The following is a 144,179-nucleotide window of genomic DNA, read 5'->3' on the forward strand; positions in this document are numbered from 1 at the left end:
CCCCCTCCTGTGAAGATTTACCCCCCCCCCCCCCCCCCAAATTATACCTCACCTAACTCCACAACCCCCCTCAGGAATGTCCTCCCCATCCCCCCACAAAGCATCCCCCCCTTCACAACAAAACAACAAATGTCACCGAGCCCTTCCCACCAGCCTCACCTAGCCGGGACCCGTCTCCTCTCCGACACAAAGTCCCCGGGAGGGGCGGCGCTAATCACCCCCAGCCGCTCCACCTCAGACCAGCCTCTCTCTCTCTCTCCCTCTCTTCACCGAATGTCTACAACGGGAAGTGCTTCTCTCTCAGCCTGACGTCACTTCCGCCGATCCTGTGCGGAGGGGAGGGGGGACGAGAGAGAGAGAAAGGCGTGACGACACGGGGTGGGCGGGGGGAGCTGCGCGATGACAGCCCCCCCGGAAAATGGTGGGCGAGGCTGGAGGAGAGGCGGGATCTGCGCGGTGACAGCTTGAGATGGGCGGCAGGAGGAGCTTCTGTTTGCAGGGCTGGTCACGTGCTTTGTTTGTTGTCAGCGGGGTCAGGCTTGGATCGTTTTGATGGCTGCTCACTGTTTTATTGTAACGTTGTTTATAAAGTTTATTAAAACGTTATTTATAAAGTTCACTTATAAAAGGAATTATGAAGTTATTTATGAAGTTTATTAAAACGTTATATATTAAGAGTAATTGCAAAATGTATTATAATGTTATTCATGGAGTTTATTAAAAAGTTATTTATAAAGTTTAATTATCAAATTTATTATAAAGTTATTTATGAAATGTATTAAAAAGTTATTTATAAAGTTTAATTATAAAATTAATTTTAAAGTTATTTATGAAGTTTATTAAAAAGTTATTTATAAAGTTTTCTTATGAAATGTATTATTAAGTTATTTATAAAGTTTTTAAAAAAATTATTTATAAAGTTTACTTATAAAATGTATTATATTGTTTATTAGAAAGTTATTTATAAAGTTCACTTATAAAATGTATTATAAAGTTATTTATGAAGTTTATTAAAAAGTAATTTATAAAGTTACTTATAAAATTTATTATAAAGTTATTTATGACGTTTATTAAAAAGTTATTTATAAAGTTTTCTTATGAAATGTATTATAAAGTTATTTATGAAGTTTATTAAAAAGTAATTTACAAAGTTTCATTATAAAATGTATTATTAAGTTTATTTTTTGAAAAAGTTATTTATAAAGTTTACTTATAAAATGTATTATCAAGTTATTTATAGTTTATGAAAAAGTTATTAATAAAGGTTCCTGGTCCTGGGACCGGCAATCTCCAGATCATAGGGGAGACCATACAGAGGCCCCTACTGGCTGATGCATTTCGAGGGAATGCCTTCTTCTTGATGTAAGGAGGGACTCCACTGGTGACACCTGATGTAAGAGGGACTCTATTGCCTGGGGACACCTGATGTAAGAGGGACTCCACTGTCTGGGGACACCTGATGTAAGGAGGGACTCCACTGGGGACACTGATGTAAAGAGGGACTCCACTGGGGACACTGATGTAAGGAGGGACTCCATTGGGGATACCTGATGTAAGAGGGACTCCACTGTCTGGGGACACCTGATGTAAGAGGGACTCCACTACCTGGGAACACCTGATGTAAGGAGGGACTCCACTGGGGATACCTAATGTAAGAGGGGCTCCACTGCCTTAGGACACCTGATGTAAGAGGGGCTCCACTGCCTGGGGACACCTGATGTACAAGGGACTCCACTACCTGCGGACACCTGATGTAAGGAGGGACTCCACTGGGGACACTGATGTAAGGAGGGACTCCACTGCCTGGGAACATCTAATGTAAGAGGGACTCCGCTGCCTTGAGACACCTCTCTCCCAATTTCTCCCTCCATCCCTCGTTCATCTCAGACTCAAACCACACCCCCTTTGAGCCGCACCCTCTTTAAGCCATGCCCGATATTATATTTAAGCCACGCCCATCTTTTGCCATGGCACATGAAGCTTCCCACGCCGCATTTTCCTTTCCCTGTTAAACCACGCCTAAAAACAAATATCCCGCCCCTAATCATAATTATAGAGCACATGCGTTTCAGTGCGGCATGAAAAAGGGTCAGGGACTTCTGTTCTGCGCTTCCCGCACACAGTGCAGCCCAATAAAATGAATGGGCTACCATACATGCAAGGCGCAAATGCACGTGCCTGCTCTATTACCCACCCAAGCTTAAAGTGGGGTGCCCCGTAAAAAAAAAATTTTAAAAGTCAGCAGCTACAAATACTGCAGCTGCTGACTTTTAATAATCGGACACTTACCTGTCCCAGGGTCCAGCGATGCGGGGGAACGAAGCCCCCCCTCGCTCCCCGCTTCGCTCGCGGCTCCGGCATTCTTACTGTGGGCACCCGGCTGTGGCTTCACAGCCAGGCACCCACTGCGCATGCGCAAGCGGCGCCGCGATACGCCACACAGTCATCTGGGACACGTGACAGGTCCCACATGACTGTGCGGTGCTGAGGCAAAGGAGGGAAGTGATGTCACCACCTGGGCAATGAAAGAGGCAGACTTCGATGGACCCCCTAGCAACAGGCATTTAGAGGTGAGTATAAAAATATTTTTTTCCAATTTTTTTTTTATTTTTTTTTAATGAATTTTTAGCATTTTTATTTTTTGGTGGCAACGCCTCTTTAAAGCTGGTCAGCGCTGGATGGCGGCCTTGGCTATGACAGGTCACAGCCATCATGACTGGTTTCCTTTTAATTCCAAAAGCAGCCCAGTACAAAGCAAGGGCCAACGGCTTGATGAAGTTCCCTGGGGACAGAAACGTTGGCCTGTACTGGATGAACTCACTTGAACTGATTCCCAGAATAGAATATTGTAAACACACTCACCGATTATGCTCGGATCTCAGGAGACAAGACCACACTACGATTTTCAGCCGTCACACCCCCCCCGTGATAGGAAAACAAAATATGTTTCAAAGCAAGCCAGTAATATTGGTACAAAGATATCTTTATTGAATACAAACACTCATTCACACCCTTCAGTCCCAGGAACCTGGCACATTCTTTGGTGTTATACCAGCCTACACAACACTGGCATCAAAAACAAACAATCGTATTAATGGGGTAATATATTAACATATACCACAATGCGCTCACCCTTTCTATTTTTCATGTTTACCATGAAGCGTAAAAGTGAAAAAAATCCCAATTTTTTGGGTTATCGCCAAAATAGGAATCTTCCGGGGGCGCGGGGAAGGGGATGGGGGCATTAGTCTAGTTCTGGTAACAACCAGGGATTTTCTCACTTTGGAGGAATTTCCCACTTCCTGTTTTGGCTGTGGGACAGGAAGTGAAGGGAGATCTACCCAATGGGACACAGGGCAAAAAAAAATTACAGGGGTTCTAGTCCTTTACTCCATGAAAAAAATTACCTTTCATAAACACACATTATGTCCTTTTTTCTTCCTTTTCATTATTATAAGAATTTCCTTATCATTTTCATGCAATGTATTGCAAGTGTTTTTAAAGCAATAATAAAGGAGAAAAAAAAGATCAAATTATAGCTAAGGAATTAAAACATGGATGTGTGATATCTATGTAAAAAAGAAAAGTTAAGCTTACCCAATAAAAGAAAAACATTTACATCCACATAAAATAAAGGCAGTCAGAAATACATATATACAGAGGTTAAAGGCTCAGTCCATTCAAAAGTGATATTCCAGTGGTGCATGCTGGAGTGTTAAACTAACTAACAACAACACATTTCTCAAGGATTCTATTGGTGAGATCTTTGCAACAGAGGTCCTGGGTCTGCACATCTGCTGTGGCTATTATGACAGTTTCTCACCATTGCCATGGTGGGTTTCTGGGTCTGCACATCTGCTATGCCCATTATGAGAGGCTCCCATCATCCTTGCAATAAGTCTCCAGGTCTGCACATCAGCTGTGCCCATTATGATATGTTCCTACCAGCCTGTGCTGAGTTCCTTGGTCTGCACTCCTGCTGTGCTCATTATGAGAGGTTCTCACCCTTCCTTGAATGAGTTTCCAGGTCTGCACACCTGTTGTGCCCATTACGATGGGTTCTCAACTTCCCACCATCCATGTGGTGGGTTTCTGGGTCTGCATATCTTGCTGTGCCCATTATTATGGGTTCCCACTATCCCTCTGCTGGGTTCCTGGGTCTGTGCATCTGCTGTGCCCATTATGAGAGGCTCCCATCATCCTTGCAATAAGTTCCCAGTTCTGCACATTAGCTGTGTCCATTATGATACATTCCCACCAGCCAGTGCTGGGTTCCCTGGGCTGCACTCCTGCTGTGCTCATTATGAGAGGTTCCCCACCACCCCTTGGATGAGTTTCCAGGTCTGCACACCTGTTGTGCTCATTATGACGGGTTCCCAACTTCCCACCATTCATGTGGTGGGTTTCTGGGTCTGCATATCTCTTGTGCCCATTATTAGGGGTTCCCACCATCACTTTGCTGGGTTCCTGGGTCTGCACATCTGCATGTGCCCATGTTGAGAGGCTCCCACCATCCTTGCCCAGGTCTCCACTTAAGCTGTGTCCATTCTGATATATCCCCACCATCCCGTGTAAGGTTCCTTGGTCTTCGCTTCTGCTGTGCTCATTATGAAAGTTTCCCACTATCCCTTGGATGTGTTTCCATGTCTGTACACCTCCTGTGCCCATTGTGAAGGGTCCCCACCACCCCTTTTGCTGAATCTTTATGTCTGTACACCTCTTGAGCCCATCATGATAGGATCTCACCATTTTTGCACTGAGTTCCCAGGTCAGCTGTGCCCGTTATGAGGGGTTCTCACCATCCCTGCATTGGGTTATCGGGTCTGCATACCTGCTGTTCTCATTATGAGGGGCTCTTACCATCATTGCTGCATTTGTAGTTATTTCATATAATAGAGGATCAAAAAAATGGTTGACAACACCCCAAAGGGAATTTTTGTTCAAAATGGGAGGAGAATGTAGCAATCACGGTTAGAACACACAAAGGTGGGCAGGAACACCTAAAACTTTCAGGTGAACAGGAACAGAGTTGGGAAGAATGGCGAGGCCGAGGAGATCTCATTGTTGGAGTATCCAACACATACAAGAATCTAAGGGCTGACTCAGGCAGCCAGGCCTCCACTTATTACAAAAATATCACTTTTAGGTGGACTGACCCTTTAATTATAAAAAAAAAAGATATCTCGGCCTTTAATAAGGCAGCAAGCACTGTGCTAAGCTCAGGAACCCCTATCCACCAACAGGCAAGCATCTTTCAGATTGGCTGCTTGGGGTTGTCGTACATCATAGCACCGCCTTATTTAGCAAGCCCTCCTGATGGAGCTGGTCAGTCCTCGTCATCTTGGCTTGTCTCCTGGTTTACAATCAACCTGTCTTTGAATGCCAATTCAGCGCCGGTCATTCTTTGGAAGATGTCCTTAATGTCGTCACAGGTGGTCTCGAAGTGCGTGGTTGCGTCATAGGACCGGGAGATAAAAATCTACGAAAAGACAAACCATCAGTGTCAATCTGAAGAATAGATGGAGATGTATGAGCAAAGCAGGTCTCATTTTTGAAAACGTCTTTAAGAAGAACTATATATATTTGCAATGTTTAAGAAAGAAAAGTTTTATGAAGATTTCCTGAATGACTAATATTCTAGGTACTAATCAGTTTCTAATAATTGGTAAGAAAAGATATTGGTGTAGCGATATTCTGACTTTCAGCTGACTGATAGTTTCATGTCCTCGAAAAACACTCTAAGCCCTTGTACACACGGTCGGACATTCCGACGGAAAATGTCCGATCGGACCGTGTTGTCGGATAATCCGACTGTGTGTGGACTCCATCAGACTGTTTCCGTCTGAATATCCGACGAACAAAGTTTTAGAGCTGGGCTATAAAACTTTCCAACAACATGATCCGATCGGACTTTGTCTGATTGTGTGTAGAGAATTCCGATCGGACAAAGTGCCACACATGCTCAGATCAAATTCCTAGACCAAAGCTATTGGCTACTAGCCTGAACGTAGTCCCGTCGTAACGAAATAACGTCATCACGTTACGTACGATCGGATTTTCCAACAACTTTGTCCAACCGTGTGTATGCAACACAAGTTTCGGACAAAATCCGTCGGACAAAATCCAATGGATTTTGTTGTCGGAATGTCCGACCATGTGTACAAGGGCTTACATGGCAAAAGGATACCAGTTGTGATAATCGCCATCTTGCTACACCCGCACTCCTCTACAGTAAGGATACACTGAGAAGGGGGCAAGTGGACATCTTGTTACACCCACTGGAGTTTTGTATTTTACACTTATTTTTAACAGTACAGTGAGTTTATATAGTGAAATACAGCAATTAGAACTCCGTCTGAATGTTTAGATTTAATTTTAAAAGCAGCGATCTTCTGTCAGATTAGCAAACCAGTGAGATCAGAAGGCTTGCCGTTGCTTTTAACCACTTACCGACCGCTGCACGCCAACATACGTCTGCACAATGGCAACGGTGGGCAAATGGGCGTACCTGTTTGTCCCCTTTAATTGGCGGAGCTAGCAGGCACGTGTGCCCGCCATGCACAGCGTGACTATGTCTGTGGGACCCGTGGACTCGATGTCCACCGGTGTCCTGGCGATTGCCTCACGGAGCCAGAGAACGGGGAGATGCAATAAACAAGGCATTTCCCCGTTCTGCCTAGTGATCACTGCTCCCTGTGTGCTTATTGAAATTCAGCAGCTACAGCGTTTGTAGCTGCTGACTTTTCATTTTTTTTATTTTTTATTTTTCAGCTGGACCTCCGCTGTAAATACTCTTTCACATAAACCAGCTTTAAGTGTACTGTATGTCTACTAGCCCTTTAAGTGAAAGCAGCGAGGACTAAACACCATAAAACATCTATACACGAGTACAAGTTGTCTCTTGGTGGCTGACAGTACGCCAAGGCAGTTTGTTAATCTGCGTGCCAGCACCTCTCAGCAAAGCATGCATGCCTAATAGCCCAGTTAGAAGGAGACACACCATCACCTCCCCCTGCCCTGGCAAGGCCTGGCGCCATGACATGTGCATGACATTGCTAGTGAGAGCTTAGCACACGGTCTAATCTTCATCCGGCCTTCGGAGTAGCCACCCCGAGTGTATCGGTCAGTGCTGCTGTCAGAGTGAACTGAACAGATGTCAGGCCGACAGTAACAGAGTGATGGGGGAGACTTACTTGAACTGGTGCAGCTGTGCATGGTAACCAATCTGTGTTCTGACTTCAGATTGTTCGGTGGCAGCGGTTCGGGAGCGCTCCCAAAACGCCCTGCCAATTGAAATGAAAGGCCAGCTTCCGAAGCGCCTGAAAAGTGCTTCGGGAGCGCTGCATTGCGGCCGCTTTGAACCCCTTCTTTTGGGGTTAAAAGCTCCCCACTAGTGGCCGAAAAGCGCTACTTAACCACGTCAGTCCTGGAAGAATTTACCCCCTTCCTGACCAGAGCACTTTTCGACACTGCGTCGCTTTAACTGACAATTGCGCGGTGGTGCGACATGGCTCCTAAAGAAAAATTACGTCCTTTTTTTCCCATAAATAGGGCTTTCTTTTGGTGACATTTGATCATCTCTGCGGTTTTTACTTTTTAAACAAAAAACATAATTTTTTTAATAAAAAAACACTTTTTTACTTTTTGCTATAATAAATATCCCCAAAAAATATAAAAAAAAAATAATTTTTCCTCAGTTTAGGCCGATACGTATTCTTCTACATATTTTTGGCAAAAAAACGCAATAAGCATTCATTGATTGGTCTGCGCAAAAGTTATAGCGCAAAAGATGCTGCTGCCGCGCCCCCCCCCCGTTGGCTATTGCATGAAATGACGTACAGGTACGTTGTTTGGCGCAATAGAGCTGATCTGCCTCAGTATATGTACTGCGGCCGCTCGGCAAGTGGTTAAGCCTCGACACACAGGAGCTCGTAAGCGTCCATGTACGTGTGGCCTTACCGTACTCTTCACAAGATGCTTTGCCTCAGTATACATACTCAGTGCTGGGATAAATGAACTACTGCTCACGCGCATGGGAATTACGTCACCCCAGCCCAGCCAATCAAGATGATCAAAGACCCAAAAGCTGGAGGAAGATGTAGGCGCCAGCGAGGAACCTCGCAGATCTTGCACCACTGGAGAGGAGGCGAGTTTTGGATGGTTGATGACAAGCATATAGGATATCATTTGTAAATAATGAACAAAAGTCCGTGAATAGGTCAGTGTAGATGAAAATACATTCTCACAGGGCTCTCACCTGGTTCTTTGTTCCGTCATGCTTTGGGACATACTGGTTATTAATGGAGACAAACCTGAATGAAAAAAAAAAAAAGAAAAACACATACATTTTTCTGCATATCTAATAGGTTATGCAAACTCAGAGAATAAGCTGTTTCATCGCCATCCCACTACAAGGCAAAGCAATGCCTTTTCTCCTATGTGGCATTGCAATGGGGTGCAGGCAGCGTGTGCTAGTGCCAGGGTAAGATCATCTAGAGCCCAGGGCGTATATGCCAAACTGCACGCCCCCCCCCCCCAGTTGTGTCAGCATGCTTAACCCCTAAGCATACCTTTCCCCTCCTCCCAGGACAAGTCTGCCCCCTGCTGAAATCCCCCCCATCACCCCTCCCAGCGCTTAAACTATCTGTCTCTCTCTCTCTCTCTCTCTCTCTCGCTTCAAATTACTCCCAGCACAACCCCCCCCCCCCCCCAAAAAAAAAAAAAAAATCACTCCTAGCACAATTCCTCTACCCCTCATAATTCCCCTCCAAGTACACTCCCACTCCTCCCACTCCAAACGCTCCCTCTCAGTACAAATCCCCCTCAATCCCCCCTCCCACATTTCCCCTCCTAGCACTAATACGCCCGGATCATCCCTACTAGCACAAATCCCCCCCCCCCAAAAATGTAAAAATCCTCTCCTAGCACCGATTCCCTACCTCTCAAATTTCCCCTCCAAGTACACATCCTCTCCTTCCACTACAAATCCCCCCCCCCCTTCCCCAGCACAAATTCGCCCTACTTCCACAAATCCCCCCTTCCACATTCCCCCTCCTAGCACAAATAAGCCCTGATCATCTCTACTAGCACAAAATCCCCCCTCCCCCAAAAAAATAATAATGTCCCCTCCTAGCACCAATCTCCTACCCTTCAAATTTCCCCACCAAGTACACATCCTCTCCTCCCACTCCAAATCCCCCCCCAGCACAAAGCCCCCCTCCCACATTACTCCTCCTAGCACAGATACACCCTGATCATCCCTACTAGCACAAATCCCACCCCTGCACTTTCTCCAGTTCCCCAATATCCTTTTTGAGAACCGGTGTCCAATGACACCATTGATTGGGCACAATTCCTCCCAATGACACCAGTGATGGGGCACAATTTCTCCCAATGACACCAATAATGGGGCACAATTACTCCCAATGACACCAACAATTACTCCCAATGACACCAATGATGGGACACAATTACTCCCAATGACACCAACAATTACTCCCAATGACACCAATGATGGGACACAATTCCTCCCAATGACACCATTGATGTGGCACAATTCCTCCCAATAACACTAACAATGGGGCCCAATTACAGCAATGACGGGGCACAATTCCTCCCAATTATAACAACAATGATGCCCAATGACACCAATGATGGGGCATAGTTTCTCCCAATGACACCAAAAACAGGGACCAGTGACACCAATGTTGGGGTATAACTCATCCCAATGACACCAACAATGGGGCCCAATGACACCATGGATGGGGCACGATTCATCCCACTGACACCAATGATGGGGAGTTGTTTACTCCCACTGATGCTGGGGCATTTTGTACTCCCGATGGACAGAGTCCTGCGCCCCTAAAGTCTGAAGGACAGTAAACACGCCCTTTGTTTGGAAAGTTTGGAGATCCCTGACCTAGACTATGGAGCTGTGTGTTTCTACTGATGCACACAATGTAGGGAAACACAACTCTAATCCCTGCATGCAAAGATAGCTTCATAGGATGCTAAAAGGGAAAGCAGCCACCCTGAAAGAGGAAACCTGGGGCAGCAGCCATGCAGACCAATTTAATGCAGTGTGCGGCGTATGGTCTGAGCACTGACAGGCTGAACCCCCACCCCTTCAACCTCTGCAGCAATGCTGGCAGCACTCATATGTCTATTTCCCAAAGACAACCTCTGGATATGACGCTGAGCACGTGCATTCAACTTCTTTGGTTCTTTGGGTGAGACCTGTTCTGAGTGGAACCTGTCCTGTTAAACCGCTGTATGGTCTTGGTCACCGTGCTGCAGGTCAGTTTTAGGGTCTTGGCAATCTTCTTATAGCCTAGGCCAGTGTTCATCAACCCTGTCCTCGGGACCCACTAACAGGCCAGGTTTGCAAGATAACTGAAATACATCACAGGTGATATCATTTGCTGCTCAATGATTGTAGTTTTTTAGTCTGCATCTCCCCAAGGTAATACATAAAACCTGGCCTGTTAGTGGGCCCTGAGGACAGGGTGGATGACCACTAGCCTAGGCCATCTTTATGTAGAGCAACAATTCTTTTTTTAAGATCCTCAGGGAGGATTCCATGTTGAACTTCCAGTGACCAGTATGACAGAGTGAGAGCGATAACACCAAATTTAACACACCTGCTCCCCATTCACACCTGAGACCTTGTAACACTAACGAGTCACATGACACAAGGGAGGGAAAATGGCTAATTGGGCCCAATTTGAACATTTTCACTTAGGGGTGTACTCACTTTTGTTGCCAGCGGTTTAGACATTAATGGCTGTGTGTTGAGTTATTTTGAGAGGACAGAAAATTTTCACTGTTATACAAGCTGTACACTCACTACTTTACATTGTAGCAAAGTGTCATTTCTTCAGTGTTGTCAAATGAAAAGATAGAATAAAATATTTACAAAAATGTGAGGGGTGTACTCACTTTTGTGAGATACTGTATGTATATATATATATATATATATATATATATATATATATACACACACACACATACATACATACATATAGATATATATATATATATATATATATATATATATATATATATATATATATATACTGTACATATAGATATATACATATATCTCTATATATATTGTGGTAGTGTGGTACCCCACCAGTGTATGGACCCAGTATTTTCAACCAGGCGGGTTGAGGGGCTCCAGGGAGCTTGCAACATTGGGAGGAAACTGCCTTTCAGTTTCCTCATTATTTACTAAATTCTGTTTTGGGATCTGGAGCCCGGGGATTTCGTAGTGATCTGGGTGGGATGAAATCCCCAGTCCTGGGTCCAGATTTTGGGATTCACCAGCACGCTGACTGGTCAGGTGTGTGTTGGTCTATTTCTAGACACCCGACCATGGTTCTGGGCTCCATCCTCCCGAGGAGTCCAGGCAAGCAAGGGAGAAGCATGCATGTCTGCATGGTGTAGTCAGAGGGCCCAAAGCTGTGGGATGAGCAGTGAGGAAGAGTAAAAGAGGTACAGTCCGTGATCTCTGTTATATGGCCAAGAGGGCCAAAGGGTAAAGCCTAAATGGCAGTACTGCTGACCATAGAGCCAGGTGGCTTGGTATTTTTCATTTACGACTGCTGTGAAATTGAAACCCCTGCGTGGGAGTTATTGATGGACATTTTCTTTTCTTTTTAATAAAAGTGGGTCAAAAAGCCCTGAAATTGAGTTTCTGGTGTGGATTGGTCTCGCTAGCGGGTGCTACACTTGAGTTAAACAACCCCCAATATTACTATATATACAGTATGATATAGAATAGTGCTATATATTTTGTAGACTTTAAATCTGTTTCAAGAGATAGGACACACCAGTGGTTTTTGTTTCTTCCATGTGTACAATGAGCCCGATTTAGCATTAGACACAGTAGGCACCTGCCTAAAGGCGGCAGAGACCATGAGGCAGCTTTCCCCTATATATTTATTTGGCACATATTGCATCACTAGTAGGAATAGTCTTCTCATATAAAGTTATTTATACCGTCCCAATATTCTAAGCCAGGTTGGAGCCAGTAAGACCAGCTATGTGTAATACAGGTGGACCCTAGCAGAGGGGTGTTATTTAGTTCTCCAAACATCTATGGTCTACAGGCTCCAGTAACAAAATGTTGGCCTTGAATGAGCCCCCATTGCCCAATTGGTTCAGCTTACTTCTGATCGACGGGTTCCAGGAGTTCTAGTGCCGGCTGGATCTCACTCTCCGGATTCTCAGTTTCCACCGTCGTGCTAATTATAGCGACATACTTCCCGTCTGATGCCACGCAGTGCGAACAAGAAACCATGCACACGTAGATGTCTGAGCGGGGAGAAATATACGACAGATTGCAGTTATAATCACCCCTGCTATAAATAATACATGGGAGCACTCCAGAGAGGATGAGCTGCTAGCGGATCTGTTGTGCCCGGAGTTTCGGAAGACAGGCCTGTAGATTAATTAATATAACAAATCATATTTATAGTCATCCCTTGAGAATGTATATCCAATGAGGAGGGTGTAGGGATAAAGCTTTCTAATTTTAAATCAATGCTTCTTAGGTAATGTATTGCAGTATATTTCAGGGACAGGGAAAGAAGCCTCTTTTTTCATGGAATTCTGTATGATGGATGAAAAACATTATATCCAATGTAGGAACCTCTCTTATTATTGGCAAAAATTGGATATTTTAAAAATAGGTGGCAAATGAGTTATTTAAATAATAATTTTTTTATATTTTAACAGGTAGAAATCTAATATTCTTAATAGGGCTCTGCCATATATTTACTGGTGTCCCCCAACGGGTAAAATTCCCCTCACTTCCTGTCAAGATGATGGGTGTCTCCCGAAACACTGATAACCCCACCCACTGTTGATGTCCATCAGGCATGCCCACTTTTTGTGGGGGAACCAATTTCACGTGTTGGTCCTGCCCCAAACCCCGCCTCTAAATTTGGAGGGACCACCCATCACATCCACTTCGCAGGCTTGGTTCTGCCTAGACCTTGCTCCTATATACACTATATTACCAAAAGTATTGGGACACCTGCTATTACACACACACACACACATGAACTTTAATACCATTCTGGTCTTAGTGTGGCACACCAGTGCAGAAAGCAAGGTCCATAAAGACACGGATAAGTGAGTTTTGGGTGGAGGAACACTCCTAAACCTTGTGGACGGCCTTCCCAGAAGAGTTGAAGCTGTTATAGCCAAAGAGTGGGCCAACTTAATATTGAACCCTGCAGACTAATGCCCTGTACACATGATCGGACTTTCAGACGGAAAACGTGCGATAGGACTGTGTTGTCGGAAATTCTGGTCATGTGTGGGCTCCATCGGACTTTTCCGAAACACAAAATTTGAAATCTTGTTCTAAAATTTTCCGACAACAAAATCTGATCGTTTAAATTCCGATCAATTCCGACGCACAAAGTGCCATGCATGCTCAGAATAAATGACGAGACCAAAGCTACTGGCCTCTTTATAGTCCCGTCGTACGTGTTCTACGTCTAATTTTCCGCTAATTTTTTGCGACCGTGTGTATGCAAGACAAGTTTGGGCCAAAATCCACCAGAAAAAATCCGACGGATTTTGTTGTCGGAATGTCCGATCGTGTGTACAGGGCAAAAGACTGGGGTGCCATTAAGGTTCATGTGGATGTAAAGGCAGGTGTCCCAATACGTTTGACAATACAGTGGATGTAGGGACCTCCCATGACCCCAGCAATTATTGCCTATCTTGGATGACTGCTCATGTGCAGTAGCTCAAATAAGGTTGATGCTGTCAGGTCAGATCGTGGCCCAGGATACAGCATCAATAGGACACAGGGCCAAAATGCAGAACGGTCCTCTGTGCTCCGTAGCTCCACCTGCTGTCCACTATGTCACTACTGGAAGCCTTGGATGCCATTGGCAGCCATAGCTTTTCAACAGAGCAAAGATTGGAGTCACTGCCTGCCCAAACTAACTTTCTTTAACCAACTAACCTAATTTACAGGGTGCTTGTGGCACATAATAACGTAGCTGTGCATTGTCTCTAACCTGATTTCCTGTTGACCTGCATCTGGGGGATGATGATTTGGCAGGATGTGCACTCATTGGTGTTCCTGATTGGATGCCTGAGGATGCAGATGACTCTGATCACCTGACCGACCTTCTTCACTTGATCGGGAACATAACTGGGGTCACAGATGAGTTGCTTACAGTGAGCGATCTGTAAGGGAAGAAAGAACATTGACATCTTCCAGCAGAAGTGATAATAAGAAGACCACGGGGCCCTGGTGACAAATATTACTGGAATTCCTTTCCCAGTTCCTACTCAAGCCTTATAGACCTACTATAAGTTCAAAGTGTACCTTCTTGTGCAAAAGTAGAACCAAAAGCCAGATAAAGCGGAACTTTACCCATGACAGTTTGATAACAATTAATGTTCTTTAAATTGGTTGTAAACCCTTTACAACCACTTTAAACTACAGGCAAGCCTATAATTAGGCTTGCCTGTAGCTGCACTGGATATCTCCTAAACCTGCACTGTTTGGGAGATATCCCTGTATTTGCATGTGCCAACGTCATGCGGCACATGCGCAGTACGTGCCGTTGCTTCCGTTGTACTGTGCCGTTCGTGGCGGCTCCTGTGCGCATACGCGGGAGTGACGTCATTGCAGAAGCAAGTCCCGGGCGACATGTCGGTGGCCTGAGGAGGAGATGAGGGTGGCTGCGGGGGATTCGTTCTCGGGTAAGTAATTCATAATGAGCTAGTATGCTATGCATACTAGTTCATTATGCCTTTATCTTGCAGGCAGGGGCGTAACTATAGGGGGTGCAGCAGTCGCGACCGCAACTGGGCCCTGTGCTGCAGGGGGCCCATGCAGCCCCCTCTACATATGGCCAGCAGCAGCATAGGCAGCTAGGGGTACCAGTGCACCATGCACACGGGTGGCTTGAGGTGGTGGGTGACTAGCAGAGCTCCATGCTCGACTATCGCACTGGCTGCTCTTTAGTTGTGCATTTTCCGCATGACCTATGTCCTCGGCCGGCTCCTCAGAGTACCCCTCTCCTGCTCCATGCATTGCCGCTCAGTCCGATGTCTGTTCTCCCTAGCCAGAGTCACGCCCCCACCCACCCCCGAGTCCGGCCCACACTGCACTGCATACTTCTCCCGGGTAAACAAACTTTAAGCACGCAGATGCAATGCAGCCCTATGAGAGCTCCCCGGAGGACACTGCAGGCTTGTCTGCCAGCCCCCCTCCTCCCCGTCATACACAGATGATGAAAGGTCTTTCTGGGAGATATGCTGATCACCCGTCCAGCACACTGGATGGAGCCCAGGCCAACATTGATGAGTGCGCGGCCTGCAGCTTGGTCATGGTGAGTGAGAGGACCCCATCCCCCACACACAATTACATACCCCCTCCATCTCCCCCTGGGGACAAGGGCCCCTTCTCACGTGGGGACAGGGACCCCCATCTCCCCTGGGGACAGGGACCCCTTCTCACCTGGGGGCAGTAACTTCATCTGCCCTGGAGAAAAGGACCTCATCTCTTCTGGGGACGAGCACCCCATCCTGCCTAGGGACAGTCCCCCAATGGGGCACCTAAAAATAAAAAAAATTATAAAAAAAACTACTGATGCCAGTGGTGGAACTACAGGGCTCACAAAGGTCATACCTGTGACCACGCCCTGGAGTTCCACCGCCAGACTCGGAGGGAAGGGCCCTGGCTGGGGTTCAGGGGGGCCCTTCATGGTTTCTTGCATCGGGGCCCTGAAGGTTTCTAGTTACGCCACTGCTTGCATGGTATGTTTTTAGTTTAGTTTTTTTTGCAGGAGGGCTCTCCTGACAGGGGACGTCTGCACTGACTGTTTATCAGCGCAGCCCCCCCTCGGATGCCCACACTAGACCACCAGAAGAGCCGCCAGGACCACCAGGGAAGGGGGCAACATGTGGATGGCCAGGTATGTTCCCCATGGCCATCCACATGTGCAAATGATGCCCAATCTGTGCCAATCAGTGCCCACAAATGGGCACTGACTGGCACCATTATATAACTTGATGCCCAACAATGCCACACATCAGTGTCATCAGTGCCACCAATCAGTGTCATCAGTGTCCATCAGTGCCACCTATCAGTGTCCATCTGTGCCCATCAGTGCCCATCTGTGCCACCTATCAGTGCCACCCATAAGTACCCATCAGTGCCACCCATAAGTACCCATCGGGGCCATCTATGAGTGCCTATCAGCGCCGCCTATGAGTGCCCATCAGTGCCACCTATGAGTGCCCATCAGTACCGCATACCAGTGCCACCAATCTGCCCATCAGTGCTGCCTATCAGTGCCCATCATCAGTGCCTGTCAGTGACACCTCATCGGTGTCCATCAGTGCCACCTTATCAGTGCCCGTCAGTGCAGCCATATCAGTGCCCGTCATTAAAGAAGAAAACTTACTTATTTACAAAAAAAATTAACAGAAACAACGAAAATTTAGTTTTTTTTCAAAATTTTCGGTCTTTTTTTATTTGTTGCACAAAAAATAAAAACCACAGAGGTTATCAAATACCACCAAAATAAAGCTCTATTTGTGGGAACAAAATGATAAAAAAATTGTTTGGGTACAGTGTTGTATGACCACGCAATTGTCAATCAAATTGCGACAGCGCTGAAAGCTGAAAATTGGCCTGGGCAGGAAGGTGTCTAAGTGCCCAGTATTGGAGTGGTTAAACAGTATAAGCAAGTATTTTTAACATTTTACATAGCAATAACTGCAAAATGGGCCAGCCTGAAGTCATCTATTGGGACTTAATGTTCAGCTTTAAAAAGGAAGAGCATTTGGGCCTTGTGACCTTATGGGCCCATGTAGGGACACAGTTGGCAACCTAACCAGATGGTCAAAGACAGGGGTCAAGTCCTGGGGTAAAAAGTGTGGGAACTCCCACCCAACATCAGCTAGCTGTGATTGACAGGTAGATCGAAGCGGAAGCTGTCATGGGGCCCCCTACTGGCAATGCCTGAATGGTCAGGTGTGCGGCACTTACTATTGTGAGCTGTGTCGGCAGCTGCTGGTGTAGCTCCTGCCACACAGCTCGTATACTTCAAAGTCTTGCAGGACACGGCTGATAACGGGAACTGAGTTCCTGTTGTGGAAAAAGTACAGGAATTCCGTTCCCATGCGTTCCCGCAGGACTTGAGCCCTGGTCAAAGAGCAGGTTTGCTTTACCTATTCTTACCGTAAAGAATCCTTTCCTAAACTGATGGACAAATATGATTTTTACACTTGCCAGAAAATCTTTTCCTTGGAGTAAATTTACAAACGTAGAATTGTAGACTATTTTATAACAGCTATTCTCAACTAGGGTTCCATGGAACCTTTGGGGGTTCCTCCAGAGGTTGCTAGGGGTTCCTTGAGCTGTGGCTCCTTGACCTCCCATGTGATGCTGCCTGCATAGTTCTGGGTCCAAAACCTCTTGGTAGAGCCAGTGTCACAACACCAATGACCTTATTAATTGTTTGTAAGCATGTTTTTTTGACAACTGTAAGACGGGCATTCTTCCTACTAACCACCAATGTAAAGGGCATCCTTCCCACTGACCCCAGATGAAATAATTTAGGCAGGGGTTCCTTAAGACCTGAAAAATATTTTAGCGTTCTCTGGGGTAAAAAGCTTGATAAAGGCTCGTCTACCACAAGTGGTTATACTGCCACTTCCTGTAGGTGGCAGTATAACCACATGTCACAATCCTGTGTCCGTCAATGGAGGATAAAGACATTTTTTTCTTCTATATACAACTTATAACTAATATATTCAAAAGGAAATCCTCCATGGCAGGGTACAATTTCTCTTTTGATAAGATAACTTTATTCCAGCCCCAGAAGGCGAGCAGAAAACACAAAGGGATATTAAAATCATACAACCATATTGGCACTTTCTTACCTCTCCTTCGGACCTCACACCAACTACTTTCCCCTTTTCCATTAAAATCTCATCTACGGGCTTGTTGAGCATACAAGTTCCTCCATATAAAGCGCTCAACCTAAGAAAGATAAATGTGAAATTTAATGATTTGTATAGGCATGGTATATATATATATATATATATATATATATATATATATATATATATATATATATATATATATATATATATATACAGTAGGTATAGACCTACATTTCCTCCAAAACCCCTTCTGCTCCTCTAGAGCAGTGCTTCTCAACCTTTTTATCAGTCAAGGGACTCTTTAAAAATTATGGAAAATCTCAATGCACCCTTTTCCGCCAGCAAAAGATTGAGAGCAAGTTCTCTATTTTTCCGACGGAAAAAAGTTCCAATCGGAAAGTCCGATCGTCTGTAGCAATTCTGACGCGCAAAATTCCTACGCATGCTCAGAAACAATTCTAAGCATGCTCAGAAGCATTGAACTTCATTTTCTCGGTTCGTCATAGTGTTGTACGTCACCGCGTTCTTGACAGTCAAAAGTGAGAACTTTTTTGTAACTGTGTGTATGCAAGCCAAGCTTGAGTGGAATTCCGTTGGAAAAACCATCCAAGATTTTTCCGAGAGAAAATCTGATTGTGTGTATGCGGCATTAAATAGTTTTGCATGATGCAGAGAACTTCCACACAAGTAGGACACCCAATGTTGAAGGTGATTTATAAATCTATCCCCTATTTTGCAGATGCTATACCAATCAATATATGCTTAATTGCAATTTCTTTTTTACCAAAAATATGTAGAAGAATACATATTGGCCTAAACTGATGAAGACATTTTATTTTTTATCTTTTTTTGGGGATATTTATTATAGCAAAAAGTTAAAAATATTGTTTTTTTTTTTTTAAATTGTGTCTTTTTTTGTGTGTAATGCAAAAAATAAAAACTGCAGAGGTGATCAAATACCACCAAAAGCAAGCTCTATTTGTGGGGAAAAAAGAACATTAATTTCGTTTGGGTACAACGTCGCACGACTGCGCAATTTTCAGTTAAAGCGGTAGTAAACCCGCAATTTTATTTTTATTTTTTTAAACCTGCAAAGCAAAAGGCATAATGAGCTAGTATGCACCACTAGCTCATTATGAAATACTTACCTTAGAACGAGGCCCCGACATCTGGCCCGATCCACGCCGAGGGAGCTGACATGCTCCCTCTGCGTTTCTTCCGGGTATCGCGGCTCCGGCGCTGTGAGTGGCATGCGCGCGGGAGATTCAGCGGCGCATACCGAGGGGATATTTTTTTTACCTACAGGTAAGCCTTATTATAGGCTTTCCTGTAGGTAAAAGTTAAAAAATTGAGTATACAACCACTTTAAAGCGACGCAGTGCCATATTGCAAAAAATGGCCTGGTCATTAAGGGGGCAAATCCTTCCGGTCATTAAGTGGTTAAATAACCCCCACCCTCCTTTAAAATTTCACCTAGGCAGATTAATGTGTTAACATGAGAGTTCATGCTTTAGCTGAATTTTGTGCCAAATGAATTCTTTCAAAATCACTCATTCCTATTCCATATGTCTATAATCAACTTAAATCACATTTTCCTTATATCCATTGTTTTTTTATTTATTTTGCTAACTTATCAAAAACTTCGGATTTGGAATAAATGTTCCTACCTGGCAAATCCTTGTGGCAGCTCCCCGAGACCATAGAGAGGATACAGATAAGGGCTTTTACTGTATTTAATTAGGGACTCATAGTATAGCCTAATTCGGTTTATAGTTTCCAGACATGGCTGATCCAAGTAGCTGCAGAAAAAGAAAAAAAATGTAAGGCTAAAATACCTTTTTTATTAATGGTTAAAATTAGGTAGCTATGTAGATCAGGAAGGGTTCTCTGTGAGACTAAATTATATTGCTTCGCTATACAGTCAAAAGTTTGGTGACAATACTGCCGGCCGGCATATACGAACGAAGCCTATCCTCCTCAGACAAACAGCATGGTGACGTCACTATGTACCCTCCCAGATGCGTTTCGTCACTAATCGGACGTTTTGAATGGGGAAAGTATCGAAAACATCTGATTAGTGACAAAACGCGTCTTGGAGGGTACGCAGTGACGTCACCATGCTTTTTGTCTGAGGAGGACAGGCTCCGTTCGTATATGCCGGCCAGCAGTATTGTTTACATGCAGCTTTACGTTTTACGAAATTGTAAGTGTAACTTTTAATAAATCTATTTGATATTTTCTAATATACTACACTATGGTAGCCATTCTTTTCTCTTTGAGCAATATGTGAAAATATACGGATTTCCGAACGGACCTAGTGTATATTGTTTCCTGGTGTGGACATCTGCAAACATAAAGGCCCTAGGCTGGGTTTAGCCAACAGCCTTTAATACTTGCCATCTGGTAAGCATAACTTACATTTACGGTGATCGGGCACTGTTTGGAGTTTATGCATGCACACTGTGGTTTCAGGAATTAGCGATTTCAATAATCCTTCTTTTTCCTGCGATTATTTGAACAATGTCGCCTTTTTGGGACTTGGAATGAAATTATGGACTTTAGTGTAATATTTGGATAAGCGCAGCTTGTTTTTTATTTTATTGTATTTTGGTGTTGTCGCACTATATGCTGCCGCTGTTCTTTGCATGTCTTTTTATTTTGTCACTTTAGCGCTGTTGCAACCCCATTTTTGTTCTCTAAAAAGTTTGGGGACACCTGACCATCACATCTATATGAACTGGTTGAACATCCCATTACCATGGCCATTACCATTGAGTTGGCCCCTCTTTCCATCTATAGCAACCTCTGCTCTTCTGGGAAGGCTTTCAATTCGATTTTGGAAGGTATCTGATAGGATATTTGTGCCCATTCTGCCAAACGAACATTTGTGAGGTTACGTAGTGATGTTGGACAAGAAGACCTGACTCACAACCAGTGTTCTGAACTCAACCCAAAGGTGTTCAGTAGAGTTGAGGTCAGGGCTCTGTGCAGAACGCTCACGTTCCTCCACAGCAAACTCATCAAACCATGTCTTTATGGAGCTGGGTTTGTACACAGAGGAATAGTCATGCTGAAACAGAAAAGGACCTTCACCAAATTGGTACCACAAAATTGGAAGAGCACAGTTGACTAAAATGTATTTGTATTCAGTAGCATTACCAGTTCACTTCAATGTAAACACCTGAACTCAATCATTGGGAGGGATGTCCGCATACGTTTGGCCATATAGTGGTTTGATGATCAGGTGTAGTATTTAAAGAAAGCTTTAAATATATATGTAGCAAGGGCCCCGACATCTAGAGGCCTAATGGTGACCTCCAGAGTGTCAAGGCTGGGCTCAGTCCTTCCTTCTGTAAACTGGCCACTCAGCTGTTGGCTAATTGCCAGCTCCTATATCTCCACAGTGACTCACCTGTTGATGATATACCTTTTATCAGTCCTGCCTATTTAAGCCATCCAGCCCAGATGATCTCTGCCTTTGCCTTGGTCAACATCACAGAGACTATCTCCTGTATTCCTGTTAAAGACTTGCTTGGCTGACATTCCTTCTGGCTCCAGATCCTGCTTGCTACGCTGATTCCTGGCTTCCTGACTTTCTGGCTTGTCTATCTGTTCCGGTTACTGAACTTTGGCTATGTTTTAACTACGTTTGTTCTATTTACTTTTATTATTAAACAAGTGTGATTTAACTGTACTTCTGTCTCGGTCTGATTCACGGTTTCTGACACAGGGTCAGGGAGAGCCAACATCCTTCTTTGTAGAGTAGGTTATTAGGCATGGTGGGGTGTGATGCAAGAAGAAATGATGGGCGCCAGTCACTTTTTGAATGCGAACAAGAGATTTATTGTCTCTTAACTTTCTCAGAGCTAAAGATTAATGGACAGGAGACAGAGGCTCCTGTTCATTCATAAACTGAGCACAGTTTACTCTGCTCATTTATCATAGGACACAGGAGCGATCTCGCTTACTGTTTCCAATGCCTTTGACAGTCGCCCCCCTCGCGTGCAACCGGCCAGAGAGGAGAGGAGGGGAGCCTGTTTGATCCTGTCTTCTCTTATCCTCTCCTTCTTTTACTGTTCCCTATCTATCTGCTGATAGAACAGAGCCTGGGGGACAAGCTGCACATGTGCAAGATGCTTAGTTTGATGTGTATTGTTAGAGAGTTTTTTAGGAGTGTGCATGTGGTTGGCACAGGGGCAATCAGCACTGTCCTGACATTGGGTTAGGGGCCCTGCAGCCTCATAGGACAGTCAAAGGAGAGTGAAAACTCCTCCTGCAAGCTTTAACCAGACACTGTAAGCCCTTGTACACACGGTCGGAGATTCAGACGGAATGTGTCCTATCGGACCGTTTTGTCGGATATTCCTACTGTGTGTGGTCTGCATCGGACTGTTTCCGTCGGAATATCCGACAGGCCAAGTTTTCCAACTTGCCGGTAAAATTTTCTGACAAAATGCTCCTATCGGACATACTCCGATCATGTGTAGCCTGCTCCGATGGACAAAGTGCCACGCATTCTCAGATCAAATTCCTAGACCAAAGCTATTGGCTACTAGCCTGAACGTAGTCCTGTCGTAATGAAATAACGTCATCACGTTATGTACAATCAGATTTTCCGACAATTTAGTCCGACCGTGTGTATGCAACATCACTTCCGGACCTCTTCCGGAATTAATCCGTCAGAATCTCCGACCGTGTGTACAAGGGCTTAGAGGTCACAAGACTACTATACACTGCTGATGAAAAAAGATTTAATTTACTTTAAGTATATGAGAAAAGACCAAAAAAAAATAAGAAAAGAAAGAATACTGAAAAATAAAATAACAAATAACAACACAAAAGAAAAACACATGAAGGTAATAAACACATACAAGCAGTATCAAAGAAAAAAGATAATGGTAGATTGACACATGAATATATGAAAACACAAGAAAACGCATATCAAATGAACACATAGCAAAAGAAAAAAAAATATATATATATGTAAATTAAAAAGGTTGAAAAGGTTAACCATAATAGATAACACAATGGTCATCTTTTTATATGGCTTATAGCAGTGGTCATCAACCCTGTCCTCAGGGCCCACTAAAGCTGGCCATACACCTATAGATTATTTGCAGATTTTCTATGGTTAGATGTAAAAAGTGGGAGATTCCTCCATCCACACAGTTTAGCGAATATGGAGAAATCTGTTGCACTTTTTCCATCTAACCATAGAAAATTTGCAGATAATCTATAGGTGTGTGCAGGGCTGGACTGGGACAGAAATTTGGCCCTGGACTTCATCCAGACCGGCCCACTTACATTTTGAGTGTCCCATCACCATCCCCCTTACATCAGAGTGTCCCATTACCAGCCCCCTTACATCAGAGTGTCCCATCAGCAGCCTCCTTACATCAGAGTGTCCCATTACCAGCCCCCTTACATCAGAGTGTCCCATCATCAGCCCCCTTACATCAGAGTGTCCCATCACCAGCCCCCTTACATCAGAGTGTCCCATCATCAGCCCCCTTACATCAGAGTGTCCCATCAGCACCCCCTTACATCAGAGTGTCCCATCAGCACCCCCTTACATCAGAGTGTCCCATCAGCACCCCCTTTGCATCAGAGTGTCCCATCAGCACCCCCTTTGCATCAGAGTGTCCCATCACCAGCCCCCTTACATCAGAGTGTCCCATGAGCACCCCCTTACATCAGAGTGTCCCATTAGCACCCCATTTGCATCAGAGTGTCCCATCACCAGCCCCCTTACATCAGAGTGTCCCATCAGCACCCCCTTACATCAGAGTGTCCCATTACCAGCCCCCTTACATCAGAGTGTCCCATTACCAGCCCCCTTACATCAGAGTGTCCCATCAGCACCCCCTTACATCAGAGTGTCCCCTCACCAGCCCCCTTACATCAGAGTGTCCCATTACCAGCCCTCTTACATCAGAGTGTCCCATCACCAGCCCCCTTACATCAGAGTGTCCCATCACCAGCCCCCTTACATCAGAGTGGCCCACTGAGCCATCGGCCCACCGGGAAACTCCCGGTAGTCCCAATGGCCAGTACATGCCTGGGTGTGTGGCCAGCTTTACAGGCCAGGTTTGCAAGATAACTGAAATACATCACAGGTGATATAATTTGCTGCTCAGTGATTGCAGTATTCTAGTCTGCATCTCATAACATAAAAACTGGCCTGTTAGTGGGCCCTGAGGACAGGGTTGATGACCACTGGCTTATAGGAGGAAAAGAGCTCAATGAGGACTTCAGCAGTATGATAAGGATACTATTATACAGTCTAATCAGCAGGAAGGTGACACAGGAAGTTATAGTAGTGGATAGTGGTTTTGGTTATAATTGTGGCAGGGGTGTGTGAATCATGTGGATCACAACACTGGCTTTACAAAATCCTGAAAAAAAGGTTTGCAAGCTATGAAGTTTTCATATATGACTGTAAAGTGTGTGTCTAGCTGTTTTCCTGGATTTGAAATCCTGTTGGTGAAATTGAAAACAGCTTTTCACTCATTCTTTTATGTCACCCTCGTTAAAATGAAATGTACTTACTCTTCATTCGTATACAAGGCCAGAGCGTGTCCGGTGAATGATATAACGTCTGGGCCAAGGTCGAATTTCCGGTACACTTCTCGCATAGTCATCCTCCTGGGATCAATATCTTGGTGAGTCTTGACGTCGTGTTCGTTGAAGTTGATCACAAAGAGTAAGAACTTGCGGAAACGTCTTTTTTCAAACATGCCCAATAAGTCTAGACACGACAAAGCGATGGAGGTCAATAACAATTTGAAAAAAAAAAAAAACTATCAGGGTTGCTAAAATTTGTTAAATGTACCTAATGAAGGAAGGTTTCTTTTCTGGAATTTTAACATGTTACCACAGCAGCCATTTTTTGGTAAACCAGTATGAGTTAAAGTGGAGTGCCTGACAAGTATCAGAAATACAAAATGGCCAATGTTGGGGAAAAAAATGAAAACAGAAATAGCGTCAGACTTGTCCGGAGATGCCCACTCACCCGAGACCAGCGCCTCTTCCTCTGTGCAGGGCACCTTGTGGATGCGTCCAGATTTGTACACAAAACTTCCATCAACCACTTTGAAATCAATATATTGGGTCACTTCGGTGTATAAAAGTATCTTCACCAGCTGTCCTAACAGGAGCAGAAGAAGGACCAGACACATAACGCTAAAGCAATCAATAATTATCCACCAATATCTGATTAAACCACACCCTATGGTATGTGCCTTTGCCCCTAAAAGCAATTATCAGCCTTCAGGTAACTTCTGACCTTCACATTCTCTTAGCAATAGTGCACATATTTTTGTCCTGACAGGTTCCTTCTAATGCAGTCATTCTCAACTAGGGTTCTTCCAGTGCTTACTGGAAGACCCCTTCAGTGTTTGCTGGAAGAACCCTGATAGTTGTTTGCTAGATGTTCCTTGAGCTGTGACTGATTGCCCTCCCATTTGATGGTTCCTTCATAGTTCTGGGGCCAAGATCATATGGCAGAGCCAGTGGCATGACACAATGAGCTTTTGAGCTGTGAGATGACCACCACCTTAAGGGGGCATTTTATCTATTGACCACTACCACAGTAAGGTGCATTTTTCCACTGACCCCTGGTGATTTGGCTTTAACAGAGGTTCCCGGAGACCTGAAAATGATTTCCTCTAGGGGTAAAATGGTTGAGAAAGGCTATTCTAATGTGATCATTGACCTCAGAAGTCCCGAAGGTCAGACAACGGAGTTTTTCTCAATTTTGCATCATATTTGCTTACCATTGGCCATTAGAAACTTGGGGACCAGATCTACATTCCACTCTCTTCCTCTGCCCATTGGCTCCGGAGGACCAATCACATTGAATCTTCGATAAAGCTGTGGAGGAGAGAAGATTATATCAATGATTTCTATCATCTCATTTAGTCATAAAGAGAGATAGAGAGATAGATAGATAGAGAGATAGAGAGATAGAGAGATAGATAGATAGATAGATAGATAGATAGATAGATAGATAGATAGACAGACAGACAGACAGACAGACAGACAGACAGACAGACAGACAGACAGACAGACAGACAGATAGATAGATATGTAGCAAGGCTCCAGGTCTCCTTCAGTCTAATGAGAACCTCCAGGGCCAGAGATAGCTGACATCCTTCTGAATATGGTGGGTTGTGAGGCATAGTCGGTGCAAGGTAGTTGAAGTTATTGGGCACCAGACACTTCTTGAATGCAAAAGAGATTTTGTTTCTCTTAACAGAACTTTTCGGAGAGAGGGCTAGGGCCAGGACATCCTTAGATAGTTGCAAGATTCATTGGCAGACTCAGAGACTTCAACAGGAGGGCAACCATGAAGGGAAAGCAATCCAGCAAGACACCACATCTACATGTGTAGGAATGCTGTCTCCTATGGTAACAGTCTTTAACAGTTGCTAACACAAAGCGTAACAGTTCTTTCTCTTCCACTACAATTACTTCTTAAAGTTCTTCAACCCACTGAGCTCCCAGTCTCCCACTAGACTAGATGATTCACTGACACTGAATCCCTTGAGCTCCTCCAATCTTCACAGTGGTATCTTCCTCAAGCGTCACCCCTGCTTCTCTGCTGGGTCCCTAGCTTGGCACTCTAGATACCTCTCAAGCTTCACCCAAGCTGGCCTGCTCGGTCACTGGCTTGACACACAAGGGTGCTCTGCAAGTGTCACCTCCACTGGGTGGGTTCCTGGCTTGATACCCACTGAAGTTTCCCGATTCTTCATCATCCCCGGTTGGTGAGAATACTGCTCCGGTACTTGCTTCAGTTACTCACTACGGTCCCCGGTAATAAGGTGGTTGGACCCTTAATGGCGACAGCTTCCCCTCTACCTCCGATCATGACAGATTCTCCGGCCTGCAGAACCGTCACTTCTGGTTAGATTGCAAGCCGCAGTCCCAACCCTGCGCTACTCTCTTGCTTCTGGATAGGCCCTCAAACAGGCTAGCAGCCAGATGTGCCCAGGATAGGCCCAATCTACGGCCTAGCAGCCTGGACAGTACAGACAGCTGTCTAGGTGGCACAGAACACAGATCACCTGATTCCACCTGAATATATATATAGGCCCTCCCAGCAGGCCAAGGGATCCAAGAAAACCCCCACCCCTTGGCTGAGACGCCCCACATACCCATAATTTAACCTTGCATACCCTTCTCGTATCTAGCATTGCCAGGTACCAGGCCACCTAGCATTAGAAGAGAAAAGTGCAACAAGGTCAGACTTAGGGGGAAAACAGTTGATCTCTAATTAAATTTTAGGGAGCAACCCTGCCTAAACTCCAAGGTGTTACAAATAGATAGATAGATAGATAGATAGATAGATAGATAGATAGATAGATAGATAGATAGATAGATAGATAGATAGATAGTGTGACAGGAAGCCAGGTAAATCTAATGCCCTGTACACATGGTCGGACATTCCGACCACAAAATCCATCTGATTTTTTCCAACTGATTTTTTCAGAAACTTGTGTGCATACAGACGGTCGCACAAAGTTGTCGGAAAATCTGATCGTTCTGAACGAGGTGACTTAGATAGCGTACGTCGGGACTATAAACGACCCAGTAGCCAATAGCTTCCGTCTCTTAGTTTATTCTGAGCATGCAAGGCACTTTGTCCGTCGGAATTGTCTACACACGATCGGAATTTATGTGATCGGATTTTGTTGCCGGAAAATTTTAGATCCCGCTCTCAAACTTTGTGCATCGGAAAATCCGACAGAAAAAGTCTGATAGAGTCCACACACGATTGGATTTTAAACATAATCCGATGAGACTTTTTTCATCGGAATTTCCGACCGTGTGTACAGGGCATAAGGGTTGTGCCCTGGATGGGAGGTATATTTGCCCCAGGTCCATGCAGTATACAAACTATTTCCTTTTTTGTGCTGTTTAGTGAGCCTGTTCAGCTCACTAAGGAGTTAAAGAGGAAGTAAACCCTGATGAGTTTACTTCCTCTTTGATTCCCTGCAAAGGCAAAGCATAATGGACTACTATGCATCGCATACTACCCCATTATGTGTTACTTACCTGACACAGGAGCCAGCAAAGTCACAGCTGTCCCCTGTAGTCCGGAGCCTCCATCTTCTTGGTGGGTCTCGCTGCTCCGCCGCTGTCATTCGACGAAGCCGGCGATGACGTCACTCCCGCGCATGCACAGGGGAGCCGCCACTCGCGCTCCCGTGAGACGCGCTCCCGGGAGACAAGCCCGGGGTAAGTGTTGAGGCCGGATGACTGACCGACCAGGAGGGAAGTGCAGGTGACTTCGCTTGGGTTGGGGGGGGGCTGGTTCCAGTTCTCTTGGTGCTGCTGCCCTTAGTAGATAGCTAGTTAAAGCGGGAGTCCGCCGGGACTCCGCGTTTTTCTTTTTTTTTAAAAGCCAGCAGCTACAAATACTGCAGCTGCTGACTTTTAAAATAGTGACACTTACCTGTCCACCGCGCCCGCGATGTCGGCACCCGAAGCCGATCTCTAGATCGTCTCTCGGGTGCTGCCGCCGCCATCTTGGGTATGGGAATCAGGAAATGGAGCCTTTCGGCTTCATTTCCCGGTTCCCTACTGCGCATGCGCGAGTCGCGCTGCACAATAAGGACGGTCCCCGCTGCCTCTGGGATCTGTGTGTTTCCCAGCAGGCAGCGGGGCACTTGCGGAAAGGGGCGGGCACTTGCGGAAAGGGGCGTAATCTACGCCCCTTTCCGCAGAGAGCTATCCCGAAAGTGGGTGCAGATACCTGTACTGTACAGGTATCTGCACCCCCCTCCCCCCTGAAAGGTGCCAATTGTGGCGCCGGAGGGGGGGAGGGTTCCGATGAGCGGAAGGTCCACTTTAGGGTGGACCTCCGCTTTAAGTAAGAAATTGAAGCCTGGGCCTTAGCAGGTGCTGGGCTGAGGGCCTGGAGCAGATTGCTAATGGAGGGCACTGTCCTGAAGTCCTAGTCTGGAGAAGGATCTTTTAACTCCCTCAAAGAGGATTTATCTGTGGATGCTGGGTGGCAGACAGCTCCTGGGACATTGTAAGATTTGATTTTGGACTGTAGTGTGTGTGCCTGCTCCTGTAAGGATTTTCTACTAAGAAGCTATTCCTCCCATTGATTGCTATTATCATTTTGGAGTATCGTGTGACCCTAAACATTTCTCCTATTCAAGTTCTTCAGCAATAAATAGTAAAAAGACATCCCCTAGAGAGCGTGTGTAAGACGGCGACCTCTGCACTAGCAAAGGAAGTTCTGGGCATAGTCTCAGCGGCCCTTCTGGGGGTGAGCAAGATGGATAGAGTAAAAGACTGATTGATAGAGAGAATGATAGATAGAAAGACAGATATGGATAATGATCATCATAGAGAACCTACCTCTTCTATGGGCGTGATTGATGCAGTTTCTCCCCCATAATAGTTGTTCCGATCTATGTGCAAAACTCTTTTGCCATTCACAGACATAATCCCAGACAGCACACATTCCTAATAAAAGAAATACAGTTACTAACTGAACCTTAGCTAGATTATTAAATACACCTACCTGCCTGCTCACTTACTTCGCCAACATGGCTCCCATGTGCTGGGTTGACTGACTTCCACCCATGTGTAGGAGTTATGCGCTAGACAATGGAGATGCCCAAAGACTGGGGCCGGGTACAAGTGCCAGTGCCAGAGAGGCCTGGAGTTGGGCTTTAAATTCCTTATCACATTAATATATCCTTGGATGCAATTTTTAAAATAAGCAGTGTGAGGACCTGAATTTGACTTGGCAGAGAGGCCTTGTACAGTATACCTCTGCATTGTGTAAAAAGGCTGTTTGATCCTGTATGCACAGATCCTCCTCTTCTTTCACTGACTCTAGAACTGACACCCAAGCCGAGTCACAGATCCCTGTGTCCATTCAGAGACGGAGCCCACCTGGCCCCGCCCCCTCCCTCTCCTAATTTGCTAGCTAACTTTTATTGACAGCAGTGGCAGCCAATGGCGCCGCTGCTGTGTTTTAGCCAATCAGAGAGGGAGACACTCGAATGGCTGAGACGCTCATGGACATCACTGGACAGAGAGGAACCTCAGGTAAGTAATAGGGGTGACTGAGGGGGAGCTGAACATCGAAGGCTTTTTATCTTAATGCATAGAATGCATTAAGATAAAAACCCTTCTGCCTTCAAAACCACTTTAACAACTGATGACTCATTCAGCTGTCAGTGGGGTTTTCCTGTTGACAGCTGAAGTGTTGGAAGATCCACAATTGGATCTGTCAATTAAAAAACAAACAAGCAGCTGGGCAATGTTTTATCAACAACATTGCTTAACGATGAAACATTAAGATAAGAAGAAACATTGTTTCTTTTTGTATCTTCCTGTTTCTTCAGCTACAGATCAAAGAAATGAACTTCGATCTGCAGATGAAGTCAGTTTAAAGCAACCTGTTCCAATTCCTGAAACATATTAGTTGGCAAACCCTTCTACCCCTGCATTCCTGGTGAGGAGCCTATTTTGAGCAAGTGCTTGGAGATGCAGAAAAGTACCAACTGACAAAGTATCTGCCCCCTTGCTAGCTGTGTTTTCGGACAGCCATGGAGGAAGGAGGGGTGCCCTGTCCAACAACACAACTAGGCATAGGCAGAACCTAGGAAGATGCCCCCTGGGGGACAGAACACGTTAATAAAAAGTAAAGTGACACATCTTCTTTAAAACAATGCAGCATCATGCGGGAACCCTGCCAAAGAAACAGTAGCCAAAAAAAAAGTTACTGAAATCTGCTCAATATCAACCTAGCAGGTCATTCTAGCAAATACGTGTAAATGTGCATGAATAAGGTCAGTTCAAGTCTCTGATGAATGAGAGGAATCAAGGGAGATTTGTAAGTGATGCAGGGCGGCGTGGTTCAACAGGGGTAAAAACGGTATGACTCCCTGGAAGTGATGTGGCTGTTAACCTCTTGCTCACCAGCGACATATTCGTACATCACTAGACTTCTAGAGGTTATACCCGGTCGATGCCTGTAGGCTGGTACGGTTTTTTAGAGGTCTCTCGTAAAAACGGCCCTCTTGTAAAAACAATCCTAGCGGCTAACTAGCTGCTGGATTGCTTTTACACACAGGGGGAGAGCACGACCCCCCCCACCCTCGTTACCTTCCGTAGCTTAATTGGGCTGTCCCGTCCCACTGGGACACCCGATCCGCTGGTAGATCATAAAGGAAAACAAAGGCCACAACGGCTCTGATCGCCTCATAAAGGAACCAGAAGTGATGAGCTTACATCACTTCTGGTTTCCCCCCAAAGTAAGTGGCGCCATTTTTAAAAATGAAAAGCATTTGATTACACCGATCTTGGTGTTTTGAATGCTTTTAAGGGCAGAGAAAGGATTTGGGGTCTTATAGACCCCAGATCTCTGCATAAAGAGTACCTGTCACTGCCTATTGCTGTCACAAGGGATGTTTACATTCCTTCTGACAGCACTAAAAGTGATCATACAAAAAATTTAAAGTGACAGTGTAAAAAATAAAATAAAATAATTTTAAACGTGCCCCCTCTGTGCTCGTGCGCAAAGGCGAACACACGATGATCGTCCCACACATGTGAGGTATCACCCCCAACGTCAGATCATGGGCAGTAATTCTAGCACTAGACCATCTCTGTAAATCTAAAGTGGTAACCTATAAAGGCTTTTAAAGAGGAAGTAAACCTTGATGGGTTTACTTCCCCTTTCATTCCCTGCAAAGGTAAAGCAAAATGGACTACTATGCATCACATACTACCCCATTATGTGTCACTTACCTGACACAGTAACCAGCGATGTCACCGCTGTCCCCTGTAGTTCCGAGCGTCCATCTTCTTGGTGGGTCTCGCTGCTCCGGAGGCTGTGATTCGCCGGAGCAGCAATGACGTCACTCCCGCGCAAGCGCTCGGGAGCCGACACTCACGGCATATCGCCGCGATCTGCAGCTTACCCAGTGCGTCTGCGCGCCGCTGTCTACGGCGCATGCACCATAGACAGCGGTGGCTGTCTTCAGGTAAATATATCCTAAACCGTATAGGTTTAGGAGATATTTCTTGGACCTACAGGTAAGCCTTAATCTAGGCTTACCTGTAGGTCAAAGTGGTTTGTAAGGGTTTACAACCACTTTAAAGCTGCACCTATGGATAGTAAAATGTGTGTAGTTTGTCACTGTTGCACAGGCTTGCACAATTTTAAAGCATTTGGTACCGATTTACTTGTAATATCATCTTTTCTAATTTACCCTAAAAATGTTGCATTAATAATTTGCATTAAAATTAAAAAAAAGTGTACTTTTTTTCCATAAAATTGTATTTGAAAAAACACTGCACAAATTCCATGTGACATAAAAAATTGCAACACCCGCCAATTTTTTTCTCTCGGGCCTATGCCAGTGATAGCGAACCTTGGCACCCCAGATGTTTTAGAACTACATTTCCCATGATGCTCAACGACACTGCAGAGTGCATGAGCATCATGGGAAATGTAGTTCCAAAACATCTGGGGTGGCAAGGTTTGCCATCATTGGCCTATACTTCCAAAAATATATAATGTATGGGGGGTTCTAAGAAAATTTCTAGCAAAAAAAATACTGATTATGGCATACGTAAACAAAAAGTGCCACAAAAAGCCTGTGTCAGGGGACATGCTCCATCATAGCTGCTGGTTTTGGCTGTGGCTTTCTCCTTGTCTGTCTGTCCACCTGCAAGGTGATTGATGTGGTCAGTCTCTAGGTGGAGACCAAACCTGATTTAAGCCAGCCAAGCCTGTAGTCTCATGTTTGTAACATTGCGTTTGTATGATGTGCCAAGCTCCCTGTTTGTCTGCCATGTTTGGATTAATATTGTTGCAATAGATATGAAGATAGCCCTCTTCAGATATGGCACCAATGCCCCCTGATGCCCCCATGTTGTAAACGCCACCGCTGCCTCCTCGCATGCCTTGTTTCGCTTGGAATGTGAATTTCCCTGAGCTTGGTTCCGGTAATGGGCACTGAACTTGCTCAGTTTTACTAAATGACAAACTCAGCTAAAACGGTAATAAATAACATTGCTTTGGGGCTTTCGGCTGTCGTGAATAGTGCCCGAGCCTCCTAAAATGGTTTCGTCCTTTGTGCAGTGCTGACAGATGCCCTCTGAATATTCAGTAGAATGACCCAGGGCCAGGAGCTGTCAACATCTATTTCTCATTTAGGCAGATTCTTGGCAGCGGTATTATATGGTAATATGTCCTCGCAAAGAAAATTATTCAGAACTATTTTTGAAAAGGTTGAATTGTGTCTGTGTATTCAAATCTTAGCCTATATACAGTATATACTGTAGATATATATATATATACACACACACACACACAGGAAAACCTCCCATGTATTTGTACATTGTATTTATTGTCTTAAGGCTAAACCCCCCATGCATACACTCTGATAAGGACACCTGATGTAAGGGGACACTCTCATGGGGACACCTGATGTAAAGGGCATTCTGATGGGGACACCTGATGTAAGGGGCATTCTGATGAGGACAACTGGTGTAAGGGGGCAGTCTGATGAGGACACCTGATGTAAGGGGGATTCTCATGGGGACACCTGATGTAAGGGGCATTCTGATGAGGACACCTGGTGTAAGGGGCATTCTGATGAGGACACCTGGTGTAAGGGGGTACACAGATGGAGACACCTGGTGTAAGGGGCATTCTGATGGGACACCTGGTGTAAGGGGGGCACACAGATGGAGACACCTGGTGTAAGGGGCATTCTGATGAGGGCACCTGATATAAGGAGGCACTGTGATGCCCAAAGCGGATGTAAATGGGCACACTGATGGGGACACCTGATGTAAAGTGGCACTGTGATAGGGACACCTGATGTAAGGGGCATTCTGATGAGGACACCTGGTGTAAGGGGGCACTCTGATGAGGACACCTGATGTAAGGGGCATTCTGATGAGGACACATGGTGTAAGGGGGCACTCTGATGAGGACACCTGATATAAGGAGGCACTGTGATGGCCAAAGCTGATGTAAGGGGGCACACTGATGGGGACACCTGATGTAAAGTGGCACTGTGATAGGGACACCTGATATAAGGGGGCACTCTGATGAGGACACCTGGCGTAAGGGGGCACTCTGATGAGGACACCTGATGTAAGGGGGCACTCTGATGAGGACACCTGATGTAAGGGGGCACACAGATGGAGACACCTGGTGTAAGGGGCATTCTGATGTGGATACCTGATATAAGGAGGCACTGTGATGGCTAAAGCTGATGTAAGGGGGCACACTGATGGGGACACCTGATGTAAAGTGGCACTGTGATAGGGATACCTGATATAAGGGGGCACTCTGATGGGGACCCTGATGTGAAGGGGGACTCTGATGAGTGCTCATGATATAAAAAACAGGGACTCCTGATATAAGGGGGTGCAGATTCTGTTTAATCATCCTAATCTAATGACAGCCTAATACATACTAGCGTTTCACAGGTCATGACATGGTGTGACAGACTGTCAGTGACTCTCCCACAGTGTTAATATTGTGCCCCCTGACTTTTTTGTTACTGTACCCCCAGATCAGATAGGTTAGATCCAGCCCTGCCCCAAAGACATATTGGTAGGTTAATTGGCTCCTGTCTAAATTGGGTATGTGAGATAGGAACCTTAGGTTGTTAGCTCCTTGAGTACAGGGGCTGATATGAATGTACAATAAATAAAGAGCTGTGCATATTGATGGTGCTATATAAATACCTGTAACATATAAATACTGGTAAATACCTTTTCCACTAACACACATACCTATGAGAAACACTCTCTTCAAATGCAAAACACAACATTTGACGCTTGTCAATGCAAGCCTGCAGCTAGCAAGAGGCTGGGACAGCAGATAACGCTGCAGGAAAAAAAAAATGTATAAAAAGGTAATATAACTGTAAGAAGCCGCCAAGGTCGGGCCCCTGTCCTCCTGTCCTCTGTGTACCCCCCGAGGTTACTCCACGGTTTGTGTTGCTTTTGTTGTTGTTATCAAGGAAATAAGGCTAATCCCTGTTTCATGCACACTAGATTGATATATAAGCCACCGGCTGGTGACGGTGTCCCAAATCCTCCTAAGAGCTTACATTTCACAGCTTCTCTCCTCTGCCTGTGATGTCAGCCGACAGGCCCGACACCGACAGTGTAACAACAAAAGTCCTGTGTGCCGCATTCTGTAGCATAGCTACAATCTTTGACTATCTCCTGTAGCATGTCTTCAGTTTTTAACTCTCACCTATAGGCCAGTAGCATGCCTGTAGCATGTTCCAATATCTATCCATCTCCTGTAGCATGCGTATGGTCTCTGACCATCTCTTGTTGCACGTTTGCAGCTTTTAACTATCTCCTCTAGCATGCAAGTAGCCTCTGACCATCTCCTGTAGTGGGTACTCAGTCACTAATCATCTGGTATAGCATGTCCCTGGTCTATGACCATCTCATGTAGCATGTCCATGGTCTCTGATCTTTTCTTGCTGCATGTCTTCAGTTTTAACTATCTTCTGTAGCATGCCAGTGTTTTTTGTTCATCTCCTATTTCATGTCCTCGGTCGCTGGCCGCCTTCTTTAGCATGTCCCCAGTCTCTGATCATCTCCTTTAGCATGTCTGCTCTCTCTGACCATCTCCTGTAGGATGCCAGTGGTCTCTGACCATCTCCTGTAGGATGCCAGTGGTCTCTGACCATCTCCTGTAGGATGCCAGTGGTCTCTGACCATCTCCTGTAGGAAGCCAGTGGTCTCTGACCATCTCCTGTAGGATATCCTCATTTTTGGATTATCTCCTGTAGCATGCCCGTGGCCTCTGATCATCTCCTGTAGGATGCAACTAGTCTCTGACCAGTTGCTGAAGGATGCCAGTGGTCTCTGACCATCTCCTGTAGCATGTCCTCAGTCTCTGATCATCTCCTGTAGCATGTCCTCAGTCTCTGATCATCTCCTGTAGCATGTCTTCAGTCTCTGATCATCTCCTGTAGCATGTCCTCAGTCTCTGACCATCTGTTACAGCATATCCCTAGTCTCTGACCATCTCCTGTGGGATGCCACTAATCGCTGACCATCCCTTGTAGGATGCCAGTGTTATTACGATAATCTCTTGTAGCATGTCCTCAGTTTCCAACCATCTCTTGTAGCAAGCATGTCATTAGCCTCTGACCATCTCCTGTAGCATGTCCTCAGTTTCCGACCATCTCTTGTAGCAAGCAAGTCATCATCCTCTGACCATCTCCTGTAGCATGCCTGTGGCCCCTGACCATCTCCTGTGGGATGCCACTGGTCTCTGACCATTTACTTTAGGTTACCAGTGGCCTCTGACCATCTCCTATAGGATTCCATTGGTTGCTGACCATCTCCTGTAGCATGTCCTCAGTCTCTGGGCTTAGTCTCTAAATATCTCCTGTAGCATTGCCATGGCCTCTGACCATCTCCTGTAGGATCCCACTGGTCTCTGACCATCTCCTGTAGCATGTCCTCATTTTCGATCGTCTCCTGTAGCATGTCCTCAGTTTTTCGACCATCTCTTGTATCAAGCATGTCATTAGTCTCCTGCCATCTCTTGTAGAAAGCGTGTCATCAGTCTCTGACAATCCCCTGTTGCATGTCTCTTATTTCTGTAGCATTACATACCGTATACTGAATATGATGTGCAGCCCTTTGGGCCTTGCAGGGGCCACACTTGAGGCAACTTTTATCAAGTAAGTTGACTACTTTAACGTAACACTTTCCTTACAAATGTTTTTTTAAATACTATCAGACATACACTGCCAAAAATTCACAACTTTCAACCAAAAGTCATCCGTTATTTCTAATGGGATTCATTTAGAAAATGTGTGAATCCTAGGTGAAAGTTATGTAAAAATAAATATTTTTTAAATAGTGTACACGGCAGATTAAAAATTCAAACACTAAATTAGAAGCTTTTAAAATTGAAGAAGAAACGAATGTCAGAAATAAAACATAAATGCCACAAAAAAGAACAAAAGCAAGACAAAAAATGCTAGCTCTAAATAATCTGCTTACCTACATATTACACCAAGAAAAAAAAGCCTAAAAACAAAAGCATGCTTGCCAAAACAAACTATCGAATCTCCTGAATCTCCTGATACCTGAAATACTGTTGGTCAGTGATGCTGCCAATCACTTCAGGGTACCAATAGGAAGCCTTGGGTAGGGACAGTGGGCGGGGAATAGCATAAGTTTTACTGCAAAAAATCAAGATCTACAAATAACTTCAGCTGCTGCTTATCCAGAAATTTACACTGAAGCTACATCTGAGCTAAGTATGTGACAGTTTTGCTTCAAATCTGACCTCTAGCTTTCCCTTCAGTCTTGCACAGTTGTACAGTTGTACCTGCTCCTTTCTAGTAATGAAACAGTTTATTCTGATTTCACTGCACACTGTGAGCCTCTCACAATGTGCATTAGAAGCTGCAGCGAGTCAGATAGAGCATTCCTCATTTCCTGGCTGGATGACGTCCAGCATCATCTAGCCCTTTCCTCATCCCCAGCCTAACTGTCCCTGGCCTGCCCTTTTTTTTCTTTGATTTTCAGGTCTTTCGATCATGGAGGCTCTGCACCCCATGCGGGCATTACCTAAGGATGTCGGCATGCAAATACAACCTGCCTAGGAACACCCACTCCTCCAGACTGACACCCTCCCATAACTCCTCTCCCCAAGATCCAGGCCACAGCTTGCATCTGGGCTGAGAGCTCTTGAGAGGAATACTGAAGCCGGGGTACTGTGATGTTTTCAGGAAGGATATGTAGAGCACCCTACTGGCTCCTCCCACCAGCCATGGTCTGCATAGGCAAGCACAGAGACCCAATGATGGCATCACTGGGTGCAAAGGAAGGCAAATTAAAAGCATATTAAAGCTCAGCTGTAATCCATACAGCTTGTTCACCCGGCCTACCAATTGTACGTTAAAGTGGGAGTCCGCCGGGACTCCGCGTTTTTTTTTTTTTTTAAAAGCCAGCAGCTACAAATACTGCAGCTGCTGACTTTTAAAATAGTGACACTTACCCACCCAGCGCGCCCGCGATGTCGGCACCCGAAGCCGATCTCTAGATCGTCTGTAAGGTGCTGCCGCCGCCATCTTGGGTATGGGAATCAGGAAATGGAGCCTTTCGGCTTCATTTCCCGGTTCCCTACTGCGCATGCGCGATTCGCGCTACGCAATAAGGATGGTCCCGCTGCCTCTGGGATCTGTGTGTTTCCCAGCAGGCAGCAGGGCACTTGCGGAAAGGGGCGGGCACTTGCGGAAAGGGGCGTAATCTACGCCCCTTTCCGCAGAGAGCTATCCCGGAAGTGGGTGCAGAATACCTGTACTGTACAGGTATCTGCACCCCCCTCCCCCATGAAAGGTGCCAATTGTGGCGCCGGAGGGGGGGAGGGTTCCGATGAGCGGAGGTCCACTTTAGGGTGGACCTCCGCTTTAAAGGAGTAAGAGTACACAGATTCATGTTTATTTTGTTAAAAAATACAATTTATTAAATTTAAGTCATACACCAGGAAATATTTATAAATATTGAGGCATAGAAAAATGGAGAAAACAATTTAATTTACTAAACACTGAAAAGCAAAATGAATTCTGCAAAACTTTTCTGTTTTTATATAAAGGGCCAGTACGGTTAAATTTGACATTTTGTTTTTTACGTTATTATTATTATTATTATATAGGATTTATATAGCTCCAACAGTTTGCACAGCGCTTTACAATATTAAAGTAGACACTATAACTCCAATATAGTTGAACACAGAAGGAATAGGTGGGCCCTGCTCATGGAGCTTACAATCTAAAGGGAGGTGTGGTATAGATGCCAGTGCCAGCAGGTGATTAAACCCAGCAGACTCCAATGGTACCGGTGGACTGGCCCCGTAAATTAAGTAAGGAAAAGATTTCTATTAATAAAATGAATACATTTTATGTTATTTTTTCAAAGGATATTTAATATTATTCAAATTTATTGAAATCTATTTTTATGTTTTTAAAAATCGTTGTTATTTTTATTATTAGTTACAATTGAACATTCTCTTCTGTTTTCATTACTTTGATTATATTTGTATATGAAATTATAAAATATGTATTGCACTAATATAAAAATGTATATGTTAACAAATATTTTTATATGTTTTGTAGTCCTGAAGAAAGGGGGAGTGGGGGATGCGTTGGATGTTCTATATCAGTGATGGTGAACCTTGGCACCCCAGATGTTTTTGAACTACATTTCCCATGATGCTCATGCACTCTGCAGTGTAGTTGAGCATCATGGGAAATGTAGTTCCAAAACATCTGGGGTGCCAAGGTTCGCCATCACTGTTCTATATTATCGTATTATTTTATTACGAACTAATACCAATATTAAAGCGGTATTAAATCCAAAACCGAAAATGCCATTTATTGCAGCTTACCAATCTTTAGGTGGCTGCATTTGTTTTCTTTGACTTTTATTCCCCCCTCTGTTTTCACCTGGTAATCTGGCCAGTAACACACCTCCTGTACCAGGGTCGCTGATAAGGCAGTGCAACCGGCCCTGTTGTTCTGGGCCCAGGCCCCATCAGCTAAACAGGAGGGCCCAGGGCAGCTTTAGTGTTCATTTCTGCCAAAATGAATACATTTATTTTACTAGACCACACCCCCACTCCTACTTGCTTACCAGGGCTTAATTTATATTTCCCTGGGCCCCATTAAGTCAACAAAGAGACCAAGGGGGTGCGAGCAGAGGGGGGACTTTTTTTCAATTTTGGGGCATAAGTGGATGAAGTTACGTTCCACTGCATCCCGGGGGGGGGGGGGCAGTGGGTGGTGTGTAGGCAGGGTTAGGGGGGTAGTGGGTGGTGTGTAGGCAGCATTGGGGGGGGCAGTGGGTGGTGTGTAGGCAGGTTTGGGGGGGGGCAGTGGGTGGTGTGTAGGTAGGGTTGGGGGGGGCGTCAGGAAGGCTTTCCCATGATTTCTAGACACAACTCTGGAGGAACGATCACAGGAAGCACAGCAGACAGCACCGTCACCACCAGTCTTTGGGGGGGGGGAAGGGGGTAGATTTAAATGTATTAGCTGATTTCAATACATTAACACATTGAAGCCATACTCCAGCTCACAGTAAACTGTTCAGTTACTGTAAACTGTTTTTTCCTTTTGGGATAAAGATTTTGCATGAATTAATAAAATCTGAGTATTTATACTATAGTATAATATACTTTATTAGTGAGAAATTAACATCCTGCACTCTCACGCCTCAGTTCAGCCCTAATTCCTGCACTTTCACACCTCAGATCACTGTCTCCCCTGCTTTTCTGTCCCACCACTGTAACCCCCTGCTCATCTGTCCCACCACTGTAACCCCCTGCTCATCTGTCCCACCACTGTAACCCCCTGCTTTTCTGTGCCACCACTGTAACCCCCTGCTCATCTGTCCCACCACTATCCCCCCTGCTCATCTTCTCCGCCACTGTACCCCCCTGCTCTTCTGTCCCACCACTGTAACCCCCCCTGCTCATTTGCCCCATCAATGTACCCGTTTTCTCATCCGTCCCATCACTATACCTCCCTGCACATCTGCTCCACTGCCGTATCCCCATGTTCTTCTGTCTCACTAATGAATCACCTTCTCATCTGTCCTAACACTGAGCCCATCTGCTCATCTGCCCCACCACTGTGACCTGCTTTCCCATCTGCCCCACCAATGTACCTCCTGCACATCTGTCTCACCTCTGTACACCCCCCAGCTCTTCTGCCCCACCTCTGTTCGAATGCACCTCCTTTCACATCTGTCCCGCTGCTCTACCCCCTGCTTTTCTGCCCCAACACTGAACCCCCCTGCTCTTCTGTCCCACCGCTGTACCCTCCTGCTCATCTGCTCCACCGATGTAACCTCTTCTCATCTATGATACGTGTGATAGGCAGAGTGTTGAAAGGAAGCAGAGATGAGACACATCTACCTGTCCTGGCACACTCATCATGCTGATCCACCTCTCGCATCCAGCCCACATACTTGTATGGGATGTATGTGATGTATGTGACCTATGGGACGTATGTGATGTATGGGACGTATGTGATGTATGGGATGTATGTGACCTATGGGACGTATGTGATGTATGGGATGTATGTGATGTATGGGACGTATGTGATGTATGTGATGTATGGGATGTATGTGATGTATGGGATGTATGTGACGTATGTGATGTATGTGATGTATCGGATGTATGTGACGTTTTGGACATATGTAATGTATGGGATGTATGTGATGTATGTGACGTATGGGATGTATGGGATGTATGTGACGTATGTGATGTATGGGATGTATGTGACGTATGTGATGTATGTGATGTATGAGATGTATGTGACGTTTTGGACATATGTAATGTATGGGACGTATGTGACATATGTGATGTATGTGATGTATGGGATGTATGTGACGTAAGTGATGTATGGGATGTATGTGACGTATGTGATGTATCGGATGTATGTGACGTTTTGGACATATGTAATGTATGGGATGTATGTAATGTATGTGATGTATGTGATGTATGGGATGTATGTGACGTATGTGATGTATGTGACGTATGTGATGTATGGGATGTATGAGATGTATGTGATGTATGGGATGTCACATACAAGCATCTCGAATGGATGCGCAATAATGAGCTCAGGTCAGGGGCATTTTTCTGAAAGCAGTGGGCCTGTGTGCAGGATCATAAGTTGGGCCCCCACAGCTGACATAAAGTGCGGCGCTCTGCGTCACAGCAAAAGTTGGGTGTGATTTTCATTGCGCTGAATACTGGCTGTGGCTTAAAGGGACACAGAGTGCCAGGGTTCAGTAGTAAGGGACACAAAGGTTCAGGAATAATTTCAACAAAGTTCCCAGAAGCTTAACAGTAATTCCACAAACTGTGTAATTCCACAAACCAGTGCTCGGGGTTGCCTATCCCAGAGCTAAAGCTTTAGAAAAACAACAGACTTGTTGGCTGGTTCACCAGATGAAAATAGAAGAAAGAAAGCCTAAAAAAAAGAAAACGAATGCAGCCATTACATCTAATGTTTTTTTTTTCCCGTCAGAATAAACTCTGACGGTTTTTCCGACGGAGTTCTGCTGAAACAGACTTGCCTACACACGATCACACCAAAGTCCGATCGTTTAGAATGCAGTGACGTACAACATGTACTATGGGATTAGAAAAGGAAGTTCAATAGCCAGTGGCCAATAGCTGCCCTTGCTTCAGTTTTGGTCCGTCGGAACAGCATACAGACGAACGGTTTTCCTGATAAAAATTGATTTAGTCGCAAAGATTTAAAACATTCTATTTCTAGGTCCGGCAGAATTTTCGAAAAAAAAGAAAGTCCGCTGAAGCCGACACATGATCGGGATATCCGATGAAAGGATTCCGTCTGACTTTTTCTGCCTGGAAAGTCCAACCGTGTGTACACGGCATAAGATTCGGCAAGCTGCAATATAATGTTTGCTTTTGGGTTTAATACCACTTTAAAGGTTTTTGGACTAGTAGACATTTTGCGCTGTCACTGGACTTTGTACATGTGGAGCTTCAAAACTGGGCCCTCTGTTTAAAGGGAACACCGTTTTTTTATTGAGAGCAGCCTTACCAGAGCCACTGTGCCCTATCCAAATCTGATTGATCTATTGATAATCTGAATCCAGTCCCTGTATCTATTTGTTCCCATAATGAATTCAAGCAGAAAGCAAGAGTGATGTACAAAATTAAACCAATCAGATTTCCAAAAACTTGCAGATCAGCTCTGATTGATTTCTGATTGGTTACTGTGGGTTATCGCACTGACTTGACGAGGAGGGGATAATAGATATAATGGGAATAGAAAAAGCGTCAATGTAATTTTCCTACCTTGAGCCCCGTCCCCAACACAATGACATCATACTCTTCCTCCATGCCAGAATGGTATCTGGTAGTCATGTCCGTGGCTCCGTATGTTTTTTCTCCACTCTATAACACCGCACGAGACGAGCTGCTGTCCTAATCTGATCTGCCAGGCACTAGTAAGCCTGTCACTCGCCCCAGTAACCCAAAGCTGGGCCACAAGCTCGTAATCCATGTGCGCAAGGTAGCAACGCGCCTGCACCCAGAGCTGCCCAACCAGAGACCATACAATATCCAATATCTATGGGTGTTTATTATATAGTAATAGGGAAAATGAAAATATATTGTACCGACTGTTTATTTAGAATTGATAGTAACCCAGCCACATCATATCACACTTTGTCATTTCAGAATATTCCACATCCCGGGGCTTTTGCATGATGCAGTTTCTTGGTTTTAAAAATGGCGGTGCAGCAGTGTTGCCAACCTAACAGATTGAAATTTACTGACACGACACCCACAATTTAGGGCGCACTTCTGCCTAGGATGCCTGGCCACTGGTGTTCCTACTCTCTTCTCTCTGCAGCTAGCAACTAAGTCTCAGCATCAGCAGGCAGCCGCCGCTCTGTTCGCACATAGTGTGAGAGGCGCAGCTATGGCGGAGGACTGTGTCTGTGTTCCGACTCCCGAATGAATGGAAGCAAGCAAACTTTCATTGATGGGCACTGGTGAGGCTGCATTGATGAGCGCTGGTAGGCTGCATTGATGTGCGCTGACGAGGCTGCATTTGATGGGCGCCGGTGAGGCTGCATTTAATGGGCGCATCATTAAAAAGGTGGGGTGTACATAGGCAGGGTAAAGGGGGTGGAGCCGGGGGGGCGGCAAAATTAGGTTTCGCCTAGCGTGTCAAAAATCCTTGCACAAGTCCTGGTCTTAGTAATAGAGAGGGTGTGTTACTAGTCAGTTCTCCAGGTGAAAACAGAGCCGGAAAAAGCCAAAGTAAATAACACTGATGCAGCCACCAAATTTAATGATTGTTAAGCTGCAATATATTACATTTTTGGTTTTGGATTTGAAGTGGTTTTAAAGGCTCAAGGTTTTTTACCTTAATGCATGAAGGTAAAAAACCTTCCCTACGCAGCAGGCCCCCTAATACTTATCAGAGCCCCATTGTGATCTAACCTAGAGATTCTCCCTCCTCGTTGGCTGAGACAGCAGTGAGAGCCATTAAGTAGGGAGGGGGCAGGGCCAAGCCGCGGCTCTGTTTGTGAATTGACGCGCAGAGCAGCGGCTCAAGAGCGAGCCTGCTTGGGGGCATTCAGCAGGAGGAAGGGGCCAGGAGCATGGGTACATTTACATTTACATTCGCCCACTCCTTCAAATCATCAGATGCTCAGATCTCTGCTTCCACTCTTACGCTGACGACACGCAACTTTATTTCCGGATCAATGGAAAAAAAGATCACCAACAACAACTTGAAAACTGCCTCAAATCAATAGAGGACTGGATGACCACCAACTCCCTCCAGCTGAACGAATCAAAGACAGAGCTTCTTATCTTACACCCAAATCATAAGCCCGCAACCAAAACCTCCTGGTCTCCACGAATCGTCTTTGGGCAGACTATCTCCCCAAAGACCAAAGCGAAGAGTCTCGGGGTTATTTTAGACGCACAAATGTCAATGGATGCGCAAATAGGATCTGTAGTCAGTCGATCTCACCATCTGCTGCGCATGCTTCGCAGACTCATCCCTTTTATCCCAAAGAATGACAAAGCAGTGGTAGTTGGAACAATCATTAATTCACGACTGGACTACGCAAACTCGCTTTACATAGGATTACCACAATATCAACTTGCGCGATTACAACTGATCCAAAACACGGCGGCAAGGCTGATAACAGGAAAAAAACCCTGGGAATCCATTTCTCCTTCACTGAGGAGCTTACATTGGCTAACCGTAAAAAATCGGATCACGTTCAAGACCCTTTGCCTCACCCACAAATGCGTGCATAGAGAAGCTCCGCAATACCTAATGGAGAAAATAAATCATTACACACCAAACCGCAGTCTTCGATCAGCCAACAAAAACCTCCTCCTTGTGCCCAAAGCCCGGTATAAATCCAAGGGTGATCGGAGATTCGCTGTCCAAGGGCCTCGGCTATGGAATGCTCTACCAATCAACATCCGTCTGGAAGAAAATCACCTGGCTTTTAGGAAAAAAACTCAAGACCTTCCTCTTTTAGCAGACGATCAAAGCTCGCCACAGCGCCTAGAGGCGATTCAGTTCGCATTGTGCGCTATACAAGTATTTCATTCATTCATTCATTCATGGGTAGTGGAACCGAGAAGAGAAGGATTGGAGCTGCTATTTGCAAATCCATTTGCACAGAGCAGGCAAGTATGGCATGTTTGTTATTATTGTTTTTAATTTTTTTATTGCTTTTAATATCACGTTTTAATATCACCTTTAATAGATAGTTGCCCAAAACCCATTAAAAGCAACGGGTTGAAAAATATTGTTAACAAATTTAACCAACCAACAATGGCTCCACCTAGTGACTAAATATGGTACCTGGATATAAAAAAAAAAAGTTGCATTTTTTTTTTAAAGTAGAATAATATCGGGAATTTCAAAAAGCAGATTATCTCTGTGAGAAACCTCAGAAGGATGCTGCCGTTGTCCGACTCTATGAATGTTTACATGTTCACTTCAATGACATTACTGACCCGGATCTAGGATGCAGGACAAGAGACATTAAATGGCAGCTTCAATCTGAAATTTCAAACAGGTAATTTCCTTCTGGACAAATTTCTATTAGGAAGTTGAAGATGAAGACTGACACAAGAGCAAATTGTGTCTTGTGCTTCACTGAAGTTGGCACCCAACTGCCCTCTGTGCCCTAGCCTGTCCTAGCATTGTTTGTCAATGAAGAGCTGGGTTAACAGAGATGAGGCTGATTGTGATACCTTATCATTTTTCATGTTCCTTGTAACCACCTGTCACCTATCTGGCTAGAGGCCAATATAACTAGAGGACATTCCTTATACCTCTAGCCAAGATATAAACTGGAAATCAACAGGAACATGTCATGGCCAGGAACCAGCCGAGGTCAAGCTGGGAATCCACAGGAACAAATTACTAAGGGTCAAGCTGGGAATCAGTGAGAACAAGCCATGGTCAGGAACTTGCTGAGGTCAAGCCAGGAATTAGCAAGAACAAGCCATGGTCAGGAACCTGCTGAGATCAAGCTGGGAATCAGCAAGCACAAGCCATGTTCAGGAAATTGAAAGGGTCAAGCCCGGAATCAGCATGAAAAATCCATGGTAAGAAACTTGCTGAGGTCAAAACAAGAATCAGCAAGATCAAGCCATGGTCAGGAACTTGCCGAGATCAACAAGCCATGGTCAGGAACTAGCCAAGGTCCAGCCAAGAATTAGCAGGAAAAAGCCATAGTCAGGAACTAGCTGAGGTCAAGCCAAGAATCAGCAGGAACTAGCCAAGGTCAATAGCATGAAGACAGAAACTTGCTAATGGTCAAGCTGGGAATCAGCGAGAACAAGCCACGGTCAGGAACTTGCTGAGGTCATGCCAGGAAATAGCAAGAACAAACCATGGTCAGGAACCTGCCGAGATCAAGCTGGGAATGAGCAAGCACAAGCCATGTTCAGGAAATTGCAAAGGTCAAGCCAGGAATCAGCATGAAAAATCCATGGTAAGAAACTATTCAGAGTTTGAGGTCTTCAGGGTACCTAAGGTTATGACAATAAGTGTGTGCAGCAACTGGAAGCACCTGCTTCACAATCCTATAGGCAGCATGGGAAGGAAGGAAGGAAGGAGAAAAGGAAGGAAGGGAGTGGGGAAACACGAAAGGGGCTGGAAGGGAAGGAAGATGGGGGGAAGGAAGGAAGAAAGGTAGGTGGGAATGGGGGGGGGGAGAGAAAAGAAGGAGAGAATGAAAGGAAGAGACAGGAAATCTGGGGTACAGGAAAGAAGGAAGAGAAGAAAGGGAAGGAAGGAAGGGAAGTCAGGAGAGAAGGGAGAAAGGAAAGGAACTAAGAAAGGGATGGTGGAAAAAAAAGAAGGAAAGAAATGAAGGAAATATACAAGAAGGGGGGGCAGAAATGGTGAGAGAGGGAAGGAAATAAAGGAAAGAGAGAGAAGGAAAGAAGAGGGTAGGTGGAAAAGAAGGGGAAACTCAAAGGAAGGAAGGAAATAAATGGAGGAAGACAGAAATTGGGGGCAGGGAGGAAGAGGAGACAGAAGGGAAGTAAGAAAGGACAGAAGGAGGGAAAGATGGGGGGTGAAAAAAGGGAAAGGAATAAAGAGAACATACAGGAAGGGGGGGGGGCAGGAAGGAAGGGGAGATAGGAGGAAGGAAGAAAAGATGGAAGGAATGAAAAAATAAAAGAATGGGAGACAAGTGGGAAGAAAGAACGAAGAGATAGGTGGAAGGAAAGGGGAGCACAGGAAGGAAGGGCGAAGGAAGAAGGAAGGAAGAAAGAAAGGGCTGGAAGGAAGGGATAAAAGAAGGTAAGAAAGGAGGAAGACAGGAAGAAAAGAAAAGATGGTGAGACAAGATGGAAAGAAAAAAGGAAAGAGGGAGGAATGAAGGTAGACGGGGCCAGCTGGAGGAATTCACGTAGGTCAGAGAGGTGTTTTAGGCCTTTCCAAGCTCGGTAAAGCTGGGTGCATATGGAATGGGTATTGCACTGCTCAGCACAATGCACACTGTCAGCACCGGTGGTTGGGGGGTGTTTGGCCATCCATAGGAAGAGCTCAGCTCAAGGAATGGAATCTTGAGGAACTAGTAAACAGCAGCTGTGATAACGCACATTGAAGTTCTGTTTGTTTCTGACAAAAGTATCCAAGCAACCGTGAGATTCTGCCACCAACTTCTGCTCCTAATTACTATGGAAACCCTTGAATTCACTTCTAGAACGTCAGAGTCCTCCCCAGCACTGAGGGGTAATGTGAGGTGAAGGAAAACACTAATAGACCCATAATAAGGCAGAGAGATGAGCACTAACCTGTAACCACAATCCTCATCTCATAGGGGCCCCATTACAATCATGTGGTTTGCTGTAGATTAATGGACGCTCACGGTAGGGAAGCTACACCACACTTAAAGCTGAACTCCAGGATGAGCAAACATTGTCTAAATCCATTTATCATGTGTTTGCTTCTTAAATCTTGGTATATTTTGTGTATTTCTTCCAGATTTGTTCAGTAATCCAGTGTGATACTTCCTGTAAATAAAGACTGCTCCCTGCTGCTCCATCTCCTTGAGCAGGGCAACTGGTCTTGTCTCCGCCCCCCTCCTGTAGTTATCTGCAGGCAGCCTGTAGTAGGTGGAGCCTGCTGGGCCCCTCCCACAGCTCTACTCTTTGCACAGGCTATGGTACAGCACCCTGATGATGTCACTGCTACTTTTACAAGGTAACATTTGGGCTTTCAAAGGCATTTGGTTCACTTGAAGTGTATGGGCCAGTGGTGGCCGGTGCTTCATATTTTGGGGGGGGGGGGGGGCAAACAAACCACCCGGCCTGGGCGGTCAGATAGTTGGAGTGGAGGAAGAAGGGGGGGAGGTGCGTGCTGTTTGGGGGTAGCTGACAGAGGGGAGGGGGTAGCTGACGGGGGGGGGGGCTGACAGAGAGGATGGAGGTGGCCGACAGAGAGGAGGAGGGCTGACAGAGAGGAGGGGGCTAACAGAGAGAAGGGGAGGCTGACAGAGAGGAGGGGGGCCGACAGGGAGTTGGGGGGCCGACAGGGGAGGTGGGCCGACAGAGAGGAGGGGGGGCTGACAGGGAGTTGGGGGACCGACAGGGGAGGGGGGCCGACAGAGAGGAGGGGGGTTGACAGAGAGGAGGGGGGCCGTCAGGGAGGAGGGGGGCAGACAGAGAGGAGGGGGGCAGACAGAGAGGAGAGGGACTGACAGTGAGTGATGGGAGCTGACAGATGAGGGAGGCTGACAGATGAGGAGCCTATGCCGCTGTCCAGTTTTCAAGAGGAGAGAAACAGCTGTCAAAACCCAAACTATGCGGGTCATTCCCGTAAAGATGGCAACCTCCGCATCCTGCATCGGATTTCTGTTTCGCGCATGCACATTACAGCCCTGGGAAATCCACCCTCCACTGAGCATGCATCGGGTTTCTGTTTCGCACATGCGCGTTACAGCCCTGGGAAATCCACCCTCCATTGAGCATGCGTCGGATTTCTGTTTTGCGCATGCACAGTACAGTCTAGGGAAATCTTTGTGTATTTCTTCCAGATTTGTTCAGTAATCCAGTGTGATACTTCCTGTAAATAAAGACTGCTCCCTGCTGCTCCATCTCCTTGAGCAGGGCAACTGGTCTTGTCTCCGCCCCCCTCCTGTAGTTATCTGCAGGCAGCCTGTAGTAGGTGGAGCCTGCTGGGCCCCTCCCACAGCTCTACTCTTTGCACAGGCTATGGTACAGCACCCTGATGATGTCACTGCTACTTTTACAAGGTAACATTTGGGCTTTCAAAGGCATTTGGTTCACTTGAAGTGTATGGGCCAGTGGTGGCCGGTGCTTCATATTTTGGGGGGGGGGGGGGCAAACAAACCACCCGGCCTGGGCGGTCAGATAGTTGGAGTGGAGGAAGAAGGGGGGGAGGTGCGTGCTGTTTGGGGGTAGCTGACAGAGGGGAGGGGGTAGCTGACGGGGGGGGGGGCTGACAGAGAGGAGGGAGGTGGCCGACAGAGAGGAGGAGGGCTGACAGAGAGGAGGGGGCTAACAGAGAGAAGGGGAGGCTGACAGAGAGGAGGGGGGCCGACAGGGAGTTGGGGGGCCGACAGGGGAGGTGGGCCGACAGAGAGGAGGGGGGGCTGACAGGGAGTTGGGGGGCCGACAGAGGGGAGGGGGGCCGACAGAGAGGAGGGGGGTTGACAGAGAGGAGGGGGGCCGACAGGGAGGAGGGGGGCCGACAGAGAGGAGGGGGGCCGACAGGGAGGAGGGGGGCAGACAGAGAGGAGAGGGACTGACAGTGAGTGATGGGAGCTGACAGATGAGGGAGGCTGACAGATGAGGAGCCTATGCCGCTGTCCGGTTTTCAATAGGAGAGAAACAGCTGTCAAAACCCAAACTATGCGGGTCATTCCCGTAAAGATGGCAACCTCCGCATCCTGCGTCGGATTTCTGTTTCGCGCATGCACATTACAGCCCTGGGAAATCCACCCTCCACTGAGCATGCATCGGGTTTCTGTTTCGCACATGCGCGTTACAGCCCTGGGAAATCCACCCTCCACTGAGCATGTGTCGGATTTCTGTTTTGCGCATGCACAGTACAGTCTAGGGAAATCTGCACTCCACTGCGCATGCTTCAGATTTCTGTTTCGCGCATGCACAGTACGGTCTGAGGAAATCCGCTCTCAACTGCGCATGCGCCGGATTTCCGTTTCGCGCATGTGCAGTACGGCCCTGGGAAATCTGCCCTCCACTGCGCATGTGTCAAATTTCGGTTTCGCGCATGCGCAGTACGGTCCGACGAAATCTGCACTCCGCTGCGCATGCGTCGGATTTCTGTTTCGTGCATGCACAGTACGGTCCTGGGAAATCCACCCTCCTCTGCGCCGGATTTCAATTTCGCACATGCGCAGTACAGCCCTGGGAAATCCACCCTCCACTGCGCATGCTATGTCATAGCTGAGTCTTGTAGTGGCCCAGTGCTACATCAGGTGGTACTGTGGTGTAGTGGTTAGCACTCTCACCTAGCAGTATAGAAGGGTCACTGGTTTAAATCCCAACCACAGCACTAACTGCCTGGAGTTTACAAAAAATATGGTATTTTTTTTTTCTTACATTGGGGTTGATTTGCTAAAACTGGAGAGTGCAAAATCTGGTGCAGCTGTGCATAGAAACCAATCAGCTTCCAAGCTTTTTTTTCTCAAAACTTAATTGAACAAGCTCAAGTTAGAAGCTGATTGGACACCATGCACAGCTTCACCAGATTTTGCACTCTCCAGTTTAAGTAAATCAACCCCAATGATTTGGCTTGTTTCCCAAATCAGAGAATCCTTTTAGACCCTCATCATATTAGCTATACTATATAGCCAGCCAATCCGCTTCATGGCAAACCCTACTGGACATAAGATAAGAACACATTTCAAAAACAACCACCTAATTGTACAAAAAAGTGCACTTAAGGTTGTGTCTCTTGTTCACCCTCCGAAGGAGTAGGACCTCCCCTCAAGCAAGGCTCCTGACAGGAACAAGGCTCAAACATGGTCCAAAAGGCCTGGCGGACCCCTCTCCTCATGTTACTATGTGAGGGGCTCTCTCAAAGAGAGGCCTCACCAGTTCAGGGGCCACCCATCCCTCACCTAGACTTCAAAGTAGGCCCAAGGGCCCATACCCTTCATCTAAGTGGAAGAAACATAGACAAAAGTGTAATGTCATGTACACACGATCAGAATTTCGGCCAGCAAAATACAGATGAGAGCGTTTCATCAGAAAATGCGACCGTGTGCGCGCTCCATCGGAATTTAGCTGGCCAAATTCCTGCCAGCAAAAAATTTGAGAGCATGTTCTCAATTTTTCCTTTGATTTTTCCAAACATGTGTATTCAATTCCGACTCAAAAAGAAACTCACGCATGCTCAAATCCAACTAGGAGATGGAAGCTATTGGCTACTGGGTATTGAACTTCCTTTTTCTAGTCCCGTTGTATGTGTTGTACGTCATTGCTTTCTTGATGGTCAGATTTTGGTGTAACTGTGTGTAGGCAAGACAGCTTGAGCGGAATTCCATCGGGAAAACCATCAGACCATTTTCTGACCATATTTTGGATCGTGTGTACGCGGCATTAGAATCATTAACCACTACTCTCTGAATTTAGTCTTTTAGCCAGTTTTCTATCCATTTACAAATGGATTTATTTTCAAGCCTGTAGACTTTACCTTACACCAGGGTTTCTCAACCATGGTTCCGTCAGAAGTTGCTAGAGGTACTTTGAGCAATGGTCATTTTCTGCCTCTCAGATAAGTTCCCACTGACACTTTTTAGCTATCTGTAGGGGGGAAATTTTTCCCAATGACCACAAGTGTAAGGAGCATTCTTCCCACTGACCATCACACTAATGTATCATGAGTTATAGATTTCTAATTTTTAGCAGGGGTTCCCCGAGACCGGAGAACTATTTCAAGGGTTCCTCAGTGTTGAAAAGGTTGAGAAAGGCTGCCTTACACATTAGCTGTGTGTGGGGAATGGTGTCAACCGCTTTTGCAAAATCCAAGCATACCACGTCCACAGCCACCCCTCTGTCCAAGGTTTTACTTACCTCCTCATAAAAAGAACACCGATTTATTTGACAACTTCTGTCTTTTATGAATCAATGCTGTCTGTTGCTTTAAATATTTTTTTCCAGAAAGAACTTATCTATGAGCTCTTTTATTTTACTTCTCAGCGAACTTGCTGGCGAGTGTTCTCATAGTCTGTTGATCTTCTTGCTCTCAGGTAAGTGCCTGTCCCTATTGGAGGTACAGGCAGATGGCTATCCTGAGTGTCTGGAGGAGCCTAATATTGAGATGCTTATCCAAGCCACGTCTTTCGTTCTAATTAGTGCCAGGAAGATGCCCCAACATTTCTATCCACACAGGCAGGGCCGGACTGGAGAATAAAAACCAGCCCTGGAAATAATTTCATACCAGCCCCATAGCATTATTATACCAGCCCAACAGCATGTCATTTTTTTCTTGTTCATAAAAGGGAAAACCATGCATTTTAAAGCACATTTGAAGAGCGTATTATATATAGATAAGACAGATATGAAAGCACATAGGGAGGGTTATATAAAAGCAAATTTCAGTTAAAAGTAGTAAAAGTGGAGCAATCATCAAGGGGGGCAACTGGGAATGTGGGGGGGGGGGGACTCTGGTGACCACCTTTCACAGAAAGAATGCACTAAGGTAAGGGAGGGTGGGGTACTGATATGAGGGGGAACCTATATATCAGTGCCCCCTTACATTATTGTATTCGCTCCCCCCTTACATCAGTGACTCCCCTCAGATTAGCCTGGTGGTGCTGTCACTGACCTCCTCCCAGGTGCACCATGCAGGACTCAGTCAATCGGCTCCAGCTTGGTGGCTCTGGTTTTCCTATAGTCTCCTCTCCACAGTTCACACACGACTGACTTCTCCCATGACCCCAATCCTGACAGTGCTCCCATTCTTGACTCCTCCCTAGACTCCTTCAGAGACTGCAGACATGATATAAGACAAGAGATGGTCAGAGGTTGCGGGCATGATGCAAAAATGGTTAGAGGCTATGGGCATAGTACAGGAGATGGTCAGAGGCTGAGGATATGAGACTAAAAATGGTAAGAGACTGCAGACATGATACAAGAGATCATTGCAGCCTCACCAGTGCCCATCAAATGTGGCCTCACTGTGCTCATCCATACAGCCTCACTGTGCCCATCCATGCAGCCTCACTGTACCCATCATTGCAGCCTCACCGTGCCCATCATTGCAGCCTCACCATGTCCCTCATTGCAGCCTCACCATGTCCATCATTGCAGCCTCACCATGTCCACCATTACAGCCTCACCCTGCCCATCATTGCAGCCTTACTGTGCCCATCACTGCTGCCTTACCGTGCCCATCACTGCCGCCTCACCGTGTCCATCATTGCCGCCTCACTGTGCCCATTATTGCCACCTCACTATGCCCATCATTGCAGCCTCACTGTGTCCATCATTGCCGCCTCACCATGCCCAGAATTGCTGCCTCACCATGCCCAGCATTGCTGCCTCACGTGTCCATCACTGCCACCTTACCGTGCCCATCATTGCCACCTCACCGTGCCCATCACTGCCGCCTCACCATGTCCATTATTGCCGCCTCACCGTGCCCAGCATTCTCGCCTCACCACACCCAGCACTACTGCCTCACCGTGCCCAGCATTGCAGCTATACTGTGCCCATCACTACCACCTTACCATACCCATCACTGCCACCTTACCATGCCCATCACTGCCACCTCACCGTGTCCATCATTGCCACCTCACTGTGTCCATCATTGCCACCTCACCGTGCCCATCATTGCCGCCTCACCGTGCCCAGCACTGTTGCCTCATCATGCCCAGCATTGCAGCTATACTGTGCCCATCACTACCGACTTACCGCGCCCATCACTGCCACCTCACCGTATCCATCATTGCTGCCTCACCGTGCCCATCATTGCCACCTCACCATGCCCATAATTTCACCTATACTGTGCCCATCACTGCCACCTTACCGTGCCAAACATTGCCGCCTCACCAGTCAGTGCTTGTGCCAGTGGATTACACACAGCGCGCATCTTCAGCTGTGTCACGGAGCTCAGTCAGAAATGTTCGCTGGTCTAGGACAGTGATGGTGAACCTTGGCACCCCAGATGTTTTGGAACTACATTTCCCATGATGCTCAACTACACTGCAGAGTGCATGAGCTTCATGAGAAATGTAGTTCCAAAACATCTGGGGTGCCAAGGTTCGCCATCACTGGTCTAGGAGGAGAGCTGTTACAAAGGTCCCGCCCTCCTCCTAGACCAGCTTGTGTGATAGACAGAACACTGCGTCTATCACACAAGCTGGTCTAGGAGGAGGGCGGGACTTTTGTAACAGTGCGCCCGAACATTTCACACACTGAGCTCCGTGACACAGCGTGACTCTGCTTTGCTGCAGCCACAGTGTAGCTCAAAGCAGCCCCAGGGCAGACAGCCTATAGGAAAATGTCCGGGTATCCCGGTAGGCCAGTCCGGCCCTGCACACAGGAAGCACCAATACATAAATCCAATCACCATGGAATGTGTAAAGGTAGATAGTGATTGTCCAAAAATTGTATGGGAAGGTGTGAAAGTGGTGAAGACACCTTGTTCTAGTTACATCACCCCATCCTTGGTGTCAGGAAGTCTGCTTAGGTCACCTGAACAGAATGTAATATTCTAAGAATAACAGTAACATTTGATATACAGTAAAACCTTGGTTTAAGAGCGTTTTGCAAGACAAGCAAAAATGTAAAAAAAAAATTTGACTTGATATACAAGCGATATCTTGATATACAAGTGCCGTCAAGTCACAGCTGGGTATAAAAGAGAAGAGAGTCGCCTCTAAGTGTAATATGGTTAGATTTAACCACTTGCCGAAAAGCCGCTGCAGTTGTACTGCGGCAGAATGACATGGCTGGGCAAAACAACGTTATGTAACGTCGCTCCGCCCTGTGGCCACAAGGGATGCACGCTCACCACCCGCTCGCCCCTCAAGCAAGTGTGAGTGCCCGGTGGTGACGATCACCGCTGGGCTCCCATGATCGCTGCTGAGACACGGAGAGCCAGGATCTGTGTGTGTAAACACACAGTTTCCAGTTCTCTGTGGGGAGAAAATACAGATCATCTGTTCATACAAAATTTGAACAGTGATCTGTCATCTCCCCTAGACATTCCCTTCCCCTTTCAGTTAGAATCACCTCCCAGGGAACACAGTTAACCCCTTGATCACCCCCTAGTGTTAACCCCTTCACTGCCAGTGACATTTTTACAGTAATCAATGCATTTTTATAGCACTGATCGCTGTATTAATGCCAATGGTCCCAAAAAATGTGTCAAAATTGTCCGATGTGTCCGACTTAATGTCGCAGTCCCGATAAAAATCGCAGATCACCGCCATTACTAGTAAAAAAAAATAATAATTCATAGTAAAAATGCCATAAATCTATCCCTTATTTTGTAGACTAATGCCACGTACACACGAGCGGATTGTATGGTGTACTTAGTCCGTCATACAATCCGACGGACAGTCCGTCGTACTTTCCACTGAACGGACTTGACCACACACGGATACACAAACAGTCTGTCGAAAGCTTGCGCGATGACGTGTACAGCACGTACGACGGGACTAGAAATAGGAAGTCCAAGACACAGCAAAGCACCCTTCCGCCGTGTAAATCCTTTCTGGGCATGTGCCATTCTTAGTCCGTTTTTGGAAAAAACCGAAATACTTAGTACTCCGGACTGCACGCTGAAAAAGTCCGCTGAAGCCCACACACGAGCGGATTGTCCGCTGAAATGTGTTTTGACGGACTAAGTACACCATACAATCCGCCCGTGTGTACGCGGCATAACTTTTGCATAAACCAATCAATATAGGCTTATTGTGATTTGTTTTACCAAATATATGTAGAAGAATACATATTGGCCTAAACTAAGGAAAAAAATAATTTTTATACATTTTTGAGGATATTTATTATAGCAAAAAGTAAAAAATATTGAGTTTTTTTCAAAATTGTTGCTATTTTTTTGTTTATAGCACAAAAAATAAAAAACGCAGAGGTGATCAAAAGAAAGCTCTGTTAGGCCGTGTCGGCCAAGACCTGTTTCCATTTTCTGTATTTTCTAAATGTTTATTGTATATCTTATCTATTAAAACCAATAAAAATTATTGGAAAAGAAAAGAAACCTCTATTTGTGGGAAAGAGGGACGCCGATTTTGTTTCTGTGCAACGTCGCACAATTATCAGTTAAAGCAACGCAGTGCCGAATCGCAAAAAGTGCTCTGGTCAGGAAGGGGGTAAAATCTTCCGAGCTGAAGCAGTTAATGAAGGTACAACATTTAGCAACTCACATGGTTGATGATTAAAACCAGTACATCTAAGTATGCAGGCATCCGGGGTAAAGCTGTCCACGTAGACCATCCCCCACACCGCCATCGACGTCATCCCTTCCATGCTGTGCTCCATGAGCGCTTGAAGCCTCGCTTTCAGACCGCTCTACTGCAGGGTAGTCTTCCCAGTCACGATTGCAGACTGACAGCGGTGAGAGCCGGCGCTGCGGAGGACGGTCTATGTGGACAGCTTTACCCCGGATGCCTGCATACTTAGCCCCTGTACACACGGTCGGAGATTTCAACAACCAAATCCGTTGGATTTTGTCCGTCGGATTTTGTCCGTCGGATCTTGTCCGAAACTGTTGCATACACACGGTCGGACTAAGTTGTCGAAAAATCCGATCATTCAGAACGTGATGACGTAATTTCGTTACGATGGGACTACATTCAGGCTAGTAGCCAATATCTATGATGTAGGAATTTGATCTAAGCATGCGTGGCACTTGGTCCGATCAAAATTCTCTACACATGATCGGAGTATGTCCGATTGAACCAGTTGGTCGGGAATTATTTCCAACATGTTGGAAAATTGGGTCCGACGGATATTCCGAAGGAATCAGTCCGATGCATACCACACACAGTCGGATTATCCGACAACATGGTCCGATAGGACACATTCCGACGGATTCTCCGACCGTGTGTACAAGGGCTTAGAGGTGCCTGTTTTAATCATCGACCACGTGAGTTGCTAAATGTTATACCTTCATTAAATGTAAACATATTGCTACACTTAGAAGCGCCCCTCTTCTCTTTTATACTCTGGAGCTCCTGATGGATTTTGCTTCCAATCCCCTTCTGGAGGCTTCCATTTGTAAATGGAATTTTTATGGTTACAAAACCTGATCACATTGCTATAATCTTTTTATATGCACTGTAAACTGAAGGACATATGAATAAACGGTTGTGGAACGAATCATCTGAGTTTCCATTATCTCTTATGGGGAAATTCACTTTGATATTCGGGTGCTTTGGCTTACAAGCATGTTTCCGGAACGAATTATGCTCGCAATCCAAGGTTTTACTGTATATGTGATAGAGTCTTGCTACCCAAATAACAAAATGAATTATGTATGTACTAGAAACACAGCGGGGGTTATTTATGAAAGGCAAATCCAATTTGCATTGCAAGTGCATTTGGAAGTGCAGTTGCTCTAAATCTAAGGGGTAGATCTGAAATGAGGGGAAGCTCTGCTGATTTTATCATCCAATCAAGTGCAAGCTAAAATGCTGTTTTTTTATTTTCCTTGCATCCTCTACCTCGGATCTACAGCAAGTTTACTTCCAAGTGCACTTGCAGTGCAAAGTGGATTTTCCTTTAGTAAATAACCCCCGGTGTGTGTGTGAAAGGTATTCAAAAGACCAGCTGCTAGCACTGATCACATCCCCATATGCATAAAAATCAATATATAATGCCGCGTACACACGATCGGAATTCTCGTCGGAAAAAGCCCTGATGGTTTTCCCGACGGAATTCCGACGGAATTCGGCTCAAGCTGTCTTGCCTACACACGGTCACATCAAATACCAATAATTTATAACGCTTTGACGTACAACACATACGACGTGACTAGAAAAAGGAAGTTCAATAGCCAGTAGCCAATAGCTTCCGTCTCGTAGTTGAATCTGAGCATGCGTGATTTTTGGCGTGTCGGAATTGCATACACACGATCGGAATTACCGATAGAAAGTTTTTCCGACTGGAAAATTGAGAACATGCTATCAATTTTTGGCTGGTGGAAATTTCGGACAGCTAAATTCCGATGGAGCATACACACGGTCACATTTTCCGATGAAAAGCTCTCATCTGTCTTTTTCTGTCCGGAATTCAGATCGTGTGTGGGCGGCATAAGCCCTTGTACACACGGTCGGAGATTCCGACAACCAAATCCGTCGGATTTTGTCCGTCGGATCTTGTCCGAAACTGTTGCATACACACGGTCGGACAAAGTTATCGAAAAATCTGATCTTTCAGAACGCGATGACGTAATTTCATTACGATGGGACTACGTTCAGGCTAGTAGCCAATAGCTTTGATGTAGGAATTTGATCTCAGCATGCGTGGCACTTTGTCCGATTGGAATTCTCTACACATGATCGGAGTATGTCCTATCGGACCAGTTTGTCGGAAAATATTTCCAGCAAGTTGGAAAATTTGGTCCGACGGATATTCCGACGGAAACAGTCCGATGCATACCACACACAGTCGGATTATCCGACAACACGGTCCGATAGGACACATTCCGACGGATTCTCCGACCGTGTGTACAAGGGCTAAGAGTGCAGCGCTGAATCGCGAAATATAAACGAATATCAAAAATCATTGAATCAAAAAACACATAAAGTGCATAATTAAATGTCCATTCAATAATGTGCAGAAAAGTCCATATTAAAAAAAAGTGAAAATTCCACAAATGTGAAATATGTGAGCCACCGGCGCAATAAATATATTTGTGTATAATTAAATTGATACGTGCCCAAAATCTATCTCCTGTACAAAAAATGAATTGCTGTGTTTGCTGCAGTCAAAAATTGTGTTCCACCCTTGGGTGGACCACAAAGAAACAAAAAAAGTGGGACTTATTGACTGAATTCCACAAATGGATGTTGATTGATGAACAAATAAAAATATTGAAATCCTATGTAAAACCTCTAGACCACCAACGAATCACCTCACTTGTGACCCCCCCCCCCCCCCATGGGTATAGGCTCACCTCTGGGAGTGCGACCCCCCAAACTAAGCAGGGTCAGACAATGCCTGTGAGCCCCCCCAGGACTCAGTGAGATATCCAACACAGATATGGCTCCTAAACTTCTCCCAAGATCTCCTCCTCAGTATGTCAGCAGTGGAGTAATTGCATAGAAAAAGACTCCAATAGTGCTTGAGTTGTTTAAAACACTTTAACATGCGTTTATTAAAATGTACAGGGTACTCACAATAAATATGTGGGTGCTTCTAGCGCACCACACTAAAACGGACATGAATTTAAAATGCAACATTGAGCCGCACATCCAAAATCTCGATCAGCTCCTCAAATCGCTATAGAGCCCGAGTGCCTTCACCGTCCTAGCCCCTCCCCTAACAGTAACATTTGAGTTCCGTTTTCTAATTTATTCCCAACTACAGTTTATATTGATGTGCTTTAAGGAGTCACTTCATTCCGTTACACTTATAAAGAGCTGTCGGATAATGCCCGCCTTTCTCCCTCTCTGTAGAATGTGTCTCGACTAGCGGCGTAATCCCGGACGTTCGGGAGGCCGGGCAAAATGCAGCAGTCCAGGGCGCTGCGATGGATGTTCATGTTGTGGACGCCGTACCACTCATCGGTCTTCCTGTCATAGTACTCTGCTTCAAAGGTTGTTTCGAAACCGTTGAATCCTCCAATCACATAAAGGAGATCCTCCAGTACTTCAATCCCGAAGTTGCTGCGTGGGCTGAACATGGAGGCGATCTCGGTCCAGATGTTGTTGGCTGGGTTATAGGCCTCGGCACTGCGCAGTCTGCCGCCTGCATTAGATCCTCCGACCTGTGAGAGACAACACGTGTTACCGTGTTTTACTTCATGTGGCAAACAGGTTTCACAAGGATGATGGGTATGGTCTTAAAGGTCACCTTAACATGAAGGACTATGTCTGAATATAGCATGTAACCCTTGCAGTGTGGAAGGGCCCACTGTATTTTTTTTTTTTATTGTTCTTAGAGTTGGGCTTTAAGAGTATACTCTTCTAGATTCTAGCATTTACTTTTTGTTGGCCTTATTGACTTTTCTTGACTTCATAACTAAACTCCACCAACTGCCATGCCCATATCCAATGAAAATACTATTACTGACTGCTAAGGCTGCCTCACTGAACAATGGAATGGACAATATCCAAGGCTTAGCCACAACGTCATGGCTAAGCCTTGGAGAGTGTCCATTCCATTTCCCAGTGACATAGGCTCCGTGGTCAGTAAGGGCATTCTCAATGGATTTGGGCATGGGAATTGTTGGAACTTAGCTATGGAGTCAAGGAAAAGCAGGTCACAGGCAAATAAGAGTAAAAGCAAGTATCTAGAAGAGTCTGCTCCTAAAGGCCAACTCCGGGTAAAACAAAAATGCAGTGCCCCTCCCCCCCCCCCCCACACACAAATAATCTGATTTCTAGCATGCAATTATTGCCAGCGAATATAGCTGCAAGCAATAATAATTGGGGTTGATTTACTAAAACTGGAGGGTGTAAAATCTGGTGCAGCTGTGAATAGAAACCAATCAGCTTCCAGTTTATTTTTTTTTGTCAAAGCTTAATTGAGCAAACTGAAGATACAAGCTGATTGGCTAACATGCAGAGCTCCACCAGATTTTGTACTTTGCAGTTTTAGTAAATCCACTCGATTGTGTTCTCCCAACAGGGACGGCTCCCCGCCGGGAGAAAACAACAGCTCCGCAAGGACACATTCGAGTGATTTTGAGTGATTTTAGCATAATCTATGGCCATCCTAAGTCTAGTGGTGAGACATATTATTCCTTGCTCCAGCAAGCTACCTTGGTCTGTTATAGCCACCTAGGTAGGCTATTTCCAGCTGTGGTCAGACTCCTGCCCATGGGCGTCCGCAGATTTTTTTCAGGGGGGGGCATCATTTTGGGGTCACCCATGCAACGCCCCTTTTCGACAAGGTCATTATCACATTATCATGGTCAGAGACAGCAGACGTAGTACATTCCATAGGATAAGTAATGGATAATGGCCAACAAGCCCTTTTACCAGACCCAGCGAAACTACAGCAGTGATCCCTCCGGCTGGACGATCGCTCACTCTGGGTTCCCTGGGGGAGACTCTAGTCAGTAGTGTAGCATGTCTGTACCCTGGTAGTGGCTCAGTCTTTCTCTCTCTGGTGGTGCTGGGCAGCGTGGCTCTCTCTGTGGTGGTGCTGGGCAGAGTGGCTCTCTCTCTGGTGGCGCTGGGCAGAGTGGCTCTCTCTCTGGTGGCGCTGGGCAGTGTGGCTCTCTCTCTGGCTTCCGCCCAGCACACTTCTCATTCTTTGTCCTGTAGCACTCTCTCCCTACTCTTTTTTCCAGGCTGCAGTCTGTCAATATCTCTCTTGATCGAGCTGTAGCCTCCTCCCTGTGGAAAATGGGGGCGCCAATCTTTGGGACTACATGTCCCACGATGATCCCCTCTCCCAGTCTCCTTTGATTGGCCCTCAGTTATGGCGAATAGGGAAGGAACAGAGCGGGAAGGAACCTGGGCGGGGAACCTGGTGAGAGCCGCCCTCTCTTTTCCCTGACAGGAGAAAGTGGGGAGAGTGGGAGAAGCCTCTGATAGCCCACAGCTTGCCTTTCTCCCGTCACAGCACTGCAAGTTCCCTGCTGTACTGAGCAGGGAAAAGAGCCCAAAGTCAGACTACACTGATGGGGGGCTTGACAGCACCTTGATGGTGTCACCCCACTGGCAGGTGGCACCAGGGTGCATGCTGCCCGCACCCTGATAGCGAAGCAACTGTACTGAATTTAAGATCCGATCCCTGATTCCAGGGGAGGGGCACTTGACCCCCCTTGCCCCTACCTGCAGACGCCCATGCTCCTGCCTCCACAATGTACAATGCAGGGTTATTAGCCCTGCATTGTATGTGATGATGCACAAATCTCAAGCTTCAGGGACAAAATAGCAGTGGTGGAGTGAAGAGTCGGGTAGGTAATGCAGCCCCTTGCTCTATCCCTTAGGCTGAACAAGTAATTTTTTTTTCTTTTTTGAGTCAGAGTTGGGCTTTAAACGATACGTGAACTACAAGTACTGTCAGGCTTTGTGGGTGATGTCTTGTAGTTCTGAATGGACTGTGAGGTCGCTGATGAGTGGCCTCATAGTCCATTCACAAGCCCTGAAAAGCTGCAGGAAAAGCTTGTCTGCAGGAGTCTGCCATTGCACCCCCGATCCACTGATGACAGGTCCAATGCTTTCCAGGCTCCTCAGTCAAAAAATAATAAATGCACATTTCTCTCCTGCAAAAATATGCGTATTTATTATTTTTTTTACCAAAAGGTGAACTTATCCTTTAAAATTAATTTCAAGTCAAAGCCTTTTTTCCTAGTTTTGGATGGAGTGGGGAAGGATTAGTACTCCTATCAGATATCCTCTAATTTCCAGTTCTTCTGACATCGGTTTCACCAGACATATGCTGCAAACTATGTTTCTCATTCAATCTCATTTGGGTAGAAAGTAATTATTGCACATACTGCATAGACCAGATCTCCATAGGCGATGACACCGACACCACTGCGTCGGCTCCGCATCGGGGCGATCATGCTCCATTGGTCTGTATCTGGGTTGTAGACTTCTGCTGTAAAGTGGAATTCTTCTCCACTGAATCCGCCACATATATAGATCTGTAAAAACATAATAAGAATGATATTAAACTCTTTGTTTTTGATAGACATGGCATTGGGGGAAACGCACAGGCGTGAATAGGCCATAACAATACAGTAACACACCAGAAGCCTGATATAGCTGAATGACAGCTGAAAAACCCCAGTGTGTTACCTCCATTGCTGCTTACTTAAAGTGATTGTAAAGGCAGAAGGTTTTTTTACAAGGTAGAAAACATTCTGCATGCAGCTCCCCCCCACACAGCCCCCTTTAAATACATACCTGAGCCTGATCTCGATCCAGCAATGTGCATGAGAGCTGAGGCTCTCTCCTTCCTCATTGGCTCAGCTACAGCAGCGGGAGCTGCCCCCTCTGCTGTCAATCTCAGCCAGTGACGAAGGAGCGAGAGGCGGGGCCGAGCCCGCCTCTGTGGGGCCATAGGCTTGGGAGTAAGCACGCATGAGTGCCCCCATAGCAAGGCGGCTTGCTATGGGGGCACTCGACGGGGGTGGGGGGAGGAGTCAGAAGTGCCAGTGGTGGGATCGTACAAAGCAGGTAAGTATAACAGGTTTTTTTTTTTTTTTTAACTGTACCTTTGCAATCACCTTAAAGGAAACCTGGACAATACCAATTATTCTGCTTATACTGGTAATTTTCTTGTCTGTTTGGTGTATAATAATTCTATAAATAAAGGAATTACAAAAAAAAAAAGAAAGAAAAGAAACCCATCCTTTCTTCACTGCTTAGTAGGTCCCTGACCTGGAAGAAGGAATGACCTCTGACCCCCATGTCATTGCTGAGTCTTGTAGTGGCCCAGTGGTCAGGGGATGGAAACACTTCAAGCTACAGCGGACAAAGGAATCCGACGCTCACAGAAGTGTTGAATGCTGAAGAAAGCGATGGAGGCTGCAGCTCTAGAATCTAGGTGTGTGTAAGACCATTTGGTTTTTAAGTGGGTGTCTATATCTTACCTTGCTATTGAGGGTGGTGGCTTTTGCATCGCTTCTTATTTCATTCATTGGAGCTATAAGATTCCATTGATTGGTTTCTGGGTCATAACATTCTGCAGATTTCAGGCGAATGTGGCCATCAAACCCGCCCATGGCGTAGAGCCGGTTTTGCAGGACTGCCGTGCTGACATAGCAGCGCTTATCATTCATTGGAGCCACTTGCTGCCAGATCTTCCTGACTGGGTCAAACCGTCTTACGCTATTGAAAAAATCCATGCCGTTAAACCCTCCAACCACGTACATAAAACCATTTAGGTATGCCGTTCCATGGTAGGCCCTGGGGCTTTCCATATCATGGGTGATGTCAACCCAGCGATCAACTCTGCAGTCGTAGGCCTCCATGGCGTTGGTAGGGTCACTGGAGCTCCAGCCGCCAATGGCGAGTAGAATTGCACTTGGCAGGCGTGGCCTTGTCAATGGGTTCATGAAATCTGACCAGGAGGATCCATTTGCGTTTAAGTTATACTTTGTTTTCAGTACACCGATGACAATATTCACACATTCTTTGTTGTGCTGTATGTGGATGTTAGTCATCACCTTGTTAATCAAATACCTGGTGCGCATCAAAGCCATTCGAACCTGAAGAAGAAGAGAAAAAGGTGTCTTCATGTTGTAGAGGTCAACAAAACTCAATAGCCAATCATTGAGGTACAAAAGTCCAATACAATTTTGACACCACATAAGCTGTGAAATATACAGTTTCCTTATTCAAAGAATACTGGTAAGGAAGTAGGGTTTTACTCAGTGGTGTTTATATTAAATTAATTCCATTTATAATTTCGCAGTACCAGAGGAGTGCTTCATTGGAGGGGTGGTGGTAAGATTCAATGATACTGGGTTCTACTAGGCCTCTAAGGTACATAATGGTCAGAGGTAGTCTGTCCAGGACCGGTGCAAAGAAGGCACCCTGAAAAGGAAACCTACGTGTCCTTGTTCTTCCGGAACCTCTCCATACATCTGCACCTGTGCTTTTCCTAAGCAGTGGAGCTCTCTTCCTACCTTACTGCCTCAGTGTGGGTGGGGTCAATGGTTGTCCCTTTAAACTAATAGGGACCTTTGTCAAGATGGCCACCCTAATCTTCAGTATCTAATAAGATCACCATCCTCCCTAGTAAGATGGCATAGGAGACATTTCCTCCCCATTGGACTCCAGCCAACTTGAAGATCTATACAGGTTGAAGGATGTACTGCAGCTTGCCCCTGCCTACATACTGGTTGGAGTTGGCAGAAATCCAGGAAATGTTGGCTATGGTCAGGGAGCCTATAGAGCAGTGATTCTCAACCAGGGTTTCCTTGGAATCCTAGGGTTCCTCCAGAGGTTGTAGGGGTTCCTTCAGCATTGGGCAATTTCTGCCTCTCAGATAAGTTCCCACCGACACCATTGATCTTTTTAGCTATCTGTAAGGAGGTAATTCTTCCCAATAACCACAAGTGTAAGGACCGTTCTTCCCACTGACCATCACACTATTGTATGATGAGTTGTAGATTTCTAATTTTTAGCAGGGGTTCCCCCGAGACTGAAGAACTATTTCAAGGGTTCCTCTTTATTGAAAAGGTTGAGAAAGGCTGCTATAGAGAAACAAAAATGATCTAACCATCTAACCAGAGAGGCAGAACGAATTGCCATGCCATTGTAAACAAAGTAGAGTTCTGACAGTAGAGATCAGTGAGATTGTCTGTTCCTAGTGATCAGGAATAGTGATCTCTCTGTACTCCCAGTCAGTCTCCTCCCCCCACAGTTAGGAACACCTCCCTAGAATACACTTGACCCCTTCATCGCTCCTAGTGTTAACCCCTTTCCTGCCAGTGTCATTTATACAGTAATCAGTGGCTATTTTTATCTCTGATCTCTGTAATGTCAGTGGTCCCAAAAAAGTGTCAAAAGTGCCCGATCTATCCACCGCAATATCACAGTCCATCTAAAAATCGCAGATCACCACCACTACTAGTACAAAAAAAAAATAATAATAATAATAATAAAAATGCCATAAATCTTTGCCCTATTTTGTAGACACTATAGCTTTTGTGCAAACCAATCAATATGCGCTTATTGCGATTTGTTTTACCAAAAATATGTAGAAGAATACATAATGGCCTAAACTGATGAAGAAATTTGTTTTTTTTTGGGGGGGGGGGGGGGGGGGGTAGGGTAATTATCATAGCAAAAATGTCAGGCTTTTTGGTTATAGCGCAAAAAAATAAAAATCGCAGAGGTGATCAAATACCACCAAAAGAAAGCTCTATTTGTGGGAAAAAAACAACATCAATTGTGTTTGGGTACAGCATCGCATGGCCACGCAATTGTCAGTTAAAACAACGCAGTGCTGTATCGCATAAAATGGCCTGGTCATTAAGTGGGTAAATCCATCTGGTCCTTAAAGTGGTGTTCCACACACACAAAAAAAAATGATTAAAATTCTTAAAAATATATATATATTTTTTTTAACTCACCTCTAAATGCCTGTTGCTAGGGGGTCCCTTGCAGTCTGCCTCCTTCAGTGCCTGGGCTGGTGACATCACTTCCCCTCGGCGCAGGAAGGGCTCAGCTCTGCCCCCTCCCTCCTGTCAGTCATCTGGGATACATGACAGGTCCCAGTTGACTGCGGGGCCAATCACGACACGCGGCGCCGCTAGCGCATGCGCAGTGGGTGCCCGGCTGTGAAGCCACATTACCTTGGGCTTGATTGCTAAAACCGGTGCAGCTCTGCAAAGAAACCAATCAGCTTCCAGGTTTTTGAACAAGCTGAAGTTAGAAGCTGATTGGACACCATGTAAAACTTCACCAGATTTTGCTCTCTTCAGTTTAAGTAAACCAACCCCAATGAGTAAATGGAGTTCCCCACCTTACCTTAGGCAGTAGGGTGGTGATGTATTGCCTACGATCGTTGGGGTTGTGCTCAATCCATTTGATGACGGCTTCAAAGACGAATTCCTCCCTTTTAACAACAAGATCGTCTTTGGTAATAAGATCCTCAAACTCTGTTAGGGACAGATCCAGAAGCTCCTTGGAGGTCGATGCTATTTCGTGAAAGTGGTGACGAATGTACGCATGGCTCTTCTCATGCAGCTTGGGGCAATGAACCTGTCTGGAGAACCTGCCAATGCCAATGCAGTTCTCAGGACATAGCTGGCCAATGAGGAAATCTGAGCATCGCCATTGTAGACCCAGGATGTTGAACTGCTCTGCAGCCATTAACAATGCTTGTGCGTTATCAAAATTGATGTATACTGCATTGGTGTAAATATACTGGAGGACCAAGGTCATTATGTCTGGGGATATTCCGGGTATATGGTACACGTTATTTTCTGTCCATCTTCCAGATAACAGAGCCCTGGGAGGAGGAGAAAGAATTCATGTTAGACTTCTTTTATTAAAATAAAGTTTTTTATCATTTAATATGTTGTTTTTTTGGGGGGGGGGATTTGCAGAAGCACAAATGCTACACATAGGTCTGCAGTTGATGGTAGCCCAGGTAAAGTGAATGTTGTATGCGCATTGTAAACATACAATTTAATAATAAAAATGTTTTATATAAAAGTGGGTACTGACAAAAGGCCATAAAAACAATGCATGGACATGCACAGAACACGGGGTACAGCTTGCGCGTTCTCAGGGGCACCCCCGTCCTCAGAGCTGAGCTAGCTCTGAGGAAGGGGTTGCACCCCCAAAACACATTAGCTGTACCCCGTGTTCTGTGCATGTCAATGCATTGTTTTTAGTCCTGTTGACACTGGCTGGTCGTTTGCTCTTTGTTTGGTGACTGGATTTGATTTTCCTTTTGGAGAAACCACTTCAGGCTTGCAACAGTGCATTTTGGAGCCTATATCCTAGGCCTCCATATTGTGACATACCTCCCTTTGCCGGGCAGCTCATGCCTCCTGGCATGGGCTAGCTCAGCGCCCACCACCCACCACAAGCACACAAGGACATCCTTAGTGTCACCTCTGGCTTTCTTTTGGCCACCTGGCAAGACCTTGGCATTGTGGCATCTCTGCGCCCCCCCCCCCCTCACCCCGGCACGACACCACTTGAAGCAAAGCACACTCTGTTATCCTTACTGTACTTTGTACCACTTTCGACCATCTATCTTCCACAGCAGCCATCTGCGGTTTGCTCTCTGGATACCCACTACCTTTTGGGGAATTTTTTGGTGCCCTCTGTTGAGGAATAGACTTCTGGGGACTGGCTGAGGGACCGGACCTGCTGACTCCAGGCTAGGCGTTGAGTGCAGAGCAGTGACCTTGCTTATCCCTTTGCCCTCTGTACAAAGGGTTTTTCCTTTCTTTTTATTTTGGATGCAACTATACATGATGGTTTCAAGATACATTACATGATATATGTTGATATGCTGATCTGTATTCCCTGAAGAAGAGTCAATATTAGAAACGCGTCGGTATATATAACTGTGTATCTTTGATTTTGTATTCCATGTTTGTGATCATTGCATCCCGTATATTTTATATGTACCTATCTTCCCTTTCCTTCTTTGTAATGTAGGTCTTGTTTACCTACACAAAAAAACACAAATAACAACAATCTACAATAAACATTGTTTACTTTAGCAAAATACAAGAGTAGTCGTTTTCCCTTTAAAATCCATTAAGAGGAATCAATTCCCTATACATGCATTGTTTTTATGGCCTTTTGTCCGTTGCATTTTGTGAGTACCCACTTTTATATAAAACATTTTTACTATTAAATTATCTTTGGTAATGCACTAGGTGTGCGCGCCTTCCATTTCTGTTTTTCTTGTAGCTCCTTTTGGATTACCTCATCTGAGGAAGGCAGCATCCACCCAGTTTTGGATACCATATATACTGTATTTATCGGCATATAACACGCACAGGCGTATAGCACGCACATTCAATTTAAGAAGGAAGTTTCAGGAAAAAAAAACCTTACATTTTAAATAATTAACTTTGAAGCAAAATAAGGGTCAGTGCCCATCTGCAGCCGCACCATTGCCATAAATGCAGCCTGCTCAATGCCTATCTGCAGCCTCACAGGGGTCATCAATGCAGCCTCATCAGTCCACATCAATGCAGCCTCACCATTGCCATCAATGCAGAAACTTCACCATTTCCATCAATGGAGCAGCCTCACCATTGCCATCAATGGAGCAGCCTCACCATTGCCATCAATGCAGCAACCTCACCATTGCCATCAATACAGCAACCTCACCATTGCCATCAATGGAGCAGCCTCACCATTGCCATCAGTGCAGCCAGATCAATGCTCATCTACAGCCTAGAGGGGACAGGAGGGGGGGGGGGGGGGTGGGATGAGCGCTGACAGATTACATACAGTGAGAATCTCCTATGATAAACAGAACAGGGGTCTAATGGCGGCCCAGGACACGGGACTTCCTATTACAGAGGCTGCCAAGTAAACAGGAGATTCTCACTGTATGTAATCTAACGGCGCTCGTCCCTCCCCCCCGCCCTGACCCCTCCGAGGCAGCTAAAATTGAAGTATTGGCGTATAACACACGCTATTTGCACCCAATTTTCATGGTGAAAAAGTGAGTGTTATACTCCAATAAATACAGCACCTCTCACACCACCATTTTATCTGACATCTGTTACTCCAGACCTTGGAGGGTCTATGAGCGCTGGTAGTGACTGTGTTTTTTGAGGCCCACACCCTTCATCCAAGTGAAAGAAACATACATAAAAGTGCAAAGTGACAACAGTAGAGAAAAATACATAAAATAAATAGTGTGGATACAGGTGCGCTGGCTAGGCCTTGCAGCCCGGTAGTAAGAATTGCCTTCGTTTAGCGAAAAATCCTAGCCTATAGAAGAGCTGTGCAGAAAAAAAGCAAGTGATGTGGCCATGTGTCTTTTCACACCATGGGGTTCCCAAGCCCAAGATCCTAGCCAAGAAGCTATTGAAGGCTATTTGGCCATCAGAGTAGTAAAAGGAAACCATGGCTTCTATGGAGTAGGGCTTGGAACCCAACAAGACTGTATACAGTAGCCATACAACTTGTGTTGAGAAGGGACTAAAGCCATCAAAAAGCCCTCCAACTGAATCATTGCACGGCACAGTAGCTATTCATGTATCTCATTCTATCACATATCCCAAAAATAAAATAATTATTCCTCATTTCAGGACAAGCAGGCGGAGCCATGCAAACCATTGCTTTGCGCCCCCATTGGTCAGATGCGCCATACACCAGCATACCTCTCAACGTTTTGAGATGAGAATGAGGGACACCTACTAGAAAATGTATGTAGGCATAGGACACGCCCCCTGTCACGCCACTTAAAAGGGGACGTAACCAAAAAAAATAAAAAGGTTAATTAAATCCACAAGTCCTTTTTTTAACCACTAATATTCCTTTATATTGGCTTTTAAAATTTACAAATGCAGCAATTTAGAATTAGGATGGAAGGTTTAGGGCTGGGAAACACTTTTTGAAAGATAAAAAGTGCATTTTATATAAAATTATACAGATCAGACCAAAATGAGGGGCAAATGAGGGGGGAAAGAGGGACATTGCTCCAAATCAGGGACAGTCCCTTGAAATCAGGGACAGTTGGGAGGTATGCACCAGCTGTTCTGGACGTGCAGCTGGCCAATGGGGCATAAAGCAGTGATTTTCATGGCTCTTTGAAACAGAAATGTATGTTTTCGGCTCTATAAGCTATAATGGGAACGCTTAAACAAGGTGTGTTTTTATTTGTTTATCAGGCGCTATCACTTAACAATCTATGGCGCCAAAAATGTGTGATTTTTCTCCTCTAGTTTTGAAAATGAGAACAAACAAGCAAGAGAGGCCTCTAGATGTTTATATAAATCTTGTATAATACTTTTTTTTTCTGTATAAGAAGTTTTTATTGTTTAAGAAGTAAAAGGTTTACAATCTCCAAGTCAAAGATACCCACACAGCGTAAAACTTGTGTTATTAATAATAAATCACATGGCTATGCTCACACTCAGGTTTGAATGGGGAAAAATTGAGCCCATGTTGCATGAACCATTTGAACGTGGTACTCATTGCAATCATTTGGCCAGCCTCTGTAGTACCTCTTGTAAGCCACAAGATGTCAGTCTTCTGGGTTCAATAATCCCCGGTGTAACTCAGCCTGGTCTCTGTGCTGGGAGTGCGCTGCGATTGGCGCATATATGTGGCCCCACGGATAAAGACCCATTTCTGTGAGGCTGCAGATTTGCATACAGCCATCGGGGAGTAATAAAATGTAGAAAAAAAAGTACATTTAATACATTTTTGCATTTAAGTCTTGCAGAGCGTTGCATTCGCAATCAGTGCATCATGGGTGCAATGAACATACTCTTGCATTCTTTACTCCCAGACCCAGGATCGTGCAGAGGCATGGACCTTCTGATAGGTTTGGAGGATGGCACTTGTGTGTATAATATTATTTCGATTTTTTGCTTTTTTTAAATTATTTAAATCATTTTTTTATTAATATTTTAATATTAATACGGCACAGAAATGAAGGAAAAAAAAAAGGAAGTGTATAATAATATTAAGAATAAATCACATGGCTATGATCACACTCAGCTTTGAATGGGGGACTGAGCCCATGTTGCATGAACCATTTTAACATGGTGCAATCATTTGCCCAGCCTCTGCAGTACCTCTTGTAAGCCACAAGATGTCAGTCTTCTCGGCTGAATAATCCCCAGTGTCACTCGGCTTAGAAGACTGAGGAAAGACAGTGAGGAAAGAGAGATTTTTAGCCTAATGTAAAAACGAATGCAACCAGAAATCCTAAAAACAGCCAAACAGATCGAAGCGCAGCCCCAAAATGTTATACTATTGCTTGGCATTGATAAACACTGCCAGTGGAAGGTTGTATTAATGTTTTTGGATGTTTTTGGATGAAATGCTGATTCAAAAGTTGGGATAAGGCATAGGAATGCCAAACTGAGGAGCTTCATAGAGGAGAAGTGTACAAAGCAATGCATGAGATTTCAGCAAGCCTTCCGCTCCAGTCTGGGAGTGTTGAATGCAGATCCTACATTCACCTTTATTGGCCAGAAAAGTCTCTAATTTGCCCTCTGGTTTAGCTTCACTTAGTTTCTGGGGCCTAATCCTCCCTGACCTTATGGCTAGGCCATGCCCAACAGCCATTGAAGCAAAACTGTTTCTTGACCAGTGGAGGCCAACTGTCACCAGACAGGGGAAGGCGATGGGAGGCCATTAGACCATGGAGGTCAATTCCCATTGAGTACTAATGTTGGCTGCAGTTCTTGGACTAGGTTGTAGCAGATTGATTAGTTTTTGTGCCAGTAATGATTTATCTACACTTACCTAAAATAAAGGCTGCATACAGAGAGAATGATCTTATGGGCTCTGAACTCAGCATCATCCACCTTTATGGTGACATCACAGAATTCGTCCTCCAGTCGCAGCTCATGGAATGTGGTCCAGGCCATTCGTCTAATTGTCCGTTCCAGGGTGTCAGTATTGGGACAGGCGGATAGAGCCCCAAAATCCCAATCCATGGCCAGGCCTGGAGGTGCCGCTGTGCCCGTCCGTGACATGTCTCTGTCTCCACTGAACTGACAGTTGGCTGCACTGCTGAGCTTACCTGACATTTCAAAACTGACCAATCAGAAGCCACTTTACTACTCTAGGTTACATTATAAAGTATTGGTGCCTGGCCATTACAGACAACGCTATTGGTTGCCCTTTGCATTGATAGCAAATCATTACCAATATACAATACATCTGTCACTTCAAAGCCGCATTAAACCCAAAAACAAACATTTATTATATTGCAGCTTTGCAAAGATGTGGGGGCTGCATTCGTTTTCTTTTTTTTTTTTTAGGCTTTTCTTTCATTTATTTTCATCTGGTGATCCAGCCAGTAAGTCTGTTGTTCTCCCAAAAGGTCAATCTGTCCTGCAGAAGTAGCAGTTAGAGGGATGAGACAAACCCTATAACACTGACAGGGGTACTTACAATGATAAGCTTTTATTTATGCATGTAAAACCTTTATCCCAAAAGGAGCAAAACTGATTATCAGCGCAGATCCCCCCACATGTTTGGAAAGCTGCTTATTGGTTCTCCTTTCTACTCTACACCCTGTCAGCGTGAATAGAGGAAAGCCAATAGCTGGAACTTGCGAGTAACGCTGTGATCAACCGCGATTGGACACAGCTAATCACATGGTAAAGAGCCCACGTGATAGGCCAGTGATGGCGAACCATGGCCCCTCCCCCCCGATGTTTTGGAACTACATTTCCCATGATGCTCAACTACGATGCAGGGGGCATGAGCATCATGGGAAATGTAGTTCCAAAACATCTGGGGTGCCAAGGTTTGCCATCACTGTGATAGGCTCTTTACTGTGATTGGTGATGCGGTGTATCGGAGGAATAAAAACCTTTTTTTTTTTTTAATCTGTCTTTTTTTTTTTTTTACAAAAATAAAAACCCCAGCAGTGATTAAATACCACCAAAGGAAAGCTCTATTTGTGGGAAAAAATAATAAAACTTTCATATGGATATAGTGTTGCACTGCAGTGCAGATCACATGTGCGATGTGATTTCAGCCATACAGATAGTACAGCTGAATTTGCATCGCAATCGGACCAAACTCACACGGGGCCATTTATTTATTTTTTGTCTGCACCAGAATCGGATCGCATGGATGTTCACAGCCACTGCGATCAGATTTTTGTCCGAATTGACAGTTCGCACTGAGATCTGCGAACCGATCTTGGGGTGTCATTAACTTTGTATTGACACCCCCAGCAGTTTGCATACGGCAGTGTGAACTGCCTGCGAGCCGGGTGCGATGCGGGAACCTGCACTGGATTCGCAGGGTTCTCGCATCGCACTAATGGGAACAGAACATTAAAGTGCGACAGCGCTGAAAGCTGAAAATGGACCGGGGGCAGGTAGGGGGTAAAAGTGCCCAGTACTGAAGGGGTTAAATAACTCAGGAAGTAAAATGTATCATCCTTGAAGGGAACGTTTATACAAAACATGTTTTATGGTGTGATTAAGCAACTAGAAGAAAGCACAAAGACAATTTATTATTATTATTTTTGATAAAATTGTTATTTATTTATACTTTTTTTTTGAGAACTTTATTATTTCATGAATTTACACAATAATTATATTTTGAGCTTCGGCACTCTTCCAAGTTTTGTGTTCCACTGGGGCCTACACCTCTGCGTGTTCCAGCAGTTCCCCCTTTCCAGCAGTGATTCAGCAGCTCAGCTCCCCCTCCCAACAGTGACTCCTCAGCTCATCCTGCACCTCCTCCCTGCAGTGACTCCACAGCTCCCCAGTGATCAGTAGCTCAGATCCCCTTCCAACAACTGACTGAGCAGCTCCCTTTCCCTCCCAGCAGTGACCAAACAGATCAGTGCCCCCCATCCCATAAATCACATACATCCCATACACCCCATACATCACATACATCACATACATCCCATACAATTAATACATCCTATACATCCCATACATCCTATACATCACATACATCCCATACATCACATACATCCTATACATCACATACATCCTATACATCAAACACATCCCATACATCACATACATCCCATACATCACATACATCCCATACATCCCATACATCCTATACATCACATACATCCTATACATCACACAGATCCCATACATCACATACATCCCATACATCCTATACATCCTATACATCACATACATCCCATACATCCCATACATCCTATACATCACATACATCCCATACATCCTATACATCCTATACATCCCATACATCACATACATCACATACATCCCATACATCCTATACATCCCATACATCACATACATCCCATACATCCTATACATCCTATACATCCCATACATCACATACATCACATACAAGCATGTGGACTGGAATGCGAGAGGGATTCAGTGTTAGGACAGATGAGAGGGTGATTCAGTAGTGAGACAGAAGAGCATGGAGATACGGCGGTGGAGCAGATGTGCAGGGAGGTACAGTGGTGGGGAAGATGAGAAAGGGGGTACATTGATGGGGCAGATGAGCAGAGGGGTTACAGTGGCGGTGCAGATGTGCGGGTGGTACAGTGGTGGGAGGGATGAGAAAGGGGTTCAGTGGTGGGACAGAAGAGAAAGAGGGGGTACAGTGTTGGAACAGATGTGAAAGGAAGGGCATTGTTGGGGCAGAAGAGCAGGGGGTACAGAGGTGGGGCAGATGTGTAGAAGGTACAGTGGTGGGGCAGATGAGAAAGAGGGTTACAATGGTGGGGCAGATGACCAGATAAGTTCAGTGTTAGGACAGTTGAGAAGATGGATCAACGGTGAGACAGAAAAGCATAGGGGTACCGCGGTGGAGCAGATGAGAAAGGGGGAACATTGGTGGGGCAAGAAAGGGGATACATTGGTGGGGTAGATGAGAAAAGGGGGTACATTGGTGGGACAGATGAGAAAAGGGGGTACATTGGTGGGACAGATGAGAAAGAGGGTACATTGGTGGGACAGATGAGAAAGAGGGTACATTGGTGGGGCAGATGAGAAAGAGGGTACATTGGTGGGGCAGATGAGAAAGGGGGTACATTGGTGGGGCAGATGAGAAAATGGGTACATTGGTGGGGCAGATGAGAAAGTGGGTACATTGGTGGGGCAGATGAGAAAGGGGGTACATTGGTGGGGCAGATGAGAAAGGGGGTACATTGATGGGACAGATGAGAAAGGGGGTACAGCGGTGGGACAGATGAGAAGAGGGGGTACATTGGTGGGACAGATGAGAAAGAGGGAACATTGGTGGGGCAGATGAGAAAGGGGGTACATTGGTGGGGCAGATGAGAAAATGGGTACATTGGTGGGGCAGATGAGAAAGTGGGTACATTGGTGGGGCAGATGAGAAAGGGGGTACATTGGTGAGGCAGATGAGAAAAGGGGGTACATTGGTGGGGCAGATGAGAAAGGGGGTACATTGGTGGGACAGATGAGAAAGGGGGTACAGCGGTGGGACAGATGAGAAAAGGGGGTACATTGGTGGGACAGATGAGAAAGAGGGAACATTGGTGGGGCAGATGAGAAAGGGGGTACATTGGTGGGGCAGATGAGAAAGGGGGTACATTGGTGGGACAGATGAGAACATGGATACATTGGTGGGGCAGATGAGAAAAGGGGGTACATTGGTGGGGCAGATGAGAAAGGGGGTACATTGGTGGGACAGATGGGAAAGGGGGTACATTGGTGGGGCAGATGAGAAAAGGGGGTACATTGGTGGGGCAGATGAGAAAGGGGTACATTGGTGGGGCAGATGAGAAAGGGGGTACATTGGTGGGGCAGATGAGAAAAGGGGTACATTGGTGGGGCAGATGAGAAAAGGGGTATGTTGGTGGGGCCGATGAGAAAGGGGGTAAATTGGTGGGGCAGATGGGAAAGGGGGTAAATTGGTGGGGCAGATGGGAAAGGGGGTAAATTGGTGGGGCAGATGAAAAAGGGGGTACATTGGTGGGGCAGATGAGAAAGGGGGTACATTGGTGGGGCAGATGAGAAAAGGGGTATGTTGGTGGGGCAGATGAGAAAGGGGGTAAATTGGTGGGGCAGATGGGAAAGGGGGTAAATTGGTTGGGCAGATGAGAAAGTGGGTACATTGGTGGGGCAGATGAGAAAGGGGGTACATTGTGGGGCAGATGAGAAAGGGGGTACAGCGGTGGGGCAGATGAGAGGTGTGAAGGTGCAGGATGTTGATTTCTCACCACTATTCTAGAAGTTTACAGCATTTATGTTCTAAAAAAAATATTTTTGTGATTGAGAAGTGTGAAGTAGAAATTTTTTTGTTATAAAATCGTCACTCTCAATTTCTTTGAAAGCATTTTCTGTCGCACTGTGCACTAAGGGTTGCCTACCCTGATCTATCTATCTGATCAGTGTGAATGGAATGATTATTGAAATATAAAGACAGCCAATTAGCACACAGATCCATGTCATGTGGTCACCAGAGCTCCACCTGTCCAGGAAACAAGCCCGTATACTACATAATGAATGGCTGGGGCACGGAAAGTTGTGGACTACACAAAAATGTCTCCAGTGTGCGGGACCCTAAGAATACATGTGACTTATACTCTAGTGATGAGAACACGGACATTTTACTCCAGATAGGCGAGGTTTAGAGGAGATGAGTACAGTGATAGGTGGATTTGACAATCACTCGGAAAATGAGGGCGGAAACAATTGGTGGCGGCGCTGGTGATTGGTTAGGTGTTTTGTGTCAGCCTGTGCGGTGATTGGTCAGCTGGGGTAGTGTAGTAAGTAGGGTAAAGGTCAGCCGGGTAAACCTTGTCCGGGGAGAGAGCGGCTGTCATTCCCGGGCGCACCGACCCCTCTCCGCCTCACCATGTCTGACACGCCGCAAGCCATCAGCCCGCTGAAGAACTTCTTCGCCGGAGGGTTCGGCGGGGTGTGCCTGGTGTTCGCCGGACACCCTCTGGATACCATCAAGGTGAGACCACCGAGGGGGGTCCTGTGTAATAATAATGGGGGAGGGGGTTCTGTGTCATAATAATGGGGGGGTAGTGTGGGGGAGGGGGGTTCTGTGTCATAATAGTGGGGGAGGGGACCCTGTGTCATAATAATGGGGGGGTAGTGTGGGGGAGGCGGTCCTGTGTCATAATAATGGGGGAGGGGGTAGTGTGGGGGAGGGGGGTCCTGTGTCATAATAATGGGTGGGGGAGGGGGTCCTGTGTCTCAATAATGGGGGGGGGGTACTGTGTCATAATAATGGGGGGTGGGGGTCCTGTGTCATAAAGGGGGGTAGTGTTGGGGAGGGGGTCCTGTGTCATAATAATGGCGGGGTAGTGGGGGGGTGTCCTGTAGGGGGAGGGCTGGCTGTGTTGAGGTGCCCTGTAGGGGGAGGGCTTCCTTGGAACCAACGGAGCACCTTGTAAGATTCAGCTGCCCAAATGCGTTTTGGATGCACCATACATTGCTGGCTTCCCAGGTGGCATCGGGGTACCCCATGGGTGGTTGGCTGCTTAGGAAAAAGTTGGTCCTGCCTGTAAGGGGGGGGGGGGGGGCTGCTCATGCAACGTTGGGGTGCCCCATGCCGCTCAGGTGAGTGAAGGTGGTCTTGCAGTTAAAGGGGATGTATAGGTGACCTGTAGGAGGATTATTATTATTATTATTATTCAGGATTTTTATAACGCCAACAGTGTACACAGCTCTTCACAATATAAGGGGGGACAGTACAATTGCAATACAGAAGGAGAAGGAGAGCCCTGCATGGAGCTTGCAATCTATAGGGAGGTGGAGGTGGTACAAAAGGGAATTGGTTAAAGTGGAGTTCCACCCAAAAATTGAACTTCTGCTGATCAGATTCCTCCCCCTCTTCGGTGTCACGTTTGGCGCCTTTCAGGGGGGGAGGGAGGAGCAGATACCTGTATAACCCAGATATTTTCTCCCACTTCCGGGCATAGATCGCCGCAGGCTCCGCGGGTATCTACACCATGTCCGCCACCCCGCTGTCTTCTGGGAGACACACAGGTCCCATAAGACAGCAGGGACCAGTGAGGAGGCGACTTGCGCATGCGCAGTAGGGAACCAGGCTGTGAAGTCGCAAGGCTACACTTCCCGATTCCCTTACCGAAGTTGGCGGCCCCTCCACCCGAGAGCCAAGGGACAGATCGGCTTCGGGTGAGGACATTGCGGGCGCCCTGGACAGGTAAGTGTCCTTATTTTAAAAGTCAGCAGCTGCAGTATTTGTAGCTGCTGACTTTAAAAAAATTTTTTTTAAAAATTGGCGGAACGCCGCTTTAAATACAGGCATGTTTGGGGGGGGGGGTTTGAAGCTCTGAAGCAAGTTAGGGGGGACTGAGGGCTTTTCGGGGCTTGGAGGCACCATTAGGGTCACTGTGGGAGGTCAGGGAATCTGCAGCTAGCTGGAGGCCAGGGAATAGGGATTACGGTGTGGGGGTTTGTCTTTCAGGGGTTGGGTTTGGCCCCTTAGTTCCAGTGAAGGGAACTCTTAAGGCGTCAGCATACCAAGACATTTTGGACAATTTCATGCTCCCAACTTTGTGGGAACAGTTTGGGGACGGCCCCTTCCTGTTCCAACATGACTGCTCACCAGTGCACAAAGCAAGGTCCATAAAGACATGGATGAGCGAGCTTGGGGTGGGGGAACTTGACTGGCCTGTGCAGAGTCCTGACCTCAACCTGATAGAACACCTTTGGTATGAATTAAAGCGGAGACTGAGAGCCAGGCCTTCTCGTCCAACATCAGTGCCTGACCCCACAAATGCACTTCTGGAAGAATGGTCAAACATTCCCATAGACACACTCCTAAACCTTGTGGACGGCCTTCCCAGAAGAGGTGAAGCTGTTATAGCTGCAAAGGGCGGGCCAACTCAACATTAAACCCTACGGACTAAGACTGGAATGCCATTAAAGTTCATTGATTAATGTATTGGGACGCCTTTACATGCGGGTATCCCAATACTTTTGGTAATATAGTGTATATAGACAGGATTCACCTACCCTTTGGAGTGTGGGAGGAAACCCGCGCAGGCACAGGGAGAGCATGCCAAATGCAGATCGTGCCGTGGTTGGCATTTTGAACCTACTACCCCCCCCCCCCCTAGTGCTGCCAGGTGGAAGTGCTAACCACAGTGCCACCCATACCATCATTGCTGTTCAAAATACTTTACCTCTGCGTTTTTTTTTTTTTCTGTTTTTTTTTTTTTTTCCTCCTGAAGAAGCAGACTGCTGTTCTGGGAAACGCGTCTAGAAATTCCTCCATCAACCGATTTTTAGATATAGGTATTAAGCGGCGTTCACACTTGTGCAATGCAGAATGCAAACAAAATCGTGCATTCCACCACCCCACCCCCCTGTACATGTGCCGCACTTGCATGCTGTTCTCTGTAGACGTTGCCAGAAAAAAAAATTGGCAACGTGCTGCATTCTATGGACGTTTCCACCGCCAAGTGCGACGTACGTGGTTGTGGTGCAGCATTTACAGCGTTAAGCCAGGCGGGGTGAGGAGGCAAAGCTTTATCTCCTCTGAAAAGTGATCAGCCGCTGATTGCTGCTTATAGGGGCAGCAAGGGGCACCGGTGAAGGAGCCCTTACATTGTAATTTGGCTGAAGAGACCAGCCTGACGTGAGGAATGTTTGGAGGTTTATGGACAACCCAGAAAGTAACAGATCGAGAGTAACCGGTGAGTCCACCACCATGAAAATGATCACCTGCACTCCGGGTGGGGGATGGAAGTAATTGCGGGTCATTGCGGAACCCGTTCATTATCTGTGACCTGAGTGAAGCTGGTTCTACGCCTTCCTGTAGCTTTGATCTTGCAGCTAAATTGACGGGAACAGCTGACCTGCGTCTTGGCCCTCGAAGAGCCAATTCTAAGGTGACCCCTGCAGTGTGGCTTGTGCCCTGCAGGGGGCAGTCATGCGAGTTTACACCTTTTTTGTAGTTAGTAGATGTGGCTGCTTTGCTGCTCTCTAGGTAAAAGGTGAAGGCTGCTAAATATCACACTTGTCAGCGTATAGAAACCTTTGTAAGATGAAAAGTATGATTAGCTCTGGAACTGCTGCGGTGCTCAGACATCGGCTGCTTACCTGTATCTGGGTCATCTCTAGACTTCCAGGATTGGTCCTCAGTCTGACCCTACCCGCATCGCCCTACCAGGCCACGGTTTCATTTTGCCAAGGTTCGCCATCCCTGCTCTAGACTATGGGCACCTTCACATCAGACCCACTGCGGGTTGTTGCCCAATGCATAGACATGGCGCATAGACAGGGGAATAAAAGGTGCTTAACTACTTCCGCACGGAAGGATTTACCCCCTTCCTGACTGGAGCACTTTTTGCGATTCCGCACTGCGCCGCTTTAACTGACAATTGCGCGGTCGCCTACAAAATTGGCGTCCTTTTTTCCCCACAAATAGAGCTTTCTTTTGGTGGTATTTGATCACCTCTGCAGTTTTATTTTTTGCTCTATAAACAAACAAAAAAAAGCGACAATTTTGAAAAAACGCATTATTTTTTTTTACTTTTTGCTATAATAAATATCCCCCAAAAACATATAAAACATTTTTTTTTTCCCCTCAGTTTAGGCCTTTACATGTTCTTTAACATATATTTTTGGTAAAAAAAAAAAACGCAATAAGCTTTTATTGATTGGTTTGCGCAAAAGTTATAGTAGGGGATAGTTTTATGACATTAAAAAAAAAAAAAAAAAAAAAAAAAAAATATATATATATATATATATATATATATATATATATATATATATATATATATATATATATATATATATATATATATATATATATATATATATATATATATATATATATATATATATAATATGTGTGTGTGTGTGTATATAAATTTATTTTTTGTGACTGCGACATTATGGCGGACACATTGGACAATTTTGACACATTTTTGGGACCATTGGCATTAACACAGTGATCAATGCTATAAAATTGCATTGATTACTGTAAAAATGTCACTGGCAGCGAAGGGGTTAACCACTAGGGGGAGGGGTTAAGTGTGTCCTAGGGAGTGTTTCTAACTGTCTGGGGGAGGGGCTGTATGTGACGTGGGCACTGATTGCTGCTCCCGATGACAGGGAGCAGACGATCGGTGTCCTGTCACTAGGCAGAATGAGGAGATGCTGTTTACGTTGGAATCTCCCCGTTCTTCAGATCCGTGACACGATCGCGGGTATCCCCGCGGCAATCGAGTCCGCGGGCACAGTCACGGAGCTCGCGGCAGGTGTGCGCACCGCAGGAATTTCGTACGGGTAAACAAGGTGGAGACATCCCCCCCAAAAAGACTTGCAGCTGTAATTGCAAAGAAAGGAGGTTCTACAAAGTATTGACTCCGGGGGGCGCCATACAAACGCCCCCCCCCCCCCCACACTTTTCACAGATTTATTTGTAAAAAAAAGTTTCTGAAAAACAATTATTATTTTCCTTGCACTTCACAGTTATGTGCCACTTTGTGTTGGGCTATCCCATACAATCAAAAATGTAAATGTATTTTATTGGGATTTTAACATGACAAGATGTGGAAAATTTCAAAGGGGTATGAATACTTTTTCATGACACTGTGTATTGTACCCATTTATTTTGACTATTTGGATTACAACATGCACTTTATTTATAAATTGTCTACATTGTCCAGGTGTGAGGGGACCAAAGCTATTACTTTGTTGCCTGGGGTTTTGTTTTAATAATAATTTATTTTGCGTGTTGTTTTTTTTTTTTTTTTTTTTTAATTTTATTTATTTTTTATATAACTTATTCTCTTTTTTTTTTTACAGGTTCGAATTCAAACCCAACCAAAACCAACACCAGGAATCCCAACGATATACTCCGGGACCTTCGACTGCTTTAAAAAAACACTTGTAAATGAGGTGAGCGGCTTTGTTTGCCAGCTATTCTGTAATTTAACATAAATATGGCGCAGTGTCGCTAGCATTTAAAGTTGTAGTACACTTTGTACTACCGCTAGTACCTACAGGTAAGCCTATAATGAGGCCTACCTGTAGGTACTGTGAATATCTTCCCAAACATGCACGGTTTAGGGGATATTCAGAGTGCATGCAGCCAATGACCTCATCGGCACATTTACTATGAAGGTCAGGATTACAGTGCCGGACCTTCAGAGCCCGCGCCGGCAACGGCGGCTCTCACAAGCATGTGCAGGAGTGACGCCATTGCGGCTCTGGCCAGTCGCATAGCTGGAGCCTGCGAACTTGGAAGACAGACGGGGAACATTTCAGCCCTCTCAGCGGTAACTTTACAGCACTGGAGGGCTTCATTCCAAGGTGAGTATTTTCATAATGTGCTAGTATGCAATGCATACTAGCACATTATGCCATTGCAGTTGTTTTTTGTTTTGAAAATCAACAGTTTACAACTTCTTTAAAGTGATTGTAAGGGCCAGTTCACACCACATGCAGTCCAGTGTTTTTTATTTTGTTTTTCTACATAAAAAACACATGGAAAGTAGGTTATATGGTTTCCAATGGCATAGTTCACACCAGTGAGGTCAGTTCCAGAAAAAAGTAGAACATGCTGCATTTTTACTGTACTGGACTGTACTTGAACGTGGTAAAACACTTAAAAAACACACCGAACCCCAGTGCAGTGGGAAAAAAAAAGAGAAACTCCTGAAATGCACCCCAAAATTGCGCCTGGATCTGGAGCGCATTTTTGTGATGTGAATCAACCCTAATGGCTGGTTCACACCATAGAAATTCAGTCTGGATGCATTTCTGCATGTGCAATTTTGGTGTTTTTCAGTGTACTTTTTTTTTCCAAAACTCCAGCCCCCCCCCTTTTTTTTATTTTTTTTTCTTCAACTTTTTAAAGCCGGTGATCCCTTTTTAAAAAGTTTGACGTCAGCAACTCCACATACTTAGAGCTACTGGTACACAAATTGGCCACCTCCTACAATTTCCGTTGCTTAAAGCGGTGTTCCACACACCAAAAAATAAATGCTTAAAATTCCCCCCAAAAAAAAAACATTTGGATAAAATAAATAAATATTTAAGTCGGCTTTAAATGCCTGTTGCTAGGGGGTCCCTCGTAGTCTGCCTCCTTCAGTGCCTGGGCTCCTGACGTTACTTCCCCTTGGCGCAGGAAGGGCTCAGCTCCGCCCCCTCCCTCCTGTCAGTCATCTGGGACACGTGACTGGTCCTAGACGACTGTGCGACCAATCGCGGCTCCTCTCGCGCATGCGCAGTGGGTGCCCGGCTCTGAAGCCACAGCCGGGTGCCCACAGTTGCACTGTTGGTGCTGCCGAGAGGAGGGGGAGCGGGACTTCGATATAATTATTTATTTATTTATTTTTTTCCCTTTATAGGACATGCACTTACAAAAATGCAGACTAAAAGGCCTATGACATGGGCTATAGTACCAATGGGGATTTTAGCGGTGTCTCCTGCCAGCTACAGCTCAGCTTTCCAAATATCAGGGAGATCCCCAAAAGACGTGCTTGCGTTACTGTTGGTCGTCGTATAGCCCCACCCTGGCGCATTTCGTCATCTGAGACATCTGAGGGTGTGGCGACACAACATACCATTATATAGACTCAGCAATTTGAAATCTGTTAACCCCTTCCGTCATACCGATTCTATACACATATACTGTAGTTGTTAACGTTGGGACACTTGCCTGTCCTGGAATCCAGCGGTGTCGGCACTGCAGCGAATGCTTCTATCAGCTTTCTGGTTCTGCTGCCATTGCCGGTAAGGGAACCCTACTGCGCATGCACGAAGTGCACTGCGCTCTCTCACTGGCCGGCAGTGTCGCTGCGCTCTCTCAGGGTACCTGTCAGACCTGGATCCGCTCCCCCCAAAGGTACCAGAACTGTGAGCATGTTACATGAGGCTAGTAGAGTTATTGTCAGTGTTAGTACCCTAACAGTGATGGCCAAACCTGGCACCACAGATGTTTTGGAACTACACTGCAAAGTGCATGAGCATCATGGGAAATGTAGCTCCAAAAAAACCTGGGGTGCCAAGGTTTGCCATCACTGCATCAATGTTCCCTCTACAGACTGCTGGGGTCCAAGGGCCGCATATCAATTACCAAAGGGCTGCAGACTGGGCACCAGGACCTTACAGGCAGCTACAAAGATCATTTTAGTGTCACTCTGCCTAGTGGTGGTGGCCCTGGAATTTTACAGGCACCATTGAGTGGGGTACTAATCAGCTACTGCCCAGGGAACCCCTATCGACCTCTTTAGGAACCCTAAAGCTGGCCAAAGGTGGCCGAGATTTGAACCATGTATGGGCAGACTGATTGTACCCTAGTCAATCCACCCAACCACTTGGATACAACCAGCATTTTGGAGTCCTAGGATGAGATTATTACCATTGGCAATAATCCTTGTGCTCTACCAGCCGGGGAGGCTCCCTGCAAATCTCCGCCAAGAGAAAACAATAGCTCCATGGGAGGAATTCCCTCATCAATGCTGACTGTTAAAGCGATCTTTTCTTTTCTTTTCTTTTCTTTTCTTTTCTTTTCTTTTCTTTCTTTCTTTTCTTTCTTTCTTTCTTTCTTTCTTTCTTTCTTTCTTTCTTTCTTTCTTTCTTTCTTTCTTTCTTTCTTTCTTTCTTTCTTTCTTTCTTTCTTTCTTTCTTTCTTTCTTTCTTTCTTTCTTTCTTTCTTTCTTTCTTTCTTTCTTTCTTTCTTTCTTTCTTTCTTTCTTTCTTTCTTTCTTTCTTTCTTTCTTTCTTTCTTTCTTTCTTTCTTTCTTTCTTTCTTTCTTTCTTTCTTTCTTTCTTTCTTTCTTTCTCGCATCCTAGCTGCTCTATACTGTTTGTTGTCATTCTCTGCAGTTTATTAGCACATTTAGGAGTTGTCTACCTTTTTCAGTGCTTCTTCATGCTAACAGATTGTAAAAAGCAACTGCCCTTTAACCATCAAGGTGTCATTCTTATTTCTTTGTATGTTGCAGGGCGTCAAGGGTCTCTACAAAGGAATGGCAGCGCCCATTATTGGTGTGACTCCCATGTTCGCTGTCTGTTTTTTTGGCTTCGGCTTAGGAAAAAAGCTTCAGCAAAAACACCCGGAAGATGTATTAACGTAAGTGCTGTACAGAGCATTCTGTAGGTCTGCACCTTTAGTCTCCAGAGTGGACAGACAACGCCACACTGCCACTTGCATATTAAGGTCACTGCCAGAAGTTTTAACCCTCCTGTTACTACTGTATATCCAAAATGGAAAAAGTTTTGCCTATAGTTTTTAGTTTTTAACTTGAGTCTAAAAGTTTTTGTTCACCTTTTTAATGCACTTAAGGTAAGAAAAAAAACGTGGACCATTTAGAAGATATTCACCATGCATACAACCAGTGACATCACTAGCGCATACCTTGCCACTACTTCAGAGCTTCTTGCCAGAACCGAGGGCATGTGCGGGGGAGTGACGTCATCGAGGCTCAGGCCAATCGCATAGCCAGAGCACATAAACCAGGAAGAAAGACCGGGGGAACATGTCGGCCTTCTCAGCGGTGACAGCACAGCGCTGGAGGTCTTCGTTCCAAGGTGGCTATTTTATAATGTGCTAGTATTCGATGCATACTAGCACATCATGCCATTGCCTTGCAGGTGTTTGTTTTGTCTTTGTTCTTAACCACATCTGTGGTTTACATCAATTTTTAAACGGATGTAACAAACTTTCCAATGGTATTTTTAACAGTCCAAAGGAGAACTAATAGTTAATTTTTAGGGTTTCACTACACTTACTATAGCGACTAAAGAAACAATGTACAAAACCAATACACATTCACTTTTAAGTGTTCTGCATTGTTTTAATATGTAAGGGGTAGAGTTGGCCTTTAATGTATTGATTTATTGGGTTTCCCCTTTGTCATGTGCTAACTAACCTGCTCTTTTATACAGCAAGTACTGGAGGGAGATATTGCTGCAGGCTTTGCCCCCTGAGGTGTGTGTGCCCAGCAGTGTACATTGACATGGTGTAAGTGTTATCGTACCTCGGTCAGTGTGTCACCCATCCTCCCATTGTTCCCAAACCTTCTGACTAAGTCTGACGCCAATGCAGTACTATGTTAATGTATTATGCTAGCCACACATGCGTCAGTTTTTTTTTTTTTTTTTTCTCTTCCATCCGATCGAAATGTTTCTGTATCCGGGGTACCCTCCATTCCCTCCATTGGCCACCCATGTCTTTGTGTTTTGAGGATCCAATCAAATTTTGATAGAGAAAAGCGATCACTGTTGAAATACCCTGGGGGTTCCGTCTGAGGTTGCTGTGGTAGGAGGGAGAACCCGAGGTTCCTCTAGAGGTTGTTGGGGAGGAGGAGGAGACCTGAGGTTTCTCTAGAGTTTGCTGGAGGGGGGGAGTGGGGAGGACCCGAGGTTCCTCCTATAGCATTGGTCTCCAAACCCTGACCCAGGGGCCAGATACTGCACTTTGCTTGCTTTTATCCAGCCCTTGGGACAATATTTCATCCTTTTGATACCAACAATGGGGTATAACTTCACCACTGACACCAATGATGGGGCATAAAATCCTCCCAGTGACAAAGGAATAGGGCATTATTCCTCCCACTGACTCAAAGATGGGGCATGGGACATTTTCTACTTCCAATGGGCACAGTCTGGCCCCCCCTAAAGGACATTAAACTGTGCCTCGTGCTTATAATGTTTGGAGACCCCTGCTTTAAAGGTTGCTGGGAGGGACTTTGAGGTTCCTGTAGAGGTTGTCAAGGAAGGAAGCCTGGTATTCTAGATGTTGCTTTGGGTTCCTCTAGAGGTTGATAGAGGGGAGACCCTGAGGTTCATCCAGAAATTACTGAGGCTTCTTTTAAAAGCACCACTATCGACGAACCCTTACCCCTTTTGGAGGAACTTATTAAGTAAACCATATTTAGCAAGAACCCCAGAACTTGATTATTAAGTAAACGCCGTTCTTTACTCCTTTTATATCACACTCTCTACATCCTACAGATCACTTAACTTTACCATAAACTACAGGTCTAATAATTTAAGTGGTGGTTCCCCCGAGACCTAAAAACTATTTCAGGGGTCCCTCCTTGGTGTAAAAAGTTTGCGGAAGGCTGGTCCAATGTGAAGAAGCTGCTAGGCCAATGTCCATATTCTCCATAGTCTTACCACTATTCTACTATTGAATAATCATTTTGTATTGTTAACATGTAATGGACCTCCAGGGTTCCAGCAACTTTAACCTATATTCTTTAGGAATTAAAGCTTGACAGAGGACCTAAACCTTCATTACTCTGTCCAAATCTTTAAGGCCACATTCACACTTGAGAATGGGCCTAACGTCAATTACATGCAAGAACCCCAACAGGCGGCAGCCCCATTGAAAGCAATGGGAGGCTGCCAGCTAATTGCAGTCGCTCGCATATAATTGCGCATGCAGCGATCGCCTGCATCAAAAACAACCAGAACTTTTTCAACGTCATTGTGGATGATTTTTCTTAAATTTGATTGGATCAGTCTGAAGTTTTAGACCCTCTACATTAGGCAGGTCCGTCCTGCCTCTCTCGCGCTCTCTCTCTCTCCTTTTATACATCTAAGTGTATATATTTTCTATATCTCGTTTTGAAGGTATCCACAGCTATTTGCAGCAGGAATGTTGTCGGGAGTTTTCACCACTGGTATCATGGCCCCCGGGGAGAGAATTAAGTGTCTATTACAGGTAAGGACACAGACATAAGTACAAGATCTAAGGAATCGCTTGTCTTTTTATTGTTTCTAAGATATACATGTGACACATCTTAAAGCAGAACGTGAAAGAAAAATAAGATAAAAATGAATAATAGCCTGTTAGAAGGTAAAACTATCATACCAATTTTTCTGCAATATTCACTTTCAGAGGTTCACCTGCTACTATATGTCAGACTGAAGATCAGTATCATTTAACCCACTTCATCTGAGCCCAGGTCCTCCTATACCCCCCTTGCCTGTGACTGGGTAGTGGAAGCAGCACAGTGATGAACTCATATTTCTGTCAGTCTGCTCTCTCCTCCTGTCTGCATATCTGTATGCTGCTTGTAACTACATAAACAGGGTTTGGCTCCTTGTACTGCTTATTCCTTGAGAATTCCACCCCTGTTGTACAGCGGTTGCAGGAAGTTGATACCAGGCCAAATTCAGTTACTGCCTCTTGCATTTAAGAAATACAACTAGTGATGATTAATTACTTTTGCCAGTACATGGTCCTCCCATGATCGTCCTCAGGATGCAGCTGATCACAAAGGGCCAATCACAGCGGCCCTTTACCACACGATCAGCTGTGTGCAATGACAGCTGATCACCACGTAAACGCAAGCCAGGTATCGAAATTGCTTTCCTTGCACTGACAGCGTTAGGAGAGCCAATAACTGGCTTGTGAGAGAGGGACATTGGCACTGATAATCGGGGCACTGATCATCAGTGCTGCCAACCAGTGCCTCCTCATCAGTGTCGCCTATCAGTCGATAAACAGACCCTTTATCGAATAAAGCTGACATACATTTTTTTTTGGTGTCCCTTGCTTTGGAATGCAAATATAATGGAAACCCAAAGTCGATCACAGTTGAGCAGTGCTGATGTACACCTATCTACAGTATTTCACAAAAGTGAGTACACCCCCTCACATTTTTGTCACTGCCTTGCTAAAGAAGCTGAGGGTAAAGGTGATGGACTGGCCAAGCATGTCTCCAGACCTAAACCCTATTGATCATCTGTGGGGCATCCTCAAACAGAAGGTGGAGGAGTGCAAGGTCCCCAACATCCACCAACTCCGTGATGTCATCATGGAGGAGTAGAAGAGGATTCCAGTGGCAACCTGTGAAACTCTGGTGACCTCCATGCCCAAGAGGGTTAAGGCAGTGCTGGAAAATAATGGTGGCCACACAAAATATGGACACTTTGGGCCCAATTTGGACATTTTCACTTAGGGGTGTACTCACTTTTGTTGCCAGTGGTTTAGACATTAATGGCTGTGTGTTGAGTTATTCTGAGGGGACGGTAAATTTACACTGTTATACAAGCTGTACACTCACTACTTTGTAGCAAAGTGTCATTTCTTCAGTGTTGTCACATGAAAAGATAGAATAAAATATTTACAGAGATGTGAGGGGAGTACCCACTTATGTGAGATGCTCTATATTGGCCAATCGGAACTCATCTTGCAAAGCTGAACTCCTGGATCAGAAAAATTTCACATAGTCCTGTGTATTCCTATTTGAATCTTGGTGCGTCTTTTTTTCCAGATCTATGCAGTAATCCAGTGTGAGACTTCCTGTAATAAAGACCGCTCGCCGCTGCTGCTCTCTCTCTTTGAGCAGGGTGACTGGTCTCCGCCCCTCTCCTGTAGTTTCTGTGGTGGGTGGGGCAGCTCTACTCTCTGCACAGGGTATGTACAGCTAGGTCCACCCCCCATGAGTAAGCTTTGGTGGGCGGAGTGAAATGCATTGGAGGAGTGGCCTGGCAAGGGTCCAGGCTGAGGCTGCCACTTGTTCACACACAGTGGGTCTTGTTCTGATGTGTGGCTCCTGGGGCCTTCAGCTCCTACCTACCATTGTCTACAGCGTCGGCAGGCTCCTTCCCGAGCCAGCTTTCGCAGCAGCAGGCACAGGACTACACTGCCTTACAGCCTGAGCGGCTCACATGCATGGGCTCCAACATGGATTTATTTCCATGTAGCTATTTTTAAGAATAGATTAAATGAAGGTTTTTGTGCCCTGAGTTCAGCTTTATCGTAACTGACTTGGTAACGTTAAATCGTTTCTGTATTTGGTGTGACTTCTTTGCCCTGTCTGACCAGGTCTACTCTGTGCACTGTGTAGTACCTCCTGGCAGCCTGCAGATGTCAGTGTTGCTTTGATTATAAGTCAGCAATGCTCAATTCTCCAGCTCTAAATTTACAAGCTTTGCCTAGGATAGCAATTGGGATTTTCTCTGTAGTAGCCTGGATGAAAGTTTATTGCAGATTTGTTAACATTTTAGGCCAACTTGTGACTGGCTTCTGCATTCTACATTATTGTATCCATTAGAGCTGCACGATTAATCATTAAGAATCAAAATTGCGATCTTTTTCCCTTCCCAATCTTCAAAACGGCATGTCCCGATTCTTTCTAACAAGTGCAGAGAGTTCTGGCAGCTGAAAAAAAATAAATAAAAAGTCCAGGCAGCCTGCCAAGTAGAAACAAAGTATATTTTTGTTCTTTTGATCAAAGGAAAGAACTCCCAGCCTGTAAGGCCCATTTCACACTGGGGCGGGAGCGGCGTCGGCGGTAAAGGGGCTCTATTTTTAGCACCGCTTAACTGCCTTTTTAGCAGCGGTATTCGGCCTCTATCAGGATGGTTTTAACCCCCGCTAGCGGCCGAAAAAGGGGTTAAAACCACACGCAAAGCACCGCAGCAGAGGCGCTTTGCCGGCGGTATAGCCGCGCTGCTCCATTGATTTTCAATGGGTAGGAGCGGTGAATACAGCGCTCCTTCACAGCTCCAAAGGTGCTGCTAGCAGGACTTATTTCACTGTCCTGCTAGAGCACCGCTCCAGTTTGAAAGCGCTCCGGGCTGGACTGGAGTGAAAGGGGCCTGAATGAGGGAAGTTTAACCATTTTAACTACTAAAAATAAAATGTGTATGTATGTATGTATGTATGTATGTATGTATGTATGTATGTATGTATGTATGTATGTATGTATGTATGTATGTATGTATGTATGTGTATATATGTATAATATATATGTGTATATGTGTATATATGTATATATATGTATAATATATATGTGTATATGTGTATATATGTATATATATGTATAATATATATGTGTGTGTATGTATATATATATGTATAATATATATGTGTGTGTATGTATATATATATGTATAATATATATGTGTGTGTATGTATATATATATGTATAATATATATGTGTGTGTATGTATATATATATATGTATAATATATATGTGTATATATATATATATATATGTATAATATATATGTGTATATATATATATATATGTATAATATATATGTGTATATATATATATATATATATATATGTATAATATATATGTGTATATATATATATATATATATATGTATAATATATATGTGTATATATATATATATATATATATGTATAATATATATGTGTATATATATATATATATATGTATAATATATATGTGTGTGTGTGTGTGTGTATATATATATATATATTTTTAACAGAGACCCTAGAGAATAAAATGTTGGTTGTTGCAATATTTTATGTCGCACCGTATTTGCGCAGCAATTTTTCAAATGCAATTTAACGGTAAAATAAAGTTAGCCCAATTTTTAATTTTTTTTGTAATGTGAAAAAGATTGTGATTTCTCATTTTAGCCAGAATCACGCAGCTCTAGCATCCATCCTTAGTGGAACAACAAACACCCGGACACTCCAGAAACCTCAAACCCTACAGGGCTACCAAGTCTTCTTCTGCCACGCCCCAAACCCCCTTTCAGAACTCCCCTCCCCCACACAATATTTTGTAGTCCCATATTCTTCTTGTGTGAATATAAACGTTCTTTTTACTGTTGGTGCATGGAAGATTTTACCCTGTCTTGGCCTTAATAAGGTTCAGAACCTCTAGGGAAACATTGAAATTGTTAATTATAGAAATAGAATAAAAAACAAAACAAAAAAAAAAAAAACTCAGGCAGTTACTTAACGTTTTACTGAAAAAGCGTATCGGAGAAGGTGATTCCTCGTCACTTTCGGTTTCTCTCTAGTACGCGGTGTCCTTTTTTTACTTTTTGCCTAAACTATAAACCTGAAAGGAAGAGTCTGATTGGTTGTTTGAGTTTTAGGCTGCATTGTTTTTGCAGACAGGGCCGGGGGGGGGGGGAGGGGGGGGTTTGGTTGATTGGAATTACAGGAATGTCAGTTCGGATGATCCTGTGCTTTCTCACACATAGAATGTTCCAAAATATTTTTTCTGCCAAACTGGGATGATGTATTTCTGGGTCTGGCCATTGCACTGCTGCTCTGCTGTTATTGATGTCGTTGTTTAAATTTGGGATTCCAATCCCTCTGCATTCATATGTTAAGGGTTCCCAAGCCCCATCCCCCAATGGCTGTGATTCCAGCATCATGCCTTCTTTCCCATTTACTTCCAGCCTCTATTGGTTCTAATTTAATTTCAGAGTGATAATATCTGCATAAGAACTCGAGTACTATTTCCGACTAAACTGGCCGTGTAACATAACCCAGTGTAGCTGCTGGAAAAAGAACAAAATCTTTTGTGTGTTATGGGGCCTTAAAGGGGTTGTAAAAGTTCATGTTTTTTCACCTTAATGCATAGGATGCATTAAGGTGAAAAAACACCTGTCAGTGACCGCCCCAGACCCCCCCGTTTTACTTGCCTGAACCCTCGAACTTGTCCCATGGGGACGCGCTCTCTCTCTGCCCAGGGTTCTCAATTTGATTGGATAGATTGATAGCAGCGCAGCCATTGGCTCTCGCAGCTGTCAATCAAATCCAATTACGTTGGGGGGCCGTCTATGGACGCTGAATGCTCGGGAGCACGCCCGCAAGGTGACCCCCTGGGAGAGCGCTTCTCCTAGGGGGTTATCTGATGTGGGGAGGAGCTGAGAGAGCCACCGAGGGACCCCAGAACAGCAGGTTCGGGGGCCACTCTGTGCAAAACAAGCTGTACAGTGGAGGTGTGTGTGTGTGTGTGTGTGTGTGTGTGTGTGTGTGTGTGTGTGTGTGTGTGCTTTTTTTTTTTTTTTTTTTTTTTTTTATTATTATTATTATTTCGTTTTTGGGGTTTTTTTATTTTGTTTTTTTTTTTTAAACCCGAACCTTTAGTGTCACTTTAAAGCTGAACTCCAAGCACAAAGAAAAAAAAAATGCGTTTTTAAATATTTTCTCAATAGCCACAAAGGATATAAATCAACTTTTTGTGTGCATGAATTGCCTTTGCAAACCCAGATATTACCTTGTAAGCACAGTGCTCTACGTAGGCGCCACCCACTACAGGCTGCCTGCATTAAACTACAGGAGGTGGGCGGAGACCAGACCGGTCACCCTGCACAAGGAGAGGGAGCAGCAGTGATGAGCGGTCTTTATTACAGGAAAATCTCACACAGGTTTACTGCACAGATGTGGAAAAAAAATACACAAAGCTCACCGAGATTTGACAGCTTGAGCCTTGATACCGACTTTAAGAGGTGGCAAAGGACTTTCCACTAAAGGTGATTGAGCTACCCAAGATCGCTTTAACAGGGCTCTTAAAAGTGGGTCACGTCCCCTGTGATGGACTAGTTGAATTTGAGGGCAGAGGGGGAATTTGGGTCTAAAAGACCTCCGATGTCTCCATCAAGAGGACCTGTCACCTGCCCGTGCTATAACATGAGGGACTTGTTAGACCCCCTTATAATGGCAATAAAGTAAAAAATAAAAGTGTTAAATTATGAGATAAATGAAAATAATTTAATTTTTTTTTTTTTTTTTTTTTTTTTAAAGCACCCCAGCACCCCACCCCTCCCCCGTCTCCTCCGCGCACACCCCATATAAAAAGTACAGCATTGGGCGCACACATGTATGTAAACATTAATTGTGCTACACGTGAGGGAGAAAAATCATTGTAGGATCTGCGGTCAACTCTAAACTTAAGGTGTAAGAGTCCATGAGAACTTTTTTTTTTATTTTTTTATTTTTCTTTACAATTCCAGATATGTGCAATTTTAATACTTGTTTGGTATCTATTTACTTGATAGAACCCCATATTTTATATTTTACTAAAAATTTGTGTATTTATTTTTTTTTTATTTTTTTTTGAGAAATGTGTTGGATAAAAAAATATCTGTGCAAATATCATGCAACGTAAAAAAAAAAAAGTTGCAAGTAATATTTAATATTCCCATTGCACATGTTCCTGGTATAAGCTCTCAACCGTTTTATTCTCCAGAATCTCTGCTTTCAGAAACTATAATTTTGAGGGGGGGGGTTTACAGTAATTTTTAGCAAAAAAAAAATACATTTGTAACAATTTGCCCCAGTAAACAATAGGTTAATCATGGAGATGATAGAATCATCATCATAATTAAAGCCAGCCATAGATGATACAATGTTCTTTCTTGCTAGCCTGAGTTGCAGGAAAGAAAATCACTCGATTCCCCCATCAATGCAGATGGCGTTGATATGGGTGGGGGGGGGGGGATCCCTCACTTAGGGATAGTGTATTCTCCCGGTGGTGGGCGCAGGGAGTCGAATCTGCCAGGAGAACACAGTGATTGGCCACTGGCAATAATCGCATCCTAAAAATCCGATGTCCCTGCTGAACCAGCTGAGGTTCGGACAGTCCATGGCTGGCTGAAGCCTTGATGTGGGTGAAACATGTTGGGGGCATGGTTTTGGGTAGGAGTGAGCTGTGTGCTGTCACTGCCGTAAACCTTGGCTGGGGCTGACTGTCGTCATTGTGCAGCCCATCATTTGGATGATCTATTTGAAGTTGGTATAGTTAATAGTTGTAGTAGAGTTCATCTTTATAGTGTAGCTAATCTTCCATAACCGGTTTTATTGTTCCAGATCCAGGCTGCCTCTGGAGAAAAGAAGTATGCCGGTCCCATGGACTGTGCCAGGCAGTTGTATAGAGAAGCTGGGATCAGAGGCATCTACAAGGGGACTGTGCTGACACTCATGAGAGGTAAGATTGGGGGGGGGCAGCATTGGAGAGACATGGATAATTGGACACTGCAACATTCTGAATATGATCACTAAGGGGGGAGGGGCCATTACAGAGCGACAGACTTGTCGCAAATGGTATATGTGCTCATCTAGGTAGAAGACAGTTTCCAACGAGTGTAAAAATGCGTAATATCTGTAGCGTCTCAGCGGATTGTTGCTGCTGTGAACGCCAAAGTACCCGTGTGTTTGGACAAACAATAGAAATTCTTCCTTCGATTTCAAACCAAACCATCCCACCAGACCCTGAGCATTGAGTGATGGGGGCAAAAAGAGCCGTCCATGCTTCAAATCGGGAATCAAATAGGCCGCTGCTTACCAGTGCTGTCACTGTAATCCAAGTTTCACATATGGGCACAATAGCAGTCCCTGCCTAAGGACTAGTCCTGCTGACGCATTTCACCCAATAGGAATTATTCATAGATGGGTGAAACGTGTCAAAGGGCTGGTCCTTCGCCATATTAGCAGTCCCTGCCTAAGGGCAGACCCCCCCCCCCCCCTTTTTTCTTTTTTTTTTTTTACGTGTTTCACCCAATAGGGCCTAGTCTGCCTAAACCCTATTGATTAATATGTTAGAGGGGATGGTCCTTAGGTGGGCGGCCCTTAGTCACAGTAGCAGTCCCTACCTAAGGACCACCCCTCTAATGCGTATAACTCAGTAGATCTTAGTCATAGATGGCCATGCCCTATTAGGTGAAGCACATTTGGGGGGGGCAGTCCTTAGCCATAGTAACAGTCCCTCCCTAAGGACTAAGGTGCTTCACCCAATAAGGCTTGATCGTCTGAATAAGCCTTATTGGGTGAAGCATGTTAGTGGGGACTGTGGCCATCTATGCAATAAACTTGGATTACAGTGACGTAATCTGTGTGTTGCGGTCCCTTTTTATTTCTTTATTTTTTTTCATTTTTTTTCTTCCTCCATACTGGCTAGAAATTAGCATTTAAGCACCCCCACTAGTGAAAAAGCCTCGCCTATGCACAAAGGCCAATTCTGTGAATCAAAACCCTCCTCACCACAAGTCCCAGCCTGTCGTACTATCCAGTGGTTTGTAATGTATGTGATGCATACACTTGCATTTTATACAGAGAAGGTAAATATGATATTAAGTATACCTGCACCTTTTAGTATAATGTTGCATTTGGCCTCCACGTGCCGTCCTATCAGCTCCTAGTTATAATACAGACCTAAGTTCTAGACTAAACACCCTCTTCCCCCTGCCATGGCCTGTCCTTGGCAGGCATTGTGTATCTCTGATTTCCTCTCCGTTTCCTGTACTGCTACAGTTCAGCTGTTCACTGCATGTCTACTTCTTGGGCTGCCGCAGTCGGAAGGACGATGAGAGATGGAACTACGGACAGCCTAGGGCGGTGACATGACCCTTACTCTGCGTCTGTATTAGAAGGGCTGTTTACAGAAATTGTAATAAAGGTACAGTAATTACTTTAAAGCTCAAAATTACATGGGGGTTTTAAAGTGCATGTCAACGCAGAGCCTGCCATTTAAAAACCACCTATTCTAATTGTACAGTACAGGATACAGGCTGAATTGTCATAGATCCTGGGTTATAGGCTGTTGCCTTCAGGTAAATGGACGCTGATGAGCTTTTGAAGATGGGCCTACCGGGCATCCCCCATAAACCTCCCCTACTCTGTGAGTCCTCAGCTGGTGGGCCTATTTCTCCCTTATGGAAAAATCGCTCTGTGCACTTTACCGTTTCTACCACCTGCCTCTTCCTTTAGGTTGTAAGCTCCATGAGCAGAGAACTCCTATCCCTTCTGTATTGTAATATTTCATTTTTTATTTTATTTTTTACTAGTAATTGCGGTGATCAGATTTGCGGCGGGCAGATCGGACACTTCTCTATTTTTTTTATTTTATTTATTTTTTTGGGACCATTGACATTCATACAGTGATCCATGCTATAAAAATGCACTGATTACTGTATAAATGTCACTGGCAGGAAAGAGGTTAACACTAGGGGGGGGCGATCAAGGGGTCAAGTGTGTTCCCAAGGTGTTTCTAACTGGGGGGGGGGGGGAGGCGACTGACTGGGAGTAGAGAGCGATTGCTGTTCCTGATCAATAGGAACAGGCAATCGCGCTGAACTTTCCTGTCAGAACGGGGATCTGTTTGCTTACATTGACAGACCCCCTTGTTCTGGCTCTCTGTGGAGCGATTGCGAGTGGTTGGCGGACATTGCGGCCGCTGACCATGCGCATCAGCTCCCTACCCCCTCCCCCCACCGCTGTGCAGCGGGCGTGTGCGCGCCAGTTTTAGCTGTTTAAAGTGGTGTTACAGCCAAACTTCTTTTTTTTTTTTTTTTTTTTTTTTAGGTCAGCACCTGCAAATACTGTAGATTCTGACTTTTAATAAGAACACTTACCTGTCCAGGGAGCCCGCGATGTCGGGCCCCTGAGGCCGATCCGACCATTGGATCGGGTGCAGGCACCGCCATTCGCAGCCTTGCGGGTTCACTGCCAGTTTTCGCATGCGCGAGTCGCGCTACGCTTTTTTAATGGCCCGCTAGTCTTCTGGGACACACACACACACACCAGAAAACGGGGGGGGGGGACTTGCCGCAGAAGAGGATGTGACGTCCTCGGCCCGGCTGGATTGGAAGTACTCTTGGTACTTCTAAAAAGGTACTGGAGAAAGAAAAAACATATTTTTTTTTTAAATATCAAAAAAGTAGGGGTGGAGAGGTGGTCTTTCGTTTAAGACCACCTCTGAAAATTGGGTGGAACTCCACTTTAAGTGAGCGACGTACAGCTACAGCGATTTGAGGGAACGAGCCGACCTGCCGCAGTATGACGGCAGCTGGTTGGCAAGTGGTTAAGAGAAGACAATTGCCGGCTGATGAGCCACTTTGTAAAGCAAGCCACGCTCACTTTGTGTATATGGTGAGACACAATATAGTACAAACACCGAAACGGCCTTCACAGGCTCCGGTGCGTTTCCCGGGAGGACAGCAGGAAGACTCGAAAAGGCTGTGGATGGTGTAAGCTGCAATGCAAAGAGACAAATCTTCCAGCTCTGGAATTCTTCACCAGGGTTGTTGCATAAGCCACACGGTGACGTCGTGTATATCAGACTAAAGATTTATTATGCAGCCCTGAAGTGGTTCACCGCGCATTCTTCTTCTTTTATTTGTGATGGAGACCAATGATGCCAAGACAGGAGTCGGGACAGGAATAGAGAGGAATTTTTTCCCAATAGAGATGCTGTTCTGGTGATAAATTATCTTCACTTTGGGGAGATTTCCCTTCACTTTCTATTTAGGGAATTGCTACAAAGGGACATAGACGGAAGGGTTTTTTTTTTTTTTAACTGTCTTTTGAGAGAGGTTTTGGCTGTTTAAACGCTCATTTGCATGAGCTTTGGTCTCTGAAAAATGATCTGCATTTACATCGCTCTTCAGGGAACATTTGGCAGGAGGTGAGGCTTGCTTTAACCCTAGGAAACCCTGTGTGCTAGCATGCTGCAACTACTTGCCTTCCACATGGTTGCAGAGTCCTTGCAGAACGGCGTTATTAACCTGAATAGGTGACGTCCACTAAAAGCAACAGGAGGTATAATTCCCGCCATGACATGGGTGTACCCCTGGCTGTTGTCTCTGCAGCTCAAGTGGGTAGCAGTTAATGTGCAGCTCGACCATGGGTTCTACCACCTACCCCTCTCCCCCCAAACGGCTAGTTTTAATGAGCCCTAAAGCTGACGTTTACTTTGTTTATTTTTTTTGCCTTCTCTGGTTCCACTCTCTTAATGTGCTAATGACATTTTTTAAATACTGTATTTATCGTGTATGAACACGCACCCCAAGTTTAGGAGGGAATTTAAAAGAAAAAAACTTGCGTTTTAAATGCCCATCAATGCAGCCTTGTCAGTCATTTGCAGGCTTGTCAGTGTCTTTGCTGTTTAAAAATGGCGCCGCCGAGATACAGAGCGGATGTCCTGTGTATCTTGGCTGCGCTCGGTAGTTCTCGGCGGCTTTTGGGTATTTTCGGCTGCACTCGGCCCTTCTCTGCTATTTTCGGCCCTTCTCGCCTACACCCTCTTCTCCCTGCCATGGCCTGTCCTTGATGGACTCTCTTGGCAGGAGTGTAATATGTAGATATAAAAATTCCTTGATGAGTGGATGTCAGTTTGGAGGAGCGCCCAGGCAGATAGCCTTAGAGAGCACCCACGTGTGATGCTGAGCCTCCATGATTGAAAGAACTGAGTTCCAATGAATGAAAGGGGCGGGCGAGGGACAGTCGGGCTGGGGAGGAAAGAGACAGCTGATGCTGGACCTCTTCCAGCCAAGAAATGGGGCGGGGTTCTATCTGGCTTGCTGCAGCTTCTAATGCACATTGTGAGAAGCTCACAGTGTGCGGTGAGACCAGAGTAAGCCGTATTGTTACAGGATAGAAGCCTGTAGAACTGTGCCAGACTGAAGGGAAGACTGGAGTTCAGATTTAAAGCAGAATTGAGCCCAAAATCAAAAATGTTATATATTGCCGCTTACCAATTATTAGATGTGGCGGCTGCATTCGTTTTTTTCTTTTTTAGGCTTCACACCTTAGAAACACAGTCCAGATGCTTATCTGCATGCGTGTTGGGTGCATTTTTTATTTTTTTTTTGTTCTTCACCTACTGGGCACATATACCCCCTTCCTGCCCAGGCCAATTTTCACTATTCAGTGTCATCGCAATTTGACAATTGCGCAGCCATACAACGCTGTACCCAAATTAAATTTTTATCACACAAAAATGTAACTTTTTCCCAAGATTTTTTTTGGTTGTTTTTAATCACCACTGGTGTTTTTTACTTTTTGCTAAAAAAAATTAAAAAAAGTTTGGGAAAGTTTTTCTTAGTTTCTGTTAGTAAATTTTGTAAACAAGTAGTTTTTTTTTTTTCTCATTCATTGATGGGCGCTGACCTGATACGCTGTGATTGGACATCGGCGATTGCATGGGTAAAGAGCCGGATCATCGGCTTTTTACCGGGATCGGGGTCATGATGTGTCCTAGGAACATGGTGTGTCAGCGATTGCTGCTCTGTTGCCCCAGCGCTACACCCCCCCGTGGCGGTTATGGGGCGCCGTCATGTGATGTTGTCCAAGGATGAGAGCACCACCCTGCTGCCATCACTTTATTTATTTTTTCTTCAGGTCTTTCCAGATCCTCTTGTTTGCCCAGCTCTGGAGTTGCGCAGCTTGTCTGTAGATAATGAGATTCTTAACTAAAGGCTGATCTTTTTTGTTGATTAAATTTCACATGCTAATCGGAGTGACGGCTGCACAATTCTGCAAATTGGACTTTAAAAAAAGCAAAAAAAAAGCTAATGATTCAAGGTCACAGCAGCCTCTCCTAGCTAATTGCATTCTTCACGCTACTCCATACACCACAACAATCTGGATACTAGTGGATGCAAAAGTGCTGGAGAAAACTCTGCCACTTACAGCAAATAGACTGAGAACCCAGCTGAATGATGCCGCTTGTATGTGGCTTGTCGCAGTAAAAAGGAACTGGGCTCTGCAAGAGGAAGACTGAGGACAAAGGTTTAGTCACCAGCATTGCCTGTGTACACACACACACACACACACACACACACACACACACACACACACACACACACACACACACACACACACACACACACACACACACACACACTCTTATTTGGAGGGAAGCTTCAGAATGGCAAAGATGTTTTTATTACAAATTATGTGAGCAGACTGCAGTTTCTCCTTAAAACGGTATTCCACCTCCCCCCTCCGTTGTCACATTTGGCACCTTTCTGGGGGGAGGAGGGAGCAGATACCTGCCTAATACAGGTATTTGCTACCACTTCCGGGCATAGATGGCCGCAGTATCCGTGGCTATTTACACCATGTCCGGCGCCTCCTCCGTTACACCTCTTCCCCCCCCCGCTGTCTTCTGTCCCAGAAGACAAGCAGGGACCAGTGGGATCGCGCATGCGCAGTAGGGAACCAAGCTGTGAAGCCCAAAGGCGTCACTTCCTGATCCCCTTACCAAAGATGGCAGTTTCTCCACCCGTGAGCCGAGAACGGCTTTGGGTGCCGACATCGCGGGCCATATTTATGTCCATATTTTAAAAGTCAGCAGCTGCAGTATTTGTAGCTGCAGGCTTAAAAAAAAAAAAAATAATAATAATAATAATTTGGCGGAACTCCGCTTTAAGGACAAGGAATGACTATAGGACCCAAGTCCCTCCCAAAACTTGTGTACAGTAAAAATGATAAACGCAAGACAAAATCGAGAGTAAAGACCTGAATAAAACACTACAATAAATAAAAAATGTGAAACAAATGTGAAGGAAAAAAAAAAAACAATAATGCTCCTCAAAGTTCATGAATGAATCCTCACTGATGGGATTCATTTTCTATGGTAGACCATCAGCTGGAGAGAAATTACCCGTGAAGAGATACAATAGTTAAAACTTTTCCTCATTGTGCCGTCCGCCACCATATAGAACAGGGCTATGCAATAAGCGGACCTCCAGCTGTTGCAAAACTACAAGTCCCATCATGCCTCTGCCTCTGGGTGTCATGCTTGTGGATGTCAGAGTCTTGCTATGCCTCATGGGACTTGTAGTTCTGCAACAGTTGGAGGTCCGCCAATTGTATATCCCTGATATAGAAGAATGGGCACACTTACCAGAAGGTGTGGACTCCTATACTATACAGTATTGAGTCAATCAAACAGTCGGGAGGAAACGTCTCAGCCAAATCCAGCATAGACAGACCAATTTTAGGGAAATTGCCTCATCCAAGATTAAAGGGAAGAGGTTCCACCTTCAGATAACAGGCTCCCAGCACATTGCAGATCACATCAACAGGAAGGCAATCCGTGGTCTCGGCCTCCAGTCGTATAGAAAATTCCTCCATTACTTCTTAGTATCCGTCTGTTAGGTTGGGAAAATACTCATTTTATTTTATTTTTTATATAACATATTAAAATCCCACTCTTTTGGGTTCAGGTTAATTTTAAAACTGAACTTCAATCTTACCTGTATCGTTAACCACTTTTGGTTGGAATGCAGCCACGCCAGTCTCTGTGCACACTGGCGGGAGGCCTATAACAGAGCGCATTTGAAGCTGCATTATAGTGTATTGCAGATCTGTCATTGCCCAGGAAGAAGTACAAAAAAAAAAAAATGTAAAATACACACACCGCCATCATACAGACACATGCGAATGCGTGGAGAATGTGCAAGCTCCATGCAGATAGTAACTGGGGTGGGACTGACTGCAGTACCTCAGCGCTGCAAGCCAACTTCAATACAATTCCCTCTTACCAGGTTGCTGTTGACTTTTAAGCGTAGCTAAAGCTATCATGTAATCATTTAAATGAGGAGTTGGTGATTTACAGCATTTTGTGCAGTAGATAGGTTTCTTGTTCATGTGATAATTGTTATATGGTTATGACGCTCAGAACTGAGCACGCTAGGTCTTTGTTGCTGAGATACCTGGGATCCTGAAAGTGTATAATCTGATAACGAGTCCAGTTTTATGACTGAGTTTTCTTCTTTTTTTTTTTCTCTAGATGTACCAGCCAGCGGAATGTACTTTATGACCTATGAGTGGCTGAAGAAGGTTCTCACGCCAGAAGGCCGCAGGTAATCGCTTGTCCTCATTTACTTTTCTTTTTCATACATCATGGAACACACAGGCTAATATTCAGTACCTACCGGCTTATAATCTATCACCAGGTGAATGGACACTGGTAGACCAAAGGTCTTCAGACAGGAAGTGATCCCCTGTACAACTCCTCCCACACAGGAAGCGCTTTAGTTTTTTTTTTACCAGCGTCTGCAAGGTGGTTGGCACGGTTTGTTTGAGCTCTCTGAGCTCCAGGTCTCTAGTCTCGCAAACGGATCTTAAATGAATCGAGGGATTGACCGATCAGATCCATTTGACACAGGGCTTTATATGCTTAATGTAATGCAGCCTCCGGGCGCTGGACCCTGCGAAGTGGAATCCTGGACACCACAGCACTAAGGCATTCCTGCAGGGTGCTGTACAGGTTCAAGGGAGTGGACCCTAAACATGAAAATGGTACCTAGTCCTTGAAGGTCCTCTAGTGACAGGAACCTGCAGTGAAGGGTGAAGTTTGCGCTGTTTGTTTCTAAGCTGCCCTGCGCCTGGACAGGTAAGTGAAACCCCTTTTACTATTATTGTACGGTGTCCCAGTGATTGTAACAATCAGTCAAGCTAGCTAGTCGTATCCCTAGTGTTGTCTCCCCTGAAATACCAGAGGCTTCTGGGCAATCTGAGCCGCTGTGCCTATCTGGGATTGTGCCTGCAGTCAACGCTGCTGCTTCACCCTTTATCACCAACGATGAACTGTCCTAGCTGGGTTAGAGCACAGAATTGCTGACATGATTGCCTCCATCCCGCAGGGTGGCAGGAAGCGTGTCAGACCCCCCCCCCCCCAGCCTCCTAGTTTGGAGCAAGAATGGGTTGAGGATGGGGAAGAGCTTAAAGCTCAGTACTCTGTGGAGGGCCAGGCGGATGAGTCTGCTTCCGAGCAATCTGGACAAAAAGATATCCAATTGCTGTCCTCTTTTTGGATCCCTGAGGCCTCTTCAGGTTGCACAGGTTTTCCCTCTACACCCCATGTTGGAACAGGTGGTGTATGCTGATTGGGAACATCCTGACAGGATTTTTGTTATTCCTAAGAGGTTTTCCCTTTTTATATCCCATGGATGAAAAGTTCATTAAAAAATGGAGTCTCTTCCTTAAAAAAGAACTTAACTTGTCTGGTGGATAATGCACAGGGCTTGAAATCCCCTGTTGCCAAGAATTTGGAGTCCTTATTAAAGGCTTCCTTTTTTTCTTTGGCCAGTCCAGCTGTTGCAGCAATTGGTATCTGCCAGTCCATAAAGGATCAGGCCAAATGGCCTGATAGGCCTAACTAGGAGGATGCTCTGCCTGAAAGTAAGACAGATATTTCTCGAGCGCTGTGTTTTGCCGTGGACACCTTTTTAAAGGATTTAATACAGCAGGTTTCTCGTTTTGGCTCTCGTCTGTACATATTCACAGACTCTTATGGCTTAAGAACTGGTCAGCTGAGCTTCCTTGTAAAAAGTTTTTGGCAGGTTTCCCTTTTCATGGGGAATGTTTATTTGGCGATCATTTGGACAAATGCATCCAAAAAGGAAGAGTTCTCTATTTCCCGTGAAGAAAAGCACTATACGTCCCTCGTTTTTAAAACCTCAAGGACTGCTTCCTCCAATGTCTTGGCGTCAAGGCAGTTCCGCCGTCTACAGGGGGAGCTAGGGCCAAGGGCAAGCCGCGGGGCCAGAAGAAGCCCTGGGTCCAAGATATTTCAAAACCCAGCACCAAGCTGTTCTTTTGAGGGGATGCACCAACTCCATCTAGTGGGGGGGGGGGGGAGGCTGCTGCACTTTGCGGACGTAATTTAGGAGGAGTGGGTCACCTCAATTATATCTCGCGGTTACAAGCTAGAGTTGCGTGGGGGTTCCCCCTCAGGTTTTTAAGGTCCAGCATTCCCTCGGATCCTCCAAAAATAAAGGTATTTCTTCAGGCACTGCATCATCTAGTGCATCAAGGAGTGATTGTAGAGGTTCCAGTATCCGAAAGGGGCCCAGGGTTTTACTCAAACCCGTTTACGGTTCAGAAACCAAACGGGAACACAAGACCCATTTTGGACCTAAGATCCCTGAAGAAGTATCTACTGATGCATTTGTTTTTGGATGGAGTCTGTCCTCTCTGTAGTAGCCTCACTCCAGAGGGGAGACTTTCTAGCCTCCATCAATATAAAGGATGCGTATATTTACACATACCGATCTTTCAGTCTAATCAGAGGTTCCTACGTTTTGCAGTAGAGGAATGTCATATTCAGTTTGTGGCTCTACCCTTCTGGCTGGCCACAGCTCCCCGGGTGTTCAAAGGTGCTAGCACCAGTACTAGGCCCTTTTAAGGGCCCAAGGGATCCTGGTGCTCGGATATCTGGACGACCTGCTTGGAGATAACTCATTACAGGCTCTAGAACGGAGCATAATATGCACAGTGCGGTATTTGAAAAGCTTAGGCTGGATCATAAATACCGAAAAGTCAGCCTTGAAACCAGCTCAAAGTCTAAAGTATTTAGGTCTGATCCTAGATATGGTTCAAGCAAGAATATTCTTGCCACCTGTAAGGATCTGTACCCTGAAGGTTCAGATGCATCAGATAAGGGGCACCAGACAACCCTCCTCCATTCGGCTCTTTGAGTCTTCTAGGGAGGATGGTATCCTCCTTCGAGGCAGTGCCCTATGCCCAGTTCCATTCCAGGCCTTTACAACAAGACTTCTTGTTGGCCTAGATCAGAAAAGGAAAAGCCCTGGATTATCTAATGCGTTTATGTCCTCGGGCACGCTTAAGCCTAAACTGGTGGTTGCAGGATCAGAACCTGTGAAAGGGAAAATCTTTTCTCTGAGTAACTTGGAGAGTACTGACTATAGATGCCAGTTTCTCAGGCTGGAGAGTGACCCTAGAAGGGCTCACAGCTCAGGGAAAATGGTCCGGGACAGAACAGATCCTGCCCATAAATGTCCTGGAATTACGGGCAGTACATCTGGCCCTACGGTCCCGGACGGTGGAGCTTCAGGACTGCCCCGTCAGGGTTCAGTCCGACAATGCCACTGCAGTGGCCTATATAAACCATCAAGGCGGTACCAGGAGTCGTTCAGCTCTGAAGGAGGTGAACCAGATACTAGCCTGGGCAGAGGGGGACGTGCTAATTTTATATTGGCAGGCCATACACTGGGCGTAGAGAACTGGAAGGCAGATTATCTCAGCCACCAGCAGACCTGCCCAGGGGAATGGTCCCTACACCCAGGGGTGTTGCAGGAAATTTGCCAGCTTTGGTGATGGCCAGATGTCAACCTATTGGCATCCAAGTTCAACAACAAGCTACAGCAATTTGTGTCCTGAGCAAGGGATCCCTGGCAATCAGAGCAGATGCTCTGATAGTTCCATGGAGAGAGTACGCCCCAGTTTATGCTTTCCCTCCAATCCCTCTCCTTCCACATTTGTTGCGCAGGATTCGGAAAGAGTGGGAGGTTCCAGTCATTCTGGTGGCACCAGCCTGACCCAGAAGGCCCTGGTTCTCGGAGATTGTGAGACTGACAATAGACTGGCCATGGACGCTTCCACAACGCCCCGATCTACTGTCTCAAGATCCTATATTCCACCCCAATTTACAGGCTCTAAATTTGACGGCATGGCTATTGAAGCCAGGGAGTTAAAGGACCGTGGCATCTCAGGATCAGCAGTGTCTACCCTAGGGAATGCTAGAAAAGCTGTCACTAGGAAAATGTATCATAAGGTCTGGAAGATTTATAATGCTTGGTGTTAAGCCAGAAAATGGCATCCTCGGAAATATGTGATTGGGAGAATTCTCTTTTCCTTTTTTTTTTTTTTCCCTACAGTCAGCTGTGGAAATTAAATTTTGGCTTTGAGAAAAATCAGAGGTCAAGTTTTGGCCCTATTGGTATTCTACCAAAGGCCTTTAGCCTCCCATTCACTGATCCAAACCTTTTATGCAGGGGCTATCTCGCTTGGGCCCCCCCATTAGGTCGCCTATGTGTCCTTGGGACTTGAACTTGGTGTTGTCTGTGTTACAGAAACAACCATTTGAACCTATCAAGGAAATTCCATTAGACTTGCTGTCACGCAAGCTAGTCTTCCTGATGGCCGTCACCTCAGCTAGAAGGGTGTTGGCGGCCCTTTCGTGCAGGGGACCGTAGTTGATCCTTCACTGTGAAGGGGTCGTGTTATGACCTGTTCCATCCTTTTTGAGAAAAGTGGTGTCGGCCTTTCATTTAAATTGGGACATTATTTTGCCTTTTTTTTTTTTTTTTCTCTCAGCCTCGTTCAGCTGAAGAGGAGCGACTGCATTCTTTGGACGTTGTCCAGGCAGTCAAGGTTTATTTGTCTAGATCTGCGGAGATCGGAGGATCAGACTCCTTCTTTTTCTTTTTGTTTTTGTTTTACCAAAAGAACCCAAGAAAGGGCAGGCCGCTTCCAAAGCTTCTGTTGCCAATTGGGTGCGTTTTTAATTGGTCATTCAGCTCTATGGCCTGAAATGTAAAGCTCCTCCCTTTTTAGAGTGAGAGCTCATTCTACCAGGGTTGTAGGAACCTCCTAGGCTTTTCGCTATTGGGTATATGTGGCTCAGATTTGTAAGGCTGCTACCTGGTCTTCAGTGCATACGTTCACAAAATGTTTTCAAGTGGATGTTCGAGGATTCGGCTTTTGGCCGCAGTGTACTGTGGGCTGCCATATAAATTCGAATGGCTTTTGTTTGGCAGGGTGTCTCCCTCAAGGCTATTGCTCTGGGATGTTCCAGTAGGTAATGAGTACAAGTACTTCCTGTGTGGGAGGGGTTTATATAGAGGATCACTTCCTGTCTTAAGATCTTTGGTCTACCAGTGTCCATTCACCTGCTGATGGAGTATAACCCAGTAGGTAATGAATATTAGCCTGACTGTGTCCCATCAAAGAAAATAAAAATAATTTTACAGGTAAGTATGACGGAAAAAAATCCTATTTTTATCTGTGATCAGAAATTAAAGGGGAAAACTTTACCTGTGACTATTTTTAGCTAGTTATTCCTAATGGAGGTTGTGAAGGAAACGAGCAACCCAACATCCCAGCCTTCCCTCCCATTGCCCTCAACTCTTTTGCTTAACCTTCCAAATACATTTCAGGTTCATCAAACCAAAAATTGCCCTCTCAGTTCCTTATTTCTTTTTTTCTTAACTAAAGCAGCCACTGCCCGAGTAAAGAAAAAAAAAAAAACCTCATAGAAATGTCAGAACCACACACCAATTATGGAACTACCCAGAATCGGTGTGAATTTATAAAATGCAACACCAGACAGGACACGAGTGAAAAAGAAACGTACATAAATAATCTTGTGAATCATCAAAAAAAAGTGTGTGTGTGTGTGTGTGTATGTATGTGTGTGTATGTGTATATATATATATATATATATATATATATATATATATATATATATATATATATATATATATATATATATATATATATATATATATATATATATATATATACTAAAAATTTTATAAGGTAAAGTCCATCCATAAATTAGATGAATCTTCAAGCTCCGATATGTGCTGTATTAAACCCACCACCGCTATACATAAAGTTACTTCTTACCAGAAGCCCATGATCCCCCGTTGGAGAGGATCAAAGAGCCTGTAGTGATGGCACAATCTCCTGGACACACCAAGCAAGGCCGCTGATCTCACGACCCCTTGAGCAGATGGTAGAGTCTCCACAGCGCAACGAGCAAGCCCAGCACTCTTCAAATCTTCCCATTAGACCCAGGCCCATGGATGTGTATACGTGGCATGTAAAAATTTAGAGGCTCCAAATAGTGTAAAATCTTCAAATTTATTAAAACAAATAAAGTATTGCACTTACAATAAAGTTGCAGTAAGAAAGCCTTAAGTCCGGTGCGCCGGCCGGCAAACACACAGACAGACCCATCCTTCCTGGATACTCCAACAGCAAACACGAGGTGACGTCAGTGACGCTCCGCCCTACGCGTTTCGTAATACTTACGTCACCCAGGGGCACCCTGCAGAGAGACCACTACTTCCATACAGAGAACAAGGTACCTTCTATGTAGCAGGAAACAGGCTTTACTCATGCAGTGGCTGCTTTAGTTTAAAAGAAAAAGAAAAAAACTTTTGAGGGCAATTTTTTGTTTTGTTAGACCTACGGCTCTGCAATAAGCTAAGCTCCTGCTTCCGAGCTCTGCCTGTTGCTCTCTATTGTCTTTGGCTGTCTGCAGAGAGACTACTGCTTCTACACAGAGAGAAAGCCGCTTTCTCTGCAGCATGCTGGCAGGGGGACAGACTTTTTGTACCATGGCTGAGGTTGATTTTTGTAACTGTACGAGTTTATACACATTACAGGATGCGTCTGGAAGGTATTTAGCTAGTTTAATCTCTTCCCACCGGCCGAACACATATATTCAGCCCCCCGGTTTCTGGACTTTTATCCCCTTCCCGACGACCACCTCCTGACCCGTTGTAAAAGTCAGGAGGTGGGCATTGGAGGTCATGTGACTGCTATCACAGGAGATGGCTGTCACAGCGGTAACATGATTGGGAAGCTCCCAATCGTATGCATGCAACAGGAGCTTACCAACTACTTTTCATCGAGCGCGTTCTCGGCGCAGTAAGTTGTTTTAACGTGTGTGTGTGTGTGTGTGTGTGTGTGTGTGTGTGTATATAATATATATACACACCCTCCAGATTTTGCAGAACTAACAGTCCCATCATGCCTCTGCCTGAGGGAGTCATGCTTGTAACTGTCAGCCTTCCATTGCCTCATGGGGGGGATGGCCACCATTTTAAGACCCCTGGGTTAAACTTATTTTTTATTTTTTTCCCTAGGATGGGTTAGGACCCTGTCAGGCTTTTACTACCCTTACCCTCAATTCCTGTCCTGTTAACAATGGTTTCACCTAACAGCAAGTGAGTGGAATTCTCCCCTAGCAAAAAAGACAGTAATAATGCTGAGTATAGGAATAGGGTAAGACCCCATACACACTAATAGATTTTCTGCAGATTTTTGTCTTCAGATTTACCAAAACCATGTAGTACAAGGGCCTGCCTGATTGCATACAAATTGAAACTCTCTTAAGGTTTGACCTCATATTATATTATTATATTATATTATATGGTTTTGGTAAATCGGAAGACAAAAATCTGCAGAAAATCTAATGGTGTGTATGGGGTCATAGGCTAGAAAGCTTGCAGATTTTTCCTTTTTTCCTGTCTTGTGACCCCATTGTCAGCAGGACAGGAAGTTGAGTAAATATCTCTAAGCCCCAGATAGCAGCAAAAACCTGACAGTTGTAATTCTTCCTATTTCTATACAAAACCTAGAGTTAGAGTTTTGCTGTACATAACTTCCTGAAGACATCACAGTAGCCGGCCTCAGTACTCCTCTCGAGGGTCATCGGTCCTGATTACAAGCAGTGGCTTTTGGGATGCGTTATGCAAATATCAGCTTTTGATGGGTGGGTGTCGGTCTGGAGGAGTGGGCGTTCCTAGGCATGCTGTATTTGCATGCAAATCACCCTAGGTAATACACACACACACACACACACACACACACACACACACACACACACACACACACACACACACACACACACACACACACACACACACACACACACACACACACACACACACAGAGCCTCCATGAATGAAAGAACTGAATTCTAATGATTAAAAGGGGAGCGCCAGGGACAGTCATTCTGTGGTGGAAAGGGCTAGATGGCGCTGGATGTAGTCCAGCCGAGAAATGCGGCGTGCTTTGATTGGCTGTAGCTTCAGTGTGTGGGGAAATCTGACGAAGGAATTTCAGTATAGGAGAGAAGCCGGTAAAACTGCAAGACTGAAGGGAAATCCGGAGTTCAGCTTTAACTTTTTTTTTTTTTTTTTTTTTTTTCCCTCTCTCTGCTCTGACAGTGTAAGCGATCTCAGCGTTCCTCGGATCCTCTTTGCTGGAGGAATGGCCGGAATCTTTAACTGGGCTGTTGCAATTCCCCCAGACGTGCTAAAATCTCGCTTCCAGACAGGTGGGTGAATGACTGGCCTCACTGTGAGGCTCTGCAGGCGTTTCCATTAATGTTAGACTTGTGTTACATCAAATTCCCCGGTATATTCTTTCCTCCTCCTTTCCACTTCTCCGAGTGCAGATAATGTGCGGCCTGCCGGGCCCTGAATGGGAGTCTGCGGGGCTGTTAATTACACTGGCTTGCCTACGGAAAGCTGATATCATTCACAGGAATATATAGTCTTTACATTTTCCATAAAGGTAACCCCTTCCTGATCAGCGATGGAGATTGTACACCCCTGGGGCCCAGCCTGCCACCCCCTTCAGGCTGTAGGCTGTAGTGTTTTACTTGCCTAGGTGCTTGCATAAAGATAGCTGGGGCTTGTTCACACTTGCTTTGGCCATATCTCTCTTTAGAAAGCATTTGACAGGCAGTGAGGAGGTGGTGGTGTATCGTCTCCTCACTGCCTTGTTTCACCCCTTGAACCCTGCATTGTTGCACAGCGTTTGAAGGGCAACCCTACGCACTTGAATGGATCACACCTGGTGGGCACTATGCTGGCCAAGAGTGACAGTTGGTATAATTCCTACACCTCTGGCCCCAGCTAAAAAGGGTGGGGGGCATAAAAATGTGACTCAGCCGATAGTGTAAACCCTTTAAAAAAGAAATTTCATTACAGCTGAATTTCAAGTTAAAGGCTTTTTTCTTTTAAATAACAAACATACTTACCTGCTCTGTGTAATAGTTTTGCACAGAGCAGCCCCGATCCTCCTCTTCTTGGGTCCCCAGTTGGCACTCCTGGCCCCTGCTGAGTGCCCCCCTGGAACAAGCAGTTTGCTACGGGGGCACCCAAGCAAGCTCGATCCTGAGCCGCTGCTCTGCATGTCCACACACAGAACCGTGGCTCAGCCCTGCACCCTCTCTCTACTCATTGGCTCACTGGCTATGATTGACCTCATCGGGGGGGGGGGCAATGAGGAGGGAGAGTCTCCCTGGAAAGGCTCTCTTGCACATCTCTGGATCGAGATGGGGCTCAGGTAAGAATACACAGAGTGGGTTAGGGACCATTTTTTTTTTTCAATATTTTTAGACACACTGATGAAGTATTGTTTTATAATATGTTGTTTCCTTTTACACAGCCCCGGCTGGAAAGTATCCTAATGGATTCCGGGACGTTTTACGGGAGTTGATCCGAGAAGAAGGAATACGATCTCTTTATAAAGGATTCACACCAGTCATGCTTCGAGCCTTCCCAGCTAACGCGGTACGTTGTTGTTTATTCCCATTGCGTGTGACGTGTACAGTCATAAGGCGTGTAATATGAATGTATGTGCCACGCCACTTCAAAGCGGATTTCCACCCAAAAGTGGAACCTCTGCTTATCTGCTTCCTCCCTCCTCCAGTTCCTCATTTGGCACCTTTTCAGGGGATAAATGTAATAGTGATCAGCGCAACTTCCTATAATTAGATAACATACAATGACAAAATCCATCAAAAAATGCACAAAAATTATAATAACGATCGGTCAATTGCTGTGAAAGAAAGTCCTTTTCAAACAATTTCTGTGATCTACAGATCTTGTGAAAAACAAGGCGGGAGAGGGAAATGGGTACCTGTTTTTGACAGGTACCCTTCCCCCGCTTCCGCGAGACAGCGCTGCAGTGGCGTCCCTCAGAAGTTCGGCCCCCCCTCCCCCTCCTCCTCCTTCCTCCGCCGCCGGGCCAGTCAGTAGGCGCAGCGCGCTTCGCGCACATGCACAGTAGGGAGCGGCTTCACTGCCGGCTTTCCTTACAACGAATGGCGGTGGCAGTACCCGACAGCCGATCCGAAAATCGGCTGGGGTGCTGACATAGCGGGATCCCTGGACAGGTAAGTGTCCATGTATTTAAAAGTCAGCAGCTGCAGTGTTTGTAGTTGCTGATTTTATATATTTTTTTTTTACCCTAGGCAGAGCACCGCTTTAAGTTATTTAATTGAAGTTCAGTGAGTTTAGTCAGCCTGGGATTAAGTAACTGCGCTTTCTGATTAAAATGTGCCACATGACCACCCATTCTCATCTAATTACTGCATATACAGCAGTATATGGAGATTTCTAAGGCACCCCCCCCCCCCTTCCTTCCAGTCAGTCATTATCCTTCCCTGGGCCAAGACAGTATTTACATCCTTCTAGGAACTGGCTGCCTCTGTTACAGGGCACACGTGTCACTGCCAACCATAGACTGTCATGGTCATGGAAAAACATTGAACCAGCTATGGGTTGTAAGGGAATTCTCAGACATCTGCTACACCGTACAAGTTTATTTAGAAGACTGTTTTTTTTTTTTAAGCGCGTTGTAGGTGCGTCACATTTAGATGGCTGCTTGCTACATGTTTTTGATGCGCTTTCTTCAAAACACATGTTATATTGAGTTCAATGGTAATGCCTTAAAATGCATGTACTACATTTATATCCTGTCTTTGGGGGCTGGTGGTGGCTGCGTTCCCTGCATCCTGGGGCCACCAGTCTTCTAACTTCCTTTGGGATAACAGAGACCGCACCACTACGATGCAGTTTGCTGTAGTAGGCAGGACCTGGGCACCCCAGACTTTCCAGTCTTTCCAACCTACTCTTCCTGGATAATTTGATGGACAGACCAGGAGCCTCACCCATCACACTGCCGCAAACCTGCCTACATGCTTGCCCGTTGCATGCAGTAATTGTAATGCATAATAGGAGTTGTAGGCTAAAGCAACAGACAAACATTAACAGGAAGAGATGTTGGCGCCTCCTCCATCCCTTTTCCTGGTAGCTGGCAAAAGCTTCTTTTGTGCTGTATACAGTGATGATGTCACATTCATCAAACACTATGGAAAATGGTGTGTTTTTTTTTTTTTTTTTGGGGGGGGGGGGATTATTATAAGAAATCGTGAAATTTGTAACTCGTCAGCTTCAAAAATGCATTGCCAGTAGATGATATGGGTTCCAAGGGCCTAGCTCACACCAGTGCGGTTAGTTCCAGTGCAGAGAAGAGAAGAAAAAAAAGAACGTGCTGATTTTTTTATTTATTTTTTTTCCCCCTGCACAGAAATGCACTGGACCAAAAAACTCATTACAGCAAAAATAAAAAATAAATAAAACCCAGGGAACTTTGAAAAAAAAAAAAAACGTGAAAATGCGCATGCAAACTGCGTTTCTGTGGTGTGAATCAGCCCTAACAGTTTTTTTTTTTTTTTTTTTTTTTTTGTCTACAAGCTTCTCTGTAGATCAGCGGCCCTCTGCTGGGCTGTGGCCTACTTCCTACTGGGCCTTCATTTTGCTTCAGATCCCTTTTTAAAATCCCACAGTGAACCCCCCAACCCTTCCTCTGATCTTCTACTTCCCACAGTGCCCTGCATCCTCTCGCAGTGCTCCCTAGCCTCCCCCAACCCTATCCAGTAACCCTATCCCCTACAGGGCCAACAATTCTGCTGCAGAGCCCCCTACAGAATCCAAATCCCCCCCACAGAGACGCCCAACCCCATCCAGAGCCTTCCAGCACATATTTTGCATTGCTATACTTTTATTGCAAGAATACAACTTTCTTTGTTTTTTTTGTTTTTTTTATGTTCTGGAAGAATTTACAAGGCCCTGGTCTTACTCGGGTTTGAATCGCTGCTTTAAATCGGTGGTCTCCAATCTGTGGTCCGGGTAGCCAGATGTGGTCCTTTTTTGCTTGCCTTTTATCTGGCTAGTTTTGAGTACTATTTCTCCCGCTGACCCCAGTGACGGGGCACTACGGTCCCTCCCGCCGACGACCCCAGTCACGGGGCACTACGGTCCCTCCCGCCGACGACCCCAGTCACGGGGCACTACGGTCCCTCCCGCCGACGACCCCAGTCACGGGGCACTACGGTCCCTCCCGCCGACGACCCCAGTCACGGGGCACTACGGTCCCTCCCGCCGACGACCCCAGTGACGGGGCACTACGGTCCCTCCCGCCGACGACCCCAGTGACGGGGCACTACGGTCCCTCCCGCCGACGACCCCAGTGACGGGGCACTACGGTCCCTCCCGCCGACGACCCCAGTGACGGGGCACTACGGTCCCTCCCGCCGACGACCCCAGTGACGGGGCACTACGGTCCCTCCCGCCGACGACCCCAGTGACGGGGCACTACGGTCCCTCCCGCCGACGACCCCAGTGACGGGGCACTACGGTCCCTCCCGCCGACGACCCCAGTGACGGGGCACTACGGTCCCTCCCGCCGACGACCCCAGTGACGGGGCACTACGGTCCCTCCCGCCGACGACCCTAGTGACGGGGCACTACGGTCCCTCCCGCCGACGACCCTAGTGACGGGGCACTACGGTCCCTCCCGCCGACGACCCTAGTGACGGGGCACTACGGTCCCTCCCGCCGACGACCCTAGTGACGGGGCACTACGGTCCCTCCCGCCGACGACCCTAGTGACGGGGCACTACGGTCCCTCCCGCCGACGACCCCAGTGACGGGGCACTACGGTCCCTCCCGCCGACGACCCCAGTGACGGGGTGCCATTCTATTCACCCCTCATTACCCCCCCCCCTAATTCCAAACATGGGGCACTGTTCCACGGTTTCTACTGAAGTCTGAAAGCCTGTGAACTGGCCCTTTTTTTTGTTTAGAACATTTTGGTGACCCCTGCCGTAGATGGCAAATGGAAATAAATTGGTAAATGCTTGCTAGCGCGCTTCAGGGTTTTACAGATCCCAAAGTACATGTGCCGCATTCCGAACATTTATAGACATGGCGGTAGAAGTAAGCACACAGAATGCGATCAGAGTCTGAAAAATCATTAGTGCTTTCTAAACCAGCCCCCAGCGACCGCTGATAATCTGGATTAACGGATTTCCATGTTTTCAGCAGACTTGTGTAATCCCGCTCTCATAGCTTTCTCAATCAATATGTCTTAATTGAAAAGGTTTGCAAATTAAAACCATTTAATTACTAAGCCTAACCCCCCTTTTCTCTGTTTTCCTCCCCCAGGCTTGCTTCTTAGGATTCGAAGTCGCCATGAAATTCTTAAACTGGGCAGTGCCAAGCTTGTGAAAGCCATCGTGAAAGAAGATCGCCGACTTGTGTACGCGATGACAGCAGTGCCGAACACCTCTCAGTCAATGAAGAAACACCTTGCCTTACACGAGTCCCACCCCTTAGAGGGCGTGGCTCTTCTAATCTACAAGCCATTCTCGCCAATGGCGGAAACAAAAACTTGAAAAAAAAAAATGAATGTTGATGGATTTTATGTGAATGAATTTAGCTGCTCATATTTTTTTATATGAACTGCAATGAAATAGATCCGAATTAACTGATTAATTGTATTATCTTTATAGATCAGTAAAATATTTTATTGCTGCTGACTTTACCTTCAAGTGGTAGTGAACTCCTTTTATTTTTAATTTTTAACTTGTACCTTCAGGTAAGCTTACCTGTAGGTACAACAAATATCTCCTAAACGTGTACCGGTTTAGGAGGTATTCGCATCGGCAAAAGCCGATGATGTCACCTGCACATGCGCAGTGACGTTCTTCTTTCAGGGCATATAGTGTTGGAAGTAGCTTTGCCATTCATACAGCCTGAGCCCACAACCCCCGGAAAACCAGGAGAAGATATGAGCACCACGGAGCCTTGACAGCACTGGGCTGGAGGGCTCCATGTACAGGTAAGTATGTCATGATGTGCTAGTATGTGGTGCATACTATCACATTATGACTTAAACCTGCAGGGGACCCTTTTTTTTTTTTTTTTTTTTTTGTGGTAGTTTACTACTGCTTTTAAGCACTCTTTGGGTCTGGGCTCATTGGGGCCCATCTGTATTGTCTAGGGCAGGGTTATGCAGTTAATGGACCTCCAGCTGTTACAGAACTACAAGTCCCATGAGGCATAGCAAGACTGACGGCCACAAGCATGACACCCAGAGGCATAATAGGTCTTGTAGTTTTGCAACAGCTGGAGGGCTGCTGATTGCATATCCCTGGTCTAGGGCATGGGTGCTCAACCTGTGGCCCTCCAACTGTTGCTGAACTACAACTAGCAAGAGGCTTTGCAAGCTGACAGGTACAAGCATGACTACCAAAGGCAGAGGCATGATGGGATTTGTAGTTCCACAACAGCTGGAGGGCCACAGGTTTGAGCACCCATGGTCTAGGGGTGATGTACAACCAGAAACACTTATCATTTATAGTGGAGTGTGGGAAGAGTTAGAACTTCTAACAATGATTTTATTGTCCCCCCCCCCCCCCCCCGTACACGGTGTGGATCAGGGGGGTCGCCAAACTTTCTCCACAAAGGTCCAGTTTATGATCCTTCAATCTTTTAGGGGGGGGTCAGACTGTGACCAGTGGGAGAAGAAAATGTCCTGGTGTCAGTGGGAATAAAAAAAATGCCCCATTGTTGGTGTCAGGGGGAGGAATGGTGCCCCATTGTTGGTGTCAGGGGGAGGAATGGTGCCCCATCGTTGGTGTCAGCCCAAAAAAAAGGAGATTAAGGTCTCTGACACTTCCACCCCTAATAGTGTACAAAAAAAAACACACACAAGAAAAATGGCCCTGGGACTTTAGATGAGGTGAGAGAGGTTTAGCCAATGTTCAAAGCAGACACTGAGGAAAAAAAAAAAAATCTGTTTTTAATTTCAAAATGTTATGTAACGGAGTGGCAATAACAATGATTGTGAGTTACCCGGCATAATAGACAATGCACACAACACAGATGAAAGTAAATGTACAAAGATTTATTACTTGTGTTATACATCAATGAGCAACAATAAAACTTGCTAGGTCAGTAAATACACAATAAGTAAATAAAATGTACATACATATGGACAAGGAAGTATGTAAACATAATGCAGACATTGATAATACCCAGCCTGTACCGGCATAAAACAAGCATCAATAAATCCAAACGCATTTCACGAGACCCTGCTCGCTTCTTCAGGGGCGGATGCATGAATGTTGTATCTGCAATGTAAATGGTAATATCAATAGATGTATATTGTTGATAAATGGGGGCAGGGGGAATGATTGGCAAGAGAAGTCTGAAACAGACCTCATACCTTACCCCGAACTGCTGAGATAAACTGCCAAACGCTGGATATTAGGATGGCGGTCGTGTAGTGCATTCAGCTTGGGAGCTGAGGATGCAGAACAAACAAAAGCCACAACAGGGGCTCTTTGTGTCAGTGGGAGGAATAATTCCCTATCGTTGGTGTCAGTGGGAGGGGCAATAGTGGCCCATCATTGGTGTCAGTGTGGGGGGGGAAATGTTGCCCCATAGTTGGTGTCGGGGGGGGGGGGGGATAGTGCCCCATCGTTGGTGTCATCAGTGGGAGGAATACTGGCCCATCATTGGTATCAGTGGGGGGGGGAGGGGTATGGGAGATATTGCCCCATCATTGGTGTCAGTGGGAGAAATAGTGCCCCATCGTTAGTGTCGGGGGAAATAGTGCCCCATCATTGGTTTCAGTGGGAGGAATATTGCCCCATCATTGGTTTCAGTGGGAGGAATATTGCCCCATCATTGGTTTCAGTGGGAGGAATATTGCCCCATCATTGGTTTCAGTGGGAGGAAATTTGCCCCATCATTTGTATCAGTGGGAGGAAGTAGACTAGTGCATTGTCGGTGTCAGTAGCAGGAACTATGTCCCGTTGTTGCTGATAGTGGGTGGAAAAATGCACCAAGGGCTGGATATAAGCAAGCAAAGGGCCACAGTTTGGAGACCACTGGTGTAGATAATAGCTAAAGCTGAACTCCAGCCTCCCCTTCAGTCTGGCTCTTATCCTGAGCTGAAATTACGGATTTAGATCTCTCTGCACACTGTGAGCTTCTCACCGTGTGCATTGGAACCTGCAACAAGTCAGAGCCGCCTCATTTCCTGGCTAGAGGAAAATACAGCATTATCTAGCTCATTCCTCCCCAACCTGATCACTTCTCGGCCTTTTGGCTAAGATCAAGTGTAGTATCTGTTCTTATCAGTTGCCAATAGGTGGCGCTTGTTTACCGTCCCTGCTCTACGGCGAGGTGGAGTAGGGGTGGCGGTTGCTATGCAAAGCCTGTTGGTGTAAAGGTGACCCGGACTGGTTTGTAGCCGGTTCGGGAAGCCTCCTGATGAGGGCGGAGAACCACTGGTTGGCGCCAGGGGAGGGGACCCTGGCAGACCGGCTTGGATTGTGGCAGCTTTAGCCCCAGTCAGTTTTTCGGGAGGGAACGCTTAGCTCTTCTGTTCCAGCAGAGGGGCGGCCGGTACCTTTCGAATATAATTAGGTAGGAGTGACGGGAGTGAGGGTTTGACCTGATGGCAAAGGGTCTCACTAAGCTCGCTGATCTCCATGCCTTTCTGGCTGTGGTGGGCGCTGTCGTGGTCTGGGCTGGGCTGTCGGGGATGCTTTTGTTGGAAAGCCCATGGTGATGTGCCCCTGGAGTGGCAGTCCAGGGGTGCCTTCTTTCACTGTGCGTCAGCACTTTGATTTAGGCACCTAGGTCACGTCACCATTACACGCTTTTTTTACACCTGCCTCTAGGGCCCGGCCTTTTGGCTAGGACCAGAGGAATTTTTGATTCCTGGCCGGAGGGCCGGTCATTGTACTGCACAATGGCCACTTTTTCACTCACCCCTTCACTATCCCTTTCCTCACTTTTTTTTTTTTTGATTGTATGTCTTTGTCAGTGTTTGTCACTGCACGTTTGATGAGTAGGGTGTCGGTCCTCGGACCAATCCTGAAAGTCTCTGGGAGAGCGGACATAGGCCTTATGGCTTGGTCCAATCTCCATGAGGGGGGGCCTACCTTCGGGGAAGCCCCCACAGTACCTAGGAGGTTCTGTTTCGGCAGTCCTCCCGGGGAAAGGAGGGCTTCCGGTTTCGTCCGGGGCCCACTTGTTGAGTCTGGTACCTCAGTCCCTGTCTGGAGCCTAACGCCCCGGGGGATCAGGGTATGGTCCTTCTTTTGGAGGACATCAGGCACCCGTCTGCACTTTTTAGTGTTTCACTCTTTATGTGTGTGCACTTTTTTTATGCACCGGGTGGAAGTTTTTTGGGTGTGTTTGCACGCCATGGGCTTTTTCAATAAAAATTCCTCCCCAACCTGACTGTCCGTGGCTTGCCCCTTTTCATTCATGGAGGCGGCAGCTCAGCATCACATGTTAGCTAGATCTACATGCAGATGCAATCTTCCTAGGTATGCCCACTCTTCCAGACTGACATCTGCCCATCAGGACACTTTGATATTTGCATAACTCCTCCTAATGTCCAGCCCACTGCTCACATCAGGATTGAAGGAATATGAGAGTACTGAGTAAGGGTACAGTGATGTTTTCAGGAAGCTTTGTACAGCACCCTGCTTGCCCCTCCCACCAGACATGTTCTGTCTGCATTGCGTTGAGAAGCTCATATTCCTAGTGATGACATCACTTGATCAAAAATAATGCATGTCATGAAAAAAAATAGGCCCATATACCATAATTACACAAGTGGTCGATACCCCCACCTATAACTGATCTTTGCTGCAAGAAGCACAAGGAGGGTGATGTATGTCCAACAAACACAAAGACATTTAAAAGCCCAAGCTTACCAACCAGCGAGCGACCAACCGAATTGACCTGTCTAGCAATATGTGTTAAAAACTGGGGTTTAGTCTGCACACACTTGCAAATACATGCGTAAGCTACAGGCCCCGTCAAGGCACTCGGTTTTCTATAGTACCTAACTCTACCTTCTGAGACCAGTTAATTCTTCATGTCCCGCTCAGGCTCTGTGAGAGGGAGATGTACAAGCTGGTGCATCCACATCTGCTAAGAGTACCGACAGGGGGTGGAGCCTGTCCTGGCTCCTGCAATGACTTAAACAGAAAAGGGTTGTCCCCCTGGATGCCGCACATCTAAGGCATCCAACGAAGATGGATGGAATGGCACTCTGACCAGGCCATGCCACCAACGCGTTTCACTCTGCCCCCCGGGGCTTAGTCACAAGCAGGGCCGTCTTTAATATTGATTGGGCACTGGGCAAAACTTTTCTTGGGGCCCCCCCGTGCAGTTTTCACTCTCCACTTGCTCTGAGACATACAATAAATAGCAGCTAGACTCAAAATCTGTTTAATGAATCAGATCAGGCAGCTATTACGATTGGTTGCCAGAGGTTATAATGTATCATTACCGCTCACTGACTGGTTGCTAGAGGTTACAGCACACATTATGGCTCACTGATTAGTTGCTAAAGGTTACAGCACATGATTTCTGCTTGTTGATTGGCTGCTAGAGATTACTGTGGATATGACCTCGGGGGGGGGGGGGCAAGATATACATATCAAGGCCGCCGGCTGCTGCTATTTACATACGAATGGAGGTAATTTACATGCAAACACACGGTCTGCATGTGAGTCATCTGTACACAACAAAAGGGCAGAGATGGGCAGCATTAGTAGCAGCACTTCACACTGAAATATTGGGGCACGGGACTAAAACCTCAAGGGACGAGGGAATTTAAACCAGGATAGTTGGCAAGTATGAGGCAGCTGCTTTGGGCCACACAACAATGACAGGGCCCAGGGCAGTTGCCCCTTTTGCCCTGCCTTAAAAACTGCCCTGGTCACCACTAAGCTCCAGGGGTGGGGTGAAACGTGTTGGAGGCTTGGCCTGGTCAGAGTCCAGGCTGAGGTTGTCACTCCATCCATCCCCGTGGGATTCCTTAGATGCGCGGCATCCAGGGGGACACCTCTTTCCTTTTGAGTACCGTCTGAGAGTCTCCACAATGGACGCAGGTGCATTTTTATGGATAGGCAGAGGGCAGGCCTAAACTGAGGAAAAAAAAAATTTTAAAATATTTTTGGGGGATATTTATTATAGCAAAAAGTAAAAAAAAAATTGCTTTTTTTTCAAAATTGTTGCTCTTTTTTTTGTTTATAGCGCAAAAAATAAAAACCGCAGAGGTGATCAAATACCACCAAAAGAAAACTCTATTTGTGAGGGGAAAAAAAGGATGTCAATTTTGTTTGGGTACAACGTCACACGGCCGCGCAATTGTCAGTTAAAGCGACGCAGTGCCGAATCACAAAAAGTGCTCTGGTCATTAAAGGGGGGAAATCCTTCCGGGGCTGGAGTGGTTAAATGCAGTTATGGTAATAAAAACATTTTAAAAAGTCTAAATGTGCCCCCCCCAGTACTTCACGGGCTTATTTTCCACTAAAATGTTGTTAGTGGAATATGTAAAAAAATAAAAAAAATATAAAATTACGGTCAGGAAAACATTTTATGTAAAGTGATACGGGCCCTGCTTATTTCCGGATTCAGCAGCAGGAGGGTGCGCACGGGCTGGGGACCCCCTCTGTGAAAGTACATGGAGAAGTCTACTACGTGAAAAATTAATACTGAAATAGGAATTCTAGACACATATAAAAGACACAAATTAAAGCAGCTTAATTAATAATTACCACTTACTGAATGCCCTATGGCAGTTTTACTGCTACAGGGTGATAACTGCGCCGGATCACCTATATATACACATGCAGTGCACTTTTTTTTCATTTTTTTTGTGCCTAGTATCTTGGTTATGGTGTTCAGCTGCTGATTTTCTTTATTGATTTTTACTAAGCGCAGATTTTTTTTCTATTTATTTGTTACACATACAGTAGTACCCTGGATTATGATCATAATCCGTTCCAGAAGAATGCTTGTAATCCAAAGCACTCGTATATCAAAGCGAGTTTCCCCATAGGAATCAATGGAAACTCAGATAATTCATTCCAGTGTCACTGCTAGTGTATGCAGTACCGCATGTGGCCAAAATTCAGGAACTGAGTGTCTCCGAGCTGCTCCGAGCATCATCGGCGATCAGACCGGTCACTAGGGGAGAGGAGACTGAGGAAATGCTCTCTCCTGCCTGCATTAGACTGGTCATTAGGGGAGAGTAGACTGAGGAAATGCTCTCTCCCGCCTTCATCAGACTGGTCATAGGGGGAAGACGACTGAGGAAATGCTCCCTCCTGCCTGCAGCAGACTGATCCTATGGGGAGAGGAGATTGAGAAAATGCTCCTTCCTTCCTGCAGCAGACTGATCACAGAGGGAGAGGAGATTGAGAAAATACTCCTTCCTGCCTTCATCTGACTGATCATAGGGGGAGAGTAGACTGAGAAAATGCTCCTTCCTTCCTGCAGCAGACTGATCATAGAGGGAGAGGAGATTGAGAAAATGCTCCTTCCTTCATGCAGCAGACTGATCATAGGGGGAGAGTAGACTGAGGAAATGCTCCCTCCTGCTTGCAGCAGACTGATCACAGAGGGAGAGTAGACTGAGGAAATGCTCCCTCCTGCCTGCAGCAGGCTGAAATTCTTCCTTCTGTCTGTTAACATCATCTGAGTCTGGGCAAAGTGAATGGGATGGAGCTCAATGACAGCTTTTTCACGATAAAAGGTGGAGCTAGTTTTGAAAAATCATACTGTTTTTTTTTATTTATTTTTTATTCAGTCATGAAGTTACCAAAAGATCCACTAAAAGACCGCATGTTGCTTATGCGGAAGAGACAACGGCTACTTTCTGATCACAAACAACAAAACTCTCCAGCCTCGCCTCAGCGCTGTTATATAACAGCCCAAAATGCCCGGGAAGCCGCAGCCTGCTGGAAACCCGCTGCAAAGTGTTTACCTATATCATTATTAATGGCTGAACTTGCCCCCCCCCCCCCCCACGCATTTTTGGCACACTTGCCGTATCGGGCCCCACCATCGATACCGCCGCTCACCCACAGCGGGGAAGACATTCTTCCTTTGCTTCAGTACGGCGGGGTAACCCGAGCAAGGCGAGCGCTGGCCGTATACAGCTGAAAGGATTAAATATCTCACACTCTGTGCAGACTATTACATAACTGTTCCTATACATATCGGACTGACTCCCCCCAGGTCGTGGGGGGGGGGGGGGGGTAATGAATTGCTGAAAGGTCCATGCGTTGGAGACTTTCTTTTATACAGATATTATGAACAGCAGCAAACCTTTATTCTTATTAAAAGTTTTTATTAATTATATAATTGATAACAAGTATGTCAATATATATTATATATATATATATATTAATGAAATAATGAAGCACCTCAGTTCCTGAGTGCCCCATGCCACTAGGGGGCCCCATCAGGGTTGCCAGCCTCAATAAAATCAGGGACAGTATGTAAAAATCTGTGTTTTTTTTTTTTAAATCCCAAGATTATAGCTGCCCTGCCTCTCCAGTACCTTTTCAGTGTGTGTATGTGTATTCTGTGTGTATACTGTGTGGCCCCATAATCTCCTATTGCCCAGGGGGCCCCATGAGTTGTCAGTCCGCCCCTGGGTGTGGGTCCTCGGGCCTACCCTGAACGTCTTGGGATGGAGGTGAACATAGGCCTTTTGGCTTGGTTCGCCCTCTCTCATGGGGTTTCCCTTTAGTGGGAGTCCCACCTAGTACTTGGGTGGGTCTGTTTCACCAGACCCTCCAGAGAAAGAGGGTCTGTCTGGTTTCGGCCACATGGACCCAAGTGAAGTACCTCGGTCCCCGTCTGGACTCCCGTCTGAATGCCCCGGGGGATCGGGGTAAGGTCCTTCCTATGGAGGACCAGTGTAACACCCGTTGCATGTTTTGTGTCACTCTTTATGTGTGTGCACTTTTTTGGCCACCGGGTGGAGTTTTTGGGTGTGTTTCACACGCCACGGGCTTTTCAAAAAAAAAAAAAAAAAAAGTGGTTGTATCTGGTGGTATCCTTAGTTCAAACATTCTGGAGGCAATTTCTGGACCACCAGATATGTAGATGAGTACCTGAATCAGAACAGCCACGGAAGCATTGCGCTGAATGTGTAAGCGCAAATGCGGCCACTCTAGAAGGCACAAAGTACCAATGGGTTAAAAACTTTAGAATTGGCTTCTACCTATGGGTTATTTTTATTTATTTATTTTTTCTAGTATTGGTGGCAATCAGCGATTTATAGCAGGACTGCGATATTGCGACTGACATTCTGACACTAACTGACCCCTTTTTGGGAACCAATGACACCAATCGATCGATCGACTTGGTACCATTAGGCTGCCTGTACACTATTCCAATTTGAACCATCTGTGGCTGGCCTTAGCCTGGGTTCACACTGAAAACAGGTCAACGTGGCCGCATTTGTGGGCACACAGTGACCCATTCAATTAAATGGGCTGCTGTACCAGCGTGAAACGCAAGGAAAAAGTCCTTGACCCTTTTAAAAAAAATGCAGCCGCATGTAATCCCTTGGTTTGTGCTGACAGGCTGGGAGACGCATTAAAGATAGAAAAGACCACTAGGGTCTCTTCTATTAAAAAAAAAAAAAAAAAAAATTCCTGTCAAGGTTTTTTTTTTTTTTTTTTTGACTTTAAAGTAATTGTAATGTCTCAGGTTTTTTTTTTTTTGTTAAAAATAACAAACATGTCATACTTGGCTGCTCTGTGTAATGGTTCTGCACAGAGCAGAGCAGCCCCGATCCTCCTCTTCTCAGGTCCCTCTTTGGTGCTTCTGGCCCCTCCCTCCTATTGAGTGCCCCCCACAGCAAGCAGCTTGCTATGGGGGGCACCCGAGCTGAGTCACCGCTCTCTCTGTCCATTCAGCCATATCCCGACCCCATCCCTTTTCTCTCCTCATTGGCTGGCTATGACAGCAGCGGGAGCCAATGGTGCAGTGCTGCTGTCTCAGCCAATGAGGAGGGGAGTCCTGGGGCAGCCGAGACACTGCTGCAACCTCACTGGATCTAGATGAGGCTCGGGTAAGTATTGGGGGGGGGGGGCTGAGAGGGGGCTTATCTGTTTTCAGATAAAAAACCTTCTGCCTTTACAATCACTTTAAAGCGGATTTCCACCCAAAAGTGGAAGCTCTGCTTATCCTTCGCCACCGGGCCAGTTAGCACATGATGCTTCACGCATGCACAGTGGGGAATCGGCTGTGCAGCCCAAAAAAAGGCTTCACTGCCGGGTTTCTTAAGTACGAATGTCGGCGGCAGCAGCACCCGAGAGCTGATCGGAAAATCGGTTAGGGTGCTGACATTGTGCGCTCCCTGGGCAGGTAAGTGTCCTTATAATAAAAGCCAGCAGCTACAGTATTTGTAGCTGCTAACTTACATTTTTTTGGTAGGTGGGGGGGGGGGGGGGGGTGGAACTCCTCTTTAAGGGCAGGTTCACATCATAGAAACACAGTCCGGATGCGTTTCTGCATGCACAATTTTGATGCGTTCCGGGGTGTTTTTAATGCGTTTTACCACATTCCTATACAGTTCGGTGCAGAGAAAAAATATGCAGCATGTTCTACTTTATTTCTGAAACTCGAACGCACTGGAACTGACCACGCTGGTGTGAACTATGCCATCGGAAACCATGCAACCTACTATTCATTCATTTTTAATGCAGAAGAAATGCACGGGACTGCATGTGGTATGAACCAGCCCTAATAACGCTTTACGGCAGCCTGTTCATAGTGAATGGGCTGCCAATGCAACACAAAGGATGGAAAAACACACATGATTTTTTAGCAACGTTGTGCACCACAATACATGGTACATGCATTTCACTTTACAATCGTGTATTGAGGTGTCATTGACAGTAAACAGCACGCGGCGGGTGTCGCCATGCGTTGCGGCAGTGCACGCTTTAGTGCTCATTGTCACAAGGCACAAGTGTTTATGGGCCTTGCAGCTAGTGTGGTCACTTTGGAATAAAAATTGATGCTGGCGTGGCCAGCATGGGATAAAATGATGCTGAAGTGGTCACTATGAAGAAATGAATATGCCAGAGTGGTCACTAAGGGAAATAATGATGCTGAAGTGGTCACTATGGGATAAAATTCTGCTAGGGTGGTCACTATGAGAAGAAAAAAAAAATCATGCTAGTATGGTTACTATGAGTAAAAATGGGAGTGGTCACTATGGGTTTAAATGATGCTGGAATGGTCAGTAAAGGGGAAAATATTGCTGGAACGGACACTAGGTGGAAAAAATATGCAAGAGTGGTCACTATGGGGAAAAAAATGATGCTGGACCAGTCATTATGAGGAAAATTTATGCTGCGGTGGTAACTATGAAGAAAAACATGCTGGAGTAGTCAGTCACTACAGGATACAATCCATGCTTGAGTGGTCAGTATGGGTTTAAATTATGCTAGAGTGGTCACTATTCAGAAACATTATGCTGGAGTGGTCATTATGGAAAAATAATGATGCTGGGGAGGTCACTATGAAGATAAAACAATGCTGGGCTGGTCACTATGGGAACAATGATGCTGGAGTGGTCACTATGAAGAAATTAATATTCTGGAGTGGTCACCATGGAGGATAATGATGCTGAAGTGGTCACTATGGGATAAAATTCTGCTAGGGTGGTAACTGTGAGAAAAAAAAAAATATGCTAGTATGGTTACCATGAGGGAAAATTATATTGGAGTGGTCACATTGGTTTAAATGGGGCTGAAATGGTCACTATATGGGAAAATAGTGTGGAACAGACACCTATGCAGAAAAATTATGCTGAAGTGGAAACTATAGGATAAAAATTGTGCAATAGTGGTCACTATGAGAAAAAAAAAGTATGCTGGAATGGTTACTTTGAGGAAAAATAATGCTGGAGTTGTCACTGTGGGATAAAGAAATTATATTGGGGTGGTCATTATGGGATAAAAATGATGCTGGAGTGGTCATAATGGGAAAATTATGCTGGACTAGTCACTAAAAGGAAAAAAATGATGCTGTAGCAGTCACTATGAAGAAAAAACATATGCTGAAATGGTCACTATGGAAATAAATTAGACTGGAGTGGTCACTATGGGAAAATGATACTAGAGTGGTCATTATGGAAATAAATTAGACTGGAGTGGTCACTATGGGAAAATGATACTGGAGTGGTTATTATGGAAATAAATTAGACTGGAGTGGTCACTATGGGAAAAATGATGCTGGAGTGGTCTCCATGGAATAAAAAGATGCTGGGGTGGTCATTATGGGAAAATAATGATGCTGTAGTAGTCACTGTGAGGTCCCTACCTAGGTCAGTGTGCTGCCTAGAAATGGTGGACGCACCATTTATCATATTGCCGCATGCTGTGCTGGTCTACAGAACGCATCTATTGGCATGTGTGTTGGGGTGCCATTCAAACCGAATGATGCTGGTTTGCACCAACGCATTTAACATTCATTACTGTGCATTTCGCTAAAGCATGCAATACAGCCGCTGGTGTAAATGACCTATCAAATAATACCTGGCGTCCCTGTTATGGGGTGACAACTGCCTCCCAATTGTGCTCCTGTGTTGTCACCCAGTCCTATGCACCCCTGTAAGGGACCACGGGACATGGGGGGGGGGGCATGGTCCTTGTTGTCAGGAAGCCAGTCCAGAGCAATGGAGTGACAGTAGACAGGAAGAGGCTGAAAGAGGCAGAAATAGATCAGCAGCAGTGAGATGCAAAAAAAAAAAAAAAGTGTGGCAATTGTATATGGCGCTTTAGCAAACTAAATGATTTAGATCTTTTTTTTTTTTTTTTTTTTTATAATATCATATTAATTACACCATTGTGACTATATTATTTAAAATGATGGTTAAGTGCCCTTTAAATAATTTGGCCACCGCACTCCTCTCCACAATGGAGCGTCTTACCTCTGGAGAATCAGTCACCTGACCCTTTCCCGCTGACTCATATGACGGCTGTGGAGGTGTGAGTGGGCGGGAGGAAAAGGTAGATTTGAAGAAAAATACAACAGAGGCAGCAAAATCATCTGCAATTGTTTCTCGTTTAGCGTTCCAAATCTGCGTTCTTCACACATCAATCATTCGTTTATTATTACCCGGCAAACGCAACGGATTTCAAGTTTTTTTCCTGGCCCTATAAATGCCCCAAAAAATGCATCTCGCCATGCACGAAAAAAAAAAAAAAAGAAGCAAAATAATGCATAAAATTGCACGTGGATACAAAACACATTTTCAAATCATTTGCAAGAGAGCATTTTTGCTCACGTAAAGATACCCTAATGCCCCGCACACACGAGCGGATTTTCCGTCAGAAAAATCTTGGATGGTTTTTCCGACGGAATTCCGCTCAAGCTTGGCTTGCATACACACGGTCACACTAAAGTTCGCTGAACTTTCGACCACGAAGAACGCCAAGAACGCGGTGACGTACAACACTACGACGAACCGAGAAAATGAAGTTCAATGCTTCCGAGCATGCGTCGAATTGTTTCCGAGCATGCGTAGGAATTTTGCACGTCGGAATTGCTACAGGCGATCGGAAATTTCCGATCAGAACTTTTTCCAACCGAAAAATTGACAACCTGCTCTCAGTCTTTTGCTGGCTGGAATTCGGCCAGAAAAAGTCAGATGGAGCATACACACGGTCGCATTTTCCGACCAAAAGCTCTCATAGGTCTTTTGCTGGCCGAATTTCCAATCGTGTGTACGGGGCATTAGAGCTCATTCACATGGAAGTTCATTTATCATATTGCTGCAGACGGTTCAGCCGTGGTTTTACCACCCCCCCCCCAGACCGCTCAACTAAACAGAGCATTGTAGCAACTCAGGGCTGCACCTATGCCAGGGCAGAGACCCTCATTTCCTCTATTAGGTCTGCTGTTTCTGACAGTCTTCCGTACCTCCCAACTTTCTGAGATGGGAATGAGGGACACCTATCAGAAAAAGTATGCAGGCATAAGACACACCCCTCGCCACGCCCCCTTAAACACTTAAGGACCGCCTCACGCTGATATACGTCGGCAGAATGGCACAATGCACGTACCTGTACGTGGCTCTTTAAGTGCCCAGACGTGGGTTGGGAGTGCGCCACCGGCGGCGCGCTCCCGACCCGGTCCTGAGCTCTGTGACCGTGGTCGCGGGACCAGCGGACCCGATCGCCACTGGTGTCTCACGATCGGGTCACAGAGCTGAAGAACGAGGAGAGGTCTGTGTAAACAAACCTCCCCCAATACTTCCTAGTGTGGCTGTCACCGATCGTCTGTTCCCTTTTATAGGGAAAGACGATCAGTGACGTCACATGCCAGGCCACGCCCCCTACTATAAAAAAACACATAACGTCACACATAACCCCTACACTGCCCCCTAGTGGTTAACTCCTTCACTGCCAGTGTCATTTACACAGGAATAAGTGCATTTAAATAGCACTGATTGCTGTATAAATGACAATGGTCTCAAAAATGTGTCAAAAATGTCTGATGTGTCCGCCATAATGTCGCAGTCACAATAAAAATCGCTGATCGCCACCATTAAGTAAGTAAAAAAAAAATATTAATAAAAATGCTATAAAACTATCCCCTATTTTGTAAACGCTATAACTTTTGCGCAAACCAATCAATAATCGCTAATTGTGATTTTTTTTAACCAAAAATATGTAGAAGAATGCGTATCGGCCTAAACTGCGGAAAAATTGGGTTTTGCCTAGGGTGTCAAAAATCCTAGCACCAGCCCTGTTTACAAATGCAGCAATTTAGAAATCAGATGAAAAGTTTAGCGCTGAAAAAACACTCTTTGATAGATAAAAAGTGCATTTTATATACAACTATATAGATCAGACCAAAATGAGGGACAAATGAGGAGGAATGAGGGACAGAGGGACATTGCTCCAAATCCCTCGAAATCGGGGACAGTTGGGAACTATGGTCTTCTCCGGCATTACATATATTGAACATTATGTGTGGCCCTTTGGTGAGGTCAGAGGCTGCATTTGAGGCCCGCTTTATCTCATGAGTTGACAACCACTGATCTAGGGTATTGGAGCTAGGGGTGACAGCACCACGATGGTTCGATAAGTCCATTATATGATTTTATTTAAAGCGGTAGTAAAGCGCTGGGTGTTTTTTTTTTTTCTAACCTGAAAGACAATGTCATAATGTGCTAGTATGCACTTACCTGAAAACAGAGCCCTCCAGCCCTGCACTGTCACTGTCTTCATCTGGTCCTCCTTCTGGGTTCACTGACTCTGGCTGTGTGACTGGCCAATGACTAGAGTTGCCGCCTCATCCCTTTAACCACTTTCAGACCGGACCAATTTGCTGGTCAAAGACCAGACCACTTTTTGCGATTCGGCACTGCGTCGCTTTAACTGACAATTGCGCGGTCGTGCGACGTGGCTCCCAAAGAAAATTGACGTCCTTTTTTTCCCACAAATAGAGCTTTCTTTTGGTGGTATTTGATCACCCCTGCGGTTTTAATTTTTTGCGCTATAAACAAAAATAGAGCGACAATTTTGAAAAAAACGCATTATTTTTTACTTTTTGTTATAATAAATATCCCCCAAAAATATCTAAAAAAACATTTTTTTCCCTCAGTTTAGGCCGATACGTATTCTTCTACATATTTTTGGTAAAAAAATCGCAATAAGCGATTATTGATTGGTTTGCGCAAAAGTTATAGCGTTTACAAAATAGGGATAGTTTTATAGCATTTTTATTAATAATTTTTTATTATTTTTTTTTTTACTAGTAATGGCGGCGATCTGCGATTTTTATTGTGACTGCGACATTGTCGGGGACCCATCGGACATTTTTGACACATTTTTGGGACCATTGTCATTTATACAGTAATCACTGCTATATAAATGCAGTGATTCCTGTGTAAATGACACTGGCAGTGAAAGGGTTAACCAGTGGGTGGCAGTGTAGGGGTTAAGTGTTCCTAGGGGTGTGTTACTAACTGTGCGGGGGTTGGGCTTTCATTTAGTGTACACTGATCTCTGCTCCAATCACATGGAGCAGAGATCAGCGTCACTAGTTGCTAGGCAGAATGGGAAAATGTTGTTTATACAGCATTTCCCCCATTCGGCCGCTCCGTGAGACGATCGCGGGGATGCCCGCGGCGATCGAGTCCGCGGGTCCCGCGACCGGACTCACGGGGGTCCCGACCAGCGCGGGAGCGCGCAGCCGGCGGCGCGCTCCCGATGGCACGGCGGCAACGAATATTGGACGTACATGTACGCCAATATGCCTGCCCGTGCCATGCTGTCGACGTACATCGTCGTGCGCTGGTCGGGAAGTGGTTAAACCCGAACAACTTTGAATTATACAGGTTCTGAGGCTAATTAAATGTAGATAAGACTCCAAGTGAGTTTAATTACCACCTTAATCAGCCACGGAACCTGTGTAATTAATATGTGTTCCGGTTTAAAGGGGTGAGGTGGCAACCATAGCGATGATGTCACTCTTGTGCATGCGTGCGGGAGTCGCCTTCTTCCACATGTTTGCTGTGTCCCCCACATGGCTTCTCACAAACTACAAATGGGTCATCTTATGTCTTTCTTCTTGCCACTCTTCCATAAAGGGCAGATTTGTGGAGAACATGACTAATAGTTGTCCTGTGGACAGATTCTCCCACCTGAGCTGTGGATCTCTGCAGCTCCTCCAGAGTTACCATGGACCTCTTGGCTGCTTCTCTGATGAATGCTCTCCTTACCCGGCCGGTCAGTTTAGGTGGACAGCCATGTCTTAGTAGGTTTGCAGTTGTGCCATACTCTTCCCATTTTCGGATGATGGATTGAACAGAGCTCCGTGAGATGTTCAAAGCTTGGGATATTTTTTTTATAACCTAACCCTGCTTTATACTTCTCCACAACTTTATCCCTGACCTGTCCGGTGTGTACCTTGGCCTTTGTGATGCTATTTGTTCAATAAGGTTCTCTAACAAACCCCCGAGGGCTTCACAGAACAGCTGTATTTATACTGAGATTAAAGTACACACAGGTGGACTCTATTTACTAATTAGGTGACTACTGGAGGCAATTGGTTCCACTATATTTTAGCTAGGGGTATCAGTGTAAAGGGGGCTGAATACAAATGTACGCCACACCTTTCACATATTTATTCGTAAAAAATTTTGAAAACCATTTAACATTTTTCTTCCACTTCACAATTATGTGCCACTTTGTGTTGGTCTATCACATTAAATCCCAATAAAATACATTGATATTTTTGGTTGTAACATGACAAAATGTGGAAAATTTCAAGGAGTATGAATACTTTTTCAAGGCACTGTATAATCCCTGCTGAAGCCCTGAGGAAGGGATGGACCTTTCCTGAAATGCGTAGGTAGTTTATGCTTTTAACCAATAAACATTTCAAAAATACCTTAGAGCATTATGAACTTTTGTTGCACTGGTGGAGGGAAGCAGGAAGGTCTAAAGAAGGGAATTCAAAAAGAAGGGATCTGGGGCATAAATTGGCTTCTATTTGGGTGAAGTTTAATTAAAAGGAGTCCAAATCCCGGCAAAAAAATGTGACTGTTCCTGTATTGCAAGGGTTCTTCTTCTTTTTCTTCTTCTTCCTCGTCTTCTTCTTCCTCCTCCTCTTCCTTTTCCTCCTCCTCTTCCTCTTCCTCCTCCACTTCCTCTTCCTGCTCCTTCTTCTTCTGTCGGGAAAGCATGTGATTTTGCGCATGTTCCCGACATGCAGTAGTGTGAACCTAGCCTAAAAAATGATAAGACTAGGTTCACATCTAGGCATGTCAGGACTTTGTGCAAAATTGCGTGCTTTCCCAGCATGCACAGAAACGCACTGCCCTGTAGCGGATCCATTGGTAATGGCACCCCCACACATATGCAAACGTACACCGAAACGCATCACGCAGTTCACTACAGCATGTTTTTGGAAAAGATTTAGGCTTCGTTCACACGTATGCGCATCAAGAACATGCATAACCCAATGTGTTCCCGACCCGCAAATTCGCTGCTCTTTGTTAGACGTGTGGGGGTGCCATTCATTTTTAGTGGCACCCACGTGCCTAGGTGTGAGCCATGCCTTAGGGGCTTAAATTCTTAATTCTTCAATTCTTAAATTGAAATGAATGGACTGCCCTATGTGCAATACATGAACAATGTGCGCCTGCGCTTGGTCGCACCTGTAGGCGTGAAGCAAGCCTAAAATATGTTGGTTAATGTCATGCTATAAAGTAGGGGCTCCCAATATTCTAAACAATGGGCCAGTTTACTGTCCCTCAGACTTTAGGGAGGCCGGACTGTGGGAGTAAATAATGTGCTAGCATCAATGGGAGTAAAAAAAATGCCAGTGTTGGTGGGAGGAACAGTGCCCCATCATTGGTGTCATTGTGACTCATTTTTGGTGTCACTGGGAGGAATTGTGCCCCATCATTGATGTCATTGGTAGGAATTGCACCCCATCCTTAGTGTCATTTATAGGAATTGTGCCCCATAATTGGTACCATTGGTAGGGATTGTGTGTCATTGGTGGGGATTGTGCCCCATTGTTGGTGTAATTGAAAGGAATTGTGGCCCATCGTTGGTGTCATTGGAAGGAATTGTGGCCTATCATTGATGCCTTTGGTAGGGATTGTGTTCCATCATTGTTGTCATTGGGAGTAATTGTGGCCCACTGTTGTTGCCTCTGGGAGGAATTGTGCCCCATCATTAATGTAATTTATAGGAAATGTGCCCCATCATTGGTATCATTGGAAGGGATTGTTTCCCATTGTTGGTGTCATTGGAAGGAATTGTGGCCCATCGTTGGTGTTATTGGGAGGAATTGTGGCCCATCATTCATGTCATTGGTAGAGATTGCGTCCCATCATTGGTGTCATTTGGAGGAATTGTGACCCATTGTTGGTGCCTCTGGGAGGAATTGTGGCCCAACCTTGGTGTCATTGGCAGGGTTTGTGGCCCATCATTGGTGTCATCGGGAGGAATTGTGGCCCATCGTTGGTGTCATTGGTGGGGATTGTACCCCATTATTGGAGTCAGTGGGAGGAATTGTGACCCATTGTTGGTGCCTCTGGGAGTAATTGTGGCCCATCCTTGGTGTCATTAGCAGGGATTGTGGCCCATCATTGGGGCCATCGGGAGGAATTGTGGCCCATCCTTGGTGTCATTAGCAGGGATTGTGGCCCGTCATTGGGGCCATCGGGAGGAATTGTGGCCCATCGTTGGTTTCATTGGTGGGGATTGCACCCCATTGTTGGAGTCATTTGGAGGATTTGAGGCCGATCATTGGTGTCATTGGGAGGAATTAAGTCCCATTATTGGTGGCATTGAGCCCCATCGTTGGTGTCATTGGGAGGAATTGTGCCCCTTTGTTGGTGTCATTGAATGAAATAGTGCCCCAAGGGCCAGATGAGAGCAAGCAAAGGGCCACATTCGGTCCCTGGGCCGCAGTTTGGAGACCACATATATATAGTATAAAGTAAATTAGTATAAACCAAATGATATCATCACCCATGTTTGTTCACATGGCTGGCACTGGAGGGAGCCCGGAACAGCATGTTCTCCAGGGACATTGATTCTTTATTTATCCATCCCGGCAAAACTGTCCATCAAGATTTATTATGTGAACGTTCCAGGATGGGTCTGCTTTCATGTTTATTGTTCTGAAATAATATCGTGATCAGGATACGCCGCTTACTAGAAAACTATGACTATAAGCGGAAACCCAATATCAGCGTCCAACAAGAGGAGGATTACAGCGCTGAACAGGATCCGACGTAAAAGATCTGTTCAGGTATTTACAATGGCGCTGATGTATGGTGTCACCCGGCAGAGAGAGAGGAATTAACGATTCACAAGGCTGATTAATAATTCAGTGTACGCCGAACGGCTGTAAAACAAAGGACCTTGAGGGTGTAGGACACATTGACAGCTTGTAGCGGGATTAATGTATTACGGGATTATATAAGCGGCTGAGAAGTGACAGGTGACGTCAGGGAACGACAAATGAGAACGGGGGGCAATTACACCACAGAGGTAATTAATCCAGCTGCTTGATCGCTCAATTACAATTGTTTCACTAGGCAACGGAACGTGTGGTGAAAGCGGCTCCTCTCCCGCGATCGCGCTGACGCGGGATTTAATAACCACGTGTGGTGGAATCGTTGAAGCCATGTGGCACATTTGCCTTAAATGGGAACTTTACATTTCCCACTCCAAAAAACAGTGAGAAGAGGGGTGGTTAAATGTCTTAAAGGGGAACTCCATGTCTTTACGCCAAAAAAAAAAAAAACGGAAGAAAATTCTTAACCTCTTGCTTACAGGGCACTTAACCCCCCCTCCCCCCTCCTGCCCAGACCAATTATCAGCTTTCAGCACTGTCACATTTTGAATGACAATTGCGCGGTCATACAACACTGCACAGAGATGACATTTTTATAATTTCTTTCACACAAATAGAGCTTTCTTTTGGTGGTATTTAATCACAGCTCGGTTTTAAATTTTTTGCTAAACAAACAAAAAAAGACAGAAATAAAAAAAAAAAAAACATGTTTCATAGTTTGTTATAAAATTTTGCAAACTGGTAATTTTTCTCCTTCATTGATATTCGCTGATGAGGCTGTACTGATGGGCACTGATGCTCTGCACTGATAGGCACAAATAACGCGACACTAATGGGCACTGATAAGACAGCACTGATGGGCCCTGATGGGTGGCACTGATGAGTGGCACCTATAGATGTCACTGATGTTCACTGATAGGCACAGATAAGGTGACACTGATAGGCACTGATAAGACAGCACTGATGGGCACTGATAAGATGGCACTGATGGGTGGCAATGATGAGTGGCACTGATAAATGTCACTGATGGGCACTGGTAGGTGGAACTGATGGGCACTGGTAGGTGGCACTGATGGGCACTGGTAGGTAGCACTGGTGAACTGGTGACTTTTATATGTGGCACTGTGGGCACTGATAGGTGACACTGGGCACTGATAGGCGACACTGTGGGCACTGATGGGTGGTGCTGTGGGCACTGGTAGGTGGACTGATGTCCCTCTCACAGCCGCTGTTGATCTACTTTTTTTTTCTCCTCACGCTACCAGCGTGAGAAGAAAAAATAGCCCATTACCGGCTCTGTTTACATCCCATGATCAGCTGTCATCTGTTGACAGCTGATCACGTGGTACGGGGCCGGGATCGACCCCTTACTCCGATCTGTGATCAGCTGAGTCTCATAGACTCGCTGATCGCAGAACGCGCCGCGAGCCCTGCTGGGGGCGCGCAGGCTGCTCGAGCGCGGGAGGACGTCCATGGATGCCATCCCGGCAAATTAGGACCGCGCTGCAGCCGTCTTTCGGCTATAGCGCGGATGGGAGGTGGTTAAAGGGGTTGTAAAGTCTCTTTTTTTTTTGTTTTTTTATAACAAACATGTTATACTTACCTCTTCCTTGCACAGAGTGGCCCCGATCCTACTCTTTTGGGGTCCCCCAATGGCGCTTGTGGCTCCTCCCCTGGCGGAGAAGCCCTCTCTCTCGGGGCACCCGTGCAGGCGCGCTCCCAATTCCTGCTGCTGAATCCATTGACACAGACAGCAGGACTTGGCCCCGCCCCCCCAGCTCCCGCATCATTGGATTTGATTGACAGCAGCGGGAGCCAATGGCTGCACTGCTATCAGTCTATCCAATCAGGTCCCGAGACACCGGCTGGAGCTGGCAGGCTCGTCCCCGTCGCAGGAAAGAACGGGTTCAGGTAAGTAAAAGGGGGGCTCTGGGGGGGCTGCTGCATCACAGGATGTTTTTCACCTTAATACATAAAATGCATAAAGGTGAAAAACCTCAAAGGGTTCACAACCCCTTTAAGGGCCAGTTCACACCACATGCAGTCAAGTGTGGGGTTTTTTTCTGCATCAAAAACGCATTGGAAAATAGGTTATATGGTTTTCAATGGCATCGTTCACACCAGTGCTTGCAGTTCCAGAAAAAAAGTAGGACATGCTGCATTTTTCCTGCACTGGACTGTACTGGAACGCGTAAAACGCATGAAAAATGCACTGGCACGCACCAAAAAAAAAAAAGTAAATGCTTAAAAGTCTTAAAGGGGAACTCCATATTTACACTCCAAAAAAACAGTAGAGGAAAAAGTAAATGTTTAATTGTCTTAAAGGGGAACTCCATGTTTTTATTCTGAAAACAGTAGAGGAGAACATAAGCACTGAATTCTCTTCCACTCCAAAAAATCAATAGAGGAGAAAAGGCTTAAATGTCTAATGCCTTGTACACACGGTCGGACATTCCGACAACAAAATCCGTCAGATTTCTTCCGACGGATTTTGTCCTAAACTGGTGTTGCATACACACGGTCGGACAAAGTTGTCGGAAAATTCAATCGTTTGTAACGTGATAACGTTTGTTCGTTACGACGGGACTACGTTCAGGCTAGTAGCCAATAGCTTTGGTCTAGGAATTTGATCTGAGCATGCGTGGCACTTTGTCCGATCGGAATTCTCTACACATGATCGGAAAAAGTCCAACTGGATTTTTTTGTCGGAAAATTTCAGATCCTGCTCTCAAATTTTTTCCGACTGAAAAAGTTAGATAGAGCCCACACGCGATCAGATTTTCCGACAATATAATCCGATCGGACCTTTTCCGTCTGAATTTCCGACTGTGTGTACAGGGCATTAAAGGGGAACTTCATGTTCCACACTGACTTGGTACCAGCCTTGCACAGCAGAACTCCAAAGCAGCACAAGGAGCCATTCCGCTCCTGCACTGCTGGCAGGAGAAGAGAGCAGAGTGACAGAGAGATAAGCGCATCAGCCGGCTGCTTCTCCTTTCACTGTCCAGTCACAAGCTGGGGAAGGGACAAGACCTGTAGGTAGTACTGAACTGCAGCAGAGAAAAATCAGTTTTCCTGCCAGACAGTGCTGGGTGGCAGAGCTGTGTAAAACTCAGGGATGGATGGAAATACAAATACAAACAGTTCTCATGATTTTGTTTCATCGGTGTGATTAGCTCTTTACAGTGAAGTTTGTTTTTTTTGCATGCTTTGTATATCACAATTCAGTTCTATTTCCTTTCACAGATCTGCAGGGGTTCCTTCCAGCGGTGATCTGTATTTCGCTCCATTTCAATGAACGCTCTAACAGTTGGAGGATTGTCCGGCCAGCCTCCAGTTTTCGTTTTTCACACAATGCCGCTTTCCCTATATAACCTTCTCTCGTTGGCGGATTATGCGGCGTCAAACACCGAAAGACGATTAGCAGCTTTTCCATAGCGCAAGATTAGAAAGTTCTTTCCAATTTAAATCTATAGAATTAGCAGAGCTTTGCTCCTTTTTTTAGGTAACGCCGAGCGCACGCCGTTCAAACGTGTTTATTGATGGGTGTGAACTATTAAAGTGTATGTCAGGGCAAAAAAAAAAAAAATATATATATATATATATATATATATATATTAACCCTGGTTGGGAGCCAGTCCCACAAGCTCCCAATCCTTACTAGTGCTGGAAATGAGCACAAAAACCTTGACCACCCATGGGCGCTATATGCAGCATGAGGGGATTAAAGCCCACCCTCTTTGCCATGTTACATGGGCACCAAAAGGTTGAGTACATCTGTATAATACAAGCACATTTCCACTTACAAGCGCCACTAAGTGTAGTATTTAGGTGCAATTTATTATGGCCCTCCATACCTCCCAACATTTTGAGATGGGAATGAGGGACACCTACCAGCAAACATATGTGGGCATAGGACACGCCCCCTGTCACACCCCCTTAAAGGAGAATTAACCGAAAACAAACTTCATTAAATCCACCAGGACTTTTTTTTTTTGACCGCTACTATTCCTTTACATTGGCTTTTAAAATTGAATAGAATTTGGATGGAAGGTTTAACACTCGGACACAGTTTTTGATAGATAAAAAGTATAGAGATCGGACCAAAATGAGGGACAAATGAGGAGGAAAGAGGAACAAAGGGACAAATCAGGGACAATCCTTTGAAATCAGGGACAGTTGGGAGCTATGTGGCCCCCATATTCTCACAGGCTCTTCAGTATAGATTCACTCTGGGGGGGGGGGGGGTCTGTTTGACTAATCCTCATGCACTGGGTAGCTGGGCGCCTCACGTTGTAGGGGAGCGGAGCTATAGCCGGATAGTATCCATAGAAGCCCTCGAGCGGTTTCCGGGATCGCAAGTGGTGAGAAGGGTGCTGACGTCACAGGTTTCAGCATGCTTTGCGATGCAACGCGTTTCGGAGCATTCGCTGTGCTGAGTCCGGGCATGCGCACTCCTTTTTTCAAGCTACAGATAGGATGGGGAGCCTGGCTATTGTAATAGACCGGCTGGAAGTGGCTGCCGTACATAAACCAGTTATATCATTCCACTCAATACAACAATATAAAAAACAGCATCTACATAATAACCTAAATAAAAAACTAATAAATAACACTGTATATATCTTAAATAATATGTGTTAAAATTTTTATATATATATATATATATATATATATATATATATATATATATATATGCAGGTTCATCCAAGTATAAGCCTTCCTTATACTGTCAGATAGTAGTGGAGGGTCACAATGAGGCAAATCTAGCTAAAATATAGCATTCAGATTGTAATGTTTATAGTCAGCCTAAATACCGTGTAGATCAGCAATTGATTCTACAACTTGATGATATACTGTAGAATATACACTCTGCTCCCATACTATATATATATATATATATATATATATATATATATATATATATATATATATATATAAAAAAATATACAGTATGTATACTGTATGAAACCAAGTGACATGAGATTCTCACACGGCTTGGTAAGAAGATCTGTACACAAGAGTTCAGCAAACAAGAATCAGCATGAATAGTTGCGTACGAGCCCTGTGGCGAAGACACGGGAAGAATTTATTCCGCAGAGCAAAGCACATGGCTTTCACAAGTTAAACAAATATTTGCTGCCATGAGGGTAATCCAGCAACACCCCATTGTCAGCAGGCTATCAGGGAATGAAATGGCATTGCCAAATAGGCAGAATCTGCCCAGACTGAGGAATATACACATTAGTGATGTACACTTCTCTAGGAAACCGGGTCCGTCACAAAGGAAGACATACTGTATGTACAATGTACACACTGTGGGCTTATAGCAATATTCTGTAGCGCCGGCTCCTGAAGAGCATGCGCTATGCGTTTTTCAAAGTTAAAGTGGAGGGCCACCCTGAAAACAAAAAAAATTACAAAAATTACAAAAAAAAATAAAAAAAAAAAAAAAATGAAAAAACATTTTTTTTTTACTTACCAGAAATGCCTGTTGCTAGGCACTTTCTCCTAATCTTCCTCTTCCTCCTCCGCGGAGATCTTCTGTCTTCTGTCTTCGTTGCGGCGTCTTCTGGGTAATGGGTCGCGCTGTGTTCTGGGAACTGTGTGTTCCAGAACACAGCGCGTCCCATTCAGAAAGCGCTGCGGGACTCGTGCATGCGCAGTAGCTGCGGGACTCGCGCATGCGCAGTAGCTGCGGGACTCGCGCATGCGCAGTAGGAAACGGGCAGTGAAGCCGTAAGACTCCACTGCCTGTTTCCCTTACAAGGAATGGCGGCGCCGGGACCCGAGAGCCGAGGGACGGGTCGGCCTCGGGCGGCCGACATCGCGGGCGCCCTGGACAGGTGAGTGTGTTGATTAAGTCAGCAGCTGCAGTGTTTGCAGCTGCTGACTTTTTTTTTTTTTTTTCGTATAACCGGCCCTCCTCTTTAAAGTTATGCCTGAACTGCAGTTTGGTTTGGGTACAATTGTCTAAATTTAGACTTCGGCATCAGTCTGACTGGACTGTGAGATATTCAGCCTGGCCACAGGGGGGCACTGTCTCTTCTGGCAGGCATGGAACTATGGTCTGGTTGGGTGCTTAAGTTACTCTCTCGGAGCCCGCCCAGTGGGAGTGGCGCTCTCGCTGTGCTTTCTGGAAGATGGTATTTAAGATGCGGACTTCACGTGGTTCGGGGGTTCAGAATGATGTACTGACTTCATGGTCCTGGTCCTCCTGACCAGCCCTCAGGAAGGCTATGGCCTGGGGTGCGGATCAACCCGACTTTGATGTCTTGGGGCTGGCTATCCCGAGGAAAGGAAACTAAAGGAGGGTTCTGAGGTGGTTGGGTGCTGTCTCCGGTTTGGGAGAGACCCGTGACTTCAAGCATTCCAGGGGAGGACTCTTCAGAAGAAGACCACGTATGGGTTGCTTTCTTAGTAAGAGCCTGGAAAGGCTGAAGTACCCATGAGAATCCGGTCTCGTGGATATCGCCAAGCTGGCTGAAAGATCCAGGTATCCTATGAGTGTTCTTCAAGTTTAGTTTCCCGCACATGTTCTACAACAACGTCTGTGACAGAGACTTGTTTCTGAGTAAGCACCTTGTTGGCTGCTAGGCCTTGTGAGAGAGGGACTGTCCAACTTGAGTGATCATCCAGTTGCGAATGGCTATTCTCTGGATGCAGTCAAAGTAAGCAAGTTCTTCAACATTTTGACTTTGACACTAAGCCCTTGTACACACGGTTGGAGAATCTGTCTGAATGTGTCCTATCGGACCGTGTTGTCGGATAATCCGACTGTGTGTGGTATGCATCGGACTGATTCCGTCGGAATATCCGTCAGACCCAATTTTCCAACTTGTTAGAAATATTTCCCGACCAACTGGGCCAATCGGACATACTCCGATCATGTGTAGAGAATTTTGATCGGACCAAGTGCCACGCATGCTCAGATCAAATTCCTACATCAAAGCTATTGGCTACTAGCCAGAATGTAGTCCCATCGTAACGAAATTACGCCATCACGTTCTGAAAGATCGGATTTTTCGACAACTTTGTCCGACCGTGTGTATGCAACAGTTTCGGACAAAATCCGACGGACAAAATCCGACGGATTTGGTTGTCAAAATCTCCGACCGTGTGTACAGGGGCTAAGAGTACCTGAACTTCCTTTCCAACCCTCTGATCCCAAGTTAAGAGACTGTTCATTGTCTACGTTTTGCAAATAAAATCCATTCAAGTGGATCTGTTTTCAGTCTCTCGAGTTACTGGGCCATTTACCACGGGACACCCCTAGACGTCAATCGAGGAGAACAGAAGGTAACAGTAAGCCCAAATCTAACCAGCAGCTCCTTCGGGGGTAGTTCTACAATTCCTATATGTACAATTTATATACCAGATCAGGGATTGTGGATACAGTTTGTTGTCAAGGAGTGTTTGGCAGGTATGAAGATTACACTGTCAACACACCTATTTGATATCTGTGTGTGCGACCCTTCTCTGTCCTCCTCCATTGCCTCTTTTCTCTATACTCTCTTCTCTTCCATTGCCTCACCCATATTCTCACATTGCTTTCCTCCAAAGCCTCCCCCTAATCTTACTTTGCTTTTCCTCTTAGTCGCCCCCCCCCCCCCAAAAAAAACTTACGCTGCTCTTCTCCATTGTCTCCTCTTTCCTAATACTCTGCTCTCTTACATGACACCCCCTTCTTTTACTCTGTTCTATTCTATAGCCTCCTCTCATACTATGCTCCCCTTCATAGTTTTATGTTTCTCTGCTCTCCTCCCTAGCCTCCTCTTACTCTTCATTCCTCCATAGCCTCCTCCTCCTCTTATGCTGCATACACACAATTGGACTATCCGGTGGACTTAGTCCAGCGGACAACCCGTCGGACTTTGCAGTGAAGGTGGCGGCGGTGGCGACAGAAGACCAGGCCACTGCTAGTAAAAGAGCTATAAGAAGATAGTGGAGGCCCGGCAAGAAGAGTGGGACAAGACCCCAGAAGAGCAACATCAACATGGGGACAAGGTGCTTTGGGGTGGGGGGGCCGCAGGGTCCCCCCTTCCCCAAAGCACACCCCATGTTGAGTGGCCTGGTACAGCTCAGGAGGCGGGGGCGTTCGCTCGTCCCCACCCCCTCTCCTGACTGGCCAGCTGCGTGCTCGGATAAGGGTCTGCTATGGACTTTGGGGGGACCCCCACACCGTTTTTTTTCGGCGTAGGGGTTCCACCTTTAAATCCATACCAGGTGTCGGGGCTAGCGAGGTGTCAATCTCGCCGATGGAGGCGGTGACTTCTGTTATTGTGCTCTTCTCCATAGCCACCTTGCTCCTCTTATTCTCCATCTTCTCATTAGCCTCCTCTATCCTCTTACTCTCCTCTCCTCTATAGCCTTATCTTTTCTCTTACTCTCTTCTCTGTAACCACCTCTCTCTTCTTACTCTGCTTTCCCCAATTGCCTTTACTATTTCCTACTGTGCTTCTTTTTCATTGACTCTGACCTATTCTAATTCTGCTCTCCTCCATAGCCCATTGTCTTTCATTCATATTACTGGCTCTTTATTTGGGTTCATCCATCATAAATACAAATAGGACAACCATATATGTTAGGTACATACTGTATACAGGTTGGGCTTCCTGCTTAGTAGTTCTATACATTGGTTGTGGTCTTACATTCTTCAACTAGTCTATCGTACTGCCCAAACTCGCTGAAATCCAAATACTCTCCTCGTCGCTTATCCTGTTAATCTCAGCAGTTCTGCATGGATACTGAAATCGATGTCCGACATACAAGATAGCCAGGGATGGAGATTTCACACCTCTATGAAAAGCTCACATGTAAAATTTGAATCTGGAGGCAACTAAAAACATACCTCCTATCAGGTACCTGGTAGAAGAGCCTGAATGGACGAGCAAGGCCTCTCTTACCACTCTGACTCAGGGCCCCTGATAGAGCAAACAGAAGGCACCGGAGTGCAGAGTCGCACGAGCGCCAAGAAGTCTTTGGTGGCAGCAAGGCGGCTAGTTCCGATAGTGCTGGTGAAGACACAGGAAAGCTTCAGCAGAAGACCAACAGGTGGCAGCAGGTGCAGATGACAGCAGCAAGGTCAGGCAGGCAGGATCA

The 144,179-nt window shown here is 45.6% G+C and overlaps 4 protein-coding genes and 1 pseudogene across 4 annotated transcripts in view; 2 read left to right on the forward strand and 3 right to left on the reverse strand.

The window, feature by feature from the left end:
• ARIH2 (ariadne RBR E3 ubiquitin protein ligase 2) overlaps positions 1-323 on the reverse strand; it is a 72,768-nt gene extending 72,445 nt beyond the window's left edge. The window contains exon 1 of the mRNA XM_077451684.1: positions 160-323. The gene's annotated coding sequence lies outside the window, so the exon portion shown is untranslated. The remainder of the gene's footprint in view (positions 1-159) is intronic.
• A 2,653-nt stretch (positions 324-2,976) lies between these two features.
• LOC143927552 (rab GDP dissociation inhibitor beta-like) lies at positions 2,977-42,939 on the reverse strand. Its single transcript, XM_077451685.1, has 11 exons — positions 42,806-42,939; positions 29,308-29,415; positions 25,707-25,803; positions 24,944-25,078; positions 24,481-24,679; positions 19,599-19,730; positions 17,929-18,028; positions 14,043-14,214; positions 12,174-12,318; positions 8,258-8,312; positions 2,977-5,479 (listed from the first exon to the last, which is right to left on the reverse strand). Exons 1-11 carry the CDS (start codon positions 42,872-42,874, stop codon positions 5,327-5,329), a joined length of 1,365 nt encoding a protein of 454 aa, XP_077307811.1. The 5' UTR covers positions 42,875-42,939; the 3' UTR covers positions 2,977-5,326.
• A 16,427-nt stretch (positions 42,940-59,366) lies between these two features.
• On the reverse strand, positions 59,367-72,356 carry LOC143926958 (kelch-like protein 10). Its single transcript, XM_077450985.1, has 5 exons — positions 72,070-72,356; positions 66,634-67,117; positions 63,747-64,364; positions 62,646-62,795; positions 59,367-59,960 (listed from the first exon to the last, which is right to left on the reverse strand). Exons 1-5 carry the CDS (start codon positions 72,354-72,356, stop codon positions 59,604-59,606), a joined length of 1,896 nt encoding a protein of 631 aa, XP_077307111.1. The 3' UTR covers positions 59,367-59,603.
• Positions 72,357-77,018: 4,662 nt separating this feature from the next.
• SLC25A20 (solute carrier family 25 member 20) lies at positions 77,019-115,941 on the forward strand. Its single transcript, XM_077451686.1, has 9 exons — positions 77,019-77,223; positions 82,059-82,151; positions 85,205-85,332; positions 87,840-87,930; positions 94,807-94,924; positions 102,512-102,584; positions 110,490-110,599; positions 111,718-111,842; positions 115,563-115,941. The coding sequence occupies exons 1-9, from the start codon at positions 77,119-77,121 to the stop codon at positions 115,623-115,625; spliced, it is 906 nt and encodes a 301-aa protein (XP_077307812.1). The 5' UTR covers positions 77,019-77,118; the 3' UTR covers positions 115,626-115,941.
• A 2,554-nt stretch (positions 115,942-118,495) lies between these two features.
• On the forward strand, positions 118,496-118,577 carry LOC143928536 (U2 spliceosomal RNA; annotated as a pseudogene).
• Positions 118,578-144,179: the final 25,602 nt, after the last annotated feature.

Source organism: Lithobates pipiens, unplaced genomic scaffold, assembly GCF_037356315.1.
Source record: "Lithobates pipiens isolate NorthernLeopardFrog02 unplaced genomic scaffold, aLitPip1_a1.2 Scaffold_23, whole genome shotgun sequence".
NCBI classification, from domain to species: Eukaryota; Metazoa; Chordata; class Amphibia; order Anura; family Ranidae; genus Lithobates; species Lithobates pipiens.

Coding starts and splice junctions, on each gene's coding strand:
- LOC143927552 (XM_077451685.1), bottom strand. CDS start 42,874: ATGACTACCAGATACCATTCTGGCATGGAGGAAGAGTATGATGTCATT. Junction 24,680..24,943: donor GGAAGAGGCGCTGGTCTCGG/GTGAGTGGGCAT, acceptor TGTCGTGTCTAG/ACTTATTGGGCATGTTTGAA. Junction 8,313..12,173: donor CTGGAACCCGTCGATCAGAA/GTAAGCTGAACC, acceptor TTTTTCATTCAG/GTTTGTCTCCATTAATAACC.
- LOC143926958 (XM_077450985.1), bottom strand. CDS start 72,356: ATGTCAGGTAAGCTCAGCAGTGCAGCCAACTGTCAGTTCAGTGGAGAC. Junction 64,365..66,633: donor TCACCACCCTACTGCCTAAG/GTAAGGTGGGGA, acceptor CTTCTTCTTCAG/GTTCGAATGGCTTTGATGCG. Junction 59,961..62,645: donor ATGGAGATCTGGTCTATGCA/GTATGTGCAATA, acceptor TGTCTCTCACAG/GTCGGAGGATCTAATGCAGG.
- SLC25A20 (XM_077451686.1), top strand. CDS start 77,119: ATGTCTGACACGCCGCAAGCCATCAGCCCGCTGAAGAACTTCTTCGCC. Junction 77,224..82,058: donor ACCCTCTGGATACCATCAAG/GTGAGACCACCG, acceptor TTTTTTTTACAG/GTTCGAATTCAAACCCAACC. Junction 102,585..110,489: donor CTCACGCCAGAAGGCCGCAG/GTAATCGCTTGT, acceptor CTGCTCTGACAG/TGTAAGCGATCTCAGCGTTC.